Source organism: Macrotis lagotis, chromosome 5, assembly GCF_037893015.1.
Source record: "Macrotis lagotis isolate mMagLag1 chromosome 5, bilby.v1.9.chrom.fasta, whole genome shotgun sequence".
NCBI lineage: Eukaryota > Metazoa > Chordata > Mammalia > Peramelemorphia > Peramelidae > Macrotis > Macrotis lagotis.
In genome coordinates this window covers 93,343,189-93,487,367 of record NC_133662.1, presented here as the reverse complement: position 1 = coordinate 93,487,367, position 144,179 = coordinate 93,343,189, and the positions used below count along the sequence as shown (strand labels likewise).

The 144,179-nt window shown below is 34.8% G+C and overlaps 1 protein-coding gene and 1 pseudogene across 2 annotated transcripts; one reads left to right on the top strand and one right to left on the bottom strand.

Annotated features, from left to right (window-relative positions):
• The first annotated feature begins 64,930 nt into the window (after positions 1 to 64,930).
• Positions 64,931 to 126,733, top strand: GPR63 (G protein-coupled receptor 63). 2 transcript variants are annotated; one of them, XM_074187194.1, is made up of 2 exons: positions 64,931 to 65,010; positions 120,437 to 126,733. In XM_074187194.1, exon 2 carries the CDS (start codon positions 120,583 to 120,585, stop codon positions 121,843 to 121,845), a length of 1,263 nt encoding a protein of 420 aa, XP_074043295.1. In that variant the 5' UTR covers positions 64,931 to 65,010; positions 120,437 to 120,582; the 3' UTR covers positions 121,846 to 126,733. The 2 variants fall into 2 exon arrangements, with proteins under 2 accessions (XP_074043295.1, XP_074043296.1); XM_074187195.1 differs by lacking the exon at positions 64,931 to 65,010 and adding an exon at positions 83,610 to 84,622.
• LOC141489801 (calcyclin-binding protein-like) lies at positions 116,425 to 117,249 on the bottom strand (annotated as a pseudogene).
• Positions 126,734 to 144,179: the final 17,446 nt, after the last annotated feature.

Here is a 144,179-nt window from a genome sequence, read left to right as displayed (position 1 = left end):
AAAATTACAGGCCTATTTCCCTGATGAATATAGATGCAAAAATCTTAAATATAATCTTAACATAATGATTATAGCAAGTTATCACTAGGACAATACATAATGACCAAGCAGATTTATTCCAAGAATGCAGGGTTGGTTCAATATTAGGAAAACCATTAATATAATTAGCTATATCAATAACAAACCTATCAGAAATCAGATGATTGTTATCAATTGATGCTGAAAAAGCTTTTGACAAAATACAGCACCCATTCCTACTAAAAACACTAGAGAGTGTAGGAATAAATGAATTGTTCCTTAGAATAATGAGCAGTAGCTATTGAAACTATCAACAAGCATTATATGCAATGGGGATAAGTTAGAGGCATTCTCATTAAGATCAGGGGTAAAATAAGTATGCCTATTATCACCTATTATCACCTATTATCACCACCACTATTATTCAATATTGTATTAGAAATGTTAGCTCCAGCAAGAAGAAAAAGAAATTGAAGGAATTAGAATTGAGAAGGAAGAGATAAAACTTCCATTCTTTGCAGATGACATGATGATATACCTAGAGAATCCTAAAAAATAATCTAAAAAGTACTAGAAACAATTAGCAACTTTAGCAAAGTCACAGGATATAAAATAAACCCTCATAAATGCCCAACTATATGACTAGCAAGATACAGCAGAAAGAGCTAGAAAGAGAAGATCCCTTTCAAAGTAACCTCAGGCAATATAAAATACCTGGGAGTCTACCTGCCAAGGCAGACTCAGAAACTTTATGAAAACAATTACAAAACAATTCTTACAAATAAAATCAGATTTAAATAACTGGGCAAATATCAACTGCTCATGGATAGGCCAAGCTAATATAATAAAAATGACAATTCTTTCTAAATTAAATTACGTATTTAGTGCCCTATCAATGATAATTCCAAAAAATTAATTTAATGAAATAGAAAAATATTGTAATTAAATTCATACAGAGAAATAAAAGTTCAAGAATTTCCAGGAATTTAATGAAAAAAAGTGCAAAAGAAGGTGGCTTAGCCCTACCAGATCTAAAATTATATTATAAAGTATCAGTTATCAAAACTATCTGGTGTTGGCTAAAAAATAGAGTGGTGGATCAGTGGAATAGACTAGGTGCAAAAGAGATAGTAGGAAACGATTATAATAATCTGTTGTTTGATAAACTCAATGAGTTCATCTTTTGGGATACAAACTCTCTCTCTTTGATAAAAAAATTGTTGGGAAAATTGGAGGTTAGTATGACAGAAACTTTGATTAGACTAATATCTCACACCCTATACCAAGATAAGATCAAAATGGGTATAGGATTTAGACATAAAAGACAATATTATAAGCAAACTAGGAGACCAAGGAATAGTTTACTTGTCAGATCTATGGAAAGGGAAACAGTTTATGACCAAGCAAAAGATGTCCAACATCATTAAAAACAAACTAGATAAGTTTGATTACATTAAATTAAAAAGCTTTTGCAGAAACAAAACCACTGTAACCAAGATCAAAAGAAATGTAGTAAATTGGGAAACGATTTTTACAACTAGTATTTCTGACAAAGGACTCATTTCTAAAATATATAGAGAACTTAGTCAAATTTATAAAAAAAAAAAAGGCATTCCCCAATTGACAAATGGTCAAAGGATATGCAAAGGCAATTTACAGATGAGGAAATCAAAGTGATCCATAGTCACATGAAATATTGTTCTATATATTTATTGATTAGAGAAATGCAAATTAAAGCATCTCACACTTCTCAGACTGGCCACTATGTCCAGAAAGGACAAGGATCAGCGTTGGAAGGGATGTGGGGAATCTGGGACACTAATACACTATTGGTGGAGCTGTGAACTCATACAACCTTTCTGGAGAGCAATTTGTAATTACACCTAAAGGGCCATAAAAATGGGCATACCTTTTGATCTAGCAATACCACTACTAGGTTTATACCCTGAAGAGATCATAAAAAAAGTAAAAACATCCCTTGTACAAAAGATTTCATAGCAGCCCTGTTTGTGGTGGCAAGGATTTGGAAATTGAGTGAATGTCCATCAATTAGGGAATGGCTGAACAAATTGTGGTATATGTACATTATGAAACATTATTGTTCTATTAGAAACCAGGAGGGATAGGATTTCAGAGAAGCCTGGAAAGACTTCCGTGAACTGATGCTGAGTGAGATGAGCAGAACCAGTAGAACATTGTACACTCTAACAGCCATATGGGGTTGATGATCAATTAATGGATTTGCTCATTTCACTAGTGTAACTATTAGGGACAATTCTGGGATATCTGTGATGGAGAATACCATTTGTATCCAGAGAAAGAATTGTGGAGTTTGAACGAAGACCAAAGACTTTTACCTCTAATTTAAAAAAACAAACAAACCCAAAATATGATCTTATGTAATTTTGCTATCTCTTATATTTTATTTTTTCCTTAAGGATATTATTTCTCTCTGAACACATTCAATGTATAGCATGGAAACAAAATAATAAATACTATCAGACTGCCTTCTGTGGGGGGGGGTAGGGGGAGGGAAGTGAAATTAGGGGGAAAATTGTTAAATTCAAAAATAAATAAATTTTAAAAAAAAGAGAGAGAGAGAGAGAGAGAGAGAGAGCATGGATTAGAACTTGTTTCCTGACTTGTAACTGACTACCCCCATACTCATGAAATCATTATTTCTCATGTCTTTTATGAGGAGAAAAAGCACAAATTCATTGTTATGAGGGATGTCTTTCTGGGAGGGGACAAAGGAAGGACTTTTTGGAGATATTTAGGTAGCATAAAAACAAAAAAAAAAGATATCAATAAAAACCTACATTAAAAAAAGCTTATCTGGCACAATTTGGTATTAGTCAACTTACTAATGGTGGTTTCTTTTGGAAACTATTTTGCCTCCTAAGTAATTCCCAAACCAATCATGTTAAATCAACTGATATAGAACTTTGGTGAGGTTTAACATCTAGCTTACAGGTCTATAATTTATATAGTTTGGCAGATAAAACCAATCAAAATAGAGAAAACCTTAAGATTTTAGAAAACAGTGCAGCTAATTAAAAAAGTGAAAACTAAATCCTTTTACTGGGCTAAAAATCAATAAGAGTTTAAAAAGAACAGTGTGTTATTAAAATTTAGTTCATAAACATTGAGTATGAGATAACATCTATGATAGTCTTGAGACCATGAAAAAAACTTTGAGATTGTCTAGTCCACTTCCCTTATTTTACAGATGAGAAAACTGAGACCTTGAGATAAAGGGATTTACTCAAGGTCATACAAATAGTCCACAGAAAAACCAGGGACTGAATGTGACTGCTTCTAGCCTTACTCATATTGTTTCAAAACTTTTTTGAGGCATTATTGACATCCATTATCAAAACATGATATTATGAACCCAAAAATCATTTCCCCAGAGGTATAGACTAATTAAATATCTTCTTTCCCCTCTTTTTTTTTAAAGTTTTTGCAAGGCAATGGGGTTAAGTGACTTGCCCAAGGTCACACAGCTAAGTAATTGTTACGTGTCTGAGGCTGGATTTGAATTCAGATCCTCCTGACTCCAGGACTGGTACTCCATCCAGTGCACTACCTAACTGCCCCCTCCCTTCTTCTTTTACAGATATTAATTGATATCAAATTTTTACACCTCAAACACATATGTTTCTTTGCCTAAAACCTGTTTCTCTGGCAAACCTGTTTCTCTGAATCCAAAATATAAGTTCTGAAAGGCAATTGTAAGGGAATGAGAGAGTCATCCAAAAGGGAAAAGGAAAGGCTGATGCCAATAAGGATAAGAATAATTCTGCCAAAATTATATACACCAAAACAGATAAAGCACAAAGAGCTGGTGGCTCTTAAGATGCCAAAAATAATTGCATAAATTGTCGATTTACACACAATTTTTGTGACAGTACAGTTTAAAATACTATTTTATTAGATTTTTAAAATTTGTATTAGGTTTTCTGTTCTAGCAGGATGAACTAGATAACTGGCCTAATCTGGTCCAATTAGACCCCTTTCCCTAAAGCATGGGGTTCTTAACCTGTGGAACCCTTTGATTTTATAGCTTGTAAATACTGTAGGAATTGGTTTTAATATTTCATGACTATTTCAATATAATTGAATTCCTTTGTAATCCTATATATTTTATACATTTAACAATTATTCTGAGAAATCATTAGGTTTCATCATATTAACAAAGACCCCATTGCATTTTTTTTAATTTTTAATTTTTTAATTTTTTTAGAAAGGTTTTATTTATTGAGTTTTATAATTTTGCCCCCAATCTCACTTCCCTCCCCTCACCCCCAGAGAAGTTTGCTAGTCTTTACATAATTCCCATAGTATGCATTGATCTAAATTGAATGTGATGAGAGAGAAATCATATTCTTTTTTTATTTATTTTTATTAAAGATATTATTTGAGTTTTACAATTTGGGTGTGATGAGAGAGAAATCATATCCTTAAAGAAGAGAATAGAAGTCTCAGAGGTAACAAGATCAGACAATAAGATATCTGTTTTTTTTTTCTAAATTAAAGGGAATAGTTCTTGCACTTTGTTCAAATTCCACAGCTCCTTATCTGGATACAGATGGCACTCTCCTTTGCAGACAGCCCAATATTGTTCCCGATTGTTGCACTGATGGGATGAGCAAGTCCTTCAAGGTTGAACATCACTCCCATGTTGCTGTTTGGATGTACAGTGTTTTTCTGGTTCTGCTCATCTCACTCCACATCAGTTCATGCAAATCCCTCCAGACTTCCCTGAATTCCCATCCCTCCTGGTTTCTAATAGAACAATAGTGTTCCATGACATACATATACCATAGTTTGCTAAGTCATTCCCCAATTGAAGGACATTTACTTGATTTCCAATTATTTGCCACCAGAAATATTCTTAAGGAAGAAACATACAGTATGAGATATAGCAGAATTACATAATGACAACTATTTTTTAAAAATTGAAAGTAATAGTCCTTGGTCTTTGTTCAAACTCCACAATTCTTTCACAGGATACAGATGGGACCCCATTGTATTATCAAAGACCCATGATACAAAATGGTTGAGAGGGAGGGATGATGACATATAGAAGAGGGTAGGGGATGAACTATAAATCCCTAAGTATGAGTCCATTCCTTGACTTCAAAGCAATTCTACCAACACCAGTGTGCATCTTTGCCTATCTAACTTGGGATGTTTTAAAGATGCTAATATTTGAGCTTTCTTTGCCATCTTGAGTATAAAACACTTCTTGCTCTAATATCCATGATTCCTCAGATCCAACCTGCATTTATGAAATTGAGCTGCTAGGTGGTTCAGTCGATAGAGCACTGGGCCTTAGAATCAGGACAGATGAGTTTAAATCCTGCTACTAACACTTATAAGCTATGTGACTCTAGAAAAGTCATTCAACCTCTGTTTGCCTCAATTTCCTTGTGTGTAAATAACATCTACTTCTCAGGGTTATTATGAATCTCAAATGAGATAATAAAATTATAAGGTATATGGCATAGCATCTGGCACATGGTTGGTATATCAATTATCGCTATTTATTATTATTATTATTATTATTATTACAAGTAGCTAATGGATAGAGTGCTAGGCCTGAACTGAGGAAGACTCATCTTCCTGAGTTAAAAATCTGGTCTCAGATTCTTACTAACCAAGTGACTCTGGGCAAGTCCCTTAATACTATTTGCCTCAAACTTCCTCATTTGGAAATGGCAAACCATTCCAATATCTTTGTCAAGAATACTCGAAATGGGAGGCAACTAGGTGGCACAGTGGATAGAACGCCAGCCCTGGAGTCAGAAGGATTTGAGTTCAAATATGACATTATATACTTAATAATTATTTAGCTATGTGATCTTGGGAAAGTCACTTAGCCCCATTACCTTGCAAAAACAAGCAAACAAAAAATGTCACAGAGTTGAGTTGGACACAACTGAACAACAATTATTATTATTGCCATCATTCTGGGTGGAACTGTTATCTATAACTACCCTATGTAATCCTCTTTACAGAGACTAGAAACACTGATATTTAACAGTATCATTTATTAATGGCATATAATTATATTAATAAACCAATACAGTCTCCAATAATATTAATAAATACATATTTATAGTATAGGAGAAATATTTCTCTGGAATAAAAGAATCTGAGTTCAGACTTTTGACTGTATCATGTATCATGAGAAAAAGTTTGAACTAGTCATTTAACCTCCATAGACCTCAGTTTCTTCTTTAGTAATGAGATAGTTATACAAGATAACCTCAAAGGATCCTTCCATCTGGGCTGTGTGTTTATTTTTAAATGCTATCAGTAAGCCCCTACTGAGATGTAAGAAATGTGTTCTTGCTTCTCTGGCCTTAAAATCTAAAACTGGACAAATTCAATGATTCCTAAAATTTCTTCTGGTTGCAAAAATCTATGTATCTATTCAGGCATAGATGCAATAGTATTGAAAAAGAATATTTAAAAGACACATAGAAAAGCTTCTTTTATTGCCTCTAAAAACTGGTAGCTTCAGGAAATTAGATATAAAGCAACTCTAGTATAGTGAAGAGGTATGATGTTAATTATAAGAAGCACTTAACACGCATGAAGTGCTTTATAAAAGCAGAGAGTATCCGTGAGTGAGGTGTAAAGCTTTAGATTCAGCCTAATTAGTCAGTCACTAATTATATAAATTTCTGGTCCTCTGCATTGCCTGGGGCATTCTATTTCAGGATTCTAAAAATGAGATTATGACCTGAAAGCATAATGGGAGTGAAACTGATCTCAATGGAGACATTCACTAGGCAATTAGAAGAACAAAACCCTGAATAAGATTGAAGGGCTATTGCTATTTTTTAAAAAAAGCTATAGGAAAAGTACAAATTGCACAATTCCCCAATGTTTGAACTACACAGTGAGGGTCTAACTTTTTGAAGAAATCAAAACATTGGTCTTTGTGGAGTTAGTTACCTGATAAAAGAGGTTAAAGAGTTAAGTTTTGATGAGCTAGCTACTATTGAGAAGTCTGGTGGTGCCACATAGAAACTGGGTCATTTGTAAGAGGAAAAGAACAGTCACAGAACCTAGCAGATAAGATCAAGTCACACGAGAATCAACTCTGCAATCAAGGAGAACTGTCTCCTTTCCCCAGTGAGTTCAAGTTCTGGACTTGTCCCAGAGTTGTCCCACCCAAATATCTATGTTTCCAGAGCTAGGACCTCTTGAACAAAAGAGTTCTCACCCAGTCCAACTCTATAGGTCTTTATACTGGTTTTTTTTAGGGTTTTTTTTTTGCAAGACAATGGGGTTCAGTGGCTTGCCCAAGGCCACACAGCTAGGTAATTATTAAGTGTCTGAGGCCAGATTTGAACTCAAGTACTCCTGACTCCAGAGTCGGTGCTATATCCATGCACCACATAGCTGCCCCAAAATATGAATACTTTAAATAAATTGTATGTATACATATACATTATATATAATATATACACACATATATATGTGTGTTTGAGTATAAATATATATAAATATGCTCAATAATAAGATCAAATTAAAGTTAATATACTTTATTTTATTAATTATTTATTGAGTCAGACTTTTCAAGTTATATATTGAGTTAACTGTGATCACATTTTCACTTTACATCCCACTTCTTACCATAGCATTTGACACATATTAGGCACTTAACAAATGCTTATTGTATTGGACCAGAGAGACAGTGTGGAATAACAGGTAAAGTATGAGCTTTCTTGTGATATATTCTGCATAAGATCATTTCACAGTCCATAACTCTATCACTATTCATGAATACCTTTTTCAGGTGAGAATACATCTGCAAAACCAATCAATCAAAAATGCAAAGTAAGTATGAATAATTCTTAGACATAATTCTTGAATCAATCTATCAATCAAAGACATGAACTAAAACAGAACAATCCAGTCAATAAAGTTGGGAAGAGTGAAATGCTTCAAGCCACTGGAAAAAATCAAATGATAGAATATATTAGGATTAGTTAAAAGAATTAAACACACCATGACAGAATCAGAAGACACTACAGCAAAAGCATTCCATCAACAGGTTTAGGAATATTTTGTAAGAAGAACCCTTGAGTTAGTACCAGAATGAAACAAGGGCTATGAGAGTAAACCCACAGGTAATGCTCTCCCCTTGACCAACCTTCAGCACTGACTGTATCATCAGAGAGATTGGACCAGTAAGAATCCAGTTAGGAACTAAGAGAGACATGTTGAAGAATGATAGTTTCATGGGGTGTGACCTCTTAGGGTCAGAGAGAAATAAATATCAATATTCTACAAGGGCCCCAATCCTCAGGGCCCTGCAGAGAGCTACACAAGTCTCAAGGGAACATCTTCTCTCTTAAGGAAGAAAAGGACTTCTATCCAAACGGGACCCATTGTGTCACAAGTACTCTCTAAACTTAAGCCTGCATTACCCTACATTCCTTATATACTTGTGGGAGAGGATGTCCTAGACTTTTGAAGGGATGGTTTATACTTACTTTTCTTACTATACCATTTAACAAACACTCCCTTTTCAAAGCCAATCAACTCTGGCATAAATGATGATTAATGTGGGTCACAGAGGTGTGGTTATGAGTGACAGTATTAAAAATTGTCCCCAAACTCTGAAAGTTACCCTTGGAATCATAAGGGGAGAAGTAGCTAACCCCCCTTTAGGGTCCCAACCTACCAATCCAAATGGGAGTCAGAAAGTAGCTTCTAAGGATGTATTACAATAAAATCATACATCTAGGACTGAAAGGCTGGTCCTGTTACTACATATTCAGTACTCTTTATTATACTGTAGTTCAATAAAAAACTGGTTGTATGTCTGTGGGAAGGATATGTCTCTTCTGAGGGTTTCCAATTTTCATTAAGACTAAAAGTTGATTTTTACATGTATGATCAATATCATATTGCATGCCTTCTCAAAGGATGGAGGAAGAGAGATTTTGGAGCTAAATTTTTTTTAATTATTTAATATTAAAATTTTTACATGTATTTGAGACTTTGACTAAATAAAAATATATGAAAATTAAGACTAAAAATTGCAAGGCAGTTACTTATTTGCATTGGTAGAGGGAGCCTGTGTACTGGTAGTTCTTTAATTCTTTTACCAATGAAATTAAAGGTCTGAACCAAAAAAAAAAAGCTTTTGTTCAACTCTTTTATCTTATAGAAAAGGTAACTAAGGTCTAGGCAGTCATACATTACAAAAGTGGAATACTTACATGTCTTATATGACAAATGTTTTAGCCACATAGCTTTCTATAGCTTTTATCTGTGTATTTCAAGATTGGCATAACACAACATAGGATTCTAGAACAAAATGAAATATGAATCAGGCTATTTTGGAGTAAATTAAGAAAATTATCTCTAATTCCTAGAAAACATTTTACGGTTGCTTTTCTCTGTTGAAACTAGAGAATGTTCATCTACTTTATTTTCAATTCTATTTTAATTGAAATTAAGAGAATTTTCTATTTTGTTCTCTCCCTTTTCTTTTTCTTGCTGTTTTCTTTTTTCTCTTCTCCCTTCCTTCCCTTCATCCCTTCCTTCCTCCCTTCCTTCCTTCTTTCCTTTGTCCCTTTCTCCCTCCTCCCTCCCTAACTCCCTCCTCCCTTCCTTCTTCCCTCCCTCTTCCCTCCTTCCCTCCTCCCTTCCCTCTTTTCTTCCTCCCTTCCTTCTTCCTTCCCTTCTTTCCTTCCTTCTTTCCTCCCTTCCCTACTTTCTTCCTCCCTCCCTCCCTCCCTCCCTCCCTCCCTTCCTTCCTTCCTTCCTTCCTTCCTTCCTTCCTTCCTTCCTTCCTTCCTTCCTTCCTTCCTTCCTTCCTCCCATCTCTCCTTCCCTCCTCCCTCCCTCCCTCCCTTCCTTCCTTCTGTAGCCACTGGCTACTTGAGTTCGCTTCTGTCTATGAGGAATCATTATTCAGACTCAGGAAAACAAAAGTGGAAATAAAACAAAAATTTCTTAAAAGAAGGTACAATACATAGGAAGGAATAGGTAGAGAGAGAGAGAGCAAGGGAGAAAGAGATAAAAGAACAGCCAAGCAGCATTGACTGGGCCAGCAGATCAGAGAAGATTTTGTCTGTCTGACCTAGGTTTTTATGTCTTGCCTCCTATACAGAGGGCAAAAGGTAAACTCCCTTCCCCTATACTGGACCTGGAATTAGAGAGTGAAGCCTAAGGAGATCAGGATACAAATTTTACATTAAATAATAAATCACTGGTAATGGAGATCCCCACCCAATTTGACAAAATTAGCAGCCTTTAAGATTACAAATTTTGTTTCTGTTATAATCATAATTCTCTACTTCTAGTCAACTTTCTTCTTGAGTAGGTGGTGAGTCAATTTACATCTCCACCAAATTTCTACATTCACAGTTCTCTTCATCTTTCCCCTGCATCACTTCCTCCCTCCCTCCTCCCTTCCTCCCTCCCTCCCCCTTCTTCCTTCCTTCTTCATTTGATTTCTATTTATTATTCAATGAAGCAGAAACTTAAGATAATTAGATAAAAATCACCATAAAGATGGGAATCCCTAAACATAACCCTATTCATATAAAGAAAATGTGATCCACCTTGCAATATAGTTCTTAGGAATAAGCTAGGGTAACAAGCAAGAACTACTTGGACTCTCCAATTCAATTTGCTACAATATTCTCTTGACATATTTATAGCCTGAATGCATTGGGTTCTTGTTTGATTATACTGGGCATTCTAAAGTACTCTAGAAAATTGTATGTGTATAAATAAAATTTGCTTTTTCTGTTCTACGTAAGTTCTATAACAAAAGAGATCTTGACAGTCATAATGGCGATGTAATTAAATCTCAGCTTCATAGAATGGAAGCTGAAAGGGCCATGATAGGTCATCTAGTGCAATAATCTGTACTGGTATCTCTAATGCAGATGAGAAAATTGAGGCCCAGGAAGGATGGGGGACCTGAAAACTTGTGTTGCTGCAAGTTCACAGAACACATTTTGGATGATGTCCTTTTCTGTTTCCTTTTAAGGGCTTTCCCAAGGGGTACACATGTAAAATAGGCCATTCTTCCAAGGTAAGGCAAGGCAACAATTATCAAGCATTTAATGCAGACCAGATATAGTGCTAAAGTCTGATGATACAAATATAAGTAAAAAGAAAGGCAAAAAAGTTCCCTAAGGAACTTATGTAATAATAGGATTTTATATTATTTTATTATAATGGCAGAGGAGTGGGAAAAGGAATGAGGCTATCTGCATATCTGGGGTATGGCGTTGAAGTCTGGGAAGTAAGAAGCACAAAGTTGATTAGCTTGAACCTCTATCCAAAGTGATGACACTAAGAAGAATTTGGCAATGGAGAAAGGGATGACTATGTTGGAGGTATGTTCCAAGGTGAGCAGACCACAGGTGAGAGTGACCCCAGTCCGAAGAGGGCCCAGGAGCCAGGGTGATTCAGGGGGTGACTGCAGCTGGAATATGGTGTTGAAGCCTGGAAAATCCAGAAGCACAGCTTCCACTCTGCACCTGATTCCATTTAGAACAAAAAGATAGTTAGCTTTCTTATTCAAATACATTCATTTCTTTAGAGGAAATTGAAGTTGATTCTGAGAGAAGTTCCTTCTTAAATACATTTAACTACATTGGATCATTTTGATTTCCTGCTAAAAGTGAAGGCTATTTTGTAGCTTGAGATAATTTGTCCCATTTCCTATGGTATATTTGTGTACAATAGGTAATAGGCAAAGCAAATTCACTGAATACTTCCAGTCCCAAGGAAATTGAGCTATTTATCAAGTATGTGAATGGAATACCAATGATTCAAAATAACTAAGAAAAATTACTTTGTGTTTGGTTTTTGTTTGACAGAATGTAGTCTTGTCTTTGTTTTTCTATGAAATAGGACCGTATTTATGTTGAATACCATGTCTTTTTTTTTTAACCTTGATGAATGATGGATGCCTGAAGACTTATGAAGGACAGATAGATGTTATTGGGGCTGATATTAGAACCAAATGATATTTGCTGTTCTGCAAAAGAATGATGGATTTTATTATTTCTGTCAGAGCTGACCTTGCAGGGTCACTGCCATCCTCAAGGTGAATATGTCACCAACCAATTTCTCCTTTTTCCCCTGAACTGCTCTCTTTTGTCCAAACCAATTGTAGCAGATTTGTTTACACATGACTATAGGGACCAGTCGCACACAAAGAAAGCTTGCCAGAAAATAGGTAAAAAACATATATTCAGATAAGTCTTAACTCATGATCAAGTTTCGATTGATGATTATTGAGATTTTGACTTCACTCACTTGATGTTTTGTATTCCTGCTGTTTGGTAGCTATTTCCACCTTGTTCTTTGTCTTGATCAACTGCATATTTGAGATCTGTCTCTTCATGACTCCCACTATCCACTGTTTCCTTAAACTTTGGCTCCTCCCCCCCCAATTAGATTCAGAAACAAGGCTACAAAAGAGTTACCCGGACCCCATGCCTGGTTAGGTAGTAAACAATGAGGAGCACATTTCTTGTATTGTAAATACTATTAAGTTAATACTTAGCCCTTTATGCAAGTAGCTATTATTAGCATTGCTACTACTTTACCCTTAAATTAAAATACATTTTTTTTCTTTTTAGGTTTTTTCTTTTGCAAGGCAAATGGGGTTAAGTGGCTTGCCCAAGGCCACACAACTAGGTAATTATTAAGTGTCTGAGACCGGATTTGAACCCAGGTACTCCTGACTCCAGGGCCGGTGCTTTATCCACTATGCCACCTAGCCACCCCTAAAATACATTTTTTTAATCTTAAAATTGTGCTCGTACTTTCATGAAGGTGGGGAGGAGATAAAGGTGGGTGCAGGAGAGAGGAGTTTTTGAATTTTATCTGGAGGTAAAAATGCCTTCACCCTAAAACATAGTTCACAGACCTTCCCTAATGAATTACCTTTAATAGTCAAAGGATTCAAATGGTTGAAGTAAAGACATCTAATTAAATGGCATAGTAAGAAAAATAGCAACAAAACATTTTCATATAAATCTGGGCATGCTTTCCTGTAAATATAGCACCAGCAGGAAGAGTGACCACATGTAGAGAACACATATGGCCAAAGAACACTTGTGGATGGGAAACACAAATAAGGTTCATTTATGGCCAGGACTCATACATGGAGAGGTATCCATGCTGGAATGGTCTCAGAGTATTTGCAGGATGATATTCAAACTTCTAGGCTCTCTGCTCAGCCAGACTCATTGTCTTCATTGCTTCCAGGCTTCTGTCTGGGCTGAAATTCTTGGATCTCTCAATTAGGCAATGCTATGATTTATGGATAGATTAAAATCTATAAACTTTTTGAATCTCTTGTAGAATTGTGGAAGAGAAGCAGCCAGGTGATGCAGTGGATGGACTACCAGCCCTGGAGTTAGGAGGACCTGAGTTCAAAAATGACAATATTCCTGAAAGTCTAGACTTATGTCCTCTGATCTCTGTTCTTTTCTACTTCATTATACTTTCCCATGGAGAATCATCTACTCTTTGGACTTCAGCTATCATTTCTTTGTTAATGACTCCCAGATTATCTATCTCTAGTCAGCTCTTCCTTCCTAATGCCTCTTGAATTTGTTCCTTCTTTTTCATTTCCTCTGATACCCTATCTAACTTGTGACTAAAATAAGTATAGCCCTTGAACCAGTCTTCTTACCTAACCAGTCCTATACTCCATTTAAAGATTAAACCTCTAGAAACATCACTGTCATCAAATCCTTTCCCTGCTTAAAAACCTATGATGATTTCTTAGGAAAGCTAAGATATAGTATAGTACCTTTGAGTCTGGCTTGTGAACCTATTTTCTACTACTTCTAGCATATCCCTCTTAATCCGCTCTATAATCTCTCTGTCTCTGTATGTCTCTCTCTGACACACACACACACACACACACACACACACACACACACACAAATTATGCCTATAATCCAAAATTCAGGTCAAAGCCTACCTCCTCAAAGAAGTCTTCCTAGCATACTTCTATCCATGGTGAGCTTACCCTTCCCTGAAATTAATCAATCAACAAATATTTATTGAATGATGAAGATAAAGTGAACAGTTCCTGTCCTCAAGAAGCTTTATAATCTATGAATATATAAATTATATAAATATGTATGTTCATATATAGATATATGTTCCTATATAGATATATAGGAACAAAATAATTTTTGAGAGCTAGTCATTATCATCTGAGAAAGGATGGGAATTTTCCATGGCATTGGCACTTGAGCTGAATCTTGAAGGAAGCTAATGATTTCAAAAGGTGGAGGTGAAGAGGGAGTACATTCCAGATACGGAGACATCTATTGCAAAGGTAAAGAGATGAAAGATTGTTGCAGGAAGGGTAACTTTTATGTAGACTGGGTTGGTTTCTGTTTAAGGGAGCATAGAGGTCATACTCAGGATCATTATTGCTTTGGTTTTCTTGATGTCAGATGCATAAAAAATCCAGTTAAAGGCAGAGATTGTCTTTCGCCTCTTTTTGTACCCTGAATACTTTTCCCAGCACCAGGCTTAATAAATATTGATTGATTAAATTCTGTTGAAAATTTTGTCAAGGACATAGTATCTTCTGGGCAACTCCTTTCTGATCTACTGAGATTGGTTGTTAGGTTTAATATGAAGACTATCTATTAATTTAAGAAATATTTCTTTTTTTTCCTTTTTGTAATTGGTAAAGGCATTTTATTGCATTTTCATTGACCATGAATGTAATCATTACATTCTAACTCTAAATCTGAATCTTTAGACTGGTCTAAGATAGGTCTAGTCCAGAATAAACATGGAGAATCATGTATAAGGAATATTTAACTGGACTGTAATATATCTGAAGAGAAATGATGCATAATAAGATTGGAAAGATCAGATGGGACCAGGCTATAAATGGCTTTAAATGATAAACGAAAGAGTTTTTCTATTATCCTATATGTAATAGAAAGTCACTGGAACAAAATAGGTGACTAACATGTTATTTTTCCCTAGTATATATGGCACTTTGAAATGTTAGTTTATATTTTTATGTGTTTCTTTTCAATTAAATTTCATTTCAAACTGTTCTATATCCCCAAAGGGCAATATAGGCAGATGCAAGATGCTTTACACATGAGTGGTATTCAAAAATATTTGTGGAATAATTCAAACATACTTAGTATTGTCATAGTCTAGCCAAATCATCCTCAGTATTTCATATTTTAAACTTTTATTTGGTTATTTGCTATGTTTTGCACAGATATGGGAAAGACATATCTTTTCTAAAAATGAATTTTCAGTGGGTGGGTAGAAGCTAATGTACATTTAATGACAACAATCAAATATTCTTTTCTTCATAAAATACCTCTTGAAATATCAATATGCCCATAAATTAATATATGAAATGATAATTCAGTGCTCTTTTGATGGTTATTCAGATATGGTACCCAACTTCCACTCATTCAATATTCAACAGACATTGTTAAGTGCTTAATATGCACAGAGCACCAGATTAGGATCTTGGAAAAATACAAAGCATAAATAAGAGCTGTTCTTTAATTTATAGCACTTACAGTTTGGTAGGTGAAAATGACATATAAATAACTGGAATGGGAAATAATGCTTCAAATGTGTATAATTTGGAGGATAATTATGTAAAATAAGACTAAAAAAGGACCAAAGTTCATAAGATGAGATTTATTGTTATAAATACTAATATAAGAATGGCAGAGGCATGACTTAAGATAGTAATTAAAAATTTTTTTAATGGTAATGGGGTTAAGTGACTTGTCTAAGGCCACATAGTTAAGCAATTATTAAGTGTCTGAGGCCTGACTCCATAGCCGGTGTGCTATCCACTCTGCCACCTCTAAGATAGTAATTTGAAAAAAAAAATCTTGGAATTATTGGATTGTAAACCCAATATGGTTTAACTGTAAAGTACAATTTTGGGCTACATAGCTAGGGGGGTGATAGTTCTGTTTAACTTTCCTTTGTCAGAATGATTTTGTAACCTTATGTTCAGTTCCAGATGTCATATTTTAGGAAGGATTCTGATAGAAATCTGATAAAGAATATTCAGAGGAAGGCAACAATGATGGTGAAGGACCACAAGATTAGACTAAACAAGAAACAAAGGATCTATGAATATTTACCTAGGGGAGGAGAATACTGGAAGGTCCAAGATAGATTTCTTTGGTTTTGTTCTAAAACAAAATGGCTAGCATTTGTATAATACTTATTATATACCAGGCACTCTGCTAAATGTTTTGCAATTATGATCTCATTTGATCATCTCAAAGTTGGGAGTTTGGTAGGTAGAAGGTATTATTATTATTCCCATTTCACAGTTGAGGAAACTGAGGCAAACAGAAGCTAAATAATTGAGACAAGATTTAAATTCCTGTTCTCTTGAATCTGACCCCAGTGTTCTATACATTGCATTACCTAGCTGCCTAATTATGAATTTCATACATATTAATAACTCATTTTTATTTATGAAAAATAGAAAAAGCAAATTAATATGAAACAGAAAAAAGAAAATTCATATAAAACTTAATTATCAAGGACTTGATTTTTTTTTCGCAATAAGGGTTGAGTGACTTGGCAGTGCCACACAACTAGTAACTAAGGCCAAATTTGAACTCAGGTTTCCCTGATGCCAGGCTTTGTGCTTTATCCACTGTACTTCCTAGCTGCATTTAACAACAAATTAACAGTAATTCTATTTTCCTGCCTGTTCATGTCTTTCTGAACTTCTTTTTACTTTCTACATATTTTACAAACATTTTATTAATGTTCTTTTTTGTTCTTTTTTATCTCTTTTTTTGGTGGCAGGGGATAGCATCACTTATTTTTTCCTGCCCCTTGCAAATTATATGAATGTCCTATTAATATTTATATAAATATATATAAATATTTATATATTATCCAGCAGAACAGATCTGCCCTTTGACTGTTTCAGAAAATATATGTCTCATTCTGGATCTCTGGTCCATCAAATCTCTTTCTAGAGATGGGAAGTATGATTCATCCTTGGTCTATAATGTTATGCTTGACCAATACACTGACTATAGTTCTTAAGTCTTTCAAAGTTTTATTCCTTCAATGGGTAGTTATTGTATCAATTCCTTTTTTGATTTCATTTCTTTAAGTAATTTGAAGGACTTCTTGTATTTACATGTGGTAATGATCCATATGTTACTTGAGTTAGGGACTGTTTTTGCCTTTCTTTGTATTCCCACTGTATTCTTTGAGATCCTGGCACATGGTAAATACTTAATAATTGCTTGTTGACCAATTTAAATCAGGTGGAAGAAGGATTAGTCTGTGGTCTGGAACACAAATAGGAGGGTAGAAGCAGTGGGTGTGAATTACAGAGAAACAGGTTTAGGCTTCAAGGAAAGAAAAGCATACAATGATAGAGCAGTTCAAAAGAAGAGTAGGATGTCTGGGGGCGGTAGAGATCTCCTATTCATACAAGGTTTACAACAGTCATTTGCTTGATTTCTGGTCAGGTAAGTGGCCCTGAGATCTTTTTGAGCTGTGAGATTCTGAAGTGCCAGATGGCAGAGAGCCTAGAATGTTGGCCTAAGGAATTAGAACTTTATTTAGTGGGGAGTCATTGAAGGATTCTGGGCAGAGTAGAGCAAAATTATCATCCAGTGGTTCTTTAATATTGGCTTCATAAGTTTCAAAACAAATCAAGTAATTTTCCAGCATGTATAAAACTTAAATAATTTTTTTATTCTTTCCAAATACTCTATACATTTGCATAAACTTCAGATGTGCAAATTATATTAATTCTTTTTTCCAAATTTCTTTTCTCAGGGACAGCTTTGATATATACCTTTCTACATAAGCATCAGTTCTTTTGAGTTTTTGCAGTTGGCATGAAATTTTTAAAAACTTGTATGTTGTGAAATTTACTTGCCTGGAGTTAATTATAACTATTGCCCTAAAGAGATAAGACTGTCATTTAAGGGGGAAAAACAAGATAAATGGGAACAGATTTTTTTCAGAGACTTGTTTTTACTTGGTATAGCATTTACTTCCCCCAAACAGAAGATGGACCTATGGAGTAGCAGAATTTCTTTTTTCTAGAAGGAGCCTTAGTGAGTAGATACCGCTGGTATCCCAAAGTACAATGGTTAAAGCCAGGAAGATCTAAATTCAAATTTGGCACTATCTGTGCGATCCCGGGCAAGTCACTTAATCTCTATTTGCTTCTGTTCCCCATCTGTAAATTGAAAACATATTGGAGAAGGTAATGGCAAACCACTGTGTTTTTAGCAAAATAATTGTTTGCCAAGAAAACCCCATGGACTTCTTTCACAGGGTCATGCAGAGTCAAACACAACTGAATGACTAAACAAATGGTGGACATCAAAGATGTAACAAAGGTGAGGTTAAAGTGTAAAGCTTTTGTTCTAGTTTTGAAGAGATTTCTCTGTAAAAGGGATGCCATGCTACATTAGGACTTTGCTTTTGTACTCTTTAATGGGATATGAATGAGTAATCCTTGCCTTAGGTGCTTGTTGGTCTCCTAATAACATACAGAAGATTGATTTATGTCTAGGAAATGGGGAATTGTGCTCTGGGATTTGACTTTGACCTAGACTTATCCTTTTTCAGACTATATTTGACTCAACTACACACTGGAAGGATAAACAGAGCTTATCTGAGCAGCCCTCCTCCAGGAAACCTGGAGGTTTGGAAACTCCAAGCTAGCAGTAGAGGGGAGCCAATGGTAAAGTGGCAGATTCTGGAGAAAGAATAATATGAGACTAAACCAACAGGGCAGCCAAGACCAGAGAGGCAGCTGAAGCTGGAGGCAGCAGTAGAGTGACAGAGTCTTTTAGAGAGAAAAAAAAAGGGAGTTCCTGAATAATGCCAAGTTATCAAACCAACCTGAAGAGTTTTAATACTAAGTAGACACTGGGAATGTGGTATAATAGAAATGGAGTCTTGATGTAGTGGATGAATCCTAAATCTAGCCTTACATTAATATTGAGTTATATGAACTGTTTGTATCTCAGGAAAGAGGCTGATTAGCAGTCCTCATTTCTTGAGACTTTTAACTGTTAGTACTTTAAGTGTGAAGGACTGTCTAGGTTCTTCAAGGATGTTTGGTCACTGGAGAAGGAAGAGTGTTATCTTGATTGTTTATGGATTTAGGTAAGAGTTCTTTAGGTATTGTCTTTTCCATCTAATGATGTAAAGCATTATTTCAATGCTTTGTCATACTATAGAGATGACTGTTTATATGAAGGTCATGTAAGCAGTTTGCAAGTTCTAGTGGATTCTACCAACCTAAAAAAAGATGAAACAAAAAAATGAAAAAAAAATCCCAAAGAACTTCATGGAATATATCTCATCTGAGTATCACAACAGCCCTGTACATTTATTTTTGAGAAGATAGAGTGGTTAGAAGACTGGGTCTGGAATTGAAGAAGATTTATCTTCCTGAGTTCAATATGACTTTAGATACTTATTAGCTATGTGAGCCTGGGCAAGTGGCTTAAACCTGTTTACCTCAGTTTCCTCATCTGTAAAATGAACTGGAGAAGGAAATGGCAAACAATTCCAGTATCATAGCCAAAAAACCCCAAATGGGTAGCAAAAAAGTAGGACATGATTGACTGGACAACAAAATGATAGAGTGAATAGAGAGTTGGTTCTGAAGGCAAGAAAATCTTGGTTTTAAGCTTTGTCTCTGACATATTAATTGGTAACTGCAAGGAAGATATTTAATCTTTCAGTGTTCTAGGCAAATCTTTAAATCTCATTGCAAAGGTTAGTTATCCAGTTATCCAATATTATTTAAACTGGAATTCTGTATGCATAATGAAAGTCTTAAACATTGGATCATAGCATTTTAACCATATCCTACATTTTACATGTAACCAGAGTTTCAAAGTCCATTTGTATGGGACTTGTCTTATTGGTGGAGATTAATTATTCAATCTCCATGCATGTGTGAAGGGTGAAGTTGGTAAGAATTTACAAAAAGAGAAATTCCTTGACTTCTGGCTTCTAGTCAGAGAGACATATGGTTTTAGATTTTCTTCAGATCCCTGGAGAGACAGACTTGGGGGAAAAGATAACTTGTAAGAGTTAGTACCCTGATCATATCTTTGGAGCATTCCCCTTGGGTGGTATTTTTTCCCTCTCAATTGAACTAAGATATCTTGCTCCCAGTAGAAGAGTTCATTCACTCTATGTATTGTCTAGTATATTCTCATCTGTGACCTTCTCTATTAACTTGGATAATCTTTTTTCTTTGGATATTTACTATGCATATACATTGAGGAACTGGTATTTGGTGGGCAGTTGAGCCTTGCACATATAATTTGGAGTTTTCTTTCCCCATTAAAGTATAATAATCAATAGTTTAGCTTGAACCTAAAAGAATTATTTCCCAAGAATTACCATTGTTTAGAGATATAATTCTAATCTGGTAGCCGTTCACTGAAAAGAATATAATGTCTAGCCCAAAACTCTTATTTCACCTCATGGCAGGATCAACATTTCTCTTGAAGAAGGGTGGGTAGAGGATATCATAGAGATATCTAGGCATGTCTCATTTCCAGCCACATCTAAAGATTTATAAGGATATACATAATCTATGTGGTAAAAACACACATACCATTCCCTATATACTGATGATTTGAATAGAAAGGGATTTATTAAGCTTACAAACATATCAAGTTCATCATCAGTAAGATGAGTTCCCAACAGTTAAGAAACAAAAATAATCATTTGTCAGTTTACTTGAGCAAAGGTATAAAAATGGATACATGACTATGATCCACCATTCTTATTGAGGATAAGAATATATATCTAGACTATAGCACAGATTATGTGCTCAATTGATGCTATTACAAGTTTATTTCATACAGCAATAACACATATATCAATATAAAGAGTTACAAAGAACTTTTCCTACAACAGATTTTTTTTCTACTTTCTTAGGTCTCTTACACCACTCTTCCCAGCCTCTTTAATCTGAGGACTTTGCCTCTCACTTTACTGAGAAAACTGAGGTCAGGGGCAGCTAGGTGGCACAGTGGATAGAGCACTGACTTTGGAGGCAGGAGAACCTGAGTTCAAATCTGAACTCAGACACTTAATAATACCTAGCCGGGTGTCTTGGGCAAATCACTTAACCCCATTGCCTTGCAAAAGAAAAAAAAAACACCTAAAAAAAAAAGCTGAGGTTATTTGTTGTGAATTTTTTTTTCCTTTCATTCTTTTCATCTTAAAATCCCTTAGCCTCTGACAAAGAGACAGTCCTTCTCCTTGCCAAGGCCATCCCTTTCTATCTTGCCTAGCAGATTTCAATTCTAATCATTGTTTTTCTTAAATCTTTAACTTCTCCTTGCTCCTGGTCCCTTACCTACTGCTTTGAAAAATTATTTCAACATGGGGGCAGTGATCTACCTTGATGAACTTGCTCATTCCATCAGTGCAACAATCAGGGACAATTTGGGGCTGTCTGCAATGGAGAATACCATCTGTATCCAGAGAAAGAACTGTGGCATATAGAACAAAGACCAAGGACTATTATCTTTAATTTAGGAAAAAACTGATATTTTACTATCTGATCTTGCTATCTCTTATGCTTTATGTTTCTTCCTTAAGGATATGATTTCTCTCTCATCACACTCAATTTGGATTAATGTATACCATGGAAAAAAATGTAAAGACTGGCAAATTGCCTTATGTAGGGGGTGGGGGAAGGGAAGTAAGATTAGGAGAAAAATTGTAAAACTCAAAATCAATAAAATCTTTAAAAAAGAAAAAAGAAACGTATTTCAGCATCTTTCAGTACTTTAGGAGCATTGTTAAATCAGTTATTATTTAGTAGTTGAGTAGGAATATAATGTAATACAAGAGTAGTGAGATAGGAGTCAGGAGATGTGGGTTCAAGTCATCTGAGAGATGTACTCATATTTTAATTCTGGCAAATATAATAGTATATTTATCATTATATCATATCATATTATATCATATTCTAATTATTATATCATATTCTAATATAATAATAATATACAGTATAGGTATATATATTACACATAGATTTATATTTTAGCAATATATTAGTATATTATATGTATAATATATTGAATAAAGAAGTTAAGGTTCAACCATAGTTGCTTATAAGGGTGATCACATTTCAGTCTATTCTTATCACTGAAATTTCTAGGACTATTCAAGAATATATTTATTTATTTCATTATTAATTTTGAAAATTACACCCTTTGTCTCTTTCTTAAATCAATTAGGTCTGATCACTCATTCAAGTTTCTTAAATATTATTAATTTAATGCATTTAATTCCTTTTTTCCATAAGCACTTTTTCATCTATCAGAATTCCAGTCTCCTAGATATAAATATTAAAATTAATAGCCATACAATTTATTAATGATGTAATGAATAATATCACAAAGGTATAATTGCAGTGTTGTAGTTGTGAGAAAAATCATAGCCAAAGTTACATCTAACCTTCCTTGTTATACTTGACTCCTAACTTCTGGAAAGGGGAGTCTTACCTTTCAACTCTCAAAATTACAATCAATGTCTCATGAATTCTCTTATTTCATACCAGCACAAATACTAAACTCAGCACTTATGAGGAATAAAATTTTTCTCCATTCTCCTTCATAGTTTCTCTTCCACCATAATGAATAACTCTCCAGACTCCAATTAAAAACTCTCTGAATCTTCAAAGAATTCTTTTTATACTGCTTCTGTGTAAAGAAGAATTAAAGCAGTTCTCCCAAGAATGAAGTTTTCTTCAATCTCCTCTCTGTATTCTTACAGTTACTCTCTTTTATCACTATTAACAATCTCTCCAGATTACCAGTTTTAAAATATTTTCTCCATAGAATTCCTCATAGAATGATTGTTAAAGTGTAATGCTTCAAATGAAAAAAAGAAATTCTATTGTTATGATTTTTCACCTATATTTATTTTTTATTTTATTTGTTTATTTTTTGCTAGAAATTGGGGTTAAGTGGCTTGCCCAAGGCCACACAGCTAGTTAATTTTTAAGTGTCTGAGGTCAGATTTGAACTCAGGTACTCCTGACTCCAGGGCTGGTGCTCAGAGGTCAATTTAGGAGATTGCCTGCCACAGAGTTGGAATAAAACCATCTCAGTTAAGACTAATTAGATTGAGGAGTATTTGAGTGACTGAAAATCTGAGCTATGAAATAAAATGAATATAGCCAGACTACGTACAAGTACACAGTGAACTGTATAACTAATCAAAGTAGAAGGTTCAAGGTCTAATCTGAAAAGATGACAAATACTTGTCAAGTTCATTTTTTAAAAATGTCTTCTTTTCAGTGGGCAAAACAAGCCTGAAATAATTTTTTTACCCTGCTCATTTGCAACAAACCCTGTCTTTAGGGAGGTCATCTTCTTTCCTAGAGGTTTCATCAACCCAACTCAGGACAAAATACAAAATTTCTAGACCAATGAAGTCTGAGTATGTGAATGCATTTGTGTTTAGCTGCCCCCTCACCTATATTTCATACTGTTTTCCTCCCCTCCCCACTCCAAAAGAATCATCCCTTATAAAAATGAAGAAAAAAGAACATTTTTAAATGTATCACTCAACATATTTTTAAAAGTCTGACTTTATATTTAGTATTTCATTCTCATAGATTCTCAGCTCTTCAAAGGAATGGAGAAATTTTCTTATCATCTATCTTCTTTGAAGCCAAGAACAACAATAATAAAACAATTCGAATACTTTAAAGTTATAATGAATTAGTGAATATAATATATTGATAATATAATAATTGAGAGCACAATAGATAATAAAATTAATTATACTGTAAAGATACAATAATATTTATATACAAATATCATATACAAAACAATATTTATAACATAACTATATAAATATGCACATATAATATATAGCTATATATATAACATATAATATACACATGCAGGTCCATGTGAAAACACATAAATACATTCACGTACTCAGACTTCATTGGTCTAGAATTTTTGTATTTTGTCCTGAGTTGGGTTGATGAAACCTCTAGGAAAGAAGATGACCTCCCTAAAGACAGGGTTTGTTGCAAATGAGCAGGGTAAAAAAATTATTTCAGGCTTGTTTTGCCCACTGAAAAGAAGACATTTTTAAAAAATGAACTTGACAAATATTTGTCATCTTTTCAGATTAGACCTTGAACCTTCTACTTTGATTAGTTATACAGTTCACTGTGTACTTGCAAGTAGTCTGGATATATTCATTTTATTTCATAGCTCAGATTTTCAGTCACTCAAATACTCCTCAATCTAATTAGTCTTAATTGAGATGGTTTTATTCCAATTCTGTGGCAGGCAATCTCCTCAACTGACCTCTTTGGCTACATATTAAACTACCTGGAAAGTAATTCCTTCATCCATAAAATAAAGAAATTGAACTAGACAATCTTTAAAGTCCGTTCCAGTTCTGAAATTCTATGAGTGATTCAATTTGTGAAGTACAGGTAAGTGCTTAACCACTTTGAGCCAAATTCTCTTCAAAAGAATTAAAACTCTTGAAGAATACAGTTTGTTGTTGTTGCTGTTGTTTGTTTTGTTTTTGTATTTCCAGAGTCTAGCCTAGTGCTTAATACATGTTAAGATTTAATAAAATGCTTGTTGAATTTATTTGAATTGAACCTGTAAAATGAGTAGTTAAGACTTGATGAATTCTTATGACTCTTTTAGCTCTGATATGATGAAATTCTATGATTTTGTTAGTCCCTTGTGTTTTGAAACTTTGCCCAAGCATTTGAGTACCTGTTTGTACACATATACTCACATGTACAAACCAAAGTAATAGAGCTCTTTGGCCCAATTTGGGTTTTTTTTGGTAGCTTTTATAATTCATTACAAGATTTTGTATCTTTGATTTGTTACTTCATATTTCAAAAAATTTTGTTCAGTTTCTAGTAAACTGTGGATGAAACTCTGAGCCAGGAGTCAGGAAGATCCAAGTTAAAATTTGACCTCAGACATTTATTAGCTATGTGATCCTGTTGTGTACCTATGTAAATGACTTAACTCTATTTGCATCAGTTTCCTCATCTGCAAAATGAACTGAGGAAGGAAATGGCAAATCATTACAGGATCTATGAAACCCCCCAAATGGGGCAGGTAGAGCACCAGTCTTGGAGTGGGGAGGATCTGAGACAGTAGTTGTGTGACCCAGAATAAATCACTTAACTTTAATTGTAAGAAGAAGATCCCAAAATAGGGTCATGTAAATTAGGACACAACTGAAAAATGACTGAGCAACAAAAATGTTATGAAAGGACTAAGGAGAAAAGGTATTTGCATCACAAAGTCCTATGTAGAAACATTTCTTGGGAAACAAACATTCAGGTTTGCCTTCCATTTAAATTTTAATACCACTATCCTTGCTACATTTTAATAATGATTGTAGTGGATAGAGAGCTGGTCTCTGAATGAGGATGTGCAACAAGGTTCATACTTTTCCCTCTAGAGTTTCTGGTGGAGAACATGGAAAGAGGATATTTTAGTCTGTGACTTAGCTCACCCAAAAGCCTTGTTTTCACTGGCATCTTAAATTGATTGAGCAATAGACTTGGGGCAAGATTATAGGATTATAGATCAAGAGCAAAAGGGAATTTAGGTATCCTATAGATCAACTCCCTCATCTTGCAGGTAAAGGAACTAAAGCTCAGAGGTGTTAACTGATTTATTATTAGGAAATGTCTGAGTTGGATTTCAAAGTCAAATTTTCCTGAGTTTAGGACTTTATCCCACACTATCTTTCTAAGGCTTGGTAGAAGTTAAATTTAATCTATTCTTTACTAGCCAAGTGACTTAGATAAACCACTTAACCTTTCTGAGTTTCAATTTACTCACTTGTAAAATGGATTCAATTGTTTCATTATAGATCTAATAAGGATATTAAGAAAACAAGAACTTTATTAATTTTGAAGTATGCAAATATATGGAATGGCTGTGCTCAATAAAAATTGATATGTCCCAAAACCACTTTTAATTTTTTTTTGTTGCTATTTCAGGAAAGTACCAATTTAATAAATCACTTCTTTTCATTTATCAATCCATATATTGGTGATGAGTTCATAAGAAAAGCACATCCTGTTCCCAGAAGGATTCCTGAGGAAACTGAAGTCACACAGACTTATTGCCTTACACCTTGGTACAACACAATAATGTTATCTATGTATTTCTATTTTTACACCATAATGAGGACACTCAATCTAAAATTGCAGACAGCCCTGAGCAGTTACATTTCAGAGTTCAGCTTAAACTTAATAAGGGATTTAGATTTTCCTGAAATCAGACTGGTACAGCACCTATTTCAAAGCGATGTGGAGCTTGTTACTGTGAGAACGGAATGTTTATTTCTCCTTGTAACAGTAATAATAAAAAAGCCTTCAGGCTGCCAAAACTGATGGCAATTTTTCACTAAATTGGAACAAACACTTCAAATTGGAATGAATTGTTGGACTTGATGAAAAAAACAGAATCAGGGTAGGGAAATTGTCATCTGGACTGACCATACTCTGAATTTCCTCACAAAAACATAAGTAGAGAAATTATGTTGGAAAGAAAAGGTTAAAGATGTGCCTTAATTTATCAAGAAGTAGGTTAAAAACTGATTCAAATAGGTGGGTGCCAGAAAATGATATTCAAGATTAATTCTTGGATGAACCAGAACAGGAAATGCTCTAGTCTTTGGACTGAGTTCAGAAGCCAACTATTCAAATCATCTGGATCCTTGCCATTTTCTAAAGTGGAGAGGAGGAGAAACTTCTAAGGAAGGGACAGTAAAATACTCAAGTACATGGCTTAGAATTCTAACTTTGATATCTAATCCACTGGACACCCCCATTCTTCCCACCCTATGTATTCACATCCTAAGGAGTTCACATTTGCTAAGGATCAAATCTCATATAAAGAGACATGGATACTGGTGATGAGGACCAGAACTAAGACGTTAGTTGTGTGAATAGACAGAAAAGGTCAGATGATGTGAGAGATGTGGACATAGAAATGATGAGATTTGTCAACTGTCTGGATATGTGGGGTAAGGGAGAGTGAAGAGTATAGTATAAGATGAAGGCTATAAACCTGAGTGCCTGGAAGAATAGTGTTATCTTTGACACTTGTAGTAAAGTTTGGAAGAAGAGTTTGTTTGGGAAGAGAGATGAGTTCTGTTTTGAATATGTTCACTTTGACATGTTTCTGGGACATCATATTTGAAATGTCCAATAGGAAGTGAGTGATGTATGACTTTATATAAAGGGATACAGCCAGATAAATACATGCAGAAATCATCTACATAGAGATGACAATTAAACTCATTGTAGCCAAAGAAGACACCAAGATTATAAAAATAATAAAAAATAAAGACATCAAGACAACAAAATGGTCCAGATAGAGCTTTGGGAAGCATGTCCATTTAGAGATGAAGAACAATGACTTCTGAGCTGGTCCACTCTCTAGCGAATGGGTGAAAGTAAGCATAGCAAGGTGGATCTTGTTTATAATATTTTAATGTTGGTGACAGCAACTTTGTGAGAGGTATGTTGACTGTGTTTTTGCATGTAACTCCTCAGTTGATTTGATTCTAAGGCCTTAAAATATATGCTAATCAACAGTTTTTCTTTTATGTGTAACATGATTTCCAGTATCCCTCTTAGGAAAGAAAACTCATTTGGGTTTCTCTGATTTGGATTGAGATAGTAGCATGAACAGGGTGATTATTTACTGTTTACTGAATTTAGGTAATCAAAAATCAGAGAATAAAATAACTCATGTGCTGACCAGGGCAGATGCATGTGATAAATTTTTTCTAATGAATCTGATCTAAAATGATCAGATGTACAATTCAATTTCTAAACCCAAATCAGTTGACTTCCTCTGACTAGGACAGAATTTATTTTCCTATCATAAATTGCCCAATGGATTTGTGTATGTATACTTTTTTGTGCATATATTTAATAATATACATAAAGTGAACGTCCACCTAGGTTAGCTAGAGTTTAATCATTCTGTACAACATAGGAAAAGCAATTTTAGTTCTGACTCTGAAACATATTTCTTAGGATGAAATTGAATGGTTAGATATTTATTCTCAACTGACTAAGGAATTTCCATAGAGGTCCAAAGGTGTGATTCTGTGGCATTGGACAAACAAGACCATTTCAAGAGAGGGCTAAAAGGGTTGCTGGAGAACTTGTTTGCTGTTGCTAGGTGAAAAAATCACTCTGGATATGATGTTATCATTCAGGAGCAAAGGGGTAGCATATGCCTCTCAGTTACCATAGTTTCCATGCAGGGTAGCCTTCTTGCCCTCTCAAATAACAAAACAATTAAGCTTCATTTTAAATGCACAATTTAAATTACCAGTCTAACCCATATGGAGATGCTGTCCTGAATGATTGTTTAAATGGATTTATTTTCACATGCACAAGCTGAAAAACCTTTGGGAAGATTTTGCTTCCAAAGAATTTTTTTAAAAAATGATGCCACAAAGACCCTTGGTATTAGAAAGAGAGGAGTGATATGGATCAAATCTTTTGAAAACTGTAGATTATGCCTCAGTGGGGAAGCTGATGGCTTATTCTTTTCATAATAAATGTGAGATAGCATCTTCTGATCTCCAGAAGACTTTGACTGGAATGAAGAACAGAAAAAAAATGCCTCAAATTTCATTAACAATTATGTGGTCTTATTAGGAATTTTTAACAGAAAATAAAAATGCTGAATCTTGTGTCCTTATTTATCCAATTGACAAAATTACATTATCTTATTTTATTTTTCTTATTAATTTTATAAATAACAACAGATGCAAACATTTCTTTTCTGAGAGATCAAAAAATATTCAAGATATATAAAGGAATGTCTTATAAGATTGAGAGCCATTCCCCAGTAGATAAATGATCAAACAATTTGGAGCTGTAGTTTTTAAAGGAAGTCATCAGACTATCAGAAGCTCTCAGAAATCATGATAAAAATGCTTTAAATCACTAGTAATAAGAGGACTGCAAATTAAAGCAATTCTGAGGTTTCATCCCAGAACAAATATGACAAAAGAGGAAAATGATAAATGTTAGGAGGCTGAGGGAAAATAGGCATGGTAAAGTAATCTAACCATTCTGGAAAGCAATTTAGAACTATGTCCCAAAAGTTACTAAACTGGGTTGTGGTTCCCCTAGGTGGCACAGAAGATAAAGCACTGACCCTGGAGTTAATAGGTCCTGAGTTCAAATTTGCCTTCAGATACTTGATACTTACTAGTTGTGTGACCTTGGGAAAATCACTTAACCACACTGCCTCACATAAACAAAAACAAAAAAAAAAAAAGAAAAGTTACTGAACTTTTCATACTTTGACTCCTAGGCCTATATCCCAAGAAGATTAAAGAAAAAAAGAAAAGATTAATATGTACAAAAATATTTAGATAGATAACACAATTCTTTTTATAGTAAAAATATTTATGAGAATAATTTTTCCCAAATAAGAAATTAATGGATGTCTAATAATTGTGGAATGACTAAAGAATTGTTGTATATGAATGGGATGAAATATTTTTCTGCCAGAAGAAATGACAAACTTGACTGATTTCTTTGAACTGATGCAAGTGAATTCAGCATATCCAAGAGAATAATTTATACTAGGACAACAACATCTTGAAGAAAACAACTTTGAAATATTTAAGAATGCTGATTTTTGCAATGATAAATTATGAATCTAGAGGGCATGATAACCAACACTTGCTATAGCAGTCACATACTTAAAATGCAAAATGAGACATACATTTTTGGACATTGGCAAGATTGAGATTTGTTTTGCTGATCTAGGTATGGCTACAGTGAAGGCTTTATTTAAATTTTTTCTTTTTCATTTTGGAAGAGTTAATGGAAGGGTGAGAGTGTTTGCAAAAAATAAATGATAGAAAGGGTGAAGGAGAGGGAGGAGACTAATTCTGTTAGAGGTTGAAAGAAAACAGGAGCTGTGAAGTTATATGAAGCTTAAACAGTTGGAAGAATGACTATACCATTGACAAGGTTTTTGAGAAATGGGGATGATTTTGAATCCAATATATTAAGAATCTTTGTATTATTAATCATGGTAGCATAAAATAAGATGAATTAAAGGGAATCTATTCTGTGTCCCTTTCCTTGCCATTTGGGACAAGTCAAGTCAAGAAGTCTTTATTATATTTTACTTTATGCCAGGCAATGTGCTAAGCACTGGTATTATAACATCTCTGTTTGAATACAGATTTTTGTATTTTATCTAAACCAGACAGTCTGGACTTAAAATTCCCCAGACAAACTGCTCTTATTAGTAGCATAAACAACTACTTGAGACTTTGATTATTCTAAATTCTGCATTATGTGTCCATGCATTTCTATGGCACCTATTATATTGTGTTTTGGAGAGTGTTTCTGGGAGCTCAGAGAAAGTAGTTATGCTAGAATACAAATGATGACATTGCATCCTACATTTCATTCACTGCCATAATAGAGTAAATGTGAGAATCAAGAAACAGTATTTATTTCATCAACTCTACCTTATATTTGGTTTCTAGATTAACAATGTATATATTTTTTGCTTTTTTTTCATACCTAATTTGTAATTATTTTAGTGTAGGTATATTTTGTATCTATCTATAAATAGCAAAGCACTTTACATATGTTACCTCATTTGATTTGTTTCTTTCAAAAGCCTTGTGAGGTGTTTTTAAACTCATTTTATAGATGAGGAAACAAATTGTGATAGATTAAGTGATTTGCCCAGTATCATACAACTACTGCTTGAGGTAAGAAAATTATTATTAAGAACTAGAATTCATATGGAATTTTAAGGTCTACACAGCATTTTTGCAAATATTATCTCATTTGGTCTTCACAACAATCTTGGGAGATAAGGGGTATTATTATCTCCATTTTATAGATGAGGTAACTGAGGCAAAGAGAGGTTAAGTGATTTGCTAAGCATCATACAACTAGACCAGATTCAAATTCAGTTCTTTCTGACTCTATCTAGTGCTCTATTAATCATTATTTACCTAGCTCTCTTCTTTGTCTCTCTGTCTCTGTCTCTCTTTTTCTCTACCACCTACCTACCTGTCTGTCTAGTCATCCATCTATTCATCATCTATCATCTATCTATCCTTCTATAATCTATTAAGCATTCATCTATATATCTAACCATATATATATATATATATATATGTATGTATATTTCATTAAGGAAAACTGAATAAATAGTTGGTCACTTTTAAATTTCCACAGAAAGTTCTTCATTTTATAGAAGAGAGGATTATAGAAGGGGTGGATCTTTTTATCTAGTTTTATATTTCTGGGACAGTTTGCATGATTCTCTGCCTACTCACAACTTTGACTTAGGAGTCAAAAAATATGTGATTCTTTCCCATACCATTTTCCCTTTATAAATAAAGAATGTTGAAATTTGATATTTGACCCTCTCCTTTTTTAGAATATGGCATTGATAGCTTCACATCTATGGAGAATGGTTGACTCCATGATCCAAAGGTCAAATGAGCCTTACAGAAACAAAAAAGAGGTGGCAACAAATGATATGCAGATCTATAGTTACACTGGACAGTATTTGGGATCACTATCTCATCTGGAGACACCTCTGCCCCTTTTGGAAGTCTCTTCTATGACCCACTTCATTGCACCTGCTTTCTTAAATATTTCTACATTTCCCAAATACTTTTCAGGTCCCATTAGTACCATATGCCTTCATATCATTCTAATATAATTGTAGCATTTTCAGGATCATTGAGGAGGCATCTGGGCTCAGATAAGATAATAGATGTGAAGTACTTTTAAAAATCTTAAAATGTTTTGTTTATGCATGTAAGTTATTATTATCATTATCTTGTCAAGACTCCTACCTTCAGAAAATTGAATGTCTAAACCATTCTCTCTCAGAGCCCTATTGCAATATTCAATCAATTACAGTCCTAAATGTTGGCCTATGAAGTACATTTAAAGAGCAGTCTAGTTTTGTTTAAACCAGTTCAATGGCAAACATATAACTAATCTAATTCTTCAACAGAGAATAAATCAATATTTGGGTGATGGAAGGTAAATTATAGTGGCAAGGGAATAATTATCATAACAGTTATAAATGTGCTTGGTGGGGAAGTTTGTTTTCTATTTCCTAAACACAGAAAGTTAGAATCCTGTTGTTCACAGAATCATATGATACCAGGTTATTAGAGATGAAGTGTACTTTAGAGCTTGTCAAGTGAGTCTAAACCTCTCAGTTTACAGATAGGGAAACTGAGTCTTAGAGAGAAGTGACTTGTCTAAGATCTCATAGTAAGGGACAGAACTGAGATTAGAACCCAGGTCTCCTCAAATATCTACTAAAATTACTATCACTTGAAAAAAAACTTGAATAACAAAATTATATATAACTTTGGAATGCAGCAACTAAACTGTTCTTCCAATCTTATAACAATACATCAAACTTCTGTAACACAATGGTAGATAAGTCTTTGGAAGATATCTGAAACTCAGGGAGATTAGTTGATTTGCCCATGGTCAAACAACTAACCAGTATCAGAGACAGATTTGAAACCTTATTGGGTTCAAATTACTATTATACTGGGTGACCTTGGGCAGAACACTAAGTAACTTTGAGTTTCCTCATGGATAGAGTGGGGAAGGCAGTGGTTGGACAAAATCAGCTTTAAGGTACCTTTTAGCTTTAAGTCTACGATCCTACATAGAAAGGGCAGTCACAGAGGGGAAATCATCCCAAATAACAAATCAAGAAATTGTTGACCAGAGAGAGATGAAATGATTGTCTAAATATCAATCATAGAGTGTGTAGCAGAGCTGGAATTTGGGCCTATGTCCTCTAAGTCCAAATCTGTTGCTATTTTTTTTTTTATTAAATCTATATCTTCCCTGGAGTTTTATACAAAAACATTGTGGTAGACTTAAAATAATTCTCAAAAATTTATATTAAAAAACCAGTTCAATATAAATACTAGGGATTTCTAACAATTAGTGCTGCCCATCAATGGAATGGGCTTCCTTCTGAGAGGGTTATCTCCCTTTCACAGGAGATAATCAACCAGGGCTTAATTATGCTTGCTTCTGTGGGGGGGGAAATTACATAAATTATCAACTGAAAATGTTTCCTATATACCTAGATTGGAATGTTGAAATATTTTCCTCTCAACACAAAGAATTACTATACTGGAGAGCCCTATACTAAAAGGTTGTACTGGATAATTTCTATGATTCTGTATGATTTGAAGATTTTATGTTTGAGAAACAGAATGTGACTATTATTTAAAACAATGTAATTAAATATTTTAATGACTCACCATTTTGTCATCCATTTTTGTTGAAAATCTGATCAAATCTCTCTGTGAACCCCCAAATATTCCCTAGAGAGTTCTATATGACATTTCTGTTTATCATTACTCAGGAGACTTTTGTTGGCCCTGTGTTACCTTAAAATTGCCAATTAACAGAATTGGCACAGATGGAGCTTGTTATTCAGTCATACTGGCAGAATACTATTTAAAAACAAACAATCTCTGTACTTTCAGGTTGATCTAAAAATGGGAGGGTTATAGTAACAATCTGAAAGGATGAGTTCCTGTGGAAATCTCAAGATCATTCTAAAACTGAAAAGAACACTAAATAACATCTTCTTCAGATCTTTCTCCTATGAATATAAGTACCCTGCAGGCTGAATATGTTGTTTTGTTTTTCACAGTGCAAACTGTTTTAAGACTCTCAGGTTGACAAGATTGATTTGAATTTGTCTTAGGTATGCTATACAATTTTAAACACTGAATGGTACTTTTTTTTTTTTTTTTTTTTTAGGTTTTTGCAAGGCTAATGGAGTTAAGTGGCTTGCCCAAGGCCACACAGCTAGGTAATTATTAAGTGTCTGAGACCTGATTTGAACCCAGATACTCCTGACTCCAAAGCCGGTGCTTTATCCACTACCTCACCTAGCCGCCCCCCCCCCCATGGTACTTTTTGATTCCAGACCTGGTGCTCTGTCCATTGTTAACACCTGGGACTTAATTTGAGAGAGATGATTGTGAAAATTTCAGTGTCAGCATTACAACTTGTAAATCAGGAAGCTCTACTATCTGGATTTGATTTATTCTTCTTCTGGTTGTCCAGATGTAAGAAAATAATGGATAAAATGTAGATTAAACTTAAAAATGTGTCACTCTTTTAGAGGACTGGTTGTTAAACATTTATCAGAGTACCACTCCACAATTACCCAAATAGCAATAGATCTTGGATGCCTTTCTTCATTTTAACGATCAGATCCAACTTTGTTCCTTAAGAATTCTATTTATCTTAATCTCCCATATTTCCTTTACTTTATGCTTAGTAATACAAAATAAAATATAAAAAAAGTATAATGCAAGTATTCAAAAAACTGTCATATGGAAGAATGACTTGGCCCCAAAGGGACCAATAGATAAAAATTAGTCAGATTTAACTAAGCAAAATCTTTCCAAAATTTAGAGTTGCCTTAAGGTGAAAACCAGCTACCCCAATAAGTAGTTGTCTTTTTCTTCATCACAACCCATTTCTGAGTATACATACTTAATTCTTTTTTTTAAATTTTTTTTTTTACAAGGCAATGGGGTTAAGTGGCTTGTGCAGGCCACACAGCTAGGTAATTATTAAGTGTCTGAGGCTGGATTTGAACTCAGGTACTCCTGACTCCAGGGCTAGTGCTCTATCCACTGCACCACCTAGCTGCCCCCATATTTAATTCTTAAAGAAAAGATCAGAAGAAATCTCCACATCTGTGTTTTGTATACTTACATCAGTGAATGTAGCAGGAAATGCTGGATGAATTGGGAAAGTAGTCAATATTCATTTTGCTAGGACAATAAATAAGTGACCATAAGTAATACATGGTAAAGTTAGAAATATAATTTGAAGCTATTTTGAAGAGAACAGTTAATCCCTAAGTAAGAATATGGGATGAGTAAAAGGAAAATTAGACAGAAAGGAGATATACTCCAGGTCTGTTTTATGAGAGCAAGACTGGTTCTAAGTGATGATATACTTACAAAGTTTCCTTTTCTTTCCTCTGTCCAAATATTCTTTAGCACCCTTCTTAACAAGTAGCCTTAGTTTGCCTGATAAAACCTTAGACTTATTGCTTAGGGATCCAGAATTATATTCAAACTGCTGGTAACAGTAATTAGTGATTCTGCTCTTTCCCTACCTGGTTCTTATTTAGGCTTAAATCCATATATTGAAATATAGTATAATAATCAGAAACTATAGAGTACATCATATTAACTGAGGGAAAATATGCTTGATGATTTATGTGGAAAGCAAAAAATAATCTCTAGTCATCCTGAAAATCTGAACTATATGCAATTGGGAGCTCACACAGATGTCATTGATCTATAATGGAAATAAATAACTGGACCAAAGCCAGGCTCCAAATGGAAAACGTTCTTCATATATGTGCTGGAACTAACTTGAATGAGCTTGGGAGAGCTGATTGTGAAATGTTTTGGTATGAGCATTTTTACCTTGGAAATCAACCAAATAAAATTCAAGTCAGGGTTTGAATTTTTGTTTTGTAGATGGTCTAGCTATAAAAATGTAATCAATAAAATGTAGATTAAATTTAAAAATATGGTACTCATTCTGAGCATCAGTTGTTACATATTTCCCAGAATATGCCCTACCTCTGCAATTATCAGTAGACCTTGCTTGTCTTTCTTCATTTTAATGGTCAGTTCCTACTTTGCTCCTTGGCAGTGTAATCTATACCATACTGACTGTGGAGTTAGGAAAACAGATTTGGAGTTAAAGGACCTAGGACCAAATCTCAGTGGAGTAGGGTTGGACTCAAGTCATACATCACATATTTACTACTGACTTGATTCTTTTAGTCTAAGTCTCTTCATCTGTAAAATAGTTTTACCTTAAATAGAGTGGTAACTTTCCTTCTTGCTTCTGAGAATACAATTGTTTTAGAGAAATCATTTAATGCTTAATGTTTTTGAAAATCTGGGTAAAAAAAGAAAACCTTGCTAAATGCTCCTCCAAAAGGGTCAAGATAAGTTACGCTCTTACCTTGGCAGAATGGAGAGTCATCTCACCAGTTTCATCCACCACCTACTCTCTGCTATCATTCTGATGTCCATATGGCAATTGGGGAGAAGAAAACAGTTTCATTGTCTTGATTCTCAATCTCTTATAACAAAAAAGTCAGGGGGAAATTTCTACTTTGAAATCTTTAGTGAGATTACTGCTAATTAAATCTTTCTACCTAGTTACAAATATGTATAACATATTTCTCATATACATAGGTATGTTTATAATCATATTGTAAATAAGTTTTGTATCTCTGTGTTGCATAGCACAGTGATGTCAAACTTAAGAAGAAATGAGGGGGGCTAGGTCATGCACTGGACCGAGGATTGACCCTAGAGTCAGGAGACCTGAGTTCAAATCTGGTCTCAGGCACTTAATTGCCTAGTTGTGTGATCTTGGGCAAGTCAATCCCATTGTCCTAAATAAATAAAATTTTTAAAAAAATAAAGAAATAAGGGTCTCTAATCTGTACATAAGGATCCCTGTGGGCTGCAGAATACTCACCTTTAAACATATTGTTATCTAAGTTTTATTGCATTTTTATTTTTGCTGTTGAATTGTTCTGAATTAGATTTTAAACTGGTTTAGACTTCACTTGAGAGTATTGAGGACCACATGTGAACTGAAGGCTGCTTATTATTAATGTTATTTCTTATATTTCATTTCTCCAAGGACATGTAAGTTTGTTGGTTAGATGCTCCTTCTTCTGAAGAAAATAAAAATCCTACAGCTCTTAGTAAAAATTTTATCACTCTATCTGATACTGATCCTCTCCAAACTTAGTCCTTTACTAGGACAAGAGATGTTCAGTCCACCAGGATAAGGCATCAGAAGAGGATTTTAGTGGAAATTTTTAGTTTTAAATTATATTATTATGAAACAAGGTTAAACAATATGTTCTTTTCTTTTGTATGGTTATAGTATTTCTTTATATTTTTCTTCACTGTTAATTTACCTTCCAAACAGTCCATGTAAATCATTTCATGTTTCTCCATATTCATCATAATTTTTATTTTTAAAGCACAGTCACATTTAATTATATTCACGTACCACAATTTTTTTAGCCATTGCCCAACTGAGCATTTACTTTGTATCTGACTTTGCTACCTCAAAAAGTGCTTGCATATCCAAATTATTCCCTTCAAAGTAGTCACTTTGGGAGGCCATGAATTTAATTCACATATGTTGCTATTCTTTATTCAAAACATTTTTGAAATTCCTCTTCTATATGACTTTCAAAACCTAGAAAACAATTTTTTGATTATCCTTAATGGTAAATCATTCTTTGAAGACAGATTTGATTTTGGAAATCCTCAAAAATTATTTGGAACCAAATTTAGTCAAGAAGGTTAGTGATGACTAAATTTGACTCTATAAGTCTTTAGTTAATATCCTAAATTAAATATATCTGTACAGAATGATGATTTTTCTGCCATTAAAAATATTTAGAAGAATAATCAGTTCTGAAAATAATTCCGAAAGTGATGTTCTAAAATATTAGTAATGATGGAATAAGTTTAAACCCTTCAAAGATGACCATTTTGAAGGGCACACCATTGAGGATGTATGAGTTTTGGACTATTAACCAAAAAAAATCATATTATTTTTGAGTCCTAAGCTCACATAACTCTTTTATAATGAAAAACATTTTAGGGGGCTGTAATAACCTAATTTTATCACAGTTAAGGGATAGTTAATACCAGACTAAAACTATTTATTTAGCATTGTCAGAAAGGAGGCGATCTACTTGCAATTTTAATATAAAGCCTTGCCTTTTTTAAGTGCTGACACTTAAAAAAAAGTTTTGACAGGAATCTTCATAAAGCCTACTCCACAGTATCCTAGCCTTTTTTAATGGATAATGCTGAGCCTAGCTTAGTTTTCTCTTGATGACTCAGGTTTGTTATTATGAACATTACTGTGCTGTGCAGTAATCCAGATCTACCTCTGCTTTGTTCCTTTTCTGCCTCCTCCCTTTATGCCAGCTGTCATTACTTCTTCTATCAACCCACCTGCTTCTAATAGCCCTCTTTCCTTCTTGCTTTCTACAGTGAGTTTGGAAACAGAATGCCTAGATTGTTAAGAATTGCATATGAAAGAAAGATTGATGATGTTCTCACAAGGATCAGTGCCATGACTTGGTGATAAGTTATTTGGGTTCCTTTTTTCACTTGTAATTCAGGTCATTGTCAATATTATTGTTGATACCAGCTATTCCTAGCAGTCCCCAGCCTGAAACAGTCACTTCTTTAGTATTTTCATAGAATTTTCTGTTGATGTTATTCATTTTCACTGTATAGAATATGAAAGCTTAACAGGAGTAGGCAGCCACTGTCATTATAGGGCATGCTACTGCATTAGGGTCCACCTATTAGGGACTCATGCCACATTGCTCTGTTGCAGCCAATCCAATATATCATGATGCAAAACAAATCCCACCAGTTAGCACTGTTCATATGGTTGCCATAGCTAAGTCGATTTTAGGTATTGAATATCACACATAAAAGTCTTCTCTACACTCTCTGAATCTTTCTCATTTATATGACACAATAATGCGGCATATGATAATTCTAAATAATAAAGTTTCCAGGTATTAACAATCAATTTATTAATTAGGTTAGGCAAAATCAATAAATTGATGATCAAAGTAAACAAAGACAAAGACATGGGGGTTTTGGATCATCTTAAATCTCTGTTACCTACTGAAAGAACCCTCTCCTAATAAGGGGGTGGCAATCCTGACTGGTAGATATTTAATGAAGGGGTGGGCTAAGAGTCCTCAGATTTAGCTGATTATTTCATGATTAGTGGAGGGAGGTCAGCTAAGGAATGAGGCTTGATCAAGAGTTTTGATCAGACTCCAGAAATTCTGGCAATCATACCCTCCCAGATCAGGATCTCTCCTTTATAAATTAGGCTGCCCCAAACACTAATAAAGAGATCAGAAGATTTTGGTAACCCTTGGTAGTGAGAGCCAGCTTGGTTTAACTTTTATTTATGGAATAAAGAAAATCTTAGATCAGACCCTTGGAGGCACTAGTATATGTCTAGATTCCGTAGTTCCTAGAAACTCATTTCCTATGTGAACCAAATCTAAGAAAAGGGGATTTCAAATAGAGGAGTATTACAAACCAATGTTAATTGTCAAATAAGCATTAAAATTAATTTTCCTCAGTAATATGCATTCATATATACTATGAGAAGTGATACACTAGAGTTATAGAAGGAAACTTATTTGTTATAAGGTAGCATTTCGGGGGGGTGGTATGGAGAATGTCAGTTGGCAGGTAGTGACAGAAATTCAAACAACATTTTAAAAAATCCTATCCTACTACAAAAATCAACAAAGGAGAAAAAATAGCTCATATGCACAAAAATATTTATAGCTGCTCCTTTTGTTACAGCAAAAATTGGAAATTTAGGTACATGAACAAATTTGAAGAATGGATGAACAAATATTGGCACAGGAATATAACAGAATACTATTATACTATAAGAAATGATAAAAGAGGGGCGGCTAGGTGGCTCAGTGGATAAAGCACCAGGCCTGGAGTCAGGAGTACCTGGGTTCAAATCTGGTCTCAGACACTTAATAATTACCTAGCTGTGTGGCCTTGGGCAAGCCACTTAACCCCATTTGCCTTGCAAAAACCTAAAAAAAAAGAAGAAAAGAAATGATAAAAGGAATGGGTTGAGAGGAAAAAAATGAAGAATTAAACTGATGAATGAACTGACACAGAATGAAGTGAGCAAAATCAGAACAATTCATACAATAACAGTAGCATTGTAAAAGTAAAAAATAAATACAATTTAGGATAAAAATTCTGAATAGTAATTCCATAATTCAACCAAAATTCCAGAATACTGATGATGAGGTATCCTATCTACTGGAAGAGATGATGGTCTAGATGCAGAATGAGACATACATTATTAGTCATTGCTAATGTAAGAATTTTTTTGCTTTGACTATGCATACTTGCTTCTCCTTCATTCTTAGCTTCCTTTCTCCTTTCCTTCTCTCTTTTCTTCCCTTCCTCTCTCTTTCTCTTCCTTCCTTTCTTCCTTCTTTTTTCTGGTGTTGTTGTCATTCATCCTTTGTTTTCAAAGAGGACCAGTGACAAGTCTTGACTTGTGGATAAGCTGAATTTAAGTTAAGCAGAGCTTCTCAAAGTTGTTACCCTCACTCTTTCTGGTGCCTGGCAATGGTCTGTATCTTCTATGTCTAACCAAGTTCTAAGTCTAAGAGCTTCCTAGCCCTTGCTTCAGTTGCCTTCATGGCTGTTGGAACAAATTGTTCTCATCCACCCCATTCTTTCTGGGGAAAGTTTTCACAAGCGTGGGGGTAGACATCTCCCTAATTCCTTAATGGGTAAATATATTAACCCCAGTCTGGTTTAGCCCATCTGCTGAGATGGTTTCACTGGGATGTAGCTTCTATGCATGCTACAGCTTCTTAGAACACAGACCAGTAGAAGGGGAGCAAGTTATCAACAGGATAGCTTCTTTTACCCCCCCCCAAAAAAAAAAAGAAAAAGAAAAGAGGGTCATTAATGAACTTTTTAAAAAAAATTTAAATGACAGAAAGAAGTCAGAAAGAATCACAGAGAAATAGGACAGTTTTTGAAAGTTACTTCTTGAATTTATTACATATTGTAAAAGAAAAGCATGCTGTGCATAACAAATACTGTGCTTTTATGTACATTCCCCTTTTTTTTTGTTCAACTTTTATAAGGAAATATCCCTCTTTAGACTCCAGGAATTTTCTCCAAGATTGGAATTCTCTGCCTTCTACTTCTGTCTCCTGGCTTCCTTTAAGTTCCAGCTTAATTTCCATCTTTCCCAGGAGTCTTTTCAGATCTCCCTAATTCTAGTACCTCCCCTTTGTTGATTATCTCTAATTTATCTTGTTTATATCCTATTTGTAATTTGAGATTGTTTTCAGGTTGTCTCTCTCATTAGTATATGAGTTCCTCAATAACCAAGACTTTTGTTTATCTTTCTTTGTTTAGCTATCTATCTTGTTTATCTTAAGTAGTGGCTTAATAAATACTGGTCAACTAACTGATGAACCTAGGAGTCCTTAAGGCAAGAGGTTGGAGTGCTAGGTTGGAGGTAGAGACTGGAATATAAGAGCAGGAAAGCACAAAGGTAGATGAAGAGTAGTGAGATGGATCTGTATCCAAGTAACATATAGTGAATAATCACCAATCAGTTCAGGTTCAAGGCAGAATCTTGGAGAATTTCAAGCCACAGGAGAGATTGCTGTATGTACCTCTATTAGCATAAGCACTTGGGATATTGAAGAGAGCATTCTGCATGGGTATGATAATGAAAGTCCCCTCCTGCTTCAAGATTCTATAAATCTAATATATTACCATGTTTTCTTTTGTTTTTTATCTGTCATTTCATTAGAATAGGAAAATTCTCTGTAATACAAATCATAAAGCCATGTGGTAAGCTTTCTTCTTTAGCAGATGGTTGTATGAGTTGCTGTGGCCAGAAAGATTAATCACCAAATGGCCAAATGTCTGGTGATGAGCCTCTCCCAACTTAATAGGGCTGAACATTGGATGAAAATTTATCATCATGATCACACACTGGAAGACTTCTTCAGTAGGCTGGAGTTGCCAAAGCTGGTGTTTCATAGCTATAGTCTCCAAGAAACCAAAAGAAATTCTAAAAACTCCAGGAACTATTTTAGAAAGCCCAGGATGTAAAATATAAAGATCTGAAAAAGTTCTTCCACTTACAAAGAGAAATGCTGGAAAGAAATAGATAACAATTTTTTTGTTTTTTGTTTAAAAAACACAGAAAGTCACTGTGTTTATATCATTTTCCATTATTCAATTGAATGTACTCTTGGAGTATTTATCAGTTGGTATTGTTAGCATTAGACTATGAAACTTTTTTCCATTGAGGATCCTAAGAAGTCAGCCTAATTGATAGCAGAAATGGGATCCTAAAATAAGTTTGATTTTAAAAAGGACTTTACCCTAAAATTTCAAGTGAGCAATAACATCTGTGGCTTTTTTGGTCTGTAAATACCTCCAAGAGCCCATTTAAATCCTGACAAAATAGGGGCCTGTTAAATGTGGTTTGAAGTGAAATTTAATTATGGCTACAACAAAATTAAAACAAAGAAAAAAGATATTGAGAATATTGAATGTAAAGAAAATTTAAACTCTCCTTTAGTTCAAAATGTAGTTAGCAGTAACAAACTATTGAGGATAGCATGCTTAACTGGATCCATGCCTTGCTAGTTCAGCAACATATCCATGGGGCTGAAGTTATGGATGAAATCATCTTTTTTGTTCAACTTAATAAATAAATTAGTTCTTGTTTGATAGTGCATTATCAGTGTTACTCATATAATATATTGTTATTCATTGAACCAAGGATATAACAAGGTTATAGTTTGACATGCAAGTGAATTGGAATTGAGGCAGAGATGCATAAAGTCATTAGCTTCACTCTTTCTTCCAGAGTCACCTAAATCCAGTGGTAAGACAAAAGTCAGGACAACTGGAGATAGCCTGGGATACAGTGGCATCTTGAATGTCTAAGCAAGCTCTAAGTGCAACTGTTTTAGTTGCCTTCATGGCTGTTGGAACTAATTATTCACTAGGGGAAGTCTTCACATGCTTGGATAGACATTCTCTCTATTTTTTAAAATATTTTATTTCCTCCCCAATTTTTAACATTTTTTTGTAAGAGACTGTTGAGGGTCACAGCAATGTCATTGTGTGACTAGGAATGATTTAAAGGTCTCCAAGCCCATGTACACCAATGACCTACCTACCTGGGTCAGCTCTCCAGATTTTATCTGTTCCTTATGTTTTGGCACTTCCTGGAACATTGCATGAGAGTACTAGTCTGAGGAAGTAAACTTTTATCACCTGCTATCCACAAACACTGGACCATTGTTTGACTGGTAATTAGAGAATGCCACAGGATTGGGAGTAAAAAAGGGTATTTAAGCACTTGCTTTCAGTTGAATGAACAGAGAACTTTCCATCTTTGTCTCCTGCCTCTTCAATGTTTGCCTGAGAACTTGACTATAATTGCACTGAGTCAAGTAATAGGTTATGAGTCAGGTATTAGTGTGAGTAAAGTATGTCAGCTGGCCAGCACACAACAATTTTTCTAAAGTTTTGAGGTTTCAAATTTGCTTCTTACCCCCTCCACCCACCAAATGGCAAGGAATCTGATATAGGTTATACATGTGCAATCTTGTAAAACATTTCCATTTTAGTCATTTTGTGCAAGAAGACTTAAAAAGAAAAGAACAGAGAAAAGAAGAGAAGGAAGGAAGGAAAAGAAAATATTGTATCTCAGGTCTTTCTTTGGAAGCAAATGGCATTTTGCAGTTGTCTTGGATCATTGTATTGCTGAGAATAACCGAGTCATTCACAGTTTTTCATGGTACGATATTGCTGTTTCTGTGTATGTTTTCCTGCTTCTATTCACTTTACTTTGTATCAGTTCATGTATGCCTTTCCAGGTTTTTCTGAAACCATCCTGCTTGTCTTTTCTTATAAGCTCAATATTATTGTGCTTATACAATCATATTTCATAATTTGTTCAGCTTTTCCCCAATTGACAAGCAACACCTAAACTTCTAATTATTAGCTACCACAAAAATAGTTACCATAAATATTCTTGTATTAATAGGTCCTTGACCCCCTTTTTATCCCTTTTGGATATAGACTTAGTAGTGGTATTGTTGGATCAAAGGATATGCATAGTTTTAAAACCCTTTAGGCACAGATTGCCTAATGGCTTCAGAATGACTGAATCACTTCTACCAACAATGCATTAATTTCCCAGTTTTCCTAAATTGCCTCAACATTTATCATTTTCCTTTTTTGTCATATAAGCTAATCTGATGTGATACCTCAGAATTACTTTAATATGCATTTCTCTAATCAAAAATGATTTAAAATATTTTTTCACTTGCCTATAGAGAGCTTTGATTTCTTTGTCTGAAAACTGCTTCTTCATATCCTTTGACTATTAATTGGGGAAAGACCTAGAAATTTGACTCAGTTCTTTATATGCTTGAAAAATAAGACCTTTATCAGAGATATTTTTCTATAAAAAATTTCTCCATATTTCTTGTTTCCTGCTAATTTTGGTAGCATTAATTTTGGGTAAACACATTTTATGTAATCTCTAATTTAGGCAATCTGTGCCTAAAGGGTTATAAAACTATGCATATCCTTTGATTTAAGCAATACCACTACTAAGTCTATATCCAAAGGGATAAAAAAGGGGGGAGGAAGGACCTATTAATACAAGAATATTTATAGTAATTTTCTTTCTCTTTTTAAGGTTTTTGCAAGGCAAAAGGGGTTAAGTGGCTTGCCCAAGGCCACACAGCTAGGTAATTATTAAGTGTCTGGGGCCAGATTTGAACTCGGGTACTCCTGACTCCAGGGCCAGTGCTCTATCCACTGTGGCACCTAGCTGCCCCCATATTTATAGTAATTTTCTAATGCTCTCCATATTTTGTTTGGTCCCAAATTCTTCCCTTATCCATAAAGCTGATGGGTAAACTATTCCATGTCCTCCTAATTTGCTTATGGTATCATCATTTATATGTAAATCATGTACCCATTTTCGTATTATCTTGGAATATGGTGTAAGACATTGGTCTATACCTAGTTTCTGCCAACATCCCTCATGTCTTACCAACAGATTTGAGGTCTGTTGTTTACCTTCACTCTGGTTTAGACCATCTTTCAAGATAGTTTTATCACTGCATATACTAACCTGTATAATATCATGGAGGTCTTATATGTCAGAATACTACTCAGAATCTACTCATTTGGAAGATAATATGGAGAGTGCTTCTGAGAGAGCCTAAGATACATAGGAGTATTCATAGACAGTAACTGATTTGGGTCCCTAACCAAGTGGTGAATAGCAACCTCTTTGATGGGTTTTGGCTATAGAACAAAAACTGAGATGGCTTTAGTGCCTTTCACCACTGTCTTCAGCTACCTTCTCATTTTGACCCCAGTGCTGACTTTGTATTTGAGGGGCAATGCTGTAAGGGGAGAGTCCTTGGGCTTTTTTTACTTTTGAGGAAGCCATGTGGTCCCATGAAATGGTTGTCGGGATTTTGATTCCATATTCATTCTTTTCTGCATGTCTGGAGGTGAACCTGGTGGGATCAATAGTATTTTAGAACTGTACTGAATGAATCTACTCTTCCCAGAAATTGAAGTAGAATGGAAGGTGTGCTTATGAGATGTTTATACTTTCTAATTGCTCTTTTTGAAATATATGCATTTGTGTGTGTATTTTTATTTCATTGCAAGAGTTAATTGATATTAAATGGCTAAAGTGAGGGCTGCCCCACAGCACATTTTTGAAGGATAGAGTGAAAGGAGAGAGAAAATATAATAGATGGTAGTGGGGAGGAATGGATGGAGGGAATTACAATCAGCAAGAGCAACTGTAGAAAAAAATGGAAGTAACTTCTATGATGGACTTATGATAAAGAATGTGATCCACCTGAGTCAGAATTGATGATATCAGAACAGAGAGTGAAACATTTTTTCTCTTTCTTTCACTTTATTTCTCATGAGGTTTTATGATTTTGCAGGGGGAGGGAATACTATGTTTACTCTTACAACAAGAATATTTTAGTAATGTGTAAATAAATTAAAGAAACATTTTAAATGGTGATAAAAAATAAAAAATAAAAAGATGCCTTAAGTGAACTGGATATTAGCTTCTCACAATGAGGTAACACAGTCAATTGGAGTTCAAACTGAGGAAAATAGAGAAAAGACACTTCAACCTGCTAGAGTACCCCTTAAACCCAGAAGGACGATGTATCAGTCATGGATCTAGGAGAGTGGGGCCAGAACATAGGTGCTACAATGAGAGAAATGCCATATTATTACAACTCTAACATCTTTTATATAGATATTCTCCTTTATTGAAAAATCAGCATCCCAGGGGCACAGCTTAGGTGGCACAGTGGTTAGAGCACTGGCCCTGGAGTCAGGAGGATCTGAGTTCAAATCTGAGCCTCAAACATTTAATAATTGCCTAGCTGTGTGGACTCCGGCAAGTCACTTAAGCCCAATGCTTTAAATAAATAAAATTTAAAAAATCAATAGTCCACCTTCTATGTATGGGTGTATCCCAGGGCCACCCTGGGCTGTCTCTTCTATTCTTCACTCTCTCAGTGATTTCATTGGCTCCTATGGATTCGACTTATTATCTTAATTTAGATGACTCCAAAATATACCTTCTCAGGTCTTATATTTCTCTTTAGTTTTAATCTTGTACAATTAATTCTCTATAGGAGAAACAATAGTAGATTTTAGCTGTGTGACCCTGGAAAAATCATGTGACCTCTATGTGCATCAGTTTTTCTCCTCTGTAAAATGAGGATACTAGACTCAATGGCCTCCAAGGATTTTCTTTAGCTTTAAATCTATGATACTAGATGGTCTATTGGCATCTCAAACTCAACATATTCAAAATGGAACTGATTCTTTCCTTCAAAACTCAACCTTCTTCCAAACTGTCCTATTTTTTTTCTAGTCACCAATATTCCCAATTTGAGAATCAGCCTTGATTCTCTCCTCTTTCTCACCCTACACATTCAATCAATTGCCAAGTTTCATTGGTTGTTCTCCCACATTAATCTTTCTGATCTGCTCCTTCATCTCTTCTTACATTACAAACCCTAGTTTAGGTGATCATCACTTGCCAGCACTATTGCAATAGCCTCATAATTGTTCTCTTTGTCTCCAGTTTCTTCCCATCAATCTTTGCTACATACAGAATGGCCAAACATAAATTCTCTTAAAATACAAGTCTAACCATATTGCTTCTGTATTCAAAAAATCTCCATGGTTCCACCTTGTTTCTAAGAAAAATACAAACTTCTTGGATATTTAAAACCCTTCAGAAACTGACTCTATCACACCTCCCCAGGTTTATTGTATGTCACTTTACTATAATTATTCTATGTTCTAGGTAAACTGGAATTTTTGCTATTCCTTATACATGATATCCCATCTCCCCTCTAGATGCTTATTTTATCCTCCATATTTGGAAAGTTTTAATTTCTTATTTTTTATCCTTTGGTATTCTATAAAACTTTGCTTCTTTGCTAAGACACTACATTTAGCAATAAACATGTAAATTCCTAGTAAAATTTTAGAATACATTTAAAGAGTTTAGTTTATTAGGAGGAAAAAGTCATAAGGGAAGTAAATTGTCAGCTGCTCAAGAAGGTAGTTAAATGATTAGATGAGATCTTGAAAACTGTCGTGAGTGAAAATCTTCTTGAAATAAGTTTTGGATTGTTTGATTTGTATTTAATATACAATATTGCATTATATTGATATTTTAAATTTTTTTAAAATTTATTTCTTTATTTTGAATTTTACAATTTTCCCCCAATCTGGCTTCCCTCCCCCCTCCCCACAGAGGGAAGTCTGTAAGTCTTTACATTGTTTACATAGTATACATTGATCTAAGTTGAATGTGATTAGAAACAAATCATATTCTTAAGGAAAAAAAAAGTAAAAGAGAGAACAAAATTACATAATAAGAATATATATATTTTTAAATTAAAGGTAATAGTCTTTGGTCTTTGTTCAAACTCCACAATTTGTTCTCTGGATACAGATAGTATTCTCCATTGCAGATAGCTCAAAATTGGGCCTGATTGTTGCACTGATGGAATGAGCACATCCATTAAAGTTGTTCATCAACCCCACGTTGCTGTTAGAGTGTATAATGTTGTTCTGGTTCTGATCATCCTGGTTTCTAGTGTTCCATCACATACATAGACCACAGTTTAAGTCATTCCCTGATTGATGGACATTCACTCAATTTCCAATTCTTTGCCGCCACAAATAGGGCTGCTCATGAGTATTTTTGTACAAGTGATATTTTTACCCTTTTTCATAATCTCTTCAGGGTATAGGCCAAGTAGTGGTATTACTTGATCAAAGGGTATGCACACTTTTGTTGCCCTTTGGGCATAATTCAGAATTGCTCTCCAGAAAGGTTGGATGAGTCTACAGCTCCACCAACAATGTATTAGTGTCTCAGATTTCCCACATCCCTTTCAATACTGATCATTGCCCTTCTGGTCATATTGACCAGTCTTAGAGGTGTGAAGTGGTACTTCAGAGATGCTTTAATTTGCATTTCTCAAACAAGTAGTAATTTAGAGCAATTTTTCATATGACTATGGATCGTTTGTTTCCTCATCTGTAAATTGCCTTTGACCATTTGTCAATTGGGGAATGGCTTTTTTTTAAATTTGACTCAATTCTCTGTATATTTTAGAAATGAGTCCTTTGTCAGAAATACTAGTTGTAAAACATGTTTCCTGATTTACTACATTTCTTTTGATCTTGGTTACAGTGGTTTGATCTGTGCAAAAGCTTTTTAATTTAATGCAATCATCTAGTTTTTTTTTAGATTTTTGCAAGGGAATGGGGTTAAATGGCTTGCCCAAGGCCACACAGCTAGGTAATTATTAAGTGTTTGAGGTTGGATTTGAACTCAGGTACTCCTGACACCAGGGCCAGTGCTCTATCCACTGTGCCATCAAGCCACCCCTAGTTTTTTTTTTTTTAGGGTTTTTGCAAGGCAAATGGGGTTAAGTGGCTTGCCCAAGGCCACACAGCTAGGTAATCATTAAGTGTCTGAGACTGGATTTGAACCCAGGTACTCCTGACTCCAAGGCCGGTGCTTTATCCACTACGCCACCTAGCCACCCCCACCTAGTTTGTTTTTAATGATGTTCTCCATCTTGTCCATTCTCTTCCCTTTCCATAGATCTGACAGGTAAACTGTTCCTTGATTTCCTAGCTTGCATATAATATTGTTTTTTTATGTCTAGATCCTGTATCCATTTTGATCTTATCTTGGTGTAGGGTGTGAGGTGTTGGTCTAATCCAAGTTTCTTCCATACTAATTTCCAATTTTCCCAACAGTTTTTAATCAAAGAGAGAGTTTTTATCCCAATAGCTAGACTCTTTGGGTTTATCAAACAGCAGATTACTATAATCATTTCCTGCTATTGCACTTAGTCTATTCCACTGATCCACCACTGTTTCTTAGTCAATACCAGACAGTTTTGATGGCTGATACTATATAATATAATTTTAGATCTGGTAGGGCTAGTCCACCTTCTTTTGCATTTTTTTTCATTGAATCCCTGGAAATTCTTGACTTTTTTATTTCTCCATATGAATTTCCTTACAACTTTTTCTAAGTAAAGTATTTTTTTTTTGGAATTTTAATTGGTAGGGCATTAAACAAGTAGTTTAATTTTGATAGAATTGTCATTTTTATTATATTTGCTTGGCCTATCCATGAGAAGTTGATATTTGCCCAGTTATTTGAATCTGATTTTATTTGTGTGAGAAGTATTTTGTAATTGTTTTCAAAAAGTTTCTGATTTTGCCTTGGCAAGTAGACTTCCAGGTATTTTATATTGTCTAAGGTTACTTTGAATGGGAATTTCTCTTTCTAGCTGTTTCTGCTGCATCTTGCTAGTCATATATAGAAATGTTGAGAATTTATGAGGATTCATTTTATATCATGTGACTTTGCTAAAGTTGCGAATTATTTCTAGTAGTTTTTAAAGATTATTTTTTGGGATTCTCTAGGTAAACCATCATGTCATCTGCAAAGAGTAAGAGTTTTGTTTCTTCCTTCCCAATTCTAATTCCTTCAATTTCTTTTTCTTCTCTTATTGCTAAAGCTAACATTTCTAATACAATACTAAATAGTAGTCATGATAATGGGAATACTTGTTTCACCCCTGATCTTATTGGAAATGCCTTTAGCCTATTCCCATTGCATATAATGCTTGTTGATAGTTTCAGATATCATTATTCTAAGGAACAATCCATTTATTCCAACACTGTCTAGTGTTTTTAGTAGGAATGGGTGTATATTTTCTCAAAAGCTTTTCCAGCATCTATTGATATAATTATCTGAATTCTGAGAATTTGGATTCTATACCATTGGGTGCATACATATTTACCTTTTTCAACTCCTTTTCCAATTGGTCAATTCTATTTTTGAAGGAGTTTTCTATTTGGCCAAGTGTAGTTTTGAGAGAATTATTTTCTATTTCATTTGCCCAATTGAGCATCTGAGAGAATAATTCCCATTTTGTATTTGTCCAATTGTATTTTTCAAGGATTTGTTTTCTTGATGCAAGAATATAAATTTCCGGGGGTGGCTAGGTGGTACAGTGGATAGAGCACTGGCCTTTGGAGTCAGGAGTACCTGGGTTCAAATCCGACCTCAGACACCTAATAATCACATAGCTGTGTGTGGCCTTGGGCAAGCCACTTAACCCCATTGCCTTGCAAAAATCTAAAAAAAAAAAGAATATAAATTTCCCTTGCAACGTGTTAATTTTCTCTTGGGTTTCTTTTCCCAATTTTTCCAATTGACTTTTAAACTCCTTCCTGATTTCTTCAAGTAAGTCTTTCTGGGCTGGAGACCAATTCATATTCTCCTCAGAAGTGCTAGATCACTCTGGGTTAGAATCTATTTCTCCTAAATTTCTCCGTGGGCCCCCCTTTCTATTGGCCTTTCTTCATTTTCCTAGGATCTTGTGTTGAGGGAGGGGTTGGCTCTCAGAGGTTTGCTTCTGAAAACCCTAGAGGCTTTGTTTACTTGGCTTAGTAAATACAAGAGCCAGCCAGGAGGGGGCATTGGTTTCTTTCTCTGGAGTATTTGAAGTCCTCAGCAGGAGGGTCTTAATTGACCTTGAACAATGGGTTACCTGCCAAAGCTTCTAAGAATAAAATATTTTGTTATCATTTTCTCATACAAAATTTAGGAAAGGATAAATTGATAATATCATAGGCATCAGTCCTTGAAAACAGGGTACATGGCATAAGTACCATAGTTACAGCAGTATAATTGGTACTAGTAAACTAAAAATATTATGTAGCTATTTTTTTCCCAACACTGAGAACTTTATAGTCTTTCATTCTACATACATCTTATCATCTTCACTAGATGGAAAATAAAAATTCCTGGAAATTTTCCATTTACTCAGTTGTTTCTACTCAACACTTCAAAGAATCAAAAGGAAGACATTAGAGCAATACACAAAGAAAAGAAAAAAATGAATCATCCTGGGATTTATAAATCCACTGAAGTCTCACTAAATGGAAAAATGGACTTTCATTGGTAGTCATGTCATAGAGCCATAGAATGGAAAGAGAATATATTTATGAAAATTTTGTGAGATCTTTCCCCCAAACTAATATAAACTAACCTTTCAAGACTCTATTCTTCCTTCTCAGTTTCTTTTTTGTCTTTACTCTTTCTAATAGTCTGGATTCAAACATGAAAATCACACTAGACTTACAAGTAGTTAATAGCTGTGGTATTTTCTACTGAAGCCAATACTAATTAATGCTCTTCTTAAAAGCTGTGTACACAGACAATCAGCTGAATAAGTGCAGCTTGCTGTGGGAATGTTAATTCCCTTGATTGTTGGTAATAGTATAATCTTGTATAGTAAATATATAACAGGGTGTCAGTGAAAGAAGCATAGGACTAGATTCTTTAAGAATATTCATGATGTTAATTGCTAGCTTCATAGAATATCAGTCTTTTTTGCAGGGCTCATGAACATACTAGTACCTGCCAATTTTTTTTTTGTATTTCTTTACTTTTGAGAAGTAAAATATTTTTTTTGGTGGTATAACTAAAAGTAATAAGTATATGCCACAAAGACTTTCTAAGAGCCTCATAGTTTTATCATTATGAAAAAATATTTACTTGGAATATGGTTAGCTTCATTATACAGGATAATTGGGAAGGAATGATGCTATAATATATGGTTTCTAGAATGCAGAGACTAATTGTTAAGTTTTATTTTATGACTCAGGTTTAGAGAATTCAATTAAAAACAGTCAATTAAATGAGAAAATCTGTTAAATCACCAAAAGTGGGAAGTTCTAAACCATAACTTTAGTCAATCATATATGAGCCTCTATTCTTCACCTTCATTAATTCTGACTATTTTGGATCACTATAGACCTTCTTAAAGTTAATTATTCATTTGGGGATAATTGAGCTTTTCTCCAAATTTGTTTGCATGGATTCATGTCTTCATTTTATAAATAACTTTCTTTGGATTAAGCCCTGACAATGGGTATTATTTGAGGTTGACTTATAATTTAGATTTCTCCTGGTATATAATTAGAGGTACGATGTGTGTGTGTGTGTGTGTGTGTGTGTGTGTGTGTGTGTGTGTGTGTGTGTGTGTGTGTGTAATATATATATATATATATATATATATATAAAGGGGTTCAAAACTTGTGAAGTACCAAGATATAGCAAAATTCCAAAGGTTAAATTTTTCATAGGGGGGTTCATTTTATATCTCAATTCACCTCTTTACCACCACTTAATTTCTCAATATTTCAAATATTGGGAGGCAGTGTAATAACATAGAAAGAGGTCTAGCTTTGGAGATAGAAAACTTAACTTCCATTTCTGATCCTTCCATTTATTGATAGTATATAAAGGAAAGTTATTTGAAAGTCCTCAGAATTTTGATTGGAATAGCATTAAATAGACAATCAACTTAGTAATTAAGACTTTTTTATTGAACTGAGTCTTACATGAATATTTTCCAAATTTTGCCTCTCTTTTATTTTATTAATATGAGTATATTTTATAAATTTAGAAAAATAGGCTGAACAGATTATGAAATTATTTAAATGTCCAAGTGAGTTTGCAAAGAGAAACACTAAAAGGTTTAGTAATACAAACAGGGGCAAGAAAGGCTGCTCTCTTCTCTATTGTTACTATGAATTATCCTAGAAATGCTGACTCTGGCAATAAGACAAGATAAAAAAAAATCATCCAGAAACAAAGGTGTAAACATCAGTAAAGAGCAAAAACTATTCCTACTAGCATAAGATCTAAGGGTATAATTATAAAATCCCAGAGGATTAACAAATAAATGAAGACAAATAATTATAGGAAATTTATAAAATATAAAATTAAAACACAAAATATTCATCAATTTATATTATATTAATTAAAAAAATAAATAAATAATAAAAGGAATAAACATTAATAAAAGAAAGTTCATTTAAAATAACTGTAATGAATAAAATATATGTGAAATAAGCTACCAAGACATGCACAAGAGTCATAAAATATTACTATAACATTTTAATAGAATAAAAGGAGATATATAACTAGAAAATATTAATTGTTCATGCAAAGGGAATAGCAGTAGAATAAAATGGTAATACAAACTAAATTGATTGATTATTTAATGTTATACCAATAAAATTACCAGGTAAATATACTTTAGAACTAAATCAAATAATGAGAAATTTCATTTGAAAGGATAGAAGATTCAGAATCTCAAGAAAAATAAAAATAAAAGTATGAAAAGAGCCTATCATTACTATATGGTAAACTATTCTTTAAAAATATTTGACACAGGTTAAAAAACAACAGCAAGCCTGATAAGTAGAAGAGATTAGATAAATAAGAAAAATAAAATTTCTAAAAATATTTGTGTTTATAAATCTAAGAACATTAGAAGAACTAGTGAAAAAAAATTCTGTTATAAAACTTAACAAGGCTGATATATCTAAAGCCTAATTGTAATTGTGAAAAAAAATCCGCTCTGTTGGTGATAAGGTAAGTAATGCATATATGCTATATTAAGAACTGGTAGTGAATATTATCTCTTTAATATGAATCTGAAAAGATTCTTGATTCTTCAAATATTTTATCCTTTATAGAGGTACAAAAACCCTACATATATTTGTAAACTATCCTGTAAGTATAATCAAAAAGTGTTTTTTATCAACTATATAGAAAGGCTCTATTAGATCTAGAGCTCAGGGAATAGAAAATATTCATATCTAATATAACTAGAGGGATAGAGAACCTTTAATCAAACTAGAGGGTTTACCAAAACTATACAAATCACTGGCAGAATAATTATTCACACACACATATAAATACAATGATAGCTATCCTTCCACTTTCCCTGCACTCTTGGGTCTTACTTAGTCTTGTTCTGTTTCTGTTTAACTGCACATGTAATTGTAATCCAGGGAATCAACTCATTTCTAGAGTTGTGTCCATTTTGAATGACCTGAGGCTGGTAAGAGCTCTGTAGTCTTATTCTGAGATGATTTAGGCAGCAGTGCAAACTCAAATAGAAACAGAGCCACTAAACCATACCTAAGGATTCCTATGGGTTGACTTAGAAAACCTCATTTTAAAATTATCTATGTTTTATTATAGTTTTATTTAAGGCAATGGGGTTAAGTGACTTGTCCAAGGTCACACAGCTAGGCAATTATTAAGTGTCTGAGGTCGCATTTGAACTCAGGTCCCCCTGACTCCAGGGCCAGTGCTCTATCCACTGCACACTTAGCTGCCCCCTATAATTTTATTTAGAAAAATATTTCCCAATTACATGTTTAGTCTGGTTCTGGTGAACTCAGAAGTATTGTAGCTACATTTGGACAGCAGGTTACACATTTGACATCTCTGGTTTAAAGAAACCTTTTACAAATACATTAGTCTAAATAGGTCCCAGGTACCATTGCATTCACCAAATTTGAGTAAGTGGAAAAAAAAAAGGAAACATAGGATTGATAAGATTCCTTTCTTTTTAGAGAGCATGCATTCATGTCTTGATTTGTCATCCTAAATATTTCTGTCTACATAACCCTCCTACTCCTTTTGGGAGAAGGGGGCCAGCTTATCTATCTTACATTAGTTGGAAAATAGTAGAAAAAAGAAAATTGTGGCTGGCACTTTGGATACTAAAATTATAGTTCCATTGTGTAATTATTCATTTTGTGATTTTGTGTAAGTCTCTTGACTTTTGTGAACTTCTTTATCTTTAAGATAATATAAAATGATCTCTATGGACACTTCTTGTTTTGATGCCACAAATAAAAGCCATTTCATATTCACAGAGGAAAAATGCTCAGATCTGTGATTTTCAGCAAGATCATGCTAGAGTTTTTGGTCCCAGAGTTTGTACTATTACTCATGAGAAATCCTAAAGAAAAACCAGGGCAAATACAAATCTGCAATAGGAGAACCTTCATAGCTAAGATTTTCAAATCTGTAGACTGACTTTAGTCCAAGAACACTTGTTACTTAATGACCCAATGATTAATGAAGTAGAAAAATAATCAGTAAGGCCAGAAAAGCTACAATATATAATGGTATCAAGATATTATTGAACTTCCGAGCAAAATGATCTATTAATTAGAAGCAGTGCTTTAACTTTTAGAAGCAGATTTATAGCTATATGGGACTCTAGAAGCTAGATATGCAGTTTGGTGATGGAGGAGACAGATCCATATTTGAATTCAAGAAGACCTAAGTTTAAACCCTATCTCAGATAAGTATCTTAGCTTAGTATCACTTAGCTTCTATTTTTTTCATTTAAAAATGGATAAAATGGTAGCATTTGCCTCACGAGGTTATGAGATTCAAATGAGATAACAGATGTTTTGCAAATTTTAGAACATTACATTAATGCTAGCTACCATTATTCCACTCTTTTCTGAAGTCAATCTACTCCATCATGTCGCCAAACAAGTGGTCATCTGCTTGAACAACTTCAGTAGCAAAGATTTTACTATTTCCTAATAATGTGAGATTTCATCTTGTGGTTTCTAGTTAGGAAAATTTCTTTATTGCTCTGCCAAAATCATAGAGGCAGCTAGGTGGTACAGTACATACTGCAAGCTCTGAAGTCAGGAGAACTTTTAAATTCAAATTCTATACATATTACCTCTGGGACTCTGAGTAAGTAACTTAACTGTGTTTGCCTCAGTAGCTTGTCTGTAAAATGAGCTGAAGAAGGAAGTGGGAAAGCAATTCAGTATCCACTAGGAAGACCCTAAAATGGGGAGTTGGACAAGATTGAAATGATTCAACAACAAACCATTTATTTCTCTATCTATTCTATAGCTTTGTTTTGTGTTGTTTTCATATTTGGAAAACACTCCTGCTTCCTACTGTTTATATAAATCCTATGTGTCCTTCAATACCTAGTAGTAAATTTCACAATTCTTCATAGAATCTTCCACAATTAAACTAGCTTTCATTGACCTTCCCTTTTTAAGCAAATCCATATTGCACAATTCAGCAAATATACTTAATAAGATATCCAGGAATGAGAAAAGAAGCAACTTGAAGAATAATAATTGGACGAAAATCAATGAAGACAAACACAAGTAATAGTCATAAGAGTGTATTATGGATCACCTAGAAGGAAAGAGGTAATAGAGAAACATTTGGCAAACAGATTACAAGCCTGGCATGGGCATATTTATAGTATTAATAAGAGAAATCAATTATCTAAATAGCCATTGGAAATCTCTCTTTGCTCAAAGCAGAGAGACTAATAGGCTTCCCTAAAAGAGAATTCAACCTTCTGATGCTTGCCAACAAGAAGGAACTGGATTCTGAGTTGTAAATAATAGGAAACCTAGAGAAAAGTGACCTCTACATTAAAAAAACCAAGAAATTTGAGATACATACACACACACACACACACACACACACACACATATATATATACATATATATATATGTATATGTATATATGTTTTGGGAAAGTAGAGATAAAGGAATTTTTAAAATGATAAATACAATACAGTAGAATTAAAACTCTATGGGAGAAAGAACCCAGAAAGAAGCCCTTAAGAATGAAATTTTAAAGACAAAAAAAGAAAAAAATTCCAAGAAAAAAGGAAAAAAGGAAGTTTTCTAAAGGTGTATTGATGATATGGCAGGAACTCAATCAACTTAACTCATTTAATTTATTTTTCCCAATTACATGTGCAAACAATTTTTAACATTCACTTTTTAAAATTTTGAGTTCCAAATTCTCTCCTTTCCTTCTTCTACTTCCCCCTCCCTAAGACAATAATCAACTAGATACTGATTATGCATGTGCAATCTTGAAAAACATATTTCCATATTATCCATGTTGTGAAAGAAGACACAACAAAAAACCTCTCCAACATTCATAGAAAATTAAGTAAAACATAGTTCACTTTTGATCTGCATTCTGCCCCATTAGTTCTTTCTCTGGAGTGAATAACATTTTTTCATCATGAGTTCTTTGGAATTGTTTTGGATCATTGTACTGCTGAGAATATCTAAGTCATTGATCGTGTTATAATATTGCTGTTACTGTGTACAATGTTCTCTTAGTTCTGCTCATTTCACTTTGTATCAGTTCATGTAAGACTCTCCAGGTTTTTCAGCAATCATCCTGCTTGTCATTTCTTATAACCCAATGGTATTTCATTACAATCATATGCCACAACTTTATTCAATCATTCCCCAATTGGTGGGCATTCCAAAATTTCCAATTTTTAGCCACCGTAAAAAAATTAGTTGCTATATACATTTTTGTACTAATAGGTCCTATTACATTTTTAAAGGTAAAAAAATCTCATTGGGTTACACACCAAGTAGTGGTATTGCTGGATCCAAACCAACTTAGATCTTAAGACTCAAGATGGAAGGAGTTAAGGGGAGTTGCCTAAAGATATAAGTGGAGATGCATTGATTTAATCTATGTGTTTTTGGATGATATTGATAAGTAGGATGTTGAAGAGTCTTGAGATCATGGTATAAGATCATGTCAAGAGAACTGGGGATGTTCATTGAGAAGAGAGGACCTATTTGGGGAAAGGAAGTGGAAATTGTTTTCAAGTATTTGAAAGGCTTTCATATGGAATGGAGGGGAGGGTAAACTTGTTCTTCTTTGTCATAGGAAAAATTTTTTACCCTTATTTTGGGTCATGGATTCTGTTGACAGACTAGATTTTTAAAAGACATGTATCCAAGATGTGAGCAAGGTCAGGTAGTAGAAGATGAATACAAAACATAGAATAGTGTAGGAAGGCCAAAACCAAGAATGAATTGAAGTTGAAGAGAAAAATCCAAGGTCAATAAAAATTATATTCTTAGCTTTATGAAAGGAAAGAGAAGGAACAAAGAAGAGATAGGACTACCACTTGGATTGAATGGACAGCATGATAACTGATATCAGAATGAAGGCAGAACTGTTTATTACTTGTTTTGCTAGTTTACAAAGGACAACAATCTTTCTATGGGAAAGGTCAAAAATAAGATAACTACTAAAAATATAATACCAACATTGAAAAATGAAGCTAAATAAGGACATTATTAAGAGAATACCTAATGTGTTTGATAAGAGAAAAAACCATTAGACCCAGGTAAGCTGCAACCTTTAGTACTGAAAGAATTCACTGAAAATGTGACTGATGATTAGTATACACCTCAAAAAGAAAGGATCACAAAGAGCCTGTATGGTTTCAACAGGGACAAGTCATGCCTGATTATTTCCTTTTCAACAGGGTTTTGGGCTATACCAGAGAAATGATGTATTTTCCCTAGATTTTAGCAAAGCATTTAATAAGATTTCTCTTCTTGAGAATAGGATGTATTGATGGGAACTAGAAAAAAATAAAATTAGCTAGATAATCAAACTTTTTTTTTAATGTCTGGAACCAAATAATAAGGATTAATGGTTAATAAAGCATTACATGCAAGGAGCTCTTCAGATGGAATACTTAAGGGATTTATATTTGGTTCTGTGCTATTTAATATATTCATCAATGATCTGGAAAAGAAACAGAAAGCACATATCAAATTTCCAGCCTTGAACAATGGGCTAAATTGAATAAGATTAAATTTTATTAGGGATAAAAGTGGGTTTGAAAAATCAACTTCACTAGACTAAGATCTGGGAAGATTTGTCTAGACAACAATTTAAAAATGTCTTATATCGTAGCCCCAAATGCTAAGAGCATCAAATTTTTTAAAATATAATCTTGGACTACAATTAGAGAGACATAGTACTCGGGATTAGAGAGATGATAGTCTTATTATACCCTGCACAGGGTAGACCAAATCTAGAGTGCTGTATTCAGTTCTGAGAGCAACATTTTTGGGATGGTATTGATGAGCAGGATGCAGAAGTCTTGAGATCATGCCATATAAGTATCTGTCAAAGGAACTGGAAATGCTTAGCCTGGATATGAGAGGGCTTGTTAGAGCATGGGTGTGGAAATGACAGCTGTTTTTAAGTATATGAGAGGTTTTCGTGTGTGTGTGTGTGTGCGCGCGTGTGTGTAGGGGTAGAAATGTTCTGCTTTACCCTGGGGAGTGGACTTCTTGATCTTTTTTTTTTAATTTGTGATGTGGACCTCTTTGGCAGTCTAGTGAAACTTCAGGATAATGTTTTTTAAATGCACAAAGTAAAATTCATTGAATTTAAAACAGAAACAAATTACTTTGAAATACAATTATCAAAAAACTTTTTTTTTTTTAAATTCACAAAGCCCTGTCCTATGGAGTTGAACTAAGACAGATGAGCAGATGTTACAAAGAGGCAAAATGCCTGATGTGAGGGGGGAAAAAATTCCCAATTGAAATCCATTCTCAGAAACTTATTAGCTGTGTGACCCAAGATAAATTATTTAACCTTTATTTATCTGTTTCCTCATCTGTAAAATGGGAATGATAATAATAGTACCTACCTCATAGAGTTGTGAGAAATGAGATAGAAAAGTACTAAATAGAGAAGTGCCATATAATGTAAGTTGTTGCTGTTAACCAGTAGTGCTGTCCTAAAATATAATGGACTCACTCTGGAAGTAGTAGATTCCTTCTTACTGTATATCAACAGGCAAAATGCTGCATGGTTGCCAGTTTGAATGTAAAGTGGGTTCTTATTTAAATATGATCTGAACTAGAAGGCTTATGGGGTGCTCTCTATGTAACTTTGTACAGGTAAAATCATGAGTGTGAGAGATTGGGCATGAAAATAATAATCACATTCTCAGATTATAGTACTATCTTTTTTTTTTTTTGTTAGGCAATGGGGTTAAGTGGCTTGCCCAAGGCCACACAGCTAGGTAATTATGAAGTGTCTAAGGCTGAATTTGAACTCAGGTACTCCTGACTCCGGGGAGTGCTCTGTCCACTGTGCCACCTAGCCACCCTGCAGTACTATCTTTTGAAACAGACCTATGCATAAGGATTGTTATGAGCAATATTATCTTTGAATACAAATGATAATGAGCTTGGTCCTCTTCTAAAATCTGCCACTCATTATTTGAATAAGTCACTACACACTTTTCAGAACTTCAGTTTCCTCATGTATAAATCAAACAAGTTGTTTTGGATAATATTAAAGGTTTCTTCTGATTTGTCATTCTGGGAGTGTGTGCTATTGAAGTACTATTTGTATAGAAAGGGCAAGGAAAGGAAACGAGACACACTGAAAGTCAGTTTTACTTCTTAGTAGCTATTACAAAAAAAGACTTAGTGTGAAGAGGAGGTTGGCTAAAATAAAAGTAAAAAAATGAGGTAAGTGGAAAAAAAATTTCCTTGCTTTTTCTCTTATTAGAACTGATAAAGAAGAATCACAAAAGATGCAAATCAGGTTAGCATGTGTTATTAAGATTAAAAAATTATATTGTTCACACAATTTTTAAAGAGGGATGATGAATATTCCAACTTCTCCAGGCTCATTTCTACTTAGATTAACTAAATAAAATAATATTTACTGATAACTAGATCAAATGACATCATATGTAAAATGTTTTAAAACCTTGTATAAATATGCTAATATTACAAATTTCCTAAAGTCTTTGATTGTGTGGATCACAACAAAATGTAGCAAGTCCTCAAAGAGATACAATTACCAGATCATCTTACTTTGTCTCCTATGAACGGCATACTGGCCAAGAAGCAACAGTTAGAATAGAACATGGCACAATCAATTGGTTTAAGATTGGGAAAGGAGTATAACAAGGCTGTATATTGTCAACTTATTTAACTTCTATGTACTCTGCGTATATGAAATACCAGGCTGGTTGAATCAAAAAACTGTAATTAAGGTTGTCAGGAGAAATATCAAACAATTTCAGATATGCAGATGATACCACTCTGATGGGAGAAAGTGAAAAAGAGTTAAGAAGCCTCTTGATGAGAGTGAAAGAGATTATAAAAGCTAACTTGAAGTTCAACATCAAAAAAAACTACTATCTCAGCAAATGGTCCCACCACTTTCTTGCAAATAGAGGGAGAAGAAATGGAAACAGTGTCAGACTTTATATTCTTGGGCTCAAAGATCATTGTAGTTGGTAATACAGCCATGAAATTGAAAGATGCTTACTCCTTGTAAGGAAAGGTATGGCAAATCCAGATAGTATATTAAAAAAACAGAAACATTGCCTTCCTGACAAAGGTCAAAAGCAAAAGTCAAAGCTATGGTTTTTCCAGTAACAATGTATGACTGTGAAAATTGGATTGTAAGGATGAATGCCACAGAACTAACATGTTCAAATTGTGGTGATGGAGAAGAATTTTGAGTCCCTTAAACAGCAAGGAGATAAAACCAATCAATACTTAAAGAAATAAATTCAGGCTATTCACTGAAAGGTAAAATCCTGAAATTTAAATAATTTGGTCACATAATGAACAGATGGGACTCGTTGGAAAAGATCCTGATTTTGGGAAAGAATAAAGGCAAAAACAAAAGAGGACAGAAGAGGATGAGATGAACAGCTAGTACCATGGAAACAATGAACATGAACTTGGCCAGACTTCTAGAAATAGTGGAGAACAGAAGAACCTGGCATGCTATGGTCCTTGGTCTATGGTCACCAACAGTTGACCATGACTGAATGACTTAACAAAAGCAAGTTTCCTCTTAGTCTAAAACGTTCCATTATTTTAAACACTTTCAGAAAGAAGGAATTTGAGAATCATGGGATTTTTCAAAACACTAGTAGACCTAGTCAATTGACATGATAATTCTGAGGATATGTACACCTATGTAAACATCATGGGCATAGATAGCACCCTAATTCTTTGAGCTCAAGTCTGGGGTTGGGAAGGCTCTTGAGTAGTGAGTAAATAAGACAGAGATCCACTTCTTCCCATTTCTACCTTGCATGAGAAAGGTGGAAAATAAGATTCAGTTATATAAATATTTCCATAAAGTAATAAGCAACAGGCTCTCAGAGTATGTGAAGATGACTCCCTATGAGGAACTTAATTCCAAGGAAATCATGATGATGTATTGGAAATACCTTCAAGAGACCTTGAAGTATGCATAGACATACTTTAACTGGCTCTGCTCTGCTACCCACATAGTCATGAGAAGTCTTTCCAACTAGTTTTATATTTAAGGCTGTAGAGAGGGGGCTACCCCTTCTCTTTTTTTTTAAAGGTTTTAAAAGATCTTTATTGAATAAAAAGTTACCTGCACTAGAATTTTCTCTTGGCTATCTTAACCAGATTATCTATACAAGTTTCTTTAAATAATTAGAAATCATAATTTAGAATTAACACCCTGTCATAGAGAGGTCCCCCAGCATACAAAATGTTCAAGTCAAGTGTAACACAAGTTCACAGATTAGTATGGGTTGTCATCAAATAGGAAGCTTTTAAGGAAGAAAAAAAAACCTAATTCAGAGGTACTTGTGGGAACCCCTTCTCTTTAGTTAGTTTTTCTCTTTGACTCTAACAGTGTCATGCCGTGAAAGATGGTGCTTAAAAATGAGGCCTTGAGCCTTCTCCTAAGGCTGATATGGCTCCATAAAATTTACAAATCAGGAAAGTGAGCCTCTGGGAGAGTAGACCTATATAGTACTTCATATATATATATATATATATATATATATATATATATATATATATATATACACACATATATATATGCATATGTATGAAAATTTCATGTATATTATTTTATGCCCAGTCTTGTGAGATAGGTAGTGAAAGTATCTTTTAGAGAGAAATAATTAGTAAATCATTTTTACAAATGAAGAAATAGGCTCAGAAAGATTAAGTGAATTGTAAAAGGGTACTTGGCTAGTAAGTAGAAAAGTTAGGGGGCTTCTCAATCCAAATGCAATGTTTTTCTACCATGCTTTGCTGCCTGGGTGCCTCTCACCATTCCCGTTCAAAATTATATCTTTCTTCTTTTTTCCTCCAGAAGGTGCTCAATCTGGTTAATTATAGCAAGAAACAGAATATTCTCATGGGGATAGAGTAGCAACAATGATTAGGAAGGCAGAAACGGGAAAAGAAAAACAAAAGGGAAGAAATTTTGTGCATGGGAACAAGATTTACTGGATCTTGGGAAAATGTTCCCTTTACATAAGGGTGATGTAGAGGTAAACATGCCTAATATAACATGTGTGTATGAACCTGTATCCTTGGACTCTTCAATCCATTCTTTCCATTGAACCAGAATACCTTTATTCATAAATGTGTGTTGAATTGAATCTGGTTTTGTTTTGTTACTACTTGTGTGACCTTGGGCCAGTCACTTAGTCATGATTGTTTGGTATCCAAGTCTATCTCCCGTCATCTCGATGCATACCCCACTGACTGGTGACTTAGCACAGAACCCCCTCACTCAAATCCAATTCATGCGCTTATCACGGCATCACCTCCCTTGATGAACTTAAGAGCCTTGTTCATAGATGAGTAAATCCTAGATACGGAGCTGGAAGAGTACTTAGAAGTCACTTAGATTAGGCAAAGGGGAAACCAGGTGGAACTATGGATCAGATTGCGGGAACTCCCAAAAAAAACCCCAAGTTCAACCCCAGCCTCAGACATGGGACCCTAAGCAAGTTATTTAACATCAATCTACTCATACTTACCTCACCTACAGAATGGAACCCACCCCTAGAGTTATGGCGAGGACAAGTTAATTGTAAAGTGCTTTGCAAACCTTAAAACAATCAATACACATTGGCTGTTATTATCATATCCAATGTGTCCAGAGGCAGAGCTTGAGCTCAGGTACTTGATGCCTTCCATTCAATCACAAAGGGGGTCACTGAATCCCTTGTTGGGGGACTGAATATGGCAATCGTGCCCTCTGTGTGTAGGCTCCGACGTGACTCAATGGTATTTGGATTAATCATGAAAGAAATATCTAAGTGCCACCAAGATGTCAAGTTTGCGTTTATACGAAGTAAAATAAAGGAGGTCTGCCATCGCGCATCTTCCCTGTCCTCCCTTTTGTCGTTTTGCCAGGGGAAGTGCAAAGAGCAACAGAAAGCTGGCTTTCCCGGCTCCCCGGAAAACTCTTCGGGCCGGTCCGTCAGTGGCCGAGGGGGAGTCAGGTCCGGGGGGGAGACAGGGAGGAGCCCCCCGGGAGGCACGAGCCGCGCCCTGTGCCAGGGACACCTCTGGAACGCGCCCCGGCCGGAGTGAAAGCCCCGGGGCGGGCATGGGAGGGGAGGTCAGCCTCGGGGCCCAGGACCCTTCTCCCGGCCGGAGAGGGAGGTGAGGAGGCCGGGCTCGTGCGGCCAAACCCGGGCTTCTGGCGCGGGGCGGCCGGGGCGGCGCCACGTGCAGCCTCCCGGAATGTGCCCCCTCCCCTCCCCCTTTGCGGCGGCCGCAGCCGGGCGTCCTCCCAGCCCGGGGCAGGGACCCGGGAGGCGGCCCGGGGAGGCGCGGCCCAGAAGGGGGACGTCTCCTTTAAGGAGGGCGCCCTGGGCGAGCCGGGGGGCGGGACGCTCGGAGCCGCCGGAGCCCGCTGCGGGAGCGGCTGGAGAGCCATGCTGCGCCGCGCTGGGGCTCCCGGCGCCGCCTCGCCCCGCAGCCCGCCCCGCAGCCCGCTTTCCCGGCCCCGCCGAGAGCGCTGCTACTCCGGAAAGTTCCCGAGGGACGGGCTCAGGCCGCGCCGCGCGGGCTCCGCCGGGCTCCGTCCTCTGTCCGAGGTGAGAGTCGGGCCCCGGCGGGCGGGCGGGCGGGCCCCGGGCTTGCTGCCGCGGGGCGGCCTCGGAATGCGGCCGAAGTTGGGGCCGGGGCCCGCGGGGCTCGGGGGGCCCTTCCCCTCTAGTCCTTCCTGACCCTCCCCCCCAACAGTTAGGCCTTCTTGGAATTGAGAATAGTTAGCAGCATTTGGCTCAGGATTCCGGATCCTTGGAGTCTCCCACAGCTCGGGCTCGGGAGGCGGCGCGAAGGGCACGAGTGACTGGAAAACGCTCCAGAAGCCTCCGGAGCCCAGGATCACACCCCGGAGGCATTTTCCCGGTGAAAGAGCACAATGGCTTATTGACCGGTATCTGCTGGGTTGGATTTGGATGCAGAATTGGGCTTGGGCAGAGGGGCTCTGGGGAAGGCTGGTGCTACCCAACTGGAGGCAGATGTATGTGTATGCCTGTGGCTTTTCATCCTTTCTTTAGTTCAATTCTGCATTTCAAATTGTTTTCTTTAGCCGATTCCTTTCTCTCCTCCCTCCCTCCCTCCTTTCCTCCTTCCCCATTTTGGAATTATGCAGTTCTGCAGAAAAAAGCCTTCTTTTTTACCGCCCCCCCCCCCCCCCCCCGGGATTCAGACATTTATTAAGGTTAACCATAATAGTAGAAGGAACATAACAATTTTGTCTCTCTCTCTTTCGCCCCATTCGAGTACTTACTATAAAATGTAGATTACATACTAATGCGTATTGGAAATCCAGGAATTCCTCTAATCATGCTGCAGTGGCCACTGAAAATGTAAGGGTATGATTTTTACCCTCTTTTCTTTTTTCTATTTATCAGCATTTCCTCTATTTATATGATGAATTTGCTTTTAATTCAGTCTGAGTTTAAGAGAACCTAAACTGGGAAAACCCTATTATATCTAGGAATTATCATTAGAAGGCATTAACCGGTGTTTCACCTAACTGATTTTGCTGAGAATGTTACTTATTTAAAGGTAAAGACCGTGATAAATCCAAGGTGATGTGCCTCATATAATGAGCTTTTAACTTAATATTGTTAGGAAAGGCTTTTTAATCTCAGATTCACACCTGGACACCATTACTCCCTGTTTGCAAATCACAACTTCCCTTGGCCTCCTTTTCTTTATCTGGGTCTTGAGGTCTTAGATTTAGAGTTGGAAGGAACTTTTAAGGTCTTCTAGCCCAACCTTTTCAATTTATCGTCAGAGGAAACTTAAGGTTTTTCCCAATTCCAGAAGTCCACATCTTGCTGCTAACTGGCTGGGTAAGTTGCTTAACCTCTTTGGATCTCAGTTGCCTCATCTCTAAAATGAGGGAATAAGCAACAAATTTTGTTTTTTAAAAATGAATCAAAAACATTTTATAAGGTGAAGAAACTGTAAACTCAACCAAAGAAATAATGACATATGGGATTTGTTTTAAGTGTGGGGAAGAGGATCAAAAGAATTCTTTTGGTATCTGTCTTGGATATGCTATTGCTTGTACAGGGGAATATAATGTGCATGTTTGCAAAATGGATTCATAGGGATTGTGAGAGAGAAGTTCTAGTTGTAACAGGAGAATTTTTACAGAATATCATTCCAGAATAAACTTCTAATGCTTTTAAATTATATTTGGACACCAAATGATCTTCTCTGATCACAATATTTTCACAGTCCTTTTAAAAACAACTCAGATATCTCTCCTTTGCCCCCAAAGTATCTTCAATACATGAAAATTTTTAAAGAACTGAAACAGATTTGAAAACCATTTCCTGAGGGTTAAGTCACACACACCAAGAAATTCCCATTAAACTCTAGGTAACTCCTTATTTCAGAATTTTTGGACCCTGGAGGAAAAACAGTGAAGCCAGTTTCATTATAATGGGTTCATAAACTGCTTTAATTTAACTCCCAGAATTTTATCGATTGGTTCTTCTGTATTGAAATTTTGAAGCTTTTTATTCTCTTTCATGGATTATAATAGCTGTTTTGTGAATGGTTCTCTTTGACTATTTTAAACATTGTTATGAAGTGTGTATCCACATTTAGCTGTCACTGACAAAATTAAGCCTTACTTGCTAAAGCATATGCCTAAAGAACAGAGCTATAGACAGTTGAAGCAGTCCCTAGAGTATCATTTTTTACTGGTATAAATGCCTTTTAATACTATTGTTTTTGTCCTTTGTTTTTATATTCTACTCTTAACATGACTTGGTCAAGGGCCAGAGATATAAACAATCACTACCAAGAGGTGATTTTTTGCCACCAGCCTTTTAAAAGATATTGTTTCTTGTCACAAGACAGCTATACCTTGATGGTGTTTACTTTTGCTTGGCATTGCTCAGGCATCTCTATGAAGAGGAGTACTTCTTAAAATTATGTCCATCAAGGTAAATTTTTTCTTCCCATAGTTGCTGTTTAAATTTGCAGGAGATTTTTTCCCTTACCTTTAGCCATCAATGTCTGGAGTTGTATTGGACAAGATTAAAGGCTCTCTGGGAGTCAAGCTACAGATAGAGAAGTTTGAGTATGCCATTTTGGGAAACAATGTATTAGATATTGGATTTGAAAGGAGGACTAGTAAATGGATTGCTTATGTTCAAGGTATTTAAAATCCAGTGTTTCAGTGACAGAACAATAACCAATATCTCTAGATGACTTTTGACAGATGGCATATCACTGGTATTTAATTGCAAATGTGAGATAGGCACACAAACATATATGTATTTACATATATACATATATGTATATATATTTAGTTATATACGCACATGCACATATAATAGATGTGTTAAAAGTCAACTGTCATCTGAAGCAGTATTTTCTAAATTTAGAGCTGGAAGAAACCTTTGTGGTCATTGAACCTAGCCCCTTCCACTTTGTGGAAACCTGGAAAGGTTAAGAGACTCACAGAGCATTAAATGAGCATCTTTTATGTCCAAGGCACTTTCTTAGTACTGGAAAAATAAAGGCATAATAAAAAAAAAATAGGCTCTATTCTCAAGGCTCTGCTCATCACTCTGGTAATAAAGCAGCAGAGCTGGGATTTGAACGCAGATACCCTAATTCCAATTCCCCAACTTTTCTGTTGTACTACACTGCCTATTTTACTACCAGATCAACTTTTAAGGTTTTTTTTTTTTCATTTACTAGAGTGATTGTAAGACTTGTATGTATTTTCTACAAATCCCTTTGTTGTCTTACAGCTACGAATTTTTTGTAACCCATATATTCATGAAATGCCTACACAGGGACTGGAGATAGAAAGACAAAAGTAGTCTTTACCCTCAGGGATCTTATGTACATCCTATCTTTGGCCAAAAAAAAAGCTCTTAAGAGTAATTTGATTTGAAGTTAAACTATCGTTTTAAAAACATTCTTAGGGTTTGAGAGTATTTGATTTTTTTGTTGAAAAATAAGGAATCAGTTTTTTTTAAACTTTTGAATTAAAGCCATACATTTTAGAGGTGGATTGCTAGTTGACAGTTTATTTTGAAGTTGCCTTTTTTTGGCCAAATGTGGCATAAAGTTGAACTGGATTTGACTATAAAGTGTAGGTACTTTTGCAACCACAAAACATGAAGAACATTCTCAATAGTTTGCAGTGTGGGCAGACTATAGTGAAGGATTTGCTTCACGTATTGAGCCATGCTTGGAAAAGATAATTTTAGAAACTGATGGCTTTCTAGCATTTTTCAGTTTTTGAATATTATGATTAGGTTAAAATACCTATGAGTCTTTAAAAAAAGGTAAATTTGAATAGCTATTGAAACAACTTATATCTGTCAACTCCTGTTCCCTGTTGATTGCTGTCAAACATATTTCTAGTCGAATGCTTTTGAGCATTGACTTACCCAAAAAAAACTCATTATAAAGGAAAATGTTTATTAAAAGATAATATTTACATTGGATTATAGATCTAGAAATCTTAGAGGTCATCTATTCTAACTTCTTCACTTTCCATCAAAGAAACTGAGTTAAGTGACTTGCTTATGGTCACATAAATAGTAAATGGCAAAACTATGATTTGAACTCCCAGATTTAGTTCTCTTTGCACATTTCATGCCATTCAGTGTGTCATGGAACATTTAAGTCCCAATTTTGCCATTTATTAGACATGTGGTTGTAGATAGAAAAGTTACTTAACTTTTCTGATCCTCAGTTTCCTCAACTGTAAAATGAGAATAATAATACTCTAGTATCTTTTCCACAAGACTTTTATGAGGCAAATGGTTTTAAAATTGCAACCTTTTAGCCATCATTACTGTTTGTAATTTTACATGGTTGTTATAAATAAAGGAATTATAAATTTCAAAGTAATCCCATGGGGGGGGGCGGCTAGGTGGGGTAGTGGAGAAAGCACCCACCTTGGAGTCAGGAGTACCTGGGTTCAAATCCGGTCTCAGACACTTAATAATGAACTAGCTGTGTGGCCTTGGGCAAGCCACTTAACCTCATTTGCCTTGCAAAAAAAAAAAAACCTAAATAAAAGTAATCCCAGCAGGCATCCAATCTGAAATCTACCCCCCCACTCATTTTTACAATATATTGTCATTATTTCTCTACTTTGCTCTTGCCTGAGGTGAAGAACTCACTGGTAGCCCATTCCAACATTGGACAATAGTAATTGTTAGAAAGTTTTTCATATATTGAGCCTTAATCAACTTCTTGGTAAATCCTATCCATGAGTAAGTAGTAATTGTAGTAATATCACATTTGATATCATCCAAATGGAAACAATTGAGTTGACTTGAAAAGCTTTGCAGAAAACCTTTTTTTTTAAACCAAGACTGCTAAATCAATTTTCTAATTTTTAAATTATGTAGAGTTAATCTTTAACATAAATTTTATGGGTTCCCCCTCAGAATTTGATCCCTAATTTCTCATCTGAGATTCTTTGTTTTGAAAGATATGGTTTAGACATCACCTTAAAATGTTGAAAATAATGTTAAAGGAAGATGTTTCTTTTAAATGTAGAGCTCTATAAAGAAAAGTAGAGAACCTCAAATTCATGTTAGCCAAGTGATGGGGTTAAAAGGCCATTTAAAAACCATAGAGGTAAATTCAGAACTAGGGTTGTTGGAGTTGGCCAAATTCAAGGTGCTTTGGATTCAGAGCAATTAAGTACTGTTTTATACTTTATAAAAGACTCAGGCTATGTCCACAAGTAACTTATGGACTAATAGAGAAGATAGGACATACTCATGTTCAAAACCACACTCCAAGAGTGATTGTTTTCTTTGTTACCAAGCCCCAGATTACAAAATAGCCGTAAGATACTGTATTCAGTTAGTCATATATGCAAATTTCCTGTTTTTAGAAGTTCTGAGAAAGAGGAAATCATATGGGTTGGAGTATTTAAGGAAAACTTGACTTGAAGGAACTTGACTTGAAAAGTCAAGACTTAGAAGAGTATTGAAGAGAGCATTCCTGGTAAGGCATTGCCTTTTGGGGAAGAGCAAGCACCTGCCAAAAAATATCATTTATACAGTGTGTACAATGTGTTAAGGTGAGAAGAACTTCACAGATATCTCATTTGATCTTTATGACAATCCTTCAAGTAAGGTGAATAAATTCTTTCTTAAGTTATTTGTCTCTTTCCTAACCCCACCACCAAAATATTTCCAGATCTCCAGAGACAGCTCTAAGTCATATATTATCCTCTAGCTATCTCTATCAAGCTAATTGTCTTATCACTCTCCTTTTGTAATATTATACAAATTGTGTTCCTTTTTTAAATATTTGAAATCACAGGAATAAGCTTCATTTGAGAGCATCCACCATTATAAACATTTTAAATCCATATTATTTTTTGCTTTCTTTGAAGTTTTCATGATCCTTTGCAGTTGTATGCAGGTTCTGTACTTAAAGGTTTTCCTACATTTTCATTCTGTCTGGAACAACTATTAGAAGTCAGATTAGTAGGGGAACTTTGAATTTTCTGTGATGATGATAATATCATCCCTTTAAATAGTACTTTATGTTTATAAGTCCTTTTTTATTTCCTCAATTTGTCTCAAAAGTACTTTTGTATTCATTTGGTATTTTCTATCTTTCTGTGTATGTGTCATTTTCTCTTTTTTTTTAAGGTTTTTGCAAGGCAGTGGGGTTAAGTGGCTTGCCCAGGGCCTCACAGCGAGGTAATTATTAAGTGTCTGAGGCTGGATTTGAACTCAGGTACTCCTGACTCCAGGGCTGGTGCTGTATCCACTGTGCCACCTAGCTGCCCCGAATTTAAACTTCTTGAGAACAAGTTTGTTTTCATGCTATTTTGTATCTTTGATATTGTTTCATAGAGGATAGAAAGCCAGTTAGAAGAATTGAATTCCCATCTTCCCTCTAACATATACTGCCAGAGCGATCCTAGTCAAATCACTTTACCTATCAATGTTGCAGGCAGCTCTCTATAATTATTCCACACACCACATTGCAGTGAAGATCCTTGTTTACACTGAGGAAAGGAGTTTTCTATACTATTGACATCACAGATCCAACCCTTATCCTCAGTATGTAATATAGTGCTTTCTGCCTAATTAAAAAAAAAAACCCTCACTTCTCATGGTACCTTAATATTCTTAATTTCACATGCAAACAAACTACATCTTTCAGCCTCTTTACATTCATTATTACTGGCAACTTAAGGAAGGAGCTGGAATATATACTTTTATAGAGAATGAACAAATTCACCTAATCCTTAGATTTGCTATTTTGGAGCAGTAATAAGTCTAGAACCAAAATGACAAACCATTTCCATGGTTTCATGTGATATCATGTTGTAGGGGAAAATCATTGGATCTGGAATCAGAGGATTTAGGTTTTGAATCCTAGCTCCATTTCTGTGTAAGTTACTTAACCTCTCTAGGCCTCAGTTTTCTCATTTGTAAAATGAGGGGTTTAGGTGATTAGATATTTAGTTCTTGTCACTTTGCCCCAATGCCTTCAATGGCTCTCTCTTGCTCTATGAGTAGTGGTTAAGCCTCCAGAAGATAAAGCAACTGCTCCCACCCTTGCTTCTTCTCTTGTTTGTATGATAACATATGGCATCTCATACTATCAACCCATTTAGTTGCTGGTACTGTATGTAGTCACAGTGGGTAATATATTGATATATGGGAGGATATAAATTTTTCTTCCTTTTTAGAGGTAAATTGCTATCTTTTTAATTAAAGAAAAAAATTCAATAGTTGGCAGGTATAAAAGGTGCCAGAGAACTTGGTACCCCGATATCACTTTGGCAGATATAACCAAATCTAACAGATTTTTACTCTAGAGAGGATCAGGATGGAGATGGGGGGAAGATGGTGCTACAGTGAAATAAGTTGGATATTTCATAACTGTGAATACAATATAAATTTTCGTACAATATAAATTTCGCATAAAATAGAGATGACATTCAGCAACTATGTCTTTTATTTTACCTTTCCATTCAACATATTATCAACATATTTCCACTCAACTTTCCACTTAACATATTATGGTTCAACCACATTTTGATTTGACTCTTGCCTCTCTGTAGGTTTTCTATCCTTCTTGGTTTTTGCAAAGCAGTGGAGTTAAGTGACTTGCCCAAGGTCACCCAGCTATGTAATTATTAAGTATCTGAGGTCAGATTTGAATCAGGTCCTCCTGACTCCAGGGTCAGTGCTCTATCCACTGTGTCACCCAGCTGCCCCTGTTTTCTGTACTTCTTGACTGAAATGTAATATTCACCCACTTCTCATAAAATCCCCAGTTTCTTTCAGAATTTAGCATGAACATCACTTCTTTGGTACAGCAGAAGGATCCCCAATAGTTAGAGGATCTTGGTTCAGACACAGGGTTCATTACTCAGTCCTCTAAAATGAAGAGGTTGAATTAGATGCACCCTAAGGTTTCTTCCAACTTTGACTCTACTGTGCCTTTTTCCAAAGGCATTCCAGATCCTCACTGCTAGATAATACCCCCCCCATTTTTTGTATTTATTCATTTGTTTAATTATATTTTCATTTTGCATATATATGTGTGTGTATATATATGTATATATATACCCATGTGTGCATTAACACACACACACACACACACACACACACACATATATTTTTACCTACATACACACATTTTATCATTGTCTATCTCCCTTGATAGAATGTCAGTAAGGCAAGAACTGTTTCTTTCCTGTCTTTTTTTCTGTTTATATAGTTTGTAGTATGTAGTGGGCACCTAATTTATTGACTTATTTTTGTCTTTTGTTGTTCCTTGCACATACAATATGTATTTATTGAGAAGTGCTAATAACTTTTGTTTGAAAGCAAATTCATGTACATTGCTGAGTAGTGGACTTATGAACCTGTAAAGTGAAGCTCTTTATGAACTAATTCTAGTGGACTGTAATAGTAGATCACATTAAATAAAGGTAATTTAGCTACTTGAACTTTTTAGCCTGTTCCCATGTTCTTTTCTCATTAAAGGATTTAAATATAAAAATTATGAAAACATGTATTATATATAGTACATAAATATATATTAATATTTTATGTCATACATAAGGTATAATATGTTATACATAAATATATTACTCTTAATCATTTTAAATTGAAGATTGTAATGCCAGAAATTCCTATTTTGCTGTTCCAGAAGAAAATTTGTTGTGTATAGATGTCTAAAATAACAAGTAGCACTCATTTCTTTTTCTTAAAACAGATTCATACATGTAAAGCATCAGTCTAAAAATAAATATACATGTCAAAGGATTTGTTATGGTATGTTAAATACCATTTGTCATATTGATTGGAATGCATAGCAGCATCATATTGTAATGGAAAGAATGTTCTATATGGCTACAAAGACTTTCTCTTCCATTTAGCAGCTGTATGATTTTGGGCAAAAAAAGTTTAGTCCTCTGGGCCTCAGTTTTCTCACCTGTCAAAATAGAGGCTTAGACTAGATTATCCTTTTTTTTTTAGAAAGATTTTATTTTGAATTTTACAATTTTCCCCCTAATCTTGCTTCCCTCCCCCCACTCCCCACAGAAAGCAGTCTCATAGATTAGATTAGCTTAATGAATCATTTGTGATACATTAAACCTTGGAAATCTTTTAATTTTATAGATGTAGAAACTGAAGTCTAGGGAAACCTAGTCTTTAATGTCTCACACTCCTACAATAGCTCATGGCTAGTGATAAAATAGCTGCATTATATGTTAATAGAGTTATTGGGTGGAAATATATTTTGCCAACTTTGAAATAATATATAAATGAAGCATTATTATTTTAGTATCTTTTATGCCAATCTAGTCAATAATTTTATTCGTTATGGTTTGATAGATTTATGTCTTGTTTAAAAAACAAAAAACATAGGAGATATAACTCTACTGCCAAAGTGTGATGATGACAAGATAATAGAATTATTGGAGAGGAGGGTTAAAAAATTAAAATAATAGCTTTCTTATATAGTACTTTAAAATTGGCTATTATTTTTCCATATAATAACTCTGTTAAGGGGGCATTACAAATATTGTTATTCCTATTTTACACCTGTGGAAAATGTGAAAAGAAAAAAAATGGACAGTTAAGAAAATATAGGCCCTTAATATGAAGGGAGTTCTATTTACTCTAGATACTGATAATATCTCATGTAAATACAGATCTACCCTTGACAGGTTAATGTACCAATTTTTGTGAAGAGAAAAAAAATTTTACTTGCATCGATTACTTTTTTAGAATAACATTTTTTTAACCTCAAAATATAATAATGATTGGACTTGGCCTTGAGAGAGAGAAAGAGTTAAGTGAATTTCTTTGGATATAGGAATGAGGTTGAATTCAGTAATGCTTTTCTGGTAGTTTTTTGAAGGATATAAGTACGGCTAAATTTCTATTCTCCATACTGACAGACAGAAACTTTGAGATTTAACAACTGCCTTAGTCTAATGTTGAATTTTTTTCTTTCGTAAAGATGCATTTTCAGTAATGTGATTTGATTGACTCCTTGTGGCATAGGGATGATTATATACATTCCCAATAGCTCTGATATTGAAGCAGGACCTCTGTCAAGCCTTACCAACTTCAAAATTTTTTTAAATGAACTATCATTTAAGGATTAGTTTAGCAAAATTTGCAGAGGCTTATCACCAGAAGGCTGGCTACCAGATAAAAAAAATTTTTTTTTGAAGGGGGGGGAACAAAACAATACATTGTTATCTGCTTATCGAAGGATTTATGATCTGGGTTTGTGAAGGGATTACCCACACGAGTAAGATTATAATTTTTTAGAATATGATCTATACTATATAATCTTATGTCACTGCAGTTTATGACTAGTCCCCTGAGCTCATGTTACCCAATAGTTTTAGTTTCTATCATCAAAACTTCTTTATCTACCAAAGGGTGTTGTGCTTTCCCTAGCACTTGCTAATGAGAAGTGAACATGGTCAAGAAGGAGTTTAGGAGGGAAAGGAGAAAAAATCTGGAAAATTCACATGCTACATATAAAGTGGCAGTATAAACACATACACATATACACATTTTTGTGTGTGTGTGTGTATATATATTTGTTTCAGTTATATGTGTAATAGTAAGTCACCTTCTAGACTCAGATTTTTAAGCAAAGTGATCCAATGATTGCTTTTGAAAATAGAAAATGAAGTTTTATGTGTCAAGACATGATAGCAGGGTGCTTAGACTGTTTCTTCACACTTCTTGGTTCCAATTTTAAAATCTGTCACTTTTCCTAGCAGGTACATTTTTCATTCTGGTATGGTATCTCTTTTTGGCCAGTTTCTCTAAATTCTAGTCTTAAAGCAATGTGTTTCAGTTTCATCAAGGGTTTAAATTTATAAACCTTATTTTAGAAAAACTCCAGTGGCCATATTATTTTAAACTGCTCAGTTCATAGGCCAATTTGCCAGATTCTTGAAGTCACATCCAGCTGTTTGTTGCTTCAGGTTTCTGGGCTTTGCTGTTGGTAAGGAAAGTTCACTATACCCTATTTTGAGTTCTGTTCCTCTCTTTCTCTTTTGCTCTTTGTTTTAACATGGATAACAACTGCAGTAAATGCTTTTTTGTCTTAGTGACTTATTTTTAAAAGATAGAATCATTATTCAGAACTTATTTTAAAATGATTGTAACATTTCAGAAGACTTTTTTTTTTTAAAAAGGAAAAAAGTCTTCCCCCCCATCCTTCTTGGAATAAAAAAATCCTAAAATTTCTTTCTAGTAAATAGGCTATAATGGTTGCAAATCTAGTATGAGGGAGACCAGTTCGAATACAACTCTATAAACATTTACTAGCTGTGGGCAAATCCTTTCACTTCTGCCTCAGTTTTATCATTTATAGACTGGGAATTATAATAGCACTTCCCTCTCAGTGTTATGAGGATAAAAATGAAGTAATACTTTTAAAGCATTTTGTAAAGTGATATTTACATTTTAATATTTAATTAGTAATAATTGGTAAGGATTGACAACTGCAAGAATCTGAGTTTGTGTTGCTTAATTATTGAAGATAAGAAATAAAAACACTATAGTAAAATCATGGAAATGATTAGAATCAGTGATCTAATCCATTATGGATGAAATCCAATTGCCTTCAGTAAGGACATTAAAATTAATCTTTAATTTTAGTAAACTAAACACCTCAATATTTTCTTTCTTATTGAGATAAGTATTCTTATTTTTAATTAGTTCAGTTTCACAATAATTTATTAAAGGTCTGTGACATACAAGCATTTTACATTTAAGTATTCCATGTAAAAAGAGGAAAAATGACAGTCCTTGCTCTTAAGGAATTTATAACTGCAAGGGATATGTTAGGGAAAAAAAATCTACTATACATATAAATAGACCACAAAGTCAATGGAGAGAGAGAGAGAGAGAGAGAGAGATCATGAGCTTGAATGAACTGTAGGAAAAATGAATTGAGTTTACATTTTGCTGGAGAAATTAGCAGAGACCATCCATTATATGGAAGAGATAGCCATTGAGCTTTATCTTGAAGAAAATGAAGGATGTCAGTGAGTAGAGATATGTGGAGAATGGGTTTCAAAGGAATAAAACACTGTATTTTAACTCCAATTCATTCCCTTGTTTTCACATTTTGATCTGAAAGTAATTCCAGGAAGTGAATGAAATTTGAGGTTTATAATTACTGATAACCTTTGGGGATCCATAAACACAGGATCTTGTTAGAGGGATTTAAAAAAAAACTATTATTATGAGGTTCTTCTGATCCTAAATTCTCTCTGAGGTTAGGTGTCTAAGGCTAACCTATTGTATATAAAATTCCTTTTTGGAATAGATAAGTGATGTGTCAGAAACTGAGATTTGTAGGGAGGAGGCATTCATCTCTTCTGCCTGCTCTGTATCTGGGTCTTAGGCCTATGATTTCTCTGGAACCCATGCTACTTCTTATAAATGTAAAATTCTGCTTATTCTATCCAATTCTAGCATTATGAATATTCAGCGAGAAATGCTTTCCTCCTAGGGAAATTGCAATGTTCTTTTTTTTCCCCCAGAATTTTTTTTGGTTGGCATTTATGTAAAATTTTGCATTTGGACTGTCAAGTACAATAATTCTGCTATTGTTCACAATTGATACAGAAGAAAAATAAGGAAATGTATTTACTGCTTTGCTGCACCAATATCTGTTACTGTCTTTTTTACATTGTTGCTGCTGGTAGACATAAAAGGATATATATACCTTATCAGAGCATAATAACTATCAAAGGTGCATGAGGGAATAAGCAGTGGGTGGAGGAAGGTTTAGTAATTAATAGATTGCCTTTTGGGAGGGGGAATGACCATTCTTCAGATAAGTTAATTCATTGTCTAATTGCTTTCAGTTTATGTCTGCTTAGTTAAGACTAAGAAAATTTGGTTGGGAGTATCTGCCATGGACACTCAGTTGCAAGGGCAGGTCCCTCTAGTTTCATGACTGTCTGAGCCAGTCACATGTGAAAGTCTGAAGGTTTTAATTATATTTGGCATTTTTCCATTGGCACTTGGAAGCAGTCATCTTACTGAAATGTGGTGTCACTTGTGACACCACCAGTGAGAAACCAGTAACAAACAAAATCCTAGAGCCTCCACTGGGACACTTTTTTTCCCTTCCCTAGTGACTTAATGCTGTAAGAGAAAAGCCATAGCTAGCTTCTAAAATACAAAGCCATTTCATCACCTGGGTTCTTTTTTGTTTTAAAAGCTCTTTTATGGGACTTCAAAAAGAAAATTCATCATCTCTTCATTAAATAAGTAACACTTCCTTTCTTGCATCTTTTTCTTTTTTTTAAGAATTAAGAAGAGGTGAGTTGTTATTTTATAGCTAAAGATACTGCATGGAGGCAGGACATTATAAGTGAAGTTTAGTCATATGGAAGAGACATAAGAGGCTAGCAAGTATAACATTTTCTTTACGAATGAAGAAAGTCAGGCCCATAGAGATTGTGACCTGCCCAGGAATACATAGCTACTGTCTGAGGCAGGATTTGGACCCAGAACTTCCTGATATGAAGTCTAATACTCTACTGTATTAGTAAGGTTGGGTTTTTTTTTAAGTGCCTTCTATTGGTTAATTATTTTCCTATTTATTCTTCATTTAGCTCATTTGTATGTTTGTTCATTTTCACCCATTAGACTGTGAGCTCCTTGGAGGCAGGGACTGTCTTCGTTTTTTTTATCTCCAACACTTGGCAAGGTACCCACACATAGTAGGTGCTTATGAAATGTTTAATGATTGATTGAATGATTAAAGTGTAGAAGCCATTATTATAGTTCTATTTAGCAAATTTTATATATGTAAAAAAAATTAGGCAAAAGATAAATTAGGAGATGAATTCTTTTGCAGAAGAAATCTTTTCTTTATAAAAAAAAGATTTACTGGATTTCTTTTTCTTTTTTCCCCAAGCTGTAAATTTTATATTATTGGAGTTATTTAAATTGTTTTTGTTCAGCTGTTCAGGAAATGTATCCATTGTATAAAGCTAAGTAGAGCATCTTGCTGGCAGTACAAAGAGAGTTTGATTTGGAGTGAAGAGGACCTGGTTTTGAATCGGCCACATGGAAAACATTTTACCTTACCAGGTGTCCTTTCTTCATATATAAAATGAAGAGATTGGACTTTTGTACTTTTATTTTGCTTTCTGGAAGTATTTATTTTTGTTTTCTTGCTTTTTCTTCCCACTCAAATTCTTAAAAAGTAAATCTATAAAGTCTTTCTTGAATAAGAACAAAAACTTTTAATCTCCTTTTGGATCCTTCCTACTTACATTAATCTATGAGAAGCTTTATTATGATTTTCATCTTGTCTTTTTTTTAAGCAGAGTGACTACTTTATTCTAACAATTATGCTGTTTCTCTTTTTTAATTTTTTTATTCCTATTCCTTCTGAGTATAAATAAATCTACTTTCTTGCTTCCAACAAAACAGGATATTAAAAAAATAAACCAAAATAAAATTCTTTCCATCAGTTCAATTTAATAAGCATTTATTTATTTTTTCATTGAAATTTTATTTTATTTTTCCAATTATGTACAATGGTAGTTTTTCAATATTCATCCATTTGCAAATTTATGAGTCCTTATTTTTCTGCCATCCTCCTTTCCCTCCTTCCTCTGACAGTGAACAGAAGTATATATATAATATATATATATATATTATATATATATTTATCTATCTATATATCTTCAAGTTTAACATATTTACACATTAGTAATTTTGTGAAATTTGAATTAGAGCTAAGGGGAAAGAATAAAATCATGAAAAAGGAAGAAAAACATGAGAAGTTTTAAAAAACTGAATATAGTATTCATTCTGGATATGGATAACATTGTCCATAACAGGTCTCTCAGGCCAACAAGCATTTATTTAGTTCCTAATATATTTTGGGCACATAAAACACTTGGCTAGGAGTCAGGAAAATGAGTTAAAATTCAGTCTCAGACCTTTAGTAACTATATTACCTTGGGCAGGTCTCTTGACATCATTTTAAAAAAAATAGAAATATTATTGGCACTCATTTCCCAAAATTGTTGTGAGAGTCCCATTATTTGTAAAAAAAAAATCTTAAAGCACTATTGGGAAAATCCTGCACATCCTTCAAGGTCTAGAACAAGTCCCAGAGGACTTCTGACTTTTGTAGCACACAACAATCATTTCTTCTAGAGAGGCAGCTGGTGGCCCAGTGAATTCATGAAGAACTGAATTCAGATAGAACTTTAGATGATTGCTGGCTGTATGACCTTAGAGAAATCACTTAACATCTGTTTGCTTTGGGAGCAAATAAGATAATTGTTCACTGCACCATCTTGCTGCCCCTAAATAAGATATTTATAAAGTCTTTATTCATAGTAGATACTACTCAGTGCTAGCAATTTATTGTGGTTGTTGTTAAATGGCCCTACCCTACAGTAGACATCCTTTATCCTCCTAAAACCATTTCCCATTTTATCTCAATCCCTTCACTGACAAACCTTTAGGAAGAAGAATCTTTACTTTCTGCCTCCCTCCATATTTACTATTCAACCCAGAGATTCTGGATCTTTCTTCTGTTACATAATGGAATCTGTTTCCTAAAAGGTAATCAATGTCCTGATAGCCAAGTTTCAGATTCTTTTTCTTAGTTCTTACACACTTCTTTCAGTATCTTATAGAACATTCTTACAAAGATATTCTCATCTCTTTTGGTTTCTATCCTATTGCACTATCTTGTTTCTCTTCCTAATTCTTTTCTCTGAACATTCATTTTTTGTACGTAGTGTTCCATGCCTACTACTTTTAACATTTGAAAATATCTTTATTCATTATCTTATTTGAATTTCACAGTAATCCTGTGAAGTAGGAACTGTCTGTATTGTCCTCATTTTTCAATGCAATACACTGAAGCTTATAGAGTTGAAATGGTTTGTCCATTGGTCACATAGCTACTGTCAGAGATACTAATGGTGACTCCTTTTCTTGCACAAGGTAGCCAATCTCCTGACTTTGCATCTCATTGGCCCTTTGCCTATAGCTTTCTGTTTGTTTCCTTAAAAATTTCAACTAAAATTATACCTTTGACAGGTGTGGAGAAATCATTTCCAACCCTCCCCCCATTGATTCTAGTGCCTTTCTTCAATTGATTTAGTTCCAGTTTATTCCATATAATCTATCATAGTTGTTTGCATGTTTTCCCATTAGACTGTGAGCTCCTTGAGAACAGGGATTTTTTTCTTTGAATCCTAAGGACTTAGGAAAGTACCTGGCACATCAAAGGTACTTAATATGCATTTATTTGACTATTTTATAGACTTATTTCCTCAGTACTCATTTATGCTATTGTCAGACTCCTTTAATGACCATGCTCCCTGATTAAAGAAAAAAAAACAGTAAAAGGGGCAGCTAGGTGGTGTAGTAGATAGAGCACCGGCCCTGGAGTCAGGAGTACCTGAGTTCAAATCTGGCCTCAGACATTTAGTAATTATCTAGCTTTGTGACCTTGGGCAAGCCACTTAGCCCCATTGCCTTGCAAAAAAAAAAAATAAAAAGACCAAAAAAAAAACCCAGTTAAAGAAAAGGGGGGAGGGTTATTATAATTGATAAATTTGCTCTATCAGAAGATCTACACAGTTGTCACTTGGAGCTCCAAAATCAAATTCTTAAACTCTGAATATTTCAATAAACTCAGATTTTTAAAATATATTCTCAAGTGCTTCATCTCTACCCCTCTCCCTTCTCAAAGGTATTCCCAGGTCAAATCAGGTTTGTCATTATTTCTAAGAATGAGTCAGTGTTGCTCTTCAAAATTAAAATTTTGAAATGGCCTATAGTAGAGCAGAGTAATCTTTCAATCTGGGCTGTTTGTCTAAATTCCCACGCAGGAAGAATGTTAGTACTCCTATCTATTCCCTTATGTTCATTATTGAAATATATTCTGGCATTTAATTTTATTTGCATACTGTAGGACAGGATTCTGTGTTCTTTGCTTAGATATTAATTTTGTAGTTGCACAAATAGATTGTCTTCTATGAGGTTATCTAGGGACTTTGTACTGTTGAGAACATTACAAGTGGTAGAATTTGAATTTGGTAACAGGCTGTGGGTTTTTAAAAGGGAGCTACTGTTGCTGCTGTAACTGTCCCTCCTCTCTCTCCTCCTCCTACTTCTCTTCTTCTTTGTCCTCTTCTTTTTCCTTCTCCTTCTGCTTCTTCCTTTGGAGTCAGTGCTAAAAAAGGCAATATTCATTGTGATTAGAAAAATAAGAAAGATTATGGGGAGGAAGAGGAGCCCCTCTGTTTTTGTCACATTTAGTTTGATCTTGGAGTTAAGTATCACATGTATGGAATATATTTTATCACCTCCATCATAGAATTCCATTCATCCTTCAAACCACATAGCTCAGCCACCACCTAGGCAAAGTCATTGCAGCTTCTCCTCTTTTCTCCTACTTCCCCATCTCCTTCCCCCATTCTAGTTATTAATATCTTCTGCCTTTGAAAATAATTTTGTATTACTTCTTTGTATACCTTGTATTTACGTAGTATCAGGTTATAGCTATCACACTAGTAGAAGATAAGTTTGTATGACTTTTTTCTTATTTGGCTATTTCATTGACTAGAAAAATCACAGAATTTGATATTTAGAAGGATCATCTATTCCAAAACATACAAAAGGAATCCTGACTATAGCATCCCAGACAAGGTATCAATTAACCCTTTCTTGAGGACCTGCATTTTAGTAGAAAACCATCACCTCTAGAAATAGTCCATTCTACTTTTGGATAGCTCTAATTTAGTAGGAAGTTTGTTTGTTTGTTTTTCTGTAATCATGACTAAATTTATCTCTTTGTGTTTTTCAACCAATGCTTTTGGTACTGCCCAGAATGAATCTAATCTGTCTTCCATATTATAGCTCTTCAGATATTTGAAGACAGGAATCATGTTTCTCATGCCTTCTCAATTCCTTTAGCTGATCTTCATATGACATGTTTTCAAGACCATTCACCATCCTGGTTGTCCTTTTCTAGACAGTTTTCAACTTACTGATGTCTTTCTTAAATCACAAAGTCCAGAGTGGAATTTAGAACACTAGATAAGGTCAAAGGATGATAGACTCTAAAAAGTTGATCAAATTCTTGTATTTGGAAGCTATGTTGTGTTAATATATAGCACAAAGTGTATTTAGTAGAGTAAAAAAAAAAACATTTTTTTGGCTGATGCAGAATATTGGTGACTTATTGAATTTATAGTCTGATAAAGCTGATTTTTTTATTCCCAAGTAGAATATTTTACATTTAAATCTAATTTCATTTTATTTAGCTCATGGCTTTAATCTATACTGAACCCATCTAATTGTATTATCCTTTAACCCATATTTCTTCCTCTTCTTCACAAGAACAATATGAGATATTTTATCTAGAGCTTTGATGAAATCTAGGTAAATTATGTCCATAAGAATTTTTCAAATTATTTGCTTAATTCTGCCTAAAATGAGAAATGAGCTTCTTACGTACCCTATTCTTTTTTTTTTTTTTTTTTTTTTTTTTTTAGATTTTTCAAGTCAGTGGGGTTAAGTGGCTTGCCCAAAGCCACACGACTAGGTAATTATTAAGTGTCGGAGGTTGCATTTGAACCCAGGTACTCCTGACTCCAAGGTGTACTCTATTCTTGATAAAGTTGTGCTGATTTTTATAATCACCATTTCCCTATTTAAATATCTCTTTAATAAACCAGTTTAGAATTTTTCCAAGGAATGTATAACAAGCTTCCTAGAGAGATCATTCTTTTCTCTCTTTTTTTGGAAAATCTGTTGACTTTTCTCCAATCTTATGGTAACTCTCCCATTTTTTTCTTTCATCTTTTTTCTCTTTTTTCTTTTCATTTAATTTTTTCCCAATTATATGCAAAGAATTTTCAGCATTTATCCATTTGCAAGTTTATAATTTCCATATTTTTCTTCCACCCTCCCTTCCTACCCCCTCTCCCCATGGTAGTGAGTACCAAGGTAAAAGTCTAGTAAAAGTTATACATGTACAATTGTGTTTAGTATATTTACATATTAGTCATATGAAAGAGGACTTAGAATTAAGGTGGAAAAAAAATGAGAAAAAAAGGAAAAAACCAAAGGGTATGCACAGTTTGATTGCCCTTTGGGCATAGTTCCAAATTGTTCTCTAGAATGGTTGGATCATTTCAAAACTCTAACAACAGTGCTTTAGGGTTCCAGTTTTCCCACATCCTCTTCTAGGCTCTCCCATTTTCTATGATTTTAAAAAATTACTTTGGGAGGCCAGGTGGCACAGTGAATAGAGCACCAGCCCTGGAGTCAGGAGTACCTGAGTTAAAATTCAGCCTCAGACACTTAATAATTGCCCAGCTGTGTGACCTTAGGCAAGTCACTTAACCCCATTGCCTTGCAAAAAAAAAATTACTAACAAACATTACCTTCTAATAACTCTTTCATTGTAATATAATTTGTTTGAACTGGTGACTTGAATTTATTAGGAGCAACTAGATACTCTTTTGTTTATAATTAGTATATGAGTAGTCATTTTTTATTCTATCCTTTCCTGTTTAGAAAGAGCCTTCTCATTGGTAGAGAAAACAGAAGCAAAATAAAAGTTGAGCTTCTCTGCTATCAGTCTCTCAGATGTCAGTGATCTCATCCAATTCATAGAGTGAGTTGACTTATCTCTTCTTTATTCTTATTTTCTCTAATATAGCTTTACTAATGTGTTTTTAAAATTGTTTTCATCTTGCAGTGTGATGATTAATTTACTTTGGTAAAATTTCTATATAACTTTATTATAAATTATGATAACATTTTTTTACAAAATCCATTTCTCATGTTTTTAGTATGAACAAATTTTTTTATTGATAGGAAAGGTTAGTGCCATTTTAGTTGTGTGCCATTCTTTCTCCATCATTTTTATTTTTTTTAATGAATGAAAATAAAAGCCTTCTTTTAAGTGCTTACTGTGTACCAAATACTTTTCTAAGAATTAGGAAAGCAAATGTAAAAATGGGATATACCCACAAGGAGGGCATATATTCAAATGGGGAGTAATATTATATTAGGAGAGTGATGGTCTAGGAAATATATATTTCCTGGGGAAATCATTTGGATAGTAAGGTGAACAACACAGAAGTTGATGTTTTGAATTTTGGACCTGGCTGTAATAATTTCGTGGTCTGTAGATACTCTGGGAATGATTTCCATGTAAGAAACAAGTTTTGTTTTGTTTTTTTTCTTGTCTGTTAACATAAAAAATTTTTCTTGTTACTGTCATGTTTATTGTCCTCCAGATTTTTTAAAGTATTTTTTATTTTATTTTTCCACATTACTACAATAATCATGTAAAAATAAACTAAACCCCCCCCCCCCAAGAAAGAGAAATCTCAAGAAAAACAAAGTGAGAGAAAAAAGTGTGCTTCAGTCTGTATTCAGATACCATTAGCTTTGTCTTTGGGATAGATAGCATTCCTTTTTTTGTTATTATTATTATATAAATATTTTATTTGTTTTCCAACTTCATTCAATGATGGTTTTTAATCAATCATTTATTTTTGGCAGAGTTTTGAATTTTACAATTTTTTTCTCTCTCTTTTCCTTCCCCTCTCCCTTTACATTATTTTTTTGTAAGGCAATGCGGTTAAGTGACTTGCCCAAGGCCACACAGCTAGGTAATTATTAAGTGTCTGAGGCTGGATTTGAACTCAGGTACTCCTGACTCCAGGGCTGGTGCTCTATCACTGTGCCACCTAGCTGCCCCTTAGACTTTACCTTTGTGACCGTAATAAGTCAAAATTACATGTGCTTTGAGAGGAATCAAATCTAAATGGAAGAAAGAAAACATTAGAGACAACAAAATTACATATAAACTTTAGTTTCATTTAAACCCCACATTTCCTTCTCTGGATATGGATGGTATTTTCCCCTCCCATAAAATTGTCTTAAAATGTTTTACTGCTGAAATGAACAAGTCTATCATGGTTGACCATCACCCCATGTTGTTAATGTATTTAATGTTCTTCTGGTTCTATTCATTTCACTCAGCATCAACTCATGAAAGTCTTTCTAGGCTTTTCTGAAATCCTATCTCTCATGATTTCTTAGAGAATTATAGTTTTCCATGTCATACATAAACCACAGTTCGTTCAGCCATTCCCCAGTTGATGGGCTTTCCCTCAACTTTTAATTCTTTGCCACTATAAAAAGAGCTACTATGAATATTTTTACATGAGATTTTTACTCTTTTTCATGATCTCTTCAGGATTAAAGACCTGTTGGATCAAAGGGTATGCAAATTTTTATTGTCCTTGGAGCATAATTCCAAATTGCTCTCCAGAAAGTTTACAACTCCACCAACAATGAATCAGTTTCTCAAATTTCCTACTTTCCCTCCAGTATTCATAATTTCTAGTCATACTTACCAATCTGAAATGTGTGAGATGGTACTTGAGAGATGCTTTAATTTGCATTTCTCTAATCAATAATGATTTGGAGCAATTTTTCACATTACTTTAGATAGCTTTGATTTCTCTATCTGAGATGTGCTTTTCCATATCCTTTGACCATTTATCAATTAGGAAATGACTTGTTTTTTACAAATTTGATTCAGTTCTCTATGAATTTCAGAAATGAGCCCTTTGTCTGAAACACTCATTAAAAATTGTTTACCAAGTTCCCACATTCCTTTTAATCTTGTTTGTAGTGGGGTTTTTTGGTGCAAAATCTTTTTAATTTAACGCAATCAAAATTATTCAATTTCTTTCTTATAATGTTCTCTATCTCCTCTTTGTTCATAAACTGCACGCTGTTCTGACATAGATGCTTCTTCTCTTAATTAACTTATAATATTATCCTTTATGTCTAAATCCTGCTCCCATTTTGACCTTATCTTGGTACAGAGTGTGAGGTATTGGTCTGTTTCTAGTTTCTGTAATATTTTCTTCGAGTTTTACAGCAGTTTTTAATTGAAGAATTAGTTTTTAGATGGATAGCAATCAATTGCTTCAATTTTTTTCCCACAGTTGCTATTGCTAGCTGTATTTCCTATCATCCCATTCCACCCTCCCCCTCCATTTTTTCCTATTCTTTCTTTCCTTTCACTTTGTCCCTCCTCAAAAAGTGTTATTTCTGACTACCCTCTCCTATGGTCTTCCCTCTCTTTCTAGCACCTACATCACTCTCCCTCACAATGTCCTTTTTTCTTTCATCCATTTCCTCTTCTGTGTTCCTCTAGGTTAAGATAGATTTCCATACCCAACTGAGTATGTATGTTATTTCCTCTTTGAGCCACTTAATGATGAGAGTGAAGTTTCACTCACTCCCCCTCACCTTCCCCACCTTCTACTCCATTGGAAAAGCTTTTTCTTGCCTCTTTTATGTGAAATAAATTAGCCCAAGCTACCTTTCCTTTCCCTTTCTTTCCCACCAATTAATGCCAACTTTATAATATATTATACCTTCATATTCAGTTCCCTCCTTTGCCTTGTCTATGTATGCTCCTTATCACTGCCCTAATAATAATGAGAAGCTTCATATGAGTTATCAGTATCATCTTCAAAATACATCATGATTTCTTGTTCCCATCCACCCTCTCCTTGCTTCAACTGAATCCTGTACTTGAAGATCAGACTTTGTATTAAGCTTTGGTGTTTTTGTCAGGAAAGTTTGAAAATTCCCTTTTTCATTGAATGTCCATCTTTTCCCCTGAAGGCATATGTTCAGTTTTGCTGGGTAGTTGATTCTTGGTTGGAAGCCTAGCTCTTTTTTGTCTTTCCACCATAGCTCCACAATATTTGAATTGCTTCTTTCTGGCTGCTTGTAATATTTTCTCCTTGACCTGGGAGTTCTGGAATTTGGCTATAATATTCCTGGAAATTTTTATTTTTGGATCTCTTTCAGAAGGTGATTGATGGATTCCCCCAATTTTTTATTTTACCATCAGGGTGATTTTCCTGGATTATTTCTTGAAAAATGAAGTGTATACTCTTTTCATGGTCATGACTTTCAAGTAGCTCAATAATTTTTAAATTATCTCTTCTGGATCTGTTTTCCAGGTCAGTTGTTTTTCCAGTGAGATATTTTACATTTTCTAGTTTTTGAATCTTGTGATTTTGTTTGATTGTTTCTTGATTTTTCACGAAGTCATCAGCTTCCCTTAGCTCTATTTCACATTTGGAGGAATTATTTTCTTCAGAAAGCTTTTGTAACTACTTTTTCAGTGGCCAGTTCTGCTTTTTAAGGCATTCTTTTCCTCAATGGCTTTTTGAACTTGCTTTTTCCATTTGACCTAAAGTGATTTTGACCTAAGTGATTTGACCTAAAGTGATATTTAAAGATGTTATTTTCTTCAGTATTTTTAATATCCCTTTGAGCAAGTTGCTAACTTGGCTTTCATGATTTTCCTGCATTGTTCTCATTTCTCTTCCTAATTTTTCTTCTACCTCCCTTACTTGATTTTCAAAATCTTTCTTTGAGACCTTCCATAGCCTGAGACCATTTCATATTTTTCTTGGAGACTTTGGATATAGAAGCTTTACCTTTGTTATCTTTGGAGTGTTTATTTTGATCCTCCTTGAGACCATTGTCTAAGGTCAGATTTTTTTTTCTTTTTTTCTTTGCTCTTTTCCCTATGTGTGAGTTGATTTCAACTCTGTTATGATGGGGGTTCAGCTTCCAGGGTGAAGGCCAACTTCTCAAGCTTTTAAGGGTTTTTGTAGTGGTTTTTAGGGACATTCCTTCAAGGTCTTATGAGGCTCTGGCTGTTCTCCTGACCTTTGCTTTGATCTGTGGATAGCCACAAGCACTCCCCTCTGCCCTGGAACTGTGAGGAGTGTCCCTGCTCCACAAGGACAGTAAAGCTCCTTTTCCAGTGACTGGGACCAAGACTGCAACCTGGATCTGAGCATGGGCAAAGCAAAAGAGTTCTACCTCAGAGATCAAAGAGACCTCTGCAGTCTCTCTCTTGACCACCTTACCATCTGTGGGCTGAGCACTCTGGAAGCAATTGCTGAGAAGTTCAACAGGCCTTCTCTGGCTCTCAAAGCTGGGTCTGTGCTAAGGCCTAAATTGGATGGGGCTCTACTCTCACTCTGTTTTAGCAGAATTTTCCTGCTGACCTTCGAAGTTGTCCTTGGAAATCCCTGGACTCAGAGATCTGGAAACCACCTCCACTGCTAGGAATCCAGGTGCCCTGCAGGCTGACCTTGGATGGCTAGAGCCGGTTTGCTCCAGCAGTTGGAGTTACCTGGGCTGTGCTGTGGCCCTTTTTTTTTTCTTCCTTCCTTCCTTCCTTCCTCCCTTCCTCCCTTCCTCCCTTCCTTCCTCCCTTCCTCCCTTCCTCCCTTCCTTCCTCCCTCCCTCCTTCCCTCCCTCCCTTCTTGATTTTATTTATTTGAAATTTACAATCTCCCCCCAATTTTGCTTTCCACCCCCACCCCCCCACCCCCACAGAAGGAAATCTATTAGTCTGTACATTGTTTGCATAGTATACAGTGATTTAAGTTGATGAGTTGTGATGAGAGAGAAATCATATGCTTAAGGAAGAAAAATAAAGTATAAGAGATAGCAAAATTACATAAGACAACTGTTTTCTTTTTAATTAAAGGTAATAGTCTTTGGTCTTTGTTCAAGCTCCACAATTTTTCTCTGGGTACAGATAGTATTCTCCATCACAGAAACCCCCAAATTATGCCTGATTGTTGCACTGATGGAATAAGCAAGTCCTTCAAGGTTGATCATTACCCCCATGTTGATGTTAGGGTGTACAGTGTTTTTCTGGTTCTGCTGATCTTTCTCAGCATCAGTTCATGCAAATCCTTCCAAGCTTCCCTGAATTCCCGTCCCTCCTAGTTTCTAATAGAACAATCATACACATATACCAGAGTTTATTAAGCCATTTCCCAGTTAAAGACATTCACTTAATTTCCAATTCTTTGCGTCCACAAACAGGGCTGCTATGAATATTTTCGTATGTGATGTTTCTAACCTTTTATCATATAATCTCTTCAGGGTATAGATCAAGTAGTGGTATTGCTGGAGCAAAAGAAAGGTATGCACATTTTTGTTGCCCTTTGGCTCTAATTCCAAATTGCTCTCCAGAAAGGTTAGATGAGTTCACAGCCCCACCAACAATGAAATAGTGTCCCGGATTTCCCACATCCCTTCCAACATTGATCATTGTCTTTTCTGGTCCTATTGGCCAGTTAATTTGCATTTCTCTAATAAGTAGTGATTTAGAGCAATTTTTCATATGACTATGGATCGCTTTGATTTCCTCATCTGTAAATTTCCTTTGTATATCCTTGATCATTTGTCAATTTGGGGAATGGGTTGTTTTTTTTTTAAATTTGACTTAGTTCTCTATAGAGATTTTAGAGATGAGCCCTTTGTTGTATAGAAATACTGGTTGTAAAAATTGTTTTCCAATTTACTAAATTTCTTTTGATCTTGGTTACAGTGGTTTTTGTCTGTGCAAAAGCTTTTTAATTTAAAGTAATTAAAACTGTCTAGTTTGTTATTAATGATGTTTTCCATCTCTTCCTTGGTTATAAACTGCTTCCCTTTCCACAGATCTGACAAGTAAACTACTCCGTGATCTCCTAGTTTGCTTATAATATTGTTTTTTATGTCTAAATCTGTATCCGTTTTGATCTTATCTTGGTATAGGTTATGAGATGTTGATCTTATCCAAGTTTCTGCTATGCTAACTTTCAATTCTCCCAACAGTAATTTTCTAAGAGAGTTTGTATCCCAATACCTGTACTCTCTGGGTATCAAACAGCAGATTACTATAATCATTGCCTGCTATTTGCACCTAGTCTATTCCACTGATCTATGACTGTTTCTTAGCAAATACTAGATAGTTTTGATGACTGATACTTTATAATGTAATTTTAGATCTGGTTGGGCTAAACCACTTTCTTTTGCACTTTTTTAAATTAAATCCCTGGAAATTCTTGACTTTTTATTTCTCCATATGAATTTACTTAAAATTTTTTTCTAACTCATTAAAGTAATTTTTGGAATTTTGATTGGTAGGGCACTAAACAAATAGTTTAATTTTAGTAGAATTGTCATTTTTATTATATTAGCTTGGTCTATCCATGAGCAGTTGATATTTGCCCAGCTATTTAAGTCTGATTTTATTTGGGTGAGAAGTGTTGTATAATTGTTTTCAAAAACTTTCTCAGTCTGCCTTGACAGGTAGACTCCCAGGTATTTTATATTGTCTGAAGTTACTTCGAATGAGATCTCTCTTACAACTCTTTCTCCTGCACCTTGCTAGTCATATATAGAAATGTTGAGGATTTATGAGAATTTATTTTATATCATGTGACTTTGCTAAAGTTACTAATTATTTCTAGTAGTTTTTTAAATGACTTTTTTGGATTCTCTAGTATACCGTCATGCCATCTGCAAAGAGTGAGAGTTTTATCCCTTCCTTCCCAATTCTAATTCCTTCAATTTCTTTTTCTTCTCTTATTGCTGAAGCTAACATTTCTAACACAATATTGAATAGTAGTGGTGATAATGGGCATCCTTGTTTCATACCTGATCTTATTGGGAATGCCTTCAGCCTATCCATGTTGCATATAATGGATTTTGATGGTTTTAGATAGATACTGTTTATTTTTCTAAGGAACAATCCATTTATTCCTATGCTCTCTAGTGTTTTTAGTAGGAATGGTTGGTGTATTTTGTCAAAATCTTTTTCAGTATCTATTGATATAGTCATCTGATTTTTTATAGATTTGTTATTGATATAATTAATTATACTGATAGTTTTCCTGATATTAAGGCAGCCCTGCATTCCTGGGATAAATCCTACTTGATCATAGTTATATTATTATTATTATTATTATTATTATTATTCTAACAGTTTTCCTAATATTGAATCAACCCTGCATTCCTGGGATAAATCCTTCTTGGTCATAATGTATTATCCTAGTGATAACTTGTAATCATTTTCCTTAGATTTTATTTAAGATTTTTGCATCTATATTTGTCAGGGACATAGGTCTATAATTTTCTTTCTCTGTTTTGACTCTTCCTGGTTTATGTATCGGCACCATATTGGTGTCATAGAAAGAGTTAGGCATAATTTTGCCTTCATCTATTTTTCCAAAGAGTTTATAGAGAATTTGAGCCAATTGTTCCTTAAATGTTTGATGGAATTCACTTCTGAATTTAATTGGTCCTTGAGATTTTTTCTTAGGGAGTTCAATAATGGCTTGTTGAATTTCTTTTTTCTGAGATAGGGTTATTTATGTATTTAATTTCCACTTCATTTAACTTGGGCAACTTATATTTTTGTAAATATTCATCCATTTCACTTAGCTTATCAAATTTATTGGCATAGAGTTAGGCAAAATACTTCTGAATTCTTTCTTTCTTTTTTTTTTCTTCTTCTTCTTTTGTTTTTTAGGTTTTTACAAGGCAAATGGGGTTAAGTGGCTTGCCCAAGGCCACACAGCTAGGTAATTATTAAGTGTCTGAGACCAGATTTGAACCCAGGTACTCCTGACTCCAAGGCCGGTGCTTTACCCACTACACCACCTAGCCGCCCCTGAATTATTTCTTTAATTTCCACCTCACTCGCGATGAGTTCCCCTTTTCATTTATGATACTAGCAATTTGGTTTTCTTCTTCTTTTTTAAATCCAATTGACCAGAGTTTTATCAATTTTGTTGTTTTTTTCATAAAACTAGCTTTTGGTTTTGTTTATTTGTTTAATAGTTTTCTTACTTTCAATTTTATTAATTTCTCCTTTAATTTTTGGGATTTCCTATTTGGTATTTAATTGGGGGTTTTTAATTTGTTCTTTCTCTAATTTTTTAGTTGCATATTTAGTTCATTGATTTCCTCTTTCTCTAATTTATTCATGTAAGCATTTAAAGATATAATATATTCCCTGAGAGCTGCCTTGAGTGTTTCCCATAGGTTTTTGTATGTTGTTTCATTATTGTCACTATCTAAGATGAAATCATTAATTCTCTATAATTTGTTGTTTGATCCACTCACTCTTTAAAATGATGTTATTTAGTTTCCAATTAGTTTTGGGTCTATATCTTCCTGGCCCAATATTGCATGTGACTTTTATTGTATTATATTCTGAGAAAGATGTTTTCACTATTTCTGCCTTTCTGCAATTGATTATTAGGTTTTTGTACCCTAGTACATGGTCAATTTTTGTGTGTCATGTACTGCAGAAAAAAAAGTGTATTCCTTTCTGTCCCCATTCAATTTCCTCCATAAATCTATCATGTCTAGGTTTTCTAACAATCTATTTACCTCTTTAACTTCCTTCTTGTTTATTTTATGGTTAGATTTATCTAAATCTGAGAGTGGGAGGTTAAGGTCTCCCACTAGTAGAGTTTTGCTGTCAATGTATTCCTGTAACTCCTTCAACTTCTCTAAGACTTTGCTATACTATTGGGTGCATATATATATGTGTGTATATATATATACATATATATATATATACACACACACACACATACATTTATATATTTAGTATTGTCTATGGGACCTTTTAGGATGATATAATTTCCTTCCTTATATCTTTTAATGCCATCTATTTTTGCATCTGCTTTGTCTGAGATAAGGATTGCTACCCCTGCTTTTTTCACTTCAGCTGAAGCAAAATATATTTTGCTCCAACCTTTTCTGTTTACCCTAAATGTATCTTTCTGCTTCAAATGTGTTTCTTGTAAGCAGCATATTGTAGGATTCTGGTTTTTAATCCAGTCTGCTATTCGCTTACTGTTTTAAGGGAGAGTTCATACCATTCACATTCAAACTTATAAGTACTAACTCTTTATTTCCCCCTGTGCTATCTTCCCTCACTTTGTATTTTTCCCCTTTATTCGCTTTATCCATATTCCCTAGTATTTTGTTTCTGTTCAGTGTGTTTGCCCTCCTATATCCAACCTCCTCCCCTTTGTTTTCCCCTTCCCTTCTCCCCTTCTTCCTTCCCTTCCTTTTGTTAGTTCCCCTTTTCCTGCCCCCTCCCCATCCCCTTTCCTCCTTTTTATACTTGAAAGCCAAGATAAGTTTCTTAATTTCACTGAGTGTATGTATGTTATCTTTAATCCAGCTCTAATGAGAGTAAAATTCAGGCAGTTCTCACCTCCTCCCTGCTTCTGCTGTATTACAGTAGGTACTTTTTAATCTCTTAATGTGATGAGATTTACCCTGCATTCAATCTCCTCCATCCTCTTATCTGTTTACTGTCTTCCTTTTTAGGGTGGCTTTGTTTTTAAATCATTCTGAGTCACAGAAAAGCCATGAGTGACCATCACTTCTCTCTAAGTATGTTCTCTCTAATAGAATTACACTTCTCAAGAGTTATGAGCTTTCTCCCAGGTGGGGATATAGCAAATTCCATCTTACTGGATAGCAGTTTTTTTCTTTACCTCCCCTCCCCCCTTTTTTAATCTTTTCATGTGTCTCTTGAGTCTCCTGTTTGATGTCCAAATTTTCTATTTAACTCTGGTCTTTTCATCAGGAAATGATGAAAGTCTCCCATTTTGTTAAATGTCCATCTTTTCCCCTGTAAGAGAAGGCTTAGTTTTATCCAATAGTGGATTTTTGGCTGCATTCTAAGCTCCCATGCTTTTTGGAATATCTTATTCCAGGCCCTTTGATCCCTTAATGTTGATGTAGCCAGGTCATGTGTAATCTTTACTGTGACTCCTTGGTATTTAAATTGTTTCTTTCTGGCTGCTTGCAGGATTTTCTCTTTTATTTGATAGTTCTGGAATTTGGCTACAATATTCCTCGGTATTTTCATTTTTTTTTAGGATTTTTTTTCAAGGCAATGGGCTTAAGTGGCTTGCCCAAGGCCACATTAGCTAGGTAATTATTAAGTGTCAGAGGTCGAATTTGAACTCGGTACTCATGACTTCAGGTACAGTGCTCTATCTACTGTGCCACCTAGCCGCTTTGAGTGTTTTCATTTTACGATCCCTTTCTGGAGGGATCGTATTCTTTCAATAACTTTCAATAACTATTTTGCCTTCTGCTTCCATGATATCAGGACAATTTTCCATCACTAAATCCTGTAATTCCAGGCTTTTTTTCTCTTTATTGTTTTCAAGAAGACCAATAATTCTTAGGTTATCTATGCTCAATCTATTCTTGAGGTCAGTAGTTTTACTGATGAGCTATTTTATATTTTCTCCTATTTTTTCGATCTTTTGGTTTTGTTTAAGACTCTTGTTTTTTCATGAGTCATTAATTTCCACAGATTACATTCATTTTCTTAGAGAAAAAAATTTTCTTCATTTACCCTTTGCAACTCCTTTTCCAATTGGTTCTGTTTTTGAAAGAACTTTCTATCTGACCAATTGAGGTTTAGAGAGAATTATTGTCTTTTTTGCAGGTTAAAAAAGGGGGGGGGTAAAGGAAAATCAAAACTGTTATCCAAGAAGATGGAATTTGCTATAGCTCCACCTGGGAGAAAGATTCTCATAACTCTTGTATTTTTCAGGGATTTGTTTTCTTGTTGCAAGTTATTAATCTTCTCTTAGGTTTCTTTTCTCATATTTTCCACTTGACTTTTAAACTCCTTCCTGATTTCTTCAAGGAAGTCTTTCCGTGCTGTAGACCAAATCATATTCTCCTCAGAGATCTCTCTGATTTAGGGCCTTTACCTTCTCTGTATTTTGCTATGGACTCCCCTTCCTCTGGCCTTTTTTTTTTAATTTTCCTAAGATCTTGTGTTGGGCATGGGGCTGGTTCACTGAGGTTTGGTGTTGGGATCCCTAGAGGGTTTACTCACTGAGTTTAATAACTCTGCTTGGGCCAGCCAGTAGGGTGTGCAAGTTGCTTTCTCTGAAGTGTGTATGATCTTGAGTTGAAGCCCTTTCCCTTGACCTGGAGGGTGTGGACAGGGTTGCTAGATACTTTTAATCTTGAACCATTTGGGCTATGCCCTGGGGTGAGGTAATTACTCTCCCTATTCACAGCTGAGGGAGCTCTGCTACCCATGCCTGAGCCTGGGGAGGTGGGGGGGAGGTGGGCTGTCACTGTGTTTGTTCTGGGAAGAGTTCAGCTTCTTTGAAGCTGAAATGAAGGTATGGAGTCTGAGATCCTTCAGACCAGAGGAATCCTACAGATCGTATCTGCAACTCTCCTCCCTGCAACTGGAATTTATCCTCCAGCCCTGCTGGTAAGCCCCAGACCGTCAGGTCCACAGTCAGTCCGTACTATAGCCAATGCCTCTGCACCCCAGTTGGTTCTTGGACTGCAGCTCCCACAGTCAATGCCTCGTGGCTTATCTTAGGCTAGTCAGTCTCACCCCTCCTGGCAGGCTCTCTGCTTTCTGTGCCTGGATCACCCATGATCCCCAAAGACAAACCTTGAGCTAGATGTTCTCATAACTTCTTTTTCTGGTTTTTATTGATCAGATTTCTGTTAAGATGTTTGTTTCATATTATTTCTGAGGGGAAACCAGGAGACCTTAGTACATTGTCTGTCTTCTCTCCACGATCTTGGCCAGAAGTCAAACCGCTTCGCTTCGCTTCGCTTCGCTTCGCTTCTCTTCGCTTCTCTTCGCTTCGCTTCGCTTCGCTTCGCTTCTCTTCGCTTCTCTTCGCTTCTCTTCTCTTCTCTTCTCTTCTCTTCTCTTCTCTTCTCTTCTCTTCTCTTCTCTTCTCTTCTCTTCTCTTCTCTTCTCTTCTCTTCTCTTCTCTTCTCTTCTCTTCTCTTCTCTTCTCTTCTCTTCTCTCTTTTTTTGTTATTTATTAAGGCAGTGGGGTTAAGTGACTTGCCCAAAGTCACACAACTAGGTATTATTAAGTGTCTGATTATTAAGCCCTGACTCCAGGGCTGGTGCTCTATCCACTGTGCCACCTAGCTGCCCCTACTGTGGCCCCTTCTAACCCGTTTCTAACAGACCATTCCTGTGGATCTGCCAAGTTTTCTTGGGCTGGAAAATTGTTTCACTCAGTCTTTCTGTGGTTTTTGCCACTCTAGAATTTGGTTGAAGTCATTATTTAAATGTTTTTGGAGTGGTCTTGGGAAGAGCTCCTAGGATTTCCTGCCTTCACTTGGCCATCTTGGTTCCATAGATCTCCAGATTTGTTTTGATAGCAGTATTGTGAGGCTTCATTGTGATCTCTAAGTCTTAGACCTCTGCCTACATATTATAGATTTCCTCACCTGTGCTGATAATTATTGGGATCATAGAGTATCAAACCATATTTTCATTTAATTTATAGAATTTCTTTATGTCTTCAACCTCTGCAGCAGACAGTGACATAACTGAAATTATTTTCAGACTAATCTTTTGGAAATACTTAGCATCATCACTGCAGTATTAGATCATTAAATGTCCTGTGAAATACTGTTTTTTGATGTCTTCAAACATAGAGTAAAATCATGTCCTTTTAAGTCTTTTATATATTTCTATGAAGAGAATCTATGAACCATCCTCCATTTAGTCACAATTTCATTTTGCCTTTTCATTTCATTTATGTTGCAATTATTAAGATTGTTATGATTCAGTTTCTCCTGGAATATGCCTACTTGTAGGTTATTGGACAAGAATCTGACATTTAGAGTACTGAAAGCAAGTTAATATCTTGAGATGACTAAAAATTCTGTGTTTCTTAGAATTCTGGAGGAGAGAAGAAAAAAGGGAAAAATATACATGACAATTTTGTTGTATATTTGAAAGTAATAGCAAGTTGTACATAGTAGATTTGCAGTTTCATGTGCAATTATATTTTTATTGGATTGTATTATGAAATGCTTGTTTTGTTCCATAAATTAAAAATAAAATAAATTAAAAAAATTAAAAAATAATTCTCTGCCCTTTTTTCTATCATTCCATCATATATATGTGTGTGTGTGTGTGTGTGTGTGTGTGTGTGTGTGTATTTGAAACCTTTCCAACATGGTAGAACCTTTCAGAATTGAGTTTTATTGGCATTGTCTTTGAATCAGACATTAACAAGTATTTAGTCATCAAGTTTACAGTGTCTTGGACAATGTGCTAAACATTAAGGATATACAAAGAAAGGTAAAAAAAAATCCCTTCTCTCAAGGTTAGCTCACATTCTAATGGGAAAATTCAAACCCCAAAATTACTAGGTTTGAGAAGATATATACAGAGATGACAGAAGCTTTAGAGGCAAAGGTACTAGCAGTTGATGAGACAGAAAAGGCCTACTGTAGGAAAAAAAAGTGGGATTTGAGATGAGTTTTGAAGAAAGTCAATGGAACCAAGAGGTGGGGATGAGGAGGGGGATATTAAATTCAGCCAATAAACATTTATTTTATATATATGTGTGTATATATATATATATATATATATACATATATATAATATTTTATTTCCCCCAAGTTCATATTAAAATAATTTTAACAATTTTTTTAGTTTCAAATTTTATTCCTCCCTCCCATTTTCTTTCCTGAGATGATAAGCAGATATATGCTATACATTTACAATCATGTAAAACATTTCCATATTAGTTACTTTGTATAAGAAAATAGAAATTTAAAAAAGTGAGAGAAAATGAAAAATAGCATGCTTTAGTCAGTATTCAGACTTAATTCTCTGGAGAAAGACAGTATGCTTCAACATTAGGACTTTGGGATTGTCTTAGTTCATTGTATTGCTGAGAATAGCTAAGTCATTCACAGTTCTTCATTGTAATAGCTGCTACTATGCACAACATTCTCCTGGTTCTGCTTACTTTATGTCAGTTAATGTAAATCTTCCTAGATTTTTCTGAAATCATCCTGCTGCTCATTTCCTATAGCACAATAATATTCCATCACAATCATATACCACAGCTTGTTTAGTCAGTTCCCAATTGATGAGCATCCCTTTGATTCCTAATTCTTAGCCATCTCAAAAAAGTGGCTATAATTTTTTTTGGGTAAAAATAAGTCCTTTTTCCTTTTTTGCAGGGGGTGATATCTTTGGGATAGAGACCTAGCAGTGACTGGATCAAATGATATGCACAATTTTATAGCCCTTTGAATCTTTAAACGTTAAGCACTGGGGATAAAAAGAAAAGTAAAAAACAGTCCCAATCTCAAGGAGTTCACAGTCTAAGAGAGGAGATGTCTAGCAAACAAACTAGAAGTGGGGAACAGCCAGTACAAGGGCATGGAGAAAGTGGCTTTTCATGTTTGAGATCATAATATCACTTATCTCCCAGTGTTGTGAGGGTCAAATGAGATAATATTTCTAAAGCTTAGCATATAGTAAATAAATGCTTGTTCCTTTCTTTTCACTTAATATCCAACTTTGCCAAGCTGCCTTCTATAAAACATGGTATTCAAAAAGAAGAAGTCTGTAGCTAAATTAGTTGTATGAACTACTTAAACCAGAAAATTCTTGAAGTTAAAAAATAAAAAGAGGAATATGATGGCGGAGGTATGCCACAGTGATTAGCTCCATTTGGTTTTTAAGGGACTGGAGAGTGATCCCCCTAAGATGATGAATGATAGAAGTAAAATAATAAACACCATTGTACTCAAACTTTATTATGGATATGGAATGTGTTATTAGAATTTAGCCATGATTGCCAGATTTTTGGGGGGTACACAGTTACTATGGAAACATCTTAATATTATAAATGAAATGGCAGCTGAGCTGTCCCCAGAATGTCAGACAGCTTTGGAGGTGGCATTTTAACTGTATTGAATGGCAAAAGTAAACCAAAATGACATAGTTGATACCTGCTTAAAATTATATTGAATTTTATGGACTGAATGCTGTGGTTTGTTTGGAAAATTAAGATATTCCTGGGAACCAAATGTCTAATTCTTTCTGAAAGGTGATCTGGAGACTTATGAGCGGGGAGGCTGATTAACACTTAGTCATACTAATGTTTCTGGAAGCTAAGCACTGGGAATGTTTTGGTACTTTAAAACTAAAATTGTGTGACAGATTTAATACTTTGTTTCTATGGAGTGCAGTACTTCAGTGATAACTGGTTTCTACTTAACATCTATCTCTGCTTGCTTGAAAGTAAATGGTGATGCCCTATTCCCTCTGGAGAAGAACTGGCACTTTTCTAAGGAATAAAGTAGATTAGATGAGATTTAATAAAATCATATTTTAGAACCTTAGAACTTTCTTTTTAACTTGGGGTATGTGAACTTATTATTTAAAAAGCATTTTGATAACAGTATTTCAATATGTTTAGTTTCTATTTTATTTTATGCCTTTAAAAGCATTATTATGTGAAAGGGTCCATAGTGTTCAGCAGCTTGCCAAAACAGTCCATGGCTCAAAAAAAAAAAAAGGATTGGAAGCCCTAATCTAGAAGTTATCTAGTTTTATCCCCCAAATTTTTATAGATGAGGGAAATGAGACCCAGAGATAATTAAATGACTTTTTCCAATTAATAAATGAGAATGCTGGTTGCAATCCCATGTCTTTTGATTCCTAGTGTAACATTCAATTAGATCACACTTGATCCTCCTTTATCTTCCTTCCCCCCTACTTTTATACCCCAATCTTATTTTTATTGCTTTGATTCACATGAAGTTTAAAAAGAAATCAGTACATTTTAGAAATGTCACTGAGGCAAGTAAATACCAGTGATTGCATTTATAGTATGTAGAAATGTTCATTCCAAATAATGGTTTTTAATATAGTTTTCAACTTACAGTTTAGTAATTGTGGGTTAATCACTCTTTGGTATTGTTTGGCAGAATGTCTAATTCCAGATTGGTTTTTTTCCTTCACTGCTACTTGGTGTATGTTCAAGAAACACAACCCTAAGAAAACATTATTAGGGAATAAATTATGCTACTGTTTACCTCACACAGTGCTGTCTAGCTGTATGTTTTTGAGTTTTCATACCCTTGCTTTTCTCCACAATATTAAATGAAAATTGATTGTAATAATCACTAGGTATGGGATTCTAGGCAATTTATACTTACTAACAAGTGGGATTCTTTTAATCTAAAGCTAGATTTATTGGGAAGGCTCATCATATAAGCATATCTCTTCACTGAACACTGCTACTATGGTACAGGTCTTTAATATTTCATGCCTAATAACAAGTTTCTTGCAATCAAGCCTTTTCCCATTCCAGTTCATCCTCAACTCAGTTGTCAAATTGACCTGTCTATTGAATAAACTCCAGTAACTCCCTATTATCTTCTGGATTAAATATGACATTCTATATTTGACTTTTAGGGCATCTGGTCCTAGTTATTTTCCCAGTTTTACTATATTTTCCTTACTTCTACAATTGACAATTCAGTGACTCTGACCTTCTTACTATTTTTTCCAGGAGGTATTCCATTTCAGGATATCTTTGCTGGATATCCATGATGTCTCTAATTCTCTCCCTCTTCAGCTTTATCTATTGCTTTGCTGGCTTCCTTCTAATCTAAAGTCTCATATTCTACCAAAAGTTTTTCTGATGCTTCTTAATTAAATCTTAGGGGCTTCCCTTTGTGCTTATCTCCAATTTATCCTGTGTTTCCTGTTTGTATGCAGTTGTTTACATGTTGTCTCTCCTATTAGACTGCAAACCTCTTCAGAACAGGGAGGTATGAGTTTTTGTTTTTCTTTGAATCCCAGGGATTCAGTGGGTACCCGAGCCCAGTGGGAAGAGCACTGACCCTGAAGTCAGGAGGACCTGGGTTCAAATTTGACCTCAGATACTTACTGACTTTGTGACCTTGGACAAGTCACTTAACCTTGTTCCTTTGCATTCAGGGAGGGAACAATCATCAAACCCAGACAGCTCTGGAGGAGAAAGTGAGGCTGGTAACTTAGCACAGCACACCCCTCTCACTAAAATCCAATTCATGTGTTTGTTATGGCATCACCTCCCTGATGTCATGGTCTTCTTTGACAATTAAGGACAAATATCATCACCATTTATCATGTTGTCTGGTTTATAGTAAGCATGTATCAGATGCTTTGATTTGATGGGGTACTAAATTATAGGGAACCCAGTAAACCAAATGACCTATTAATTTAGAATTAAAAAAGAAATAGGAAAAAAATCCTGGTATTGACCAAGAATTGAAAGAAAGTGATAGAAAGTACCCTTTCCAATAAAGACAAAATTTTAAAATATTTAGATATTAATTTATCAAGACATTTATATGAGTTATATAGTTACAATGTTAAAATGTTTAGTTAGAAATCAAAGAACTGAAGGAATGTATAAATATTCCTTGCTCATAGTTAGGTTGAAAAATATATTTTAAAATGAAAGTATTGGGGCTGCTAGGTGGCGTAGTGTATAAAGCACCGGCCCTGGAGTCAGGAATACCTGGGTTCAAATCCAGTCTCAGACACTGAATAATTACCTAGCTGCGTGGCCTTGGGCAAGCCACTTAACCCCGTTTGCCTTGCAAAAAACCTAAAAAAAAATAAAATAAAATGACTATATTTTCCAAACTCACTTAGATTCAATGAAATATCATCAAAACACCAATACCTTATGTAATAAAATTAGATAGCTATAACAGAATTCACAAAAAAAGTGAATGGAAAAGAATGTTAAGAAAGATAGTCTAGCAAAGAAGGATTAACTGGACCATTCATCAAAATGAACTCTAATATTAGAAAACAGATAAATGAAAATTTATAAATAATTCAAAAATCTAAGGCAGTGACTATATAGTGTTAAAATGTAACCATAATGAATCTGGGTATATTGAATTTGGGGTTCTTTTGTCTTCTTGTGGTTGAAGGAGCAGTCTTTTAAATAATTAACTGTTTTTTGAGTTAATGTGGTATAGTAGCTTGAGTTTCAATTCAGTCATAGTTGTATTTTTATGGAATGGAGATGTGAGAGCAGAGAAAAAGGCTAATATTGGAAGGGCAGAAACCTTTCCCACTAACTATAATTTTAAGTCACATATGCCACTAATAAGAACACAGAGCAGATTTCACTTATGTTGTGAACAGGGAAAAAAAGTCCACCCCCTGTTTACAGTTTAGATTACTAACTAGTGAAAGACTTGATTTCATACATAGTTAAAAGCAGAAATAAATATCTGATGGCAGATGGAGGAGTCTTCAGGGATGAGTGTGCTTCTTATTATGAACCATTTTCCTCAGGAACTTTGTTTATACATAAAACCTATAATCATGTTGGGTTCACAACTGGCCAACCACCAAGATGGGAGGCAATTTGTTGTATTTCAGAGAATGGGAGAATGGGACAGGAGGAGAGAGAGAGAGAGAGAGAGAGAGAGAGACTGACTCATTTATATTAAGCATATTCTAAAATGATATTATTTATGTTAAATACAAGAAAATATAGTGACTTTTATCTGCCAGCACACTGGGGGGTTCAGTGAATTTCATGGGAACCAATATGGTGTTCTGGAAAGAGGATTGAATTTTAGAGATCTGAGCCCTGACATTGAATCCTGACTGCTTTTTATTTCTATTGTGACTTTGGGCAACTCATTTACTCTCTCTCTTAGCCTTAGTTGCTTCATCTGTGAATTGAGGGGGTAGGACTCAATGATGTCTGAGGTTTCTTCCAGTTCTAGATCTATGCTTCTATGAAGCTGTGAAGTCAAAAGTAATAGCAATTTATGTTCTATCTAGAACTACCCTTGAATTTCTACACCTTTGTCCTATTAAATAATTTCAATTTTTCCTCTTCGTGTTGGCTAGTTACTTTGGCCTATTTATTATCTGGACCTAGTTTTTTAGGGAATTCATGATTTTACCATAACTGGAATACATTGTGTTGCTTCCTTTTAAGGCATATGTTCCAGTAAGAGAGTGTGCTCTAATATGTCTAATTTTGATTAGCTCAGTTGACTGAGCAAAACAGTCACAAGAGCAGGATTGTCTGTTTTACTTTCTTTGTCTTCTTGGCTGTACCATATATAGAATGAAGCTCCAGACTGAGAAAATTTTCTTAATGAATTCTGTTCTAGGGTAAATGGGTATAAGCTTGGTTAGATGATAGGTTCTGAGAGATCTTCCCAGTTGAATCACCTACTCCAAGTTCAAATGTTCTCTATAACATACTTGATGTATTCCAGTAGATAAAATAATTCAGGGTTGTGAACAACAGAATCAATACTAGTATTTTAGTATGTAAATAGTATACACTGATTTATATAACCCTAAAACATTTTCCTTAGTACTTTTTATAATACAGATTTCTGGATACCAGAGATTATCTTCTCAGATGGCATCCATATTTCATTTGCAGTCAGGGCCAAAGTGATCATTTTTATTTGTATGTGATTGGTGTACTTGATAAATAATAATTACCATTATTGGTGGTAATGATATGCTAGTCTGCAATGAATAGGGAATTAAACAAAAATGCATTTTATTTCTACTCTGCAATTTAGAATTTTGATATTTTCAAGTATTTAGACATTTACAGATGCTTAATTAATTGTTTTACTTTGGTTCTTCTTTGTGTTTTATTTTTGATGCTCACCAGGTTGTGGCTTTTTAGCTATAAATGCTAAAATCTAACTTAGACTTGTCTGGTGTTATATATCCTCAGAACCATGGGAACAGAGATATATCAGAAAGGAACTTGGCTCAGAGACCCTTTTCTTTTAATAGCAGCACTAAGGGAGAAATTGCAAGGAATCTTTAGATTTTTACTACATGCTGCAATGGCCACTTGTGCAGTTACTCTGTAATAAAAGAAATGACATTGTATTCTGCTCTTTAGAACAGAGCTCTGTGCCATTGTCATGGTTCTCCCTAGAAGACTAGAAATAGCTCCCCTAAAGAGAGCTAAAATATACCTTAAGAGATGCCCAAGATGAAAACCATTTGCTTCTCCTTTTTCCTTTCATGGTCACAAAATGATCCCAAAGATCACATTTTCTTGATTTTGAAATTGATCTACGTTATAATTTCTCTTGCTTCTTTCAGCCAATCAGCACGTACTTATAGATATACATAACATCCATTTACTATATACATAGTTCATTTGTATGCATAATTCAAAATGAATATAAGGTAATTTGCAATATAATATAATATGATAGAATGCAAATAAAAAATAAAAAGTAAACAAATACAATATAATAAAAGGTAAATAAATATAATATAAGATGAATAAAATAAATAAAAGGCAACTGGTGAAGGAGGGTACTAGTAGCTGAAAGGATCAGGCAAGGCATCAAATGCAAGTTGGTTCTTGAATTGACATAATCATGAAGTTAGGGATGATTAATTGCCCTATGATGTAGGTTTCTATGAAACAATGTTTCACAATGTAGGTAAGAGTAATTTTGTGTCAAGTTACAGAACTAAAGATACTAGTATTGGCGAGATAAAAAAGTATTTTGAATGTTGCCTACTTGCTAACTTGATTGCTTATTATTTATTAGATGTTCAGAAATGGAGGATTTGTAAACCTTGGGGGATTTGTAATAGATAATAAATATTAATTCTCTCTGTATTAGGTAATAAATATTTTGAGGCATCTAGATGACTCAAGAGATAGAGTGCTGGGCCTGGAGTCAAAAAGACTTGAATTCAGATTTGACCTCATACACAAGCTGAGTAACTATGAACTAATCACTTAAATCCTGTTTGCCTCAGTTCCCTCAGCTGTAAAATGGGAATATTAATAGATGGATTAGAGTGGGAATTGCCTGGTACATGATAAATACTATATAAATATTAGCTATTATTTTTATTATGTAATTGACATTGAAAATAAGTTAGAGGGGTGGCTAGGTGGCGCAGTGGATAGAGCACCAGCCTTGGAGTTAGGAGGACCTGGGTTCAAATTTGGCCTCAGACACTTAATAATTACCTAGCTGTGTGACCTTGGGCAAGCCACTTAACCCCATTGCCTTGCAAAAACTTTTTAAAAAAGAAAAGAAAATAAGAAAATAAGCTAGAAAAATGCATTTAAATTCATATCATCCTTCTCCTAAATCTTGATGTTCTTTATTACTTAGATACATAGAAGATAGGATATAACCCCAAACACTATTTGTGATTTTATAGAGGGACTTTGTATAGGGAAGATATTTGAGAGTGCTTGAAGATGACTTGTTGCTATAATGAGTGATTGATACTGCTTCAAATTTATACAGTTTATTTATCCAAGGCTTCTCTAAGACCTTGGTTCCCTTTATTCATTATATCTCATCTTAATTCCTCCTTCCCTCTGTCCCTTTCTTTCTTTTCTTTGTTGACTCTCTTTTGTCTAAAGTGGGAAAAACACTGGACTTGAAATCCATAGACCTGATTTCAGATCTTGCTTCCTGACTGATAACTGTGGCAAATCACTATGCTTCTCTTTCCTCTCAACTGCCATATGTGAAAATAAATAATAATTATTATAATACTTATCTCTACCTATCTTATTAAGGATTGTTATAAGGACAACTTATAAACTACAAAGGAATATTTACTGTTCTTATTTAGTCACTCAAATTTCTCACTTTGAAGGTCTTCACAAATTTTCCATGTCCTTCCTGAAATTTTAAATTTCAGATTAGATTCCAAAATGGAATACCGAGTATGCTTGAAAGAGTGCCTTGTATTTCCTACATCCTATATTTCAAAAAGACAAGAAAGATTTTTTTATTTTAGTTTTTGCAAGGCAATGGGGTTAAGTGGCTTGCCCAAGGCCATACAGCTAAGTAATTGTCTGAGGTTAGATTTGAACTCAGGTACTCTTGACTCCAGGGCCAATGCTCTATCCACTGTGCCACCTAGCTGCCCTTGACAAGAAAGATTTTAAGATCTTTATTTTATGTCCTGGTATGGTTCCTAACTTCTTTAATACCATTGTATTAAGTTGCCATTTGTGTATTCAATTTTTCCTAACTTCTAATCTGTTGAGATTCATTGTTAATTTCTGACTTCTTCCCTAATTTTTTCATAGTTATTTATAAATTTTAATCTTACCTTTTAAATATCTCCTACAAAGCCTTTCCTGATGCACATGCAAGTAAACAGAATCTGCTCTAGAGTTATCAGATCAACTTTGGACATCACATAATTTTTTTTCTATTTAGTGCATTTACCACAAAATATTATATATTTAACCACAAAATATTATATATTTAACCACAAAATATTATATATTTAACTTTCATATTAAACTTTCATTTAACTTCCATATATTTAACAATCACTGTATATTCAATGCATTTACCACAAAATATTTTATATTTACCTTTCATTATAGATTTAAAGCTGGAAGGGACTGTGAATATGATATAATCCAACCTTTTCATTTTAAGTATTAAAAAATTGAGATCTAGAAAAGATAAGTCATTTGCCTAAGGTTATCTAGTTAGTTACAGAACAAAGAGTCAAATGTAAGTCTTCTGACTCCAAATCCAGTTATCTGTTTTTGTGCCTTTCCCTTTTGTTAGACAGTCAAATTTCCTAAAAATAAGATTGTCTTGTTTAAATTTTGTTCCTCTGTTGAGTCTGTGCTCTGTGTTTCACTTAAAGGGTTGCTGAATGAATGAAGTAGTATGAATACTACTGTTTTCCAAACTTTAGTCACTCTTGAACTTTATTATGGTCTTTGTTCTGTCATCTATGTCATCAGTAAAATGCTAGTAGCATTTTAGTAGCCTAGGAACAATACCTTTACAGAACTACCTTGGTAGTGGCTGTGGTCAAAATAATTTGTCAGTGACATCTGATAAACAATACTATTTTCTGCTTTTTTTCTTTTGATGCATATGACATGAAGCACTGACACAAATTTTGTTCAAGTTAAGGCATTATATGATTATTTCTTCTTCTTATAATTCTCAGCTAATATCTGTTGAGTATTAACTGTGTATAGCACTTGGCATAGTATCTAAGGTCTCCTAGACCATCACTATTATTGAAGAAGATTTATTAGTTTGATACATCACTTGTCATCTGTCCCTTGGCCATTTCTTCATGTACCACATTATCTAGGATGTAGTATACAAGCTATCAACAGAAATCCTCCTTGTTCTTAGGAAAAATCAGTGTATCTGGAAGAAGCCAGAGAGATACAAATTCCTATTTCTCAAACAATCTTACACTGTCTAGTAACTTTTGAGTGAGATTTTGGATTTTGATTAAGAAAAGAAAAATCACTCTCATCTGAAAGAATTTTATCTACTTTGGTTCCAAGCTACTGAAACAGGCATTAGGAAGTTGATTTTTCCTTTAGGTAGTTGTTTCAATTAAATCCCACATTTTTGAAGTAGAAGACAAACTACTTGTAGTGGCAAAAAACCGAACCTGCTCTTGAATCTCAATGCTGAGACTTACTAGCTGTGATACTTTGAACAAATCAGTTCAACTCTCCAAACCTTAGTTTCAGAGCTAGAAGAAACCTCAAAGACATCTAGTTCAACTCCTTCATAAAATGAGCAATGGTGAGGAAACTGAGGTCCAAAAAAAGCTATGTCTTGACCAAGATCATATAGCTTTAAGCTCCAAAACTATAATTTGAACCTAGGCCCTCTGACTCCAGAGTTAGTCTCTTCCATAATTATCATACTGTCTCCTATATGTTGTCATCTTCTATATGCCATAAATTTCAGTTGTTTTTTTTTATTTTGTTTGATATGACATGGAATAGCCATAACTTTTCAGCAACCTAGGACTACCAGTTGTAGAAAGGGCTATGTAGAGCAGCATTGACTGGAGGAGTTTCCTCACCAAGATTTCCCTGATTGTGTGTGTGTGTGTGCGTGCGCGTGCACATGCATGTGTATATGTGTATGTGATAAACTTTTTTGGCAGTCTGGTGAAGTCTCTGAACTTTCTTTTTGGAATAATTTTTTAATGCATAAAAGAAAGTTCATAGAATGACAGAGGAAACCAATTATATTTCACACACACAGATACCTCATAGAAATAATTAGATAATATGGTCACAGGTAAGTTCATCAGGTGAAGGGAATTTCCTATCTTATAGTTTCAGTTTCCTGGAGTACAGAGAGGCTGAGTGAACTTGACTAGTATTATGTTGATAGCCAAATGTGTCAGAGGCATATTCTATTATGCCAATGTTTCCTGCCCAATCTGAACTAAATTCTCTACCATAGACCACTCAGCTGATTGACATTTGACTGGCATGAATATGGCTATTGTCAAGACAGATAATGAAGAACAAGCCAAGAAGCTGCTAAAAATAGTAGAAAATAGGTTCAGTAGATGGGGCCCTGGAACTCAAAAAGATGGAGGAAAGGTTGGGTGATGAGCAAGTGAAGAAACAAAGCAAGAACTTTTTTTGAAATCTATAGGTTGTCGACAGGATGTATATGTCATATTATTGGAGGATATTCCTTCCCTGTTGCATGTTTACTAGCCATGCCAATCTTTGCTGCCTCCTAGTACAGACATAGTTTTCAGCTTTATCAAGGTGATGGGACTTGAGTGTAGAAGAAAGAAGGGGATTTAGGTAAGTGGAAAGGATGTAGGAGAACATTTTGGGTAGGATAGGGAAAGGGAGATATAAGACTGTCTGATATACATTTCCAAAAAAAAAATTCTGACTTGTCAACACTGTTGTCTCATGAATATGTCCATCTCCTTTCCATCCTTCCCACCATTCCACTACTGTAGGAACTCTAAAGCCTTTGACCCTCTAGCATTGTCTATAAAGCTGACAGCCTTACCATTTCTCTAATTAATGTTGTGAAAACTTGGATGTGTTTTTAAAATACCTCTGAGCTATTCTCTACCAGATGCAAGTTTCCTCTTGATTATTCTCTATACCTTTCTTCACATTTGAAAGACTTGAACCTTGACTTAAACTTAGTTTTGTGTTTATCAGCTTCTATCAGTACCACCCCCACTCCTATCTCCTAATCTAATTTGTGAATAAAGGATGTTAATTCCATCAATATTTTGCACTTAATGAAATAGATGTATCAACTCTTTGCCTGATCTTATTTTATCTTGTATCTAATGCTTTGAATAATACTGCTTCAAGATACATATTTTTAGGGTTCTTAGGTACTAACTGTATTAGGTGGAGTATGTAGAGTGAACTGAATGTGGTGGAAGTTTGATGACTAAGGTAATACTGCTTTATCTCTACTCTTCATAGCCTAAAAAAATTTCCCCTCTGGTATTTTATTTAGAACTTCAAGTGTCTGAAGACTTTAGGATAAAGAATAGCTGAAAATGTGTAAATAATGGTTAATGGGGGTAATTTTTCTTTGAGTTGTGGCTACTTGATAGTATTCAGCTAACTCATCTTTTAAGTAAACTGGGTTGTCTATCTAAAACTTTGAAACTCCTATGTTAAGGTCCTTAATTCACATGTCACTTCATACTTTAGATCTTTTCTGATTCTTGTCAGTATTTTCTTTCCCCAATTACTTTTTAATTGTAGTTAGATGTGAACATGTTCCCATTCCCTTTCCAGTAGAATATAAAATCTTAAAGGTAGATATTGTTTCATTTGTATCCTTAGTGCCTAGACCAGTCAGTATCTGTCACATAGTAGATGCTTAAAAAATATCTGTTGAATAGAATTCCCACTACTATGGTTTCTTTTTTTTTTTGTATCTTCTTACTTTCTATTTCTGTTCTTTTGAGGGTTTGTTCCTTTGCAGAATATTTGAATTTTTATTTTGAATTAGAAACAAGAAGTAGCATTACTACAAGTTAATAGTAGTCATGCTTAATTTAATTTTAAAATGACTATGGAAGATCTAAGTCCTTTTGAACATTACCAGCCTAATGAAACATTGATGATAAAATCCTGTTTTCCATTTGGCAATTATGCCTGTTGGAATTAGGAATATATTAGGAAAAGAATAAGTACTATAAGTAGAACACTATTTCAAATGTGCATACATGCATTTATTTTTTTTTGATTTGTGAATTTTATAATAGCCATAATTTCTTTGCCAATTGTGACTTAACAATAAATAGAATGTTTTCAGGTAATTTAACCTTACCAAGTATAGACTCTTTTCACAGAGGTGGTAATTTTTTTAATTTTCTTGCCAAAGACAATAATGGCTTAGAGTACAAGTTCATTGAAAAGGGCAGCTAAGTGGCCCAGTGGATAGAGCATTGGCTCTGGAGTCAGGAAGATCTGAGTTCAAATCTGGCCTCAGACACATAATAATTGCCTAGCTGTGTGACCTTGGGAAAGTCACCTAACTCCATTGCCTTAAATAAATATTAAAAAAAAGTTAAAAAAAAGAAAAATATAACAGAGAAGGGTTAGACAAGAGGCATCAAGGTATATAGTATATAGAATGATTAAAGGGAGGAAGTCCTGGATTTGAATCCTTTCTTATTCACATGTTAGCTTAGGCATAAACCATCTGGGTCACACTTTCCTCTTTGTAATATGGAGTGATGGTGTTAAACTTAGTGGCCTTCCCTGTATCCTTAATATAGAATTCCATGATACTACTATATGCAATATAGTTTCACAAATTAAAAAAAGGCAGTGAAACTCAACTAAGCTAGTTTATTCCCAGAGAATTTAAGAATAGAAAAAAGGGTAACAGACACAAAATGGAACATATTTTCTGAATATTGATATAAAAGTCTTTTATCAAAAAAATGACAGTGATTTGGATTCTGTACCTCCATACCCAATCTACTATTTAAAAAGAGATATCACTTAGAAAGGCAAAATTAGAAAGATGTGTTTGTGTGCACAGAAGAGACAGACAAAAACACAGAAGATAATTTCAAAGGTCAAAAGCTGGGAATGTTAGGAAAGGATCCCTTTAGGAAGTGAAATTTAAGATGATTCTTGAAGAAAGCAGGGGATACAAAGAGAAAGAGATGAGAGAATAGAATATGGAAGGTGTGGGAAATGGCCAGTACAAAGTCTGGAGAAAGGAGATAGAATTGTCTTGTTATAGAAGTTAAGTCACTTGCCCAGGGTCATAGGGTTAATAATTTTCTGAAGCTACATTTGAACTTTGGTCTTCCTGATGCCAGGTCTAGTTGTCTCTCTACCGCACCACCTCACTGGATTGTAAAATGTGGAAGGGAAGAATGTGTGACAGGTCTAGGAAGGAAGAAATGGGAAAGGTTATAAAGCATTTTAAATACTCAGCAAAGGACTTTGTATTTCATCCTAGAGGTGATAGGGAGCCACTGGAATTCACCAAGCAGGGAGGTCTGTGCTTTAGAAGAATTACCTTGGCAACTGAGGTTGAGAATTAGAAATAACTTGGGTTTGAGACCTTGACCTCAGTATTACTTGATATCTTAATTTGGGCAGATCATTTCACCTCCCTGGGCTTTGTTGAATATATCTACTAAATGGAGGTAATAATTCCCAGAGTTCTCATCTTTCAGGAGAGCAGTCAATTGAGATTATAGCTAAAAAGTGATTTGTAGATCTTTCTAAGATATACAGATGGCAGTTACTATTTTTTTCCACTGCACCTCACAAACTCTCCCACAATAGGGGGGATCATATATGGCCTTCTGCCAGTCTTAATTTCTTCATTTAAATATCTATTAGTAATATTCCTGGTCCCATTTGCTCCTATTTTGGGTATGTCTCCATTTATGATTTTTTTGTATCCCATTTCATGGAGGAAGTATGTAAAGACAGGTAAGGGAACTGGATCAGAAGGGTATTTCTAGGATGCTTATTGAGATTCACACCTGGCTAAGACTGTTATATAACATGACATCGAGCCATTCTACACCAAAGATGGGATTTTTTTTTAAAAGTTTTTTTTAATGTATTTAAGGCAATAGGATTAAAGTGACTTGCCCAAGGTCACACAGCGAGGCAATTATTAAGTGTCTGAGGTCTGATTTGAATTCAGGTCCTCCTGACTCCAGGACTGGTGCTTTATCCACTGCACTACCTAGCCGCCCCCAAGGATGGGCTTTTAAAGAATAGAAGAAGGTAAGACAGTGATGTAAAACCCTTCTCTGCCCCTGTTAGCTAAGATTTGGAGAGAAGAACAAAGAAAAGAACACTCATGATCACCCCCACCACTACTCTTTTAGTGGGGAAAAAATTGTTGTTGAAAGAGTGGAAAATAAAGACTAACAACATAAGGTTTATTTAAGGTGTAATAACTGCCTTTTTGCAAAAGGTTTGTTGATCATTCTACCATCAATTAAGTGGGCCAGAATAGTTGGGGAAGGTTTTATGGATATAGTATCTTTAGCCTAGACTATTGTAACCTCCTCCAATTGGATTCTCTACTTCTCATTTTTCACTCCTTCTAAACCACTTTCCACATAGCTGCCAGAGTAATCTTTTTAATAAACAAGTCTCACCCTAGTCAAGAAACCCTCAGTTCTCCCTATTGCTGCGAAGATAAAATACAAACACTTCAGCTTGACATTTAGTCATTCATATTTTGACTCTCTGTTACTTCTCAGGATTATATTTTATCATCTTTTCATTCATTCTATATTCCTGCCAAACTGATCTTTTTGCTATTGCTTGAAGTTGGCTGTTGTTTCCTACATCTATGACTTTGTTCTCCTAGCCCAGGCTATTCCTGGAATGTAATGTGTCTTTGTCTCTTCTTCCTGACTGCCATACTTCTTTCTAGACTCAGTTGATGCACTACATTCTATGGGGAAACTTTTTCTGCCCCCCTTGAGTTATTAGTCATCTGTCCCTCTTCAAATTATTCTATGTATTATTATCTGTTTACGTAGTTTAACTCATAGTAGATGGTTAGTTCCTTGAGGGAAGAGACTTAATTTTTCCATTTTTGTCTATACATTCCTTGAACCTAATAACTTTGGCTTACTCATGATGATGTTTGTCCTTTATTCTTTTTTAATTTTTATTGAATTTTATTTGAATTTTGTTATTTGAATTTTTATTTATTGATTATTGAAATTTATTTATTTGAATTTTACAATTTTTCCCTTCCCTCCCCCCTCCCCACCAACAGAAGGTAATCTGATATAGTATTTACATTTATTTCCATGATATTCATAGATCAAAATTGAATGCATTGAGAGAAAAACATTCATAAGGAAGAAAGAAAATATTAGAGATGGTAAAATTGTGTAAAACATAAGATGACTTTTTTAAAATTGGAGGGAATACTCTTTCTATTTTAAGAAAGATTATTTATTTTGAATTTTATAATTTTTCCCCTAATCTTGCTTCCCTCCCCCCTGAACCCCAGAAGGCAGTCTGTTAGTCTTTACATTGTTTCCATGGTATACATTGATCTAAGTTGAATGTGACGAGAGAGAAATCATATCCCTAAGGAAGAAACATAAAGTATAAGAGATAGCAAAATTACATAACAAGATAACTTTTTTTTAAAATTAAAGATAATAGTCTTTGGCCTTTGTTCAAGCTCCACAATTCTTTCTCTATACACAGATGGTATTCTCCATTGCAGATACCCCAAAATTGTCCCTGATTGTTGCACTGATGGAATGAGCAAGTCCATCAAGGTTGATCATCACCCCCCATGTTTCTGTTAGGGTATACAACATTCTTCTGGTTCTGCTCATCTCCCTCAGCATCAATTAATGCAAATCCTTCCATGCTCCCCTGAATTCCCCCATCTCTCTCGGTTTCTAAAAGAACAATAGTGTTCCATCACATACATTCCCCAGTTGAAGGGCATTCATTTAATTTCCAATTCTTTGCCTCCACAAACAGGGCTGCTATGAATATTTTTGTACAAGTGATATTTTTTACCCTTTTTCATAATCTCTTCAGGGTATAGATGCAGTAATTGCATTGCTGGATCAAGGGGTATGCACGTTTTTGTTGCCTTTTGGGCTTAATTCCAAATTGCTCTCCAGAAAGGTTGGATGAGTTCACAGCTCCATCAACAATGTATTAGTGTCCCAGATTTCCTACATCCCTTCCCACATTGATCATTGTCTTTTCTGGTTATATTGGCCAGTCTTAGAGGTGTGAGGTGGTACCTCAGAGATGCTTTAATTTTCTGTCCTTCATTCTTCAGGAATACCATGACATCAGGGAGGTGATGCCATGACAAGCATGTAAACTGGATTTGAGTGAGGGAGACTGTGCTCAGTCATTAAGTTCCTTGGAATTAGCATTAGAGATATGGTAGTGAGCATAGCTTTCTTCTAAGCAGTTGACCTGGCTTTGATCCCAGTGAACAGATGCTTAGTAAATGATTATTAGATGAGTTTGGAGTTAGGAATTGAACTGCTCCTTACTAAGACAACTTCAGTTATTCTCACATTGATCTTCTTTAAATGAAAGGTTGATCTGGAATGAAAAGGGAGAAATTGTAGAAGAAATTCTAAAGGAACAAATGTGAGAATATGGCTACAAAAGCTTTCCAGACGGTTTTGTAGGACAGGCAGAATGCTTCACTTGGAGTTGGGAAGACCTGGCTTTACATTCTTTTCCTGGTACTTATTCATTGGATGATCATAGACCAGTCAGTTAATCATCTACTCTATGCCTGTTTCTTTATATGGTTATAATAATGCCTTAGTGCCTGTCTCACTGTTTTAAGGCTCAAATGACTTCATGCAACTTAAATGCTTTACAAAACTCTAAAATTCTATGTAAAATGCTAGTTATTTTTGAGAGGAAGTATGCCATAGTAGAAAAATGCCAATCCATGGATACTAAAAAAACTGGGTTCAAGCCCTGTCTTGGATATAACTATCTGTGCGACTAGGAGTGCTTTACTCCTCAGAGCTCCAAGAAATTCTACAAGACTCTAAATGACAGAGGAGTCAGTGATGGAGATAAGTGATGAGATTTTCCATACCAGGAATATTCATTGTGAATGAAATCATGGAACTGGACTAAAAAAAATGATATTCTCTGATGCATTCTATAGATGAAAATTTATAGATGTTTTTAACTTATGAGGATTACTTGTTATAATAATTCTATTACCTTTGTGGTGACTTTTTTTGTTAGTTATTTTTTCTTTATTTTATTGTTATCAACTGTTTAATTCAGTAAGAATTTGAGATTAGTTCTCACCACTAGAGGCTTATTTGCTCACTCAATTTTGAATTGTTTGAAGTTTTAGTTTCTCAAGTAATTCCCTAATATTTATAGATAGTAATTAAGTTCATCTTTTAAAACTTCAATCAAGTCTTTTATAACAATCATCATAGCAGTAACTGAAAATTCAACTTCCCTTTTCCCTGTTCCTTGAGGAGCAAGGGTCACTTTATAACCACAACCTATATACAGGCTCACACCTCAAGTTTTATAACTGCTCTTCCTAAAATATCAAGTTGAAAGACTAAAGATCCATGCCAACCTTGAAGGAAAAGCAAGTTTACTGTGATTGTAGGTTCAACCCTTTAATTGTGCAGATGAACACTAGATATAATGAATATATAACTTTTTTAATTAGCAAGACTTTTTTTTTTGACATTTAAATGAGGAAACAATGACCCTCTCTCCTTGCACACAAAAACCAGGGCACTAAGGCAACCTTACTTGAAAGAAGTGTTTTAAAATAAGCATATTTTATTTTAAATAAATCCTCCAGCATGAAATGGAGAGAGTTCATGGTCTTTGCTTGGAAGAAGGCTTTGTAAACAATATACTTGTCAAATGCATCCATGCAGCTCAGCAATAGTTCCTTATTGGAAAGGATTTTTCCATATTGGTGGCTGAAATGACATTTTTGTCTTAAAATTCATTCTCTCCTTTGGCTTGTTTCTCCCTTGATTCTACCCAGGCTTTATTAATAGTTCTCTTCATTTCATCATCTCCATCTTCATAAATTTTCTTCAAAACATTCATCAACCCCTCACTAGGATCTGTGTCATTATCAAAGGAAGATTTTCCCTTTTCTTTGCATATACTTTCTCCACCTGGGTCAGGTAATCCCATTTCTGTTCCTGCTTCTTTTTGCATAATACAAGAACTGTATCAGTCTTGATCTTTCTTGAACTAGCTTTTACAGAGATGGGCTTCAAAAGGTTGTTGACAGTCATAGAGTAATTTTTCCCATTGAGATTCTTTACAAGCACTTCAAATGACCTCTCCTTGAACTGTACCTGTACATTTTCAGTGGAGACTTGATGGATACCATTTAAAGTGATGTAGATTTTCACATATTTATCTGATTGATCCCATCCATAATTGTCGATTTTCACTGTGTACCCAGTTGAAATGGGGGCAACCACAGCAGCTGGTTTCTCATTATCAATGGTTTCTCCTTTCTCATGTCCTTTCTGCTTTGTCTTGTGCTTGATTTCTGTTTCTAACTTGGTCTTTTCTGCTGTTAGGACATCACGGATTCTTTTCCTACTGGCCTTTCCCAGCAACTCCTTCACTTCTCCCAGGTCTTTCCGTAGCTCCTCCAGGGCTGCCTCCATGGCTCGCTGCCACTGCCAGGAGCTGCTCGAGCCGCCTTCCCGCAGAGAGCTGGTCCGGGAGTGCCACACGGCCAAGGACTGGCTGCTCCAGAGTGCGGGCCCGCCTGCCACGAGCCGCCGCCGCCCGTGAAGGGACCTGACGTGCGCGAGTGAAATAAGAAATCTTTTTTTTTTTAGGTTTTTGCTAGGCAGTGGGGTTAAGTGGCTTGCCCAAGGCCACACAGCTAGGTAATTGAGTGTCTCAGACCGGATTTGAACCCAGGTACTCCTGACTCCAGGGCCAGTGCTTTTATCCACTGCGCCACCTAGCCACCCCTTGTGGTGACTTTTTTGACATTTTCCCCTAGAAATAACGAATGGTTAGTCTTCACATGGAATGACTGTTAGAACTAATGAAATAATAATATTAGTATTTTTAATGTTTGTAGAGCATTTACAAATAATTCATTTTATCCTCAAATAAGGAGTTGGATTTTATAGATGAGGAAACTGAGGCAAACAGGTTAAATGCCTAATATCACATAGCTGGTAAGGGTCTGAGGTTGTATTTAAACTCATGTCTTTTTGATTGAAGGTCCATCACTCTGCTTAGCTTTCTACCTGACTTTAACTGACATACACCTGTAATTGAGGCAGAGTATCTTACAATAACAAATGAATATTTGTTAATTGAAGCAAAGGAAATTAATATCTTGCTAAAAATGCTTCCATTTTAGGATAAGAATAAAGACTGGATTTTGTCATTTTATGGGTGTAGGGAATTCCTGGATGAGTAAGCTTCCTCTACCAATGTAGGTGGTCTTAAAATCTTAGAGAGAGAGGTGCACTGGAGAATTAAGTTATTTATCAGTCTGTTTCAAAGGCCGAACTTGGATCTATATCTTTCAGGGTTCAAGGCTGTCTCTGTATCCATCACACTATGCTGCCAAGGCATTCTATTGTATTTGACTTAGATTTAAGTTGGGAAATTAAAATGAATTTTTTGATTACTTCTTTATGAAAACTTGAAGAAAAGTAAGATTCCTCATCTGAAAGAAAATAGTATTTCCCTCTTTGTGTACTGACTGCTAGATCTGGATATGTCTGTGATACTGAAGTGTTTGTAAGTGTTTATAAGCCACTAGAATCAATTAATTTTTTGAGTTCTTATTTTATTTCTCAGTCTTTTAATTCTAAGAGAGCAAGTTATAATAGAAGTGATTTACTTTGTTATACCTTTACATATTTAACATAGGCTACTATAGGAGTTTAAAAATGAACTAGTGAGTGCTGCCTTACCCTTCTGGCTCTAGCGGTAAAGGCATCTAATTCAATAAAAGTGTACTAGCTGATTAAATCTAGAACCAAGTATTGTTCCATGGTCTAGTTATTGGTAGTGCAAATATATGAGTTATGATGGTAGATTAAGCATGATGTTAGCATGTTAGCATTTTGTCAGTTTATCTAAGGAAAAGTAGGGAACATATGCCTTAGGTTAATTTTATATTTTACAGCTATAAGAGCAGGTACTGGACCTGTGATTTGGTATAGAGCAGAGGTTCTTAATTTTTTGGGAGGTAGGGGGTAGGTGTGACTGTGGGTGTGGCATAGACTTGTTTGGCATCTCCTTACCAGAATAATATCTTCAAACATTTGAAGAAAATGCTAAATTTCATTTAGAGGTTAATGAATTCCCATGGGAAGAAATTCCTATCAGTGTAGATCTATGCCCTCTTTGCAACTTCTAATCTTAGAGAGCTGCCTGGAGGAGTAAACCTTAGATGCCACTTGTCCAGGATTGCTAGGCCAGTACGTATTAGTGGGATGATTTGATCTCAGGCCTGTTTGATAACAACAGCAACAGTAATATAATGAAAATAAATAATAAAGTCTCCTTAAAAAGTCAGCCATAGATTTGATTGTTAAGTAATAAAAGGCATTTTGGTTTTTTTGCTTGTTTTTTACCCTCCCATCAGCCTTTCCCTACCCTTCCTTTATATTTCCCTTTCATAGCCATCAAGTATTTCATTCTTACTCTCAAGCTGGCTGTTGGCTAATCACAGCAAAGGTGTCATGGCATGTTTTAATTCATAACTTTTGATTGAGACCTACCCAGTAGCATTGTGCAGCTTACTTTTTTAAAAGATGAATTATTAAAGACAAGAAAAGCATTCAAGACAAATAAATTGAGGTGTGAATAAATTAAGAATGACAGGTAATTAGAGTTGGTGTGGGGAGATATTCAGCAGACTGACAGAGTTTTCTCAGAAGAGGAAAATAGTGAAACCTAGAATCTTAATATTTATTGTTTTAATAGTAATAATAATAATAATAATATTTAATAGCCAAAATTTCTATAGTGTTTATTATATACCAGATACTATGCTGAGCACTTATCTGATCTGATTTTCCAACCAGTCCAGGGAGGTAGGTGCTATTATTATCTTCATTTTACAGATGAGGAAACTGAGGCAAACAAGATAAGTAACTTGCCAGAGATACACAGATAGTAAGTGTCTGAGGCTAGATTTGAACAAGGTCTTCCTGACTGCATGCCTGATGCTCCATTCTGTATTGTGTATATTGCAAAATAAAAGGTAACCAAAATTAGGTTATAAAGTATATGTCTGTTTACAGTATTTTCTATTTCCTTAGGATTTTCAAAATTCTCAGATATTTTTCTATCATAATTTACACATAAAAAATAAGAGACTGATACTTCATTGTTAATAAAGTTAGAAAAATGACTAAGTATTTTTAATAGGTAAGAATAAAATGAATGTTTACTGAGCTTTTCTCAGCAATACAATGATCCAAGACAATCCTAAAGGACTAATGATGAGGCATACTATCCACCCCCAGAGAACAACTGATTTTGACTGAATACAGACTGAAGCATGCTATTTTTCACTCTTTCATTTTTTCTTTTATTCAGGTCTTATATAAAATGACTTATATGGAAATGTTTTACATAATTGCACATGTATAACCCATATCTGATTGCTTGCCATTTAAGGGAGGCGGATGGTGAGGGAGGGATAGAGTTTGTAGCTCAAAACTTGAAATAAGAAAGTTCAGAAGTTTTAAAGAAAAAGAATAAAATGGATGAGAGGGTGGTGAGGTAGGTGATTATCTTCATCATTGAGGGTAGTGACCAGATTGATGCAATCAGGCCAGAGTAGCAAAAAAAAAAAAGTTAAATTTCAAAAAAGAATAAAGTTAGAAATTTAAAGGAAAACTTGCTTTTGTTCATTTCAGATTCAATTCCTATCTTTTGTGGTTTATTTTCAGTTAGACGGGCTGTTGTGGAAGATGGAATGCCTCAGTTTCCAGGCCTGTGTTTCCAGTCTGGCCAGATGGTATCTGCTGATCAGTGGTGAAATGTTTCAAGGACCCCTGTGTCTTGGGTTGAACATTATATCCTTCTGAATCAAATCATGGTCTTCTCGGCAGTGCTGACAGCTGCCCATCCTGGGACAGCAAACACAACTTTTGTTATTTATGAAAATGCCTATATTAATTTTACTAGCTCCCCGTCTGTCCTTCCTGGTGGTATCGACTCCCCCCTGAGGCATGGGTCGGATCCTGTGGCCACCACAGAGATTGCTTCTTTGACATCGAACAGTACATCATCAGTCTCTTCAACATCGGAAGCTTTTAAGAGTCTGAGCTTGCCTCTGCAGATCATTCTTTCTGCTATAATGATATTTATTCTACTAGTTTCTTTTCTTGGGAATTTTGTTGTCTGCCTTATGGTCTACCAGAAGGCTGCCATGCGTTCTGCCATTAACATCCTTCTTGCCAGCTTGGCATTTGCAGACATGCTGCTCGCTGTGCTGAATATGCCCTTTGCCCTGGTGACTATTCTCACAACTCAGTGGATTTTTGGAAAAGTCTTTTGCAGGGTGTCAGCTATGTTTTTCTGGCTCTTTGTAATTGAGGGAGTTGCTATCCTGCTCATTATCAGCATTGACAGATTCCTGATTATAGTTCAGAGGCAGGATAAGCTGAACCCATACCGCGCCAAGATGCTCATTGCTGTCTCTTGGGCCACTTCCTTCTGTGTGGCATTCCCTTTGGCCGTGGGCAACCCAGAGCTGCAGATCCCTTCCAGAGCCCCTCAGTGTGTCTTTGGCTATACTACCAACCCTGGCTACCAGGCCTATGTCATCTTGGTGGTCCTCATTTCTTTCTTTATTCCTTTCCTGATGATGCTCTATTCTTTTATGGGCATCCTCAATACTGTGCGGCACAATGCAGTACGAATTCACAGCTATCCCGAGGGCATCTGCCTTAGTCAAGCCAGCAAATTGGGTCTCATGAGTCTGCAGAGACCCTTCCAGATGAGCATCGACATGAGCTTTAAGACGCGTGCCTTCACCACCATCTTGATCCTCTTTGTGGTCTTCATCATCTGCTGGGCCCCATTCACCACCTACAGTCTCGTGGCCACCTTTAACAGCCACTTCTACTATAAGCACAACTTCTTTGAGATTAGCACCTGGCTACTCTGGCTCTGCTACCTCAAGTCTGCTTTGAACCCGCTAATTTACTACTGGAGAATCAAGAAATTTCATGATGCCTGCCTAGATTTAATGCCCAAGTCCTTCAAGTTTTTGCCACAGCTCCCAGCCCACACAAAACGACGTATTCGCCCCAGTGCTGTGTATGTGTGTGCAGAGCACCGAACAGTAGTGTGAAACAAAAACAATTGCATGTTTACACATGGGTGGTTTTTTCCACCATTTTACTGATTTTTTAATATGACTTAATTATCTTCTACACACACACACATATATATATATATATACACACATATACAACACATATATATGTATATATTCATTCATATATAGATATATGTGAGTATATTGGAGTGTGTGTGTGTGTGTGTATGTATGTACACATTGAGAGAAATTATTTATTTGTTGTACTGTTTGCTAACAGGGATATCTAATAGTGAAGCAAAGGTGTTACCTCCGGGATTCAAGGGAAGCTCACACTTTGGTAGAAAAAAAAGTTGTGGGTCCTTTTTTTTTTTTCTTTTGCTCTTTCCACATGGATTGGGTTTGTGCTCAGTGTTCATTGAGCCTCTACTTTGCATTGAATTGTAGGTGTGTTGAATTGTTGTATGCTGCTAAGGTATTCTTAGTTAAGTTTTGCATGGTTTTTTTCCCCCTAGGAAGACGTTGCTACATTTTTTGCCATTGCATTGGAGCCAAAAACCTCTCATTCTTCAGTGGGAAAATGTCAACTTATTATTATTATTATTGTTATCATTATTATTAAAAATAATGACTGAGTTGTTATTAATGGTAATAATAAAAGTCTAGGGGTTGTCACATTTGAAAAGTCATTAATATTTACTTTGGTGCACTTTATGAAACAAATTATGAACAGCAATTCATCTGATGTTTTGGGCCACATATTGTTTCAGAGTTATTTTTATATGTGGCTCATTTTATTTTAATCTAGTATATAGTTAAAAAATGTTCTTGCTTCTAGGCATGGTTTCTTTAATCTTCACTTTCAGTTTTATTGACTGAAACTATTAAAGTTTGTTAAACTCAGCAGTATTTTTGTTATAGTAGGAGTCAAAAGGGCAGAACTGAGGTAGTAGAAAACCAAATAGAGATGGGGACTGGGTCTAAGATATTTATTAGTATAGAGAAATCTTAGATGAAGAAATTCTGTCTCCCTTGGCAAGTTGATGCCTTCTCTTCAACATATAATAGAGAATTGTTTAGAATACTAAGAGGTTAAGTGATTTGCCAAGGGTTATCCAGCCAATATGTGTCTAGTGCGGAATTTGAACTCTAGTCTTCTGCCTCCAAAGCCAGAGCTCAAATCATCGTACCATGCTGTCTGAGGAGGAGAAAGTTGTTTTAGGTCATAAGGGTTAATTTTTGTGACTAAAGAATTGTTCATTCTATTCGGGTACAGGGTATATTACAATTTTTAAGAAGGAATTGAAGGATGTTCAGAGTTTTCTTAGCCTTTTATAGACCATAGGGATGGGGTGTAGAAATGTAGGGTTAATCATGCACTGAAAATTAGAAATAAACTAAGTGAGATGAGCAGTTTGGTAACAGTTCCATTGTTTTTTGTACAAACACACATGCTCAAGAATCTTGCTGAGTCTCAGATGTGGGTTGGGGCAATGTAGCAAGCAAGCTATGTTAATGCCAACCTCTAACAAGCCGAGATTTAGGGACATTGGCATTCTCTGAGTTGAAAATCTCTCATTAGTAAAATTAGGAAACCAGAGCCATACTCACTGCAGTAGGACAGGTACTGAGTTGTTTTTTTTTTCCCAGTAGTAGAGATGACTCCATGCTTCTCCCTCATTATCTTCCCCATCCCCCTTTGCTTATTGATTCTTTAAAAGAAAAAAAAAATCCTGAGTATCTCCATCTTAACTAGACTGGAAATGCAAGGACTAGTCATGGGTCTGATCCTACTACTGATCAACATGGGAGCTTTGATCTGGTGAAACCTCTGCTGCTGGGGCTCCCCATATTCACAACAAACTTAATGGATACTCAGCTGACATAGCTTTCTATAGCTCAGATCTCCCCAACTAAGGGGATCCCCTGACCTCAGCCTCTCTAGTGGCAGGGATTACAGGTTCTTATTGATCCTTTGGTAATTTATAGCATGTGTAAAAAACATCCAGATGGGATGAGACAAGGGCGATGAAAGAGCAAATCTAGTAGGTCCACAAGGAATTGAATTTTGGAGCATCTCTGCTCTAATCAAATTGAAATAATGACTATTAATATTTCTGATTTATCGTATCATCACCCTTAACCCCAGCCACTACAGCTTGAGTTTTAGATTTCATGAATGATTTTCTTTCATATCAAATGATAGATTTCAAGGTATTCATCATCTTTAATAGCTCAAAAGAAGAGGGCTGAAATGGAAATAGATATTTGAATAATCCAAATCAGAAAATGTAGACATTGCTCTCCAGTATTTCCTTGAACTTTTTGCTTCTGCATCTCTTCCTCAAACTGATAAAGTGCATGGCATCATCTGAGGACTTGTGGATTTGGAAGGTTAAAGGAAATAGAAAAACCCAGCAGATTTGATTTTAAGATAGTCATCCACTATCAAGTTAAAGGCTTTTGTAACTTTGTATAGATCCACATATTGGGGCTATTTTCAGATGATAGTCACCTATATCTTTAATTTTCTAAAAGTTGACATTAGTCACTTAGAATTCACAAGTAAAAATTTTAGTTGCTTGCATTAGAAGTTTGACAGTATTCACCAAGGAAAGGTGAAAAGATAGGAGAAAGTTTTGATGCTATCAATATATTTTCCCTCTAAAATATGAAATAATGAAATGTCAATAGTACTTGTGTGACAACTTTTTTGAAATTTCTCTAACCATTCTTTTATCCCTGAATTGATTAGTACCCTTATTCCCAGTCCTGCATTTATGGTGGGTTTTGTTTATATATTTCAAGTCCAAAACTACTTTGTGGCCAAATTATTTTAGTGAATGATTATGCAAAATATAAACAGGCTATACTAGTCACAGATTGAAATGTGTTGTTCAACTTTAACAAGCTTTTCACTAACTGGTTTTAAAAACAGGTATTAAAGTGGTATAATAGAAGAGAAAATAAATCTCCAAAGCTAATAATCAGTATAATTTGCATTCTGACATGGTTGTTTTTATTCAAAGTATTTTTGTTTTTAAATTTCTGGCAGATAGTTGTAATTTTATCTTTTACTTTTAAAGAATAGCTTATTTGTAATACTTAAGAACGATATAGCTTTTGACAGGGTTAGATGTTGAGATGCCATATGATGCTAAAAGGATCCTGAAAGATCAGAAGGGATACCTGGCAGCAATGCTAATCATCCTGGAAAATTGCTTGAGCTTGTAATAGAATTTCTAGGTTACATTAGAGATCATTAGATCTTTTAGCTAGAGCCAGAAAGAGATCTCAGAGGTCATCTATTCCAAGGCCCCTATCATTTTATAGAAGAAGGAAGTGAGACCCTGAGAGACTGAAGGACTTGCCCCAGATCACACAGGTAGAAAATGATAGCTAGAATTGTTTTTATTATTAAATTTTATTTTTAATTTATGGAATAAAATAAGCATTTTAGAATTTGATCTTGGGTCCTATTCAATGTTTTTTCCATTGCAGTCTCTTTAAAGAGGTTTATTTTTTTTCTGGTTTGTTCAAAATTAGGGTTTAAATTTGTACTTTCAGATGCAGAATTTTTATTTGTTGACTATTTACCACTTTTATATTTTTCTTGGACACCACTGAATAAACTACTACTGTTTATTACCACTCACAGGATCTAGAACTGATTTTTAAAACACTTTGGAAGAAAAGACAAAAATAAATCCTTGTTGCAGACTAAACAGAATTATTTCATAGGTGAAAGTTGTATCCTTTTCTATCCTCTGTCTTTTAGAAATCACAGCCATACAGTTGTCCATTTCTCTTTTTTTTCTGAGTAATCCTTGCAACTGTCTTGGGGATGAGTACTGACACTGATATTAGCTTCTAATACACATGGTGAATAAAATGTGTAAATTTATTATGCCTTATTTGTTGACATTTTACTTAGACAAAGCCTTTGGTTATAAATCAGTTTCCCTTATCTATGGACCTATCCATCTGCAAATTATTGGAGGAACAATAAGTGATTGAAATTTGAAAATCATCATTTTGAAATTTAGTTGAAGGTAATGTCTATATATTTTTTCTCCCTCAGAACTATCATTAGTTATTAATTCATTCTATGTGGCTTCATGGGACATGTATGAAAAAGGAAGGTCAAGATGAACTTGATTTCTGTTGCTCTGCTATTTTAGTCATGTTCAATCAAAGCATGAGTTAAAATAAACTTCAGTCATAACTTTTAATCTATATAAATCTATTGCCAATGATGATTTTTTGTAAAAAGCTAGTAATATTGATGATAATAATAACTGAGCTTTGTTTTGGCTGTTTACAGTTTACATGAAAATGTTTATGTATATATTCAAGAGAATTGAACTTATCAACTTATCTTCCTTGCTTGACATTTTCATACTACTGTGATTTTGAGTGTATATGTGAAGAACTGCTGGATTACAAGTTGTTCTCATGAGAATTTTACAGTTATAATTCTGCACTTTTAACTTCTCTGGAAACTCCCATTTTGTAACAATAAAGTAGACCTTTAGAGCACATGTTTCTTATTGAGACAAATATTGACACATTTCCTAGATGTCTGTCTATCTCTGTTAGAGCCAGTTCTTCGTGATGAAGTGAGATTTCCCTTACAGCCGAAACTCACTTTTGTGGAAAAGCTTGAATTATTGGTTTTAAAGTTTGAATCTTATACAAATGGTTGTTCTGTGTATATTATTATCTCAATTGTAAAGATGACTTCCGACCAACAAAAATAAATATTTAAGTTTTTATTTTTAAGAGTGAGAATTATTTTTTTTTATGTTAAAAAGACAGTAAATCCTGTCATAGTAGTTACCAGCACCTTGGGAAGGAGTGAGTTCCTCCTTATTGAAAAATCTTGAAGTAGAGGCCAGATTAATACTATTTGAATTTATTACAATGGGAATTCCTTTATGGGTATGAGTTTGAATATTAAATTCTTGGATATCAATATATTTTGCTTGAATTATTTTTCTTCAATTTTGCTTTGTTTAAATTAAGAGTTTAATTTCAAAACTTGTTTCCTTTGTGTTTTATTTTAATTATTCAAATAAGATTCCAAGAACTGATTGTGTGTTAACAATGGTTATTGTGGTATTAGCAGCAGTTCTGAAAATAATTCAGAATGAGATGAATATTCACTGTCAGGAGATGTGCTGTAGAAATTCCCCTGAACAGCATTTATTAAGATCATGCTTTGTAATAGACATTATGCTAGATAGTGAAAAATTATTCCTTTCCTATTCCCAGAGGCATCATGATCCAATGAAGGGTATAGGGGATATTGATAAGCTAAGACACTTATTAGTCATCTCTAGCCTATACTTGAAGATGCTTAGATAGTGAGAATCCATTACCTCCTGGGGCAACTTGTTCTTTTAATGGTTAAGAAGTTTTTCCTATAAAGAAAATTAAGTTTTTTTAACCTACAACTTTTACCCATTCTTTCTTTCTTTTTTTTTCTTTAGATTTTTTTGTGAAGGCAATGGGGTTAAGTGGCTTGCCCAAGGCCACACGGCTAGGTAATTATTAAGTGTCTGAGGTCGGATTTGAACCCAGGTACTCCTGACTCCAAGGCTGCTGCTCTATCCACTGCGCCACCTAGCCGCCCCTTACCCATTATTTCTAATTGTGCTACGTAGGGTCAAGCAGAACAGGTTAATCTTTCTTCTATGTCCTGGCCCTCTAAATATTTAAAGAAACACATCTTACTGTCCTCCCCACTGCCATCTTCCATTATTCTTCCAGATAATAGGGGCATGATCTTGATCTTAAGGTCATCTAGTTACTGTCCTCTACACTTGCTAGTTTACCAATATCCTTCCTCAGGTCCCCAGAACTGTACACTTTTAAATAGGGCATGATCAGTGAAATTAGGACAATACTTTGTATATGGGATACACTGCCTCTCAATATGGCCTAAAATTGTATTAGCTTCTTTGCCATATTGGAACAAAATGGTTCATTTTGAGTTTATATTTCACTAAAAAAACTTTATAGGAATGCTGATGATTTATTTATTTTATATCCTGATACTTTGCTAAGATTAATAGTTTCAAAGCATTTCAGCTTTCAGATGAATTTCTATGTAAACTACATCTTTCATATCATCCTTGTGAAGTTGATATTTTAAACTCAAGTATAGAACTAATCATTTACTCCTATGAAATTTCATCCTACTAGATTTGACCCAATATTCTTGCCCTGAAATATCTTACCTGATGTGTTAGCTGTCCACCCACAGTTGTGTTATCTATACATTTGCTCTTTGTTATTTATATCTTTAAGTTATTCTAAAAAATATCAAAATTCTGGTATAGAGGTCCTTGGGATACTCCAGAAAGATACACTTCCAAAATGAGTTGCCACTGCCTTTAAAAAAAAAGAAAACTCAAAATTTCTAACTCTGGCATTCAAGACATCTACATTGAAGTCCAGCCTACCTATAGGTCCAGGCTTTCTCACTCAGACTATCCTGTCACCATCCCATTGCCTCTAGGGAGGTAACATAGCAGTCATCAACTGTCAAAGGAACGGGACTAGACTTAGGGAACCCAAACTTGATTTCCAGTTTTGACATTATATTAGCTGTGGGATCTTGGACAAATTATTTAACCTCATCGTCAATCTGCTATAAAATTAGAATTATAATACATCATATCACAAGGTAGTCAGGAGGTTCAAATATGACACTGTATGAAAATTACTTTGTAAAATACTGACTTCTATAGAAAGACCAGCTATTTATTATTTAAGGATAATATGTTGACCTCTAAGTAGAAACTTCCGATCTCTACTTCACATTAATTATGAATAATAGATTTAGAACTGGAACACTTAGTCCATAATGCCGTCATATTAGAAATGAGGAAAGTGAGGTCTAGAGTGGCTACGTAACTTGCCCAATTTCATTGATCTAAGGGGGGGAAGAACCTGGACTCTAAATCTTAAGTTCTGTATCATGTAATAGAATTTTCAGAGAAAAGACCCTAGGTTTGAATCATGGGTCTACTTTAGGTCAAGGAACTTGTCCAAAGTCACTTACAAAGGTCCTCTAGGTTCTCCTAACCTCCTTTTCACAGAATGAGTCCTCAATATAATAAGAACTTAAAAAACTTTATTGTATTTTTTTTTACTTTTATTCATTTGCATTGGTAGTTTAGACCTAGAAACTATTTCTTACTCTTTTTCTCTGCCTTTAAGAATTCTTTTCCTTCCTTTAAGATCCAACACAGAAGCAGGGGTCTTCTCAGTGTAGATTTATCTAAAGCCTCAACTGAAAATGTCTTCTTTCTGAAATTCTCCTAGACTACTTTTGACTCCAATCACTCCATTCTTCCTAATGTATATATCAGTTTTTGCTGTGCCCCTGCCTCAAGTAGAATGGAAGTTTTTCTAAGGTAGAGACCTTCATATTGTCTTCATTTTTTCAAAAGTTGAATTCCTACAATATGTTGGAGATGCTTAATAAATACTTGTTGAATCAAATTGAATTAACAAGGGAATTAGTTCCAAAGAGTTGGTGTAAACGTAATAAAATATCATGGTCTAGTGAAAAAACACTGGATTGAGGAGTTAAGATTCAGCTCCTAGCTCCTAGAGTTATTATGGATGTTGTGAAGTGACTTGCCAGTATTCACACACTTCTGAGTCTCAGTACTCATTTCCAAAATGATTTCTAGATGGCCTCTGAGGTTCTCCAACTCTTAAGCCAATGATTCTGTAAAGCAGTTTGTAATTAGTCTGTTAATTAGAAATTACAAATTTAATTTCTCCAAGTGAATACACTGAAAAAATTTTAGGCAACATAACTCAGAATTACTTTTATATAGCATGCTAGGATTTAGAGCTCTTAGGAACCATAGAGAGCTAGCTTCAATGGGATATTTGCAGAACTGTCCTAATCAGGATTTGAAACTTCTGACTTTAGGTTTTACTCTTTCCACTAGGTTATGTTACCTTCATGTATCTTTGCAAACAGTGAAGCTGAATTTCTTTTAAAGTTCTGAATGATGCAGAATGTATCTTGTTATTCATAATGTTTGTCCTTCATTTTCTAAGAAGACCACGCCATCAGGAGGTGTGCCATGACATTCATGTGAACTGGATTTGATTGAGGGGATGCTGTGCTAAAGTCACTTTCTCCTCCAGAACCATTTGGGTCCTGTAGCCAGATAAGAATCAGGATGACTGGAGATGGCCCTGGATGTGAGACAATCAGGATTAAGTGACTTGCCTGAGGGCAGCTAGGTGATACAGTAGATAGAGCTTGGAGTCAGGACAGGAGTTCAAATTTAACCTCAGACTTTGACTCTTTCTAGCTGCATGACCTAGGGCAAAACACTTACCTTCACGTCTAGGGTCATCTCCAGTTTTCCTGATTCATACCTGGCCACTGGACTCAGATAGTTCTGGAGGAGAAAGTGAGGCTGGTGACATAGCACAGCAGCCCCTCACCCAATTCCAATTCATATGTTTGTCATGGCATCACCTCCCTGATGTTTTGGTCTTCTTTGAGAATGAAGGACAAAAAGAAAAAACAACCAAACATATCAGTCATAGCAGTTATTGTAAGTTAGGTTTTGTTGAATGTGAGTGAGGGCTTGGAACTCTAGCTTGTATTGTTTGGACAAACATAATGAAAGAAAGGCTAGAAAATCAAGACTGGGTGGTATTTTACTACAATAGGAACATCCTTGAATAATTTTCAATTCTCTGCAAACAGTTATTTGGAAGCCTGTTTTTCCACAATGGGACAAGGGCATTCATCAGAAAACTCTTCTGTGAGCACATTTCCCTCTAAATTATTAATCATGCACTTTTGTATGCATAAAATATATGAAGCATTTGGGGAAAGAGAATATTAAAATCAACTTGGTTTCTTGGTTCTACAATTTCCCTCAACTATGAACTTTATCATTCTGGATATACTCCTTCCTCCCACAACATGCAGAGCAGTATTTTATGAGTGCCATTCCCATGTTTCCAGACCAAAATTCTCTGTGGCCAACTAGTCTGGGAAATGCCAGAAAGGAGAATTTTGATGAAGTGAACTTCATCTTTCTGTGCTTTTTGTCATGAATAATTGTCAAAGGTATTTTGTGTAACATTTTTTCCCTAACATTTGTTGAGGTTTCGCTTTGGGCATGTTACTTAACAAGCCTCAGTTTGCTGCTAAAGAATGATGATCATGATTAATTATAATATTGGGAAGATAAAATGAGATTTTATAACTGCACATATATACATACATGTACAATTACAGTACCTTGTATGTGGTAATGCACTCTCTAATTGTGAACTATTATAATTTAAATAAAATGGCACTTCTGAGTTTTTAGATATAGACATTCATGGTCTTAGAGCCCAAGTATAACAAGTATGACAAGTTCAATGCTCATCAAACTGCAAAAATAGCAAAAGAAGAGATCTTACCAAATTCCTTCGATGATACAAATATGGTCTCAATGCCGGGAGTGTCAAGACAGCAAAAAAAAAACTATAAACTAATATCTTAATGAACATTGATGCAAAAAATTTAGATAAAATAGTAGAGAAGTAATAGCAAGATAACTCAAAGATCATACATTAGGATAAGGTTAGATTTATAATAGTAATACACAGTTTATTATTTGAAAAACTGTATAATTGACTACACTAAATAACAATAAAATGTCATCTATAGAAAAATCTTGAGAAAAATACAACATTCATTTCTGTTAAAATGAGAAAAAACAGGAATAAATAAATCTTTCTTTGATGTAGTAAACAGTATCTTCCCAAATAACCAAGAACCAAAATGGAATCCTTTCCAGTAGGATTAAGGATGAAGGAAGGGTGTCCATCATCACACTTTCTATTAAATATAGAGCCAGAAATTCTACCCAAAGCAATAAGGCAAAAAAAAATGAGGGGAAATTATAATTTATTGCAAATGTACTTCAAGAATTCCTAAGAATCAATTAAAATTAATTGGAACAATAAGTTCAAAATAGACCCTAAATATAAAAATAAACCAAATTAAATCATAAACAATAACAAAACCCAGCAGGAAGAGATAGAAGAATTTCAAAGTATCTACAGAATGTATGAAATACTTGAGAATTCGGGTAATATAACAAAAACTGCTAATATTACCTCAATTAATTTACTTCTTAAGCTCTACCAGACAACTAAAGGATTACTTTATAGAAGCAGAAAAAAAAATAACAAAATGAATTTGAGAATCTCAAGGGAGATAATGAAAAAAGTGGAAACAATGAGAACTGAGCAGAAATAGATCTCCCATCTACGTACGAAGTAATAATCATCACTGAAAAATTTAGCATTTATTAAAAATAGATTTTTCAGTGGCACAGATTGGGTATAGAAGTAAACAAACCTAGTGACTTATTGTTGATAAATCCAAATACCCTAGTTACTGTGGTAAGGAAGTCCCTATTTGACAAAATCTGTTTGGACAACTAGACAACTATCTGGCAGAAATTAGGTTTAGGCTAACACTATATACCAAAATAAATTCCATCCATAAATAGATATTTACTCTAGATATAAAAGGTCATATCATAAGTAAATTTGAGGAACAAAAAAGAAATTACTTTTCATATCAAGGAAAAGAAAATTTCATGACTAAAAAGTTAGGGATGATCATATAAGTTAAAATAGACAAATTTTGATTCTGTAATAGTTGCACTCACAAACCCATTGTAGCTATGCCTAGAAAAGAAACATTTATTAGGAAATCTTTGCAGCAAATTTCCTTGATATAAATTTTATTTCTGAGATAAATAAGGAATTGAAATGCATTTTATAAGTATATAAATGATAAGTGATAATTTATCAAATGATAAATCATCAAAGGATATGGATTGAAAGATTTTTAGGGAAGGAATCCAGTTTATCAAATCATGGAAAAAAGTTCCAAATTACTAATAATTAGAGAAATATAAATTAAATACTGAACTTCTGTATCACACTCCACTGACAAAGGTGACAAAAAAGGACAGTGATAAGAGTTAGAGGGTCTGTAAGAAAATAGATACGTAGGATGATAAGCAGCTTGTGCATCATTTGAATTGATCCATCCTTTCTATAAAACAATTTGGAACTACTCCTAAGAAGAAACTGAATTGTGCTTTCTCTTTGACTTAGGACTACCACTACCAGGTCTATCTCCAAAAGAAATCAAAGTAAGAGGAAAATATTTTATATGCACACAAATATTTGTATTTATTATACTATATGAAATTATTAAAAGGATGGTTCCAGAGAAAGCTTGGAGTCTTTTATGCACTGGTGCAGAGAGAGAAGTGAACAAAACCAGGAGAATTATTAATACTATAATCTCAGTAATAAAAAAAATGAACAATTCTGGAAGACTGATTCCAGAGGATTAATTATGAAGAATGATGCTCACCTCGTGACAGGTGGTAAGCTAATTTGGAAAGTAGGACCCATGCATTTGGACATAAAAGAGAAATTTGCTTGACTATGCTTATTATGCAAGGGAAATTAGTTTTACTTGATTTTGCTTATTATATAAGGGAATATATATATATATATATATATATATATATACACACACATATATACACATATATATTCATTACCTGGTGAAGAGAGGGTGTAGGAAAGAGAAAAAAACTGCTTGATAATGGAAAAAAAAGATTAAAGAACTGTCAATATGGAAGTTTGACTCTGGGTGGAAAAATTCATGTCAATATAATGAGTGAGTATAGAAAGCATTGCTTCCCAATAGTCATAGTTAATAGTTGTACATCTTAAGTAAACCTTTTAGATTTTTCCCTGCCTGGGTCTGTTTCCCAAGTTGTTTAGGTAATAACTGGTGCTTCTCATAACTTTTGATCACGGGGGTACCATGAGATGACTGTTATAGTTGCTCACAGGAAAATTCTACAGGGATTCACCTCCTCTCTTCCCTCCTTGCTAGCCTGTCTTTTTCAACTAATAACAGCAGGCTCAGTGAAGAGAGTACAAAGCATCTATCTCTCTATGGGATTGACTGGAAGAAAGAAATGGTTCCTAAACAACTTTCCCAAAGGAATCCATTGTCTTGAAAGCTACATGTATTTGAGATCAAAATATTTCAGGTTATTAAAGAAAGATAATGTTATGAAGTAACATCCTGTATCTCATAAGGCAAAATATAACAATATAAATAGCATAAAAACTAAATAAAATTCTTTAGCAAAACTCTCAATGGGCATAAAATAGCAATAACAACAAAAGGAACTTTTTAGCCTGAGGACCTCTCCTTAAGCTTCATTCTAAGGGGAAAATATATAAATAATAGTCATTATCCCACCAGGTACATGGTACACTAAAGTTTCCCAATGTAGCAGCAGCCCAAGTAGATTTTTTTTCTTTCTTTTAGTGTCTTTTGTTTCTGATCTAAAATGAAGATCCTTTTTCCCCAGTATTCTCCTGCTTTCATGCCTTGGCAGTGGTTTTCCCTACCGCTTAGAATCCATTATTTCTCACTTTCTTCACAGAGTTCCTTTTTTTCCCCTTTTCAGAAGAAGCTTAAATACAATCTACATGAAACATTTTCTGATCCTCCATCGCCCACAATAACTCTAGTGTGGGTCTGGACATGAATTTCGGGTAGACATGAATTGTCAGGTAGACAAACACAAAAGGTTAAGAAGTGAAAATTTACCAACTTTAGTTTTGAAAACTCAGACTTTTTATAGCAAAAACTTATCTCAGGAATGACTGGTTAAAGCAGACCCAGTTTTACAAGTTCCTGGGTAAATTTACAATATTTGTTCTTAGAAAAATGCATGTTTCTCTATCTAAGAAACCTTTTACAACCATCCTGGAGCCATAGATTATCCTAGGTCAGAGTTTACTGATGAGCCAATGGATCCATACAATGAGAAATAATCCATACATACCTTTGATGAAGAAGATCACCAAGGATATGTGAATATCACTCCCTGGGGCTGGCCCTCTATATCCTGCCCCCCCATCCCTGAAACTGTAACTGTCCTTCCTTGCGAAGTAGCTTGTATTTAACTACTTTTTTAACATTTGCTTGTAATTTGCTTGGTATTTATGCTATATATCATAATAATGATAGATATTTGTTGATTTAAAGTTTACAAGACTCTGCAACTCTTGTCCCATTCTGTCCTCACCACAATTATGGGAAGTAGGTGCTATTATCCTCACTTAACAGATGAGGAATCTAAGGTACTATGAGGTTCAATGACTTACCCATGATCACAAAACTAGAAATTGAGCAAAGATTTGAACTCAGGTCTTCCAGACTCCAGGTTCAAGGCTCCTTGCTGTAATATACTTCTATAGCTAATCTGATAAAAAAAATGCAAGCTAAGATGCTTGTTAGTGGCAAATAAAGCAGATCCTAGTTGGCTGGGCTGACACCAATGTGGATTATCCTATGAGGGATCTAGGCACAGAAGAACTGACCTTTTAAAAACAAATGGAGAGAGTAGTGGTGACAATTATTGCCAATAAGACATATTGACATTAAGTAAAAGAAAAATTTGAAAAGTGGATCTGTATGAGTATAAAAATGAGTAACCCCCTACCAAGGTATTTGAATAGGAATGGGAATTTCTGGGCATGGCATTGGTTATCCAGATGTTGAATGGTATCTGATCCTTTAGGCAGTTCTTCAAATTTGAGGCTTTACCAGAGCTTAATACTGCTGGAAACCAAATTTCTAGCCTTTTTGCCTGATGGGAGTTATGTATAGCTATAATAAGATGTATATAATTATCTCATTGTGCATTCTTAAGTAAAAGTAGTTTGAGATTTTTAAGGAACATTTAATAATTATTATTATATAACATTTATTAAGACTCTGGACTACACTCAATATATAACTTGAAATAATAGTCAATTCACAATAGTAACACAAGTATAAGTCTACCAAGAGGTAGAGGTGGACCTGTAGTCATGTCAGAGCAATTGATTTGGTTAATGAGAAAAAAAAATCAATTCAGAATTCAAGATTATTCTACTCAGTTTGGCATCATGTAAGCAATCAGTATATTAAAATACTTTTTGACTGGTTATATCATTATAGAGAGGCAGAATATAGTACAGAGTAGAGAGTTAGGTTTAGAATTAGAAAACCCTGAGTTCAAATTCTGCCACTGACAGACACTAGCGATGTAATTCTGAGCAAAGCTCCTACCTTTTGCTTTTGAAAATGTTGTAGAATTATAAATTATAGTTGAATTGTTAATCTGCTTTGGTTCAGCCTTTAGAGTTACCCATAGCAATGAAATAATGAACATAAATTAAAACCATTGAATAAATATGCAACTAAAAAAATTAGAGAAAGAACAAATTAAAACCCCCCAATTAAATACAAAATTAGAAATTCTAAAAATTAAAGGAGAAATTAATAAAATTGAAAGTAAAAAACTAGTGAATTAAAAAATACAAGAATTTTTATGAAAAAATATTGATAAGGCTCTGGTCAAATTGATTTTAAAAAAAGAGAAGAAAACCAAATTGCTAGTATCATAAATAGAAAAGGTAAACTCACCACCAATGAGGAGGAAATTAAAGTAATAGTTTGGAATTATTTTGCTCAACTCTTTGCCAATAAATTTGACAATCTAAATGAAATGGACCAATATTTACAAAAATATAAGTTGGCCAGGTTAAATGAAGAGGAGATTAAATACCTAAACAACCCTATCTCAGAAAAAGAAATTCAACAAGCCATCATTGAACTCCCTAAGAAAAGAATCTCCTGGGCCGGATGGATTCACAAGTGAATTCTATCAAACATTTAAGGAACAATTGGTTCCAATTCTATACAAACTCTTTGGAAAAATAGGTGAAGATGGAATTCTTTCCAACTCTTTCTATGACACCAATATGGTGCTGATACCTAAACCAGGAAGAATTAAAACAGAGAAAGAAAATTATAGACCTATCTCCCTGATGAATATAGATGCAAAAATCTTAAATAAAATCCTAGCAAAATGATTACAACAAGTTATCATTAAGATAATACCTTATGACCAAGTAGGATTTATCCCAGAAATGCAGGGTTGGTTCAATGTTAGGAAAACTGTTAGTATAATTAATTATATCAATAACAAACCTATCAGACATCAGATGATTATATCAATAGATGCTGAAAAACTTTTGATAAAATGCAGCACCCATTCCTACCAAAACACTAGAGAGAGTGGGGATGAATGGACTGTTCCTTAGAATAATTAGCAGTATCTATCTGAAACCATCAACAAACATTATATTCAATGGGGAGAGGCTAGAGGCATTCCCAATAAGATCAGGGGTGAAACAAGGGTGCCCATTATCACCACTACTATTAAATATCATATTAGAAATGTTAGCTTCAGCAATAAGAGAAGAAAAAGAAATTGAAGGAATTAGAATTGGGAAGGAAGAGACAAAACTCTCACTCTTTGGAGGTGACATGATGGTGTACCTAGAGAATCTCAAGAAATCATGCAAAAAACTACTGGAAACAAGTAACAACTCTAGCAAAGTTGTAGTATATAAAATAAACCCTCATAAATCCTCAACATTTATATATATATATATATATATATATATATATATATATATATATATATATGACTAGCAAGATGCAGCAGGAAGAGCTAGAGAGAAATCCCATTTAAAGTAACTTCAGACAATATAAAATACTTGGGAATATATTTGCCAAGGCAGACTCAGGAACTTGTTGAAAACAATTACAAAACACTTCTCACAAAAAAATCAGATTTAAATAATTAGGCAAACATCAACTGCTCATGGATAGGTTGAGTTAATATAATGAAAATGACAATTCTACCAAAACTAAGCTACCTGTTTAGTACCCCATCAATCAAAATTCTAAAAATTTACTTTAATGAGTTAGAAAAAGTTGTAAGCAAATTCATATGGAGAAATAAAAAGTCAAGAATCTCCAGGGATTCAATGAAAAAAGTGCAAAAGGAGGTTGCTTAGCCTTACCAGATCTAAAATTATATTATAAAGCATCAGTCACCACAATTGTCTGGTATTGGCTAAGAAATAGAGTGGTGGACCAGTGGAATAGACTAGGTGCAATAGCAGGAAACAATTATCGTAATTTGCTGTTTGATAAACCCAAAGAGTCCAGCTATTGGGACTAAACTCTTTCTTCAGTAAAAACTGCTAGGAAAATTGGAAGTTAGTATGGAAGAAACTTAGAATAGACCAACACCTCACACCCTATACCAAGATAAGATCCAAATGGATACAGGATTTAGACATAAAAAATATTATAAGCATCTAGAAGATCAAGGAATAGTTTACTTGTCAGAGCTATGGAAAGGGAAGCAGTTTATGACTAAGGAAGAGAAAGAACATCACTAAAAACAAACTAGATGATTTTGATTACATTAAATTAAAAAGCTTTTGCATAGACAAAACCACTGTACCAAAATCACAAGAAATGTAGTAAACTGGGAAATAATCTTTACAACTAATGTTTCTGACAAAAGACTCATTTCTAAAATATACAGAAAACTGAGTCAAATTTAAAAAAAAGCCATTCCCCAGTTGACAAATGGTCAAAGTATATGCAAAGGCAATTTACAGATGAGGAGATCAAAACGATCCATAGTTATATGAAAAATTGCTCTAAATATTTACTTATTAATGAAATGCAAATGAAAGCATCTCTGATGTACCACCTCATACCCCTCAGACTGGCCAATATGACTAGAAATTACAATGATCATTGTTGGAAGGTGTGTGGGAAATCTGGGACACTAATACATTGCTGGTGGAGTTGTGAACTCAACCAACCTTTCTGAAGGCAGTCTGGAACTATGCCCAAAGGACAGCAAAATGAGCATACCTTTTGATCCAGCAATACCACTACTGGGTCTATACCCACAAGAGATGATGAAAAAGTGTAAAAACATCACTTGTACAAAAATATTCATAGCAGCCCTCTTTGTGGTGGCAAAGAATTGGAAATCAAGTAAATGTCCTTCATTTGGGGAATGGGTTAACAAAATGTGGTATATGTATGTAATGGAACACTATTGTTCTATTAGAAACCAGGAGGGACAGGAATTTAGGGAAGCCTGGAGGGATTTGCATGAACTGATGCTGAGTGAGATCAGCAGAACCAGAAAAACACTGTACACCCTAACAGCAACATGGGGGTGATGATCAACCTTGATGGATTTGTTCATTCCATCAGTGCAACAATCAGGGATAATTTGGGGCTTCTCTGCAATGGAGAATACTATCTATAGATAGAGAAAGAACTGTGGAATTTGAATAAAGACCAAAGACTATTACCTTTAATTTAGGAAAAAACTGATATCTTTTTGCCTGATCTTGATATCTTTTATACTTTATGTTTCTTCCTTAAGGATATGATTTCTCTCCATCACACTCAATTTAGATAAATGTATACCATGGAAACAATGTAAAGAATGGCTAATTGCCTTCTGTGGGGAGTGGGGGGAGGGAAGCAAGATTAGGGGAAAAACTGGAAAACAAAAAAAAAACAAAATCTTTTTTTAAAAAAGAAAAAAATAGATGTTTTTGTACATTCTCAATGAAGACTACAGCATCAGTGAGGTGATGCCATGACAAACACTTGAACTGGATTTGAGTGAAAGGGGTGTTGTGCTAAGTCACCAGTCTCACATTCTCCTCTAGAACCATCTGGATCCTGTGGCCAGGTATGAATCGGGGAAAACTAGAAATTGTCCTGGATATAAAGCAGTTAGTGTGAAGTAACTTCCCCAAGGTCTCATAGGGGGTGAGTCAAGTGTCTGAGGTCACATTCGAACTCTGGTTCTCCTCACTCCAAGGTTAGTGCTATATCCACAATGCCTCCTAGATACTGCATATAAAATAAAGATATCTATTAATTGTATACCATTCTCAAGTCACTATTTTAGGGGCTTGTTTTGTATTTTAAAGAAACAAAAATAAAACATTCAAATGAGTCGACGGTAGTGAGGACAACAAAATGACCTGTTTATATTTAAAGGGGATATGAACCAAAGAGGAGGTTCAAAAAAGAGACAGGATTTGATGATAAAAACTCAGTGAAACAGCTGTTGTAGAAGAGATAGAAAGATACTATAGGCCCAAAGGATGACAAATGAAAAGCTGGAGAACAGGGTTCCAATTTTCAAAAAAAGGAGAGACTAGAGTTTGACTTTGATTCCTGACAAAATTCTAGGACATGTTATTAAAAGAATGGTTAGCAGTGTTCATAAAAAGGCTACCATAGTTTCATCAAGAATAGGTCATCCAATACTTTTCACAGTGGATCATTGGACTGGTAAATCAGGAGGATGCCATAGATACATTTTACCTAGACTTTTGCAAAGTCTCTCACTTTATACTTTTTTTTAAATTTTTTGCAAGGCAGTGGGATTAAGTAACTTGCCTAAGGTCATGAAGCCAGGTAATTATTAAGTGTCTGATATCAGATTTGAACTCAGGTCATCCTGACTCCAGGACCGGTACTCTATCCACTGCACCACCTAGCTATCTTTACTCTCACTCTGTTCTTAAGGAAAGAGGAAAGACCTGTGTTAGATAAGAAGTAATTATGTAGCTTGTGAATCGGGTCAATGGTAGTCATTAATCATCATCAGCTGGGAGGTAGCTAGGTAGCCCAGTAGAAAATACAACAGGGTGTGTGTGTGTGTGTGTGTGTGTGTGTGTGTGTGTGTGCGTGCGCGCGCGCGCGCGCGCGCAGCTAGGCACTGTAGTCAGGAAGACCTGAGTTCAAATGTGACCTCAGACACTTTATAATTGCCTAGTTGTATGTCCTTGAGCAAGTCACTTAACCCCATTGCCTTAAATAAATAAAAAAAAGAAAATACACTGTGCCTGGAATTGGGAAGATCAAAGTTTCAATTTAGCCTCAGACACTTAATATTTTTGTGATTCTGGGCAAATCACTTAACTATTGTTTGCCTCAGATTCCTCAAATATAAAATGAGCATCGAAAGAGCATCTATCTCCTAGAGTTGTTTGAGGATAAAATGAGATATTATTTGTAAAGCCCTTATCATAGTACCTGCTATATAACTGCTATTAATAAGATCATTATTAATGGTTCACTGTCACTTTTGAAGTAGTTTTCTAATGGAGCATCCCTGGCATCTGTGATTGACCTTGTGCTGTTTAACATTTTAAAGAAAAAAACTAATTGAATACATAAAGTAATAGATTCAATTTGCAAATGTCACAAAGCTGAGAAGTTACCTGGTATTAGATGACAACCAGGATTCAAAAAAGATATTGATGAGTTACAACACAAGTCATGATTTCAAAGGGTGAATATAATAAAATGAAATATAATTGGAATAAATATAAAATTTTATGCTTAGAAAAAACTAACTTTGTAAATATAAAATAGGAAGACTACATTTAGATAATAGCATCTAGAAAAGTTTGGGGATGTTTAGAAGGGGTGTAGTAGTAGTACTAGACAAAAAGGGAATGACATCTTAGGCTTCATTAAGAGACATTGACTGTAGGATTTAGAGGCCCCTGCCCTCTAAAAATGTATTTATATTTTAAATAGACAACTCACAAAATTAGGGAGGGCACACTTTGGAGTATATCATTACTAGAAGTTGAAAATAAGCAAGGTAGCAGATATAAAATGATCTGGAGGAAGATGAGAGTCCCTCTATACCATGGATATATAACCTTTTAGCTTTTCTGGGACTCATTGCCCAACAAAACCTCATCTAGGGTCATATATAGGATTTAATTTTTGTTTGTGATTACGTGACATATTACCAATGAATATAATAATTATAAAATTTAATAATGTCTGAATGAATGGACTTGAGGGGCTGAGGACCACAGACTGGATATATATGCTCTATACTCTGCTCAGATATAGTCATTGTCATTACATTTTAGGGCACTGTCCAGAGGTGGACAACTGGGATAGTGAACAGCCTCTAGTTCTTGCCTTATGGGAACTAGTTGAAAGGAATAAGGGAAGTAAATTCAATCACACTGGCCCCTCTTTTCCTCCCATATTTCATTCTATCTCCACCCCCATAGCTTTTGCACTAGTATCCTCAATGTGAAGATTGCATTTCCATTATCTTTCCAAGATAAATCTTGAGAACCATCTTCTATTCCTATCCAATACATGAACAATTTAAAAAGTGCTTCCTTTCCAGATACTTTGCTAGTCATTAGGGATACAGTTAAAAACAAAACAAGGGGACTTCTGGCCAACATGGTGGAGGGAAGCCAGGCCCTGTGCACACTAAGGTCTCCTGATCTTCCCTCATAAACAATATGAAACAAACCTCTTAATGAAAGTCCTATGGACAAAACCCAGAAAGAGAAGCAAGAAAACCAACAGGAACCTCAAGGTCTGTCTTAGGGGATCGGGGTATGGTGAGTGCAGAATGCTGATAGCCAGTGGGGGAGGGGTGAGAGCCAGACTAATCTAAGATAAGCCCCAGGGGCTTTCACTGTGGGAACCACTTCACTCTGAGAAAAAGCCAGAGAGTGGAGGCATAGTCATGGGACTGACAGTCTGGGATTTACAGGAAGGACTGGAGGGTAGGTTCCAGCCTCTATTATCCCCTACTGGCCAGGAGAAGGTATTAGATTCAATGAGAAAAGCTTCCAACACCCCCTACTAGCCACTCAGTGAGCAAAGACCCCAGCACTCCCTACTGCCCAGCTGAAGATATTAAACTTGGTGAGTAAAGCCTCTAGGGATCTCAATACCAAACTTCTGTGAACCAGCCCCTCCCCCCAATACAAGATCTTAGGAAAATGAAGAAAGGCCAGTAGAAAGGGGGTCCATAGAAAAATTCCTAGAAGAAAAAGACCTTAATCTACAAAAACATAGAACCTCTGAGAATATAATTTGGTCTCTAGCACAGAAATATTTCCTTGAAGAAATCAGGAAAGAGTTTAAAAATCAATTGGAAAATTTGGGAAAAGAAACCTTGCAACAAGAATCTAAATCCATGGAAAATACAATTGGACAAATGCAAAAAGAAAATAATTCTCTCAAAATCTCAAATGAACAAAGGGGAAAACTCTTACAAAAATAGAATTGACCAATTGGAAAAGGAGTTGCAAAAGGTAAATGAAGAAAATTCTCCCCTAAAAAAATGATGGAGTCTATGGAAACCAATGACTCCCTAACACAAGAATTGGTTAAACAAAATGAAAAAATTGAAAAAATAGAAGAAAATGTTAAATACCTTGTCAGCAAAACCACTGACTTTGAGAGTAGATCAAGGAAAGATAAACTAAAAATTATTGTCTTCTTGAAAACATTGAAGAGAAAAAAAGCCTGGACTTAATATTACAGAATTTAGTAATGGAAAACTTCCCTGATATCATGGAACCAGAGGGCAAAATAATTATTGAAAAAATACATCAATCCCGTACAGAAATAAATCCCCAAATGAAAACACCAAGGAATGTTGTAGCCAAATTCCAGAACCATCAGATAAAAGAGAAAATTCTGCAAGCAGCCAGAAAGAAAAAATTTAAATACCAAGGAACCACAGTAAGGATTATGCAGGACCTGGCAGCATCAGCATTGAGGGATGGAAGGGCCTGGAAAGCAATATTTCAAAAAACAAGGGAGTTTGGAATGTAGCCAAGAATGCAATATCTGGCAAAACTGAGCTTCTCTTCCAGGGCAAAAGATGAACATTTAATGAAATAGGAGACTTCCAACTTTTCCTGATGAAAAGATCAGAGCTTAATAGAAGATTTGAACTTTAAACAGGAGACTCAAGAGACACAAGAAAAGGTAACATTTTTAAAAAAGGAGGGGGAAGGGGGAAAAAACTTATCAAATAAGATGAAACTGGCAATATCCCATTGAAAGAAAGACTTTAACAACTCTAGAAAATTTTAACTCTATTAGAGGAAATTTAATTAACCAGAAGAGATGGATATGCATGACTCATTTGAGAAACTGTTCTCCAATAAGTTGAAACTAGATATATCCTTATGTGGGAGAAAAACTCTAATAACTCTCAATAATTGTAATTCTAGTAGAGAGAATATACTTAGCCAGAAGTGATGGACACTCATGACCTTACTGTGACTCAGGTCGAAAGATTTAAAGTTTTAAAAGGGGAAAAGGAGAGGGGGGGAGAAAATGGGGAATCAACAGAAAGAAAGGAAGAAAGAAGGGGAAAAGGGAAAGGGGGGGAAAAGGTGGAGGGGTTGGATATAGGGGGACGAATACACTGAAGGTATTCAGAAAAAAACACAGGGGAATATGGATAAAGGGAAAAAGGGGGAAATACAAATAGAGGGAAGATTACATGGAAGGCAATAAAGAGTTAGTA

Bases quoted from the DNA above. Each gene is read 5' to 3' on its own strand.
- GPR63 (XM_074187194.1), top strand. From the start codon at position 120,583: ATGGTCTTCTCGGCAGTGCTGACAGCTGCCCATCCTGGGACAGCAAAC.